This window comes from Lutra lutra, chromosome 5, assembly GCF_902655055.1.
Source record: "Lutra lutra chromosome 5, mLutLut1.2, whole genome shotgun sequence".
Classification (NCBI taxonomy): domain Eukaryota; kingdom Metazoa; phylum Chordata; class Mammalia; order Carnivora; family Mustelidae; genus Lutra; species Lutra lutra.
The window spans coordinates 137,949,713-138,093,891 of record NC_062282.1 but is presented as its reverse complement, the minus strand read 5'-3'; the positions used below and the strand labels follow the sequence as shown (position 1 = coordinate 138,093,891).

Here is a 144,179-nt window from a genome sequence, read left to right as displayed (position 1 = left end):
CATGCAGTTGAGATGCTCATGCAAAAAAGGGTAAGGCAGAACATGAATCAGTGGCCCAGAACATGTTAAATTAATCTGCATTTATATGCTTTAAGTTAAAAGAAAACGTTTAAGGTATGTATCTGTCACTACTCATGATTTCCTATTTTAATTGACATTCTTTTTACTAACCCATAAGCTACTGATATATATTATGCACACATATACACAGTATATAAATAAACTGTAGCAGATTTCTACCATACTATATAGATGTTCTACTATAGTGTATAGATTTCTATTGCAGTATATAGATTTATACTGTAGTACATAGATTTCTGTGGTGGTATGTAGAATACCCAGATGTCAATGAAATAGAAAGGATGATCTAGGAAGCTATTTGAGTAAAAACAAGAAGGAATAAGAATCTGAACTATGACAAGGAAGTAAGAGGTGTGTATCAGAGAAACTGCAAAGTAAAAGTAACAAATTCCTGAATATTTACAAGTCAACATGAGTCCAAGGCTTGAGTGTGGGTGGTATGTAGCACCCTGGAAAGACACAGGGAGTCCAGGAAAAGAAGCTAACCTAGTAGGAGGAAAGAATTTGGGTTTCTGATTTACTAAGTTTAGAACTGACTTGGGACGCCTGGGTGGCTCAGTTGGTTGAGCAGCTGCCTTCGGCTCAGGTCATGATCCCAGCATCCTGGGATCGAGTCCCGCATCAGGCTCCTTGCTCGGCGGGGAGCCTGCTTCTCCCTCTGCCTCTGCCTGCCATTCTGTCTGCCTGTGCTCACTCTCTCTCCCTCTCTCTCTCTGACAAATAAATAAATAAAATCTTTAAAAAAAAAAAAAAAGAACTGACAATGACAGCCAGGGGGAGATACCCGAATATCATTGGGAGGTAACTGGGAGGTAAAAACAGATAACCAAGTCAACAAATGGGCAGAAAACATGAACAGACACTTCTCCAAAGAAGACATTCAAATGGCTGACACATGAAAAAATTTGAACATCATTGGCCATCAGGGAAACTCAAATCAAAAGCACATTGAGAGTCACCTGGATGGCTCAGTGGGTTAAGCCTCTGCCTTCGGCTCAGGTCATGATCTCAGGGTCCTGGGATCAAGCCCCACATTGGGCTCCCTGCTTCCCCCTCTCTCTGTGCTTACTTGTGCTCTCTCTCTCTCTCTGTCAAATAAATAAATAAAATCTTAAAAACACACACACATTGAGATACCACCTTACACTAGTTATAATGGCCAAAATTAACAAGGCAGGAAACAACAAATGTTGGAGAGACTGTGGAGAAAGCAGAACCATCTTACACTGTTGGGAATACACGTTGGTACAGCCACTTTGGAAAACAGTGTGGAGGTTCCTCAAAAAATCAAAAACAGAGCTACCCTATGACCCTGCAATTGCACTACTGGGTATTTATCCCAAAGATATAGATGTAGGACATTAGGAGAAGGAAGGGAAAAAATGAAAGAGGGAAAATCAGAGGGGATGATGAACAATGAAAGACTATGGACTCCAGGAAACAAACTGAGGGTTTCGGGATGGCAGGATGGGTAAACCTGGTGGGTGATGGGTATTAAGGAGGGCACGTATAGCAATGAACACTGGGTGTTATACACAAACAATGAATCACGGAGCACTACATCAAAAACTAATGACATACTGTAGGGTGACTAACATAATTAAAAAGAAAGAAAGAAAGAAAGAAAGAGAAAGAAAGAAAGAAAGAAAGAAAGAAAGAAAGAAAGAAAAGAAGGAAAGAAAGAAAGAAAGAAAGAAAGAGAAAAAGAAAGAAAGAAAGAGAAAGAAAGAAAGAAAGAAAGAAAGAACGAACGAACGAACAGGTTTGCAAATGGTAATCCAGGTAAATCCTGAGGCTGGAAGGAAAAACCTATGTTTCAGGGCGAAAGGGGTTAAGGAGAGCCACAAAGGAGATTAGAAGGGTTCAAAAACCAATGATGAGAATCACATATGGCCCTGGTCTCAGAAGCCAAGGGAGGAAAGAGTTGGGCATGTGGAGGGTGGCGAGGGACATGTGCCCCAGGAAGTGCTGTACCCTCTGTCCATCGTCAGGCTCCCATCAGAGAAGCACTCTCAGGAGAAAGGTGAGCAAATCCACCGGATTTCAAAATGTGAAGGACTGAGTATCTGGTGAGAAAGAAAGAACAAGAGCAATAAAAAGCTCCAAAGAAGTTTGATGGTGAAGAGGAGAGAGACCCCACTATGCCTTAGTGGAAGAGATGGTTGAGCCATTGAGATTCTTTAGGAGAATGAAATCCTGAATGGATCATATTGCTGAGAGAAGGGAAGGCAGCATTACAGAAGACAGAGTTGGCAGTAAAAATTTAAAAAGAGTGTAAGGGATCCAAGGAAGTAGGAGAGAGGGGAGCCAAGGGAACAAGAAAGAATAAGTTAGACAATAAGGAAAGGACCTTCTTTCTTAAACATGGGAGTAAGGAAAAAGAGAGGGTAAAGACAAGAGGAAAACTCAAAATGTTGACCTCCACTAGCCTACATTTTCCTTCTCAAGTCTTCCACGGTGTGGCCAAATCCATGCTCAGTGTCTAAGAGACTCTAACACCACCTACTTGTAATTATTAAGCATAGAGTCGGGGCCCAGAGTGGAGGCCCACCATATAGGGGAACACTCACCAAGGGAGACAACCATTCACTGCATTCAGTGAAAGGAGCATTCTCCACAGAAAGAAAATACAACAAAAACCTTTCTTGTTGCTCTGTTTTCCAACCTGAATGAACAAGACCCAGACAATCATGGCATCTGGGAGAATGAAGAAAAGACTGCATTCACAATTTCTAAAATTTTTCTTCATGTCTTCCAGTTACGACTGGGCAGAAAAGACACCCAAAGGCCTGCACTGAGGTATCACACAATCCCTCTGGGAGGCCACTTTCCTGAGTAATTGCCCTGTCTACTTCTCACGGCATCGGCTTCAACTCTTCCGCACAAAGATTTTCTATGGCTGGGGTTGGTATTTCTAAATGAGGCCCCATCGCTCTACTCAAGTTTGCTTCTCAAACAGCAAGACCTCGCGCTGACAAGGATGACAATTCCCAGCTCTCCCTGTCAGAGCGCCTCACCCAGCAGGCCTTCCTTCCCTACCTGTTCACGGCCACTTAAAAAGGTGCCAGATTTACACATGAAGCAGTTAGACTGGCTTTTTCATGTTAGAAAAACCGCGAAAGATGAGGCATTCAGAAGTTAATGTGATAGGAATCAGCCTCTTCTGGGTTATTTCAAGTTTACGCTAGAGCGTTTCAATTGTGTCGAGTAAATGGTGTAAGTGGAAAGGGGCATTCTCTGTTCCCGGTGCGCACAACCTCCAGTCTTCACGGACCTAAGAGGCAGAAGGTAACTACCTTTTACTATTCCGAGCAGGGGCCTCTCGGTGTCTCTCTGTCCCAATATATTCCTACAGTGAGGTTGCTCAAATCCCAGACAGCCCTATTTCATTCCTGCTGCTGAGGCCACAAGTCACCTTTAGGATGAAAATAATCCCAAGAAAGGAGATAATCAACTCCTTATAAATTTGGTGTTAACAAGTTTGTCAGTTCATCCAGAACAATGAGGAACAGAAAGGCAAGGGCAGCAAATAGTCTAGACTCTAGATAGGCCAAGGAGAACAGGCCTGGTCAGGAAGCTACCCCAGGCTAAGGAGCCTAAGCCGCCAGCCTGGTCCCCTGGAGTAAATACAGAAATAATTAACACGGTTGCAAGTCAAGGACGGCTTCCATAACTTACTGTGGGACTCCGAAGCCTTATAGATCAGGCTCATTCCAGAACAAACATATCTAATAAGGTCACCTGAGTTGCAGACCACCGTTTGGCTCCAAGGATAAAATTCCAGTCCATTGATCTCTTCCCGGCCCAACCCCCGGGGGGGGGTCTCTGCTTTGGTTCCCAGGGTCTATGTTACAAAGCAAGAGAGATCAGAACACTAGTTGAGGGGTGCCTGGGTGGCTCAGTGGGTTAAGCCTCTGTCTTCGGATCAGGTCATGATCCCAGGGTCCTGGGATCGAGGCCCGCATTGGGCTCTCTGCTCAGCGGGGAGTTTTCTTCTCTTCCTCTCTCTCTCTGCCTGCCTCTCTGCCTACTTGTGATCTCTGTCTGTCAAATAAATTAATAAGATCTTTGAAAAAAAAAAAGAATTTTATAAATAGATTTCGTCTACATCATGCACCTCTTACATTGAGATAGGAAAGAAAATGAAAAAGAGACAAATATGTGGACTGAGCCATGATCACAGACTTGGAAATTCATCCTCTTATTTTCTCTTTTATACCCACTTTGCTTTGTTGTCCCCACTTCATTGATGAGAGATCCGATACTTACCGAAGTTAAATAACTTGCCCAGGGACATAAAACCAAATGGCACAGATTCGAGGTGTAACCAGAGGGCTTTAGATACCAAATTTCATGCTTTGCTACCATGCATCATGGCCTCATACTTTGAATGATTCCAGCAAATCACCCTGCATTCAACAGTGAAAGTCACATGAGTTTGAAATGTAGCTATAGGGACGCCTGGGTGGCTCAGTTGGTTAAGCATCTGCCTTCGGCTCAGGTCATGATCCCAGGGTCCTGAGATGGAGTCTCAGCATCAGGCTCCCTGCTCAGTGGGGAGCCTGCTGCTCCCCCTGCTTGTGTGCTCTCTCTCCCTCTCTGACAAATAAATAAATAAAGTCTTAAAAAAAAAAAAAAAGAAAAGAAATGTAGCTATAACCGTAAGAACATTCTTGGTCCAAGTACAACCTTTGCTAAATAATCTCTTATCAAATAAGGAAATTTTATGCCCATTCTATTCCTAGGAAGAATTTCAATTGAATTGTGGTAAATCATTAAAGCGTTTTAAGTACCAAATATGGAAATACAGTATTGTGTGTTTTATAACATATGTTAAAGCAAAGATTCAAAGGCAAAAATACAATGGGATCCTTTAGAAAAGAATCTGATACTCTACATTATGCCCCATACGACTAATCTTGCATATCCAAATAGGATGTTTGAAAGAAATAATAGCTCTGGAATAGTTTAAATTCCTTCTCATGTCACGGTTGTACATCTTGTTTTACTCTGGTGTTTAATTTAAATGTTTACTAAAGTCATAAATAGCTTCCCTTGAAATATGGTGACAGACTTGCTAGCAATTATATGAGAACACATATATTCTTAAATCATAATTCTCTGACACAGAGCAAACTAAGCAGGTCACGTCTTTCCTTTAAAATGAGCAAGAAAAAGAAAAGTAGCTTGTACCCCCACATGATTTGAAATTATTTCTAGGAAATCCATAGGGAAAAACTGATCTTCATGAAGCGAAGGATTTGGCTATTTGTTCCATGAGGTTTGAGCATGCTTCTCCAAACGTACGATTCTTCCTAGAAGAAGAATCAAGCGAAGACTGTTTGTGAGCTACTTGAGGCTTTAAGTGCTAAGCATAAGTAGGTTCTGACCTTGCGTTAGTTCTTGGACCACATGCTGCTGCGGGTCCTCGCAGTAGTGGTAGCATCTGGACAAAACCACCTAAGGCACCACACTGGGAGGTGCTCATCTCCACCTAGCCTCTTATTAATAAGCTCATTATGATGAATTCTTAGATTAAGAAAGGGATAAAGAAAAAATTCTTTGATTTTCTATTCTCTCCTCCGAAATTTAAGGAGCTGGAGTATTTGCATGCTAGACTATACCATCTATTAGCAACACGCATGATTACAGCTCAGGTCCACAGACTTCGCAGATATCTAGACCGGAGTTGAGAAGGAGAGCTTAGTTCCAAGAGCATTTTTAAGGATGTTTTTTAGTTAGTTTAGAGCCTTTTCTGCAAAGATAGGTTCCAGATGAATCCCAGAATCGGGAACATCATGCCAAATACTTCAAAATTCTAAACACACTTCAAAGTAACTGCCGCTGTCCTCTAACCATTTTTGACTTAGTATCTTGGGAAATTCTTTTCCACGGATAAATATCTGATTTTATAATAGACATCAATAGAGAAATGGGATTTGCTTTGCAGAAATTCACTTTATAGCCAAATTTGCTAGCGTGCTTCTATTTCATAAACCGAGAGATGAATTTATTTATGTTCATAGCTATCATCTCTAGAACCGCCAACCTCTCCAGGGCTTCCTTCATGCAGAATCAGACAGGAGAAAATTGAGTCAAAGGAGAACATGGCTAATTCAACAAATATGATAGAACGTATCGGGGAGAGCTCAAGGTAACATTTACAACCACGTCAGAGAACCCTTTCTTATGGAATGCCTCATTGCCCTGCCTCTTGCTTTCAACCCCCTTCACCAGAGGTTTAAAAAACAAAAAAAAAAAAAACCTACCTCAAAGTAGTGTTCTCACTGTGTTATTCTCATCCCTGTTTTACAGATTAGCAGGTAAAGGATCGGGGATGTTATCTGATTTCCCCAAGATCACAGAGTTAAGGTACATGACCCTCATCTCAAGACAGAGCGCTTTCACGCATTAGATCCCCAAACTATTTTTTTCACGACACCACGCTCATTTACTTGCTCCGTCTGTCAAGGTGCTGACCATGCTTCTTCCTTTTGCCTCTATTTTCCTCTCTTCCTAGGATTTCTTTTCTCCCTTCTTCACCCACCTGAAAGGAAACAGGTGAACGAATTCGAAATTTTCAAAAATCGTAATGCCTCTTCCGTAACTGTCTCTTAAACCCTCTGATGAGAAACAAGATGCCGACCAACCTTCATTTCAGGTCAGGGCAGTCTTTAAGCCAAACTGCAAAAGGAAGACTGTGGATGGGGGGGGGGGGGAGGCAAGGGAGCAAGGAGGAGGGAACCATCCAGAACCCAAGTGGAATCTTTAAGCAGGATTCAGGAATACCTCGCGAGAGGCAGGAAGGGGCTCCTGGAGCAGGAAAGTCATTTATTTGAGCTTCAGATTATTCACTTTCCCAACTAATCAATAATTGTTATAATTAAAATTGATAGCTGCAAATAACATGACGGAGGGCCGCTGCCAGAATACTGATTGTGTCTTTGGCTTGGAAAGATAGGCAGCAGCGTGGGACACTTACTTTCCAATTTGCTTTTAGCTGTGTGCAAATTGCTTTAGCTGTATCCAGCTGATTTAGACCTTGCCTAGAGGTGCACGAGATTAATTGGGAGCCACACATTCATTGCTTACAGAATGGACTCTGTAATTGGCGAAATTTGTTAGTGCCAGTTATAAAATAACTATATAGTTCTGCTTTTAGCTGTCCTCTCATTATTCTTGCTGTTGAGAGGGGACGGGAAACAATTAGGACCCGGCGGACGATTAAGATGGGCGTTTTTACATAAGGACTAAAAGCAATGTATCTGCGGTCAATATTTTATGCAAGCAACCAGGAGAGTGAAGATGGTATTGATTTTTCTCAGAAGCTGAAAGAGTACTTGAACGTCTTGCAGAATTTTTCCATCTTTGTTGTGACCGTACCTTTGATAGGAGAACCCACAATGTCAGCACCATGGGCAGATTTTTAAAAATGATTCTTTGTTTTCTCTGCTAACTTCACAGAGTCAATGATGACAGGCACCCTTTCTTGTTGCTCAAATGAAAGAGTGAGAAGGATCCCGAGGCCACAGTTGGGTGCCCTTTTATTTGTGTGATTTCTTCCACTCCCTTCTTGGGGTCTCAGGGTGTGGGGGAGGGGGCATCCACCGTGCCTCAAGGAAATATCAGATGAAGCTCAATGAACATGAAAGTCATTTTTGGCAGAAAAACCTCCCCCCCCCCCCCCAGGAGCAAAACCTGATAGGCCAAAAAGAAAATACAAGCTACAGTACATGCTAGAAAAACAAACAGCTGTCTTCTTTGTTTTTAAAAAGCTCAACAGAGGAACGCCTGGGCAGCTCAGTCAGTTAAGCATCTGCCTTTGGCTCAGGTCAGAATCCCAGGGTCCTGGGTTCGAGTTCTGCATTGGGCTCCTTGCTCAGTGGGAAGCCTGCTTCTCCCTCTCCCTCCATCTCTGCCTGTGCTTGTGCTCTCTCTCTCTGATAAATAAATAAAATCTTAAAAAAAAAAAAAGCACAACAGACTTAAATATGCAAAATGGTCAATGATATTCATTACATGAATCTTGGTATATTGCTACGTGCAGCAACTTGTACAAAGGCTATTCCCAGACATTTCGGAAACAAGGTATAAATACGTATATACACAAGGAGGAGAAATGTCAGGCACGACTCTTTGTCACTCAAGTGACAAATTCCCAACTCAAACTCATTTCAGTTCACAAACAAATTGAAGAGTGGGGGAGGGGTGTTTCTTGGCTCAGACAGCTGAAAAAGTCTAGAAGGAGGACCACTTTAGACACACTTCTGGGCTCTGAAAGGTATCATGAAGTTCTGCTGCTATCTTTTTGCTCAACTTTATTTCCTGTAAAGTTCTCTTTGGGGAAAGCCCTCACCCCATGGAGTGTCCATCAGACCCAGAGTTAAAGTCTATCTGCTCAGCAACTTCCCTGTAGTTCCAGCAAATTCTCTGACAGAAATTTCGAGGGCCTGTAGTGAGTCACCAGCGCACCCCCTGAGCCACTCCCTGTGGCCAGGAGGGCAGATATGCTGACCCACCACACCTGAGCCTGAGCGCCCCCAGAGCAGGAGCGGGGGACCCTGCCTGCGGTCTCTGGACTGAGAGCCAAGGACAGAGTCCCCCATGGGACATGGCAAGAGCATTAGAAAGCAAGGAAATGGATGCCAGGCGGGAACAACAAAGGACCACAAGACGGACAAACAAAATGCTAGGAAACTATTGGTATTACTTAATAGTATTTCTTAAACCTCATTCATTTCTACCCTTGGAATCTAATTAAAACAAAAGGTTGAGGTGCCTGGGTGGCTCAGTGGGTTAAAGCCTCTGCCTTCGGGTCAGATCACGATCCCAGCGTCCTGGGATCAAGCCCAGCATCAGGCTCTCTGCCCCGCAGGGAGCCTGCTTCCTCTCTCTCTCTCTCTCTGCCTGCCTCTCTGCCTACTTGTGATCTCAGTCTGTCAAATAAATAAATAAAATCTTTAAAAAAAAAACCAAAAAAACAACGAAAGGTCTTTTGTTCCAGAAGAATCCTTATGTGATCATGTCCTGCAAAATGCTGCCATTTACTTCAGGACGGTTCATGGACCCCCAGAGCCTAGATGATAATGTGGAAAGGAAAAAAATCTTTTTTTGCAGTATAGACGCTTTTAGAAGCATCTGCTTCTCCTAAGGGCAATGATTTTAGGTTTTCATTTTCTTTCTTTCTTTTTTTTCCCCAAGCAATTCTGTTGGTGAAGAATTCCCCTTATGTAGCTATTCTTTATCCTTGTTGTGGATGAGTAAACTCTGAGAACCCAAACTGTACCAAATGACTATTTTGTCCAAATGATAGATTGTCCAGGATCAGCCTTTCTATCGGGTGACTAATAGAGTGGCCACAAGAGTGATGTCCGTCCTTCCTTATTTGGCACAAGAGAATGAGAATTCTGAGTTTAGGCAGTGTCCGTGAGTCTAACTTAGTGTCTCAGCATGAAGGTAAAGACTGCCAAGAATAAACCCTTTCTTTAATCTTACTTCATATAGGAAAAGTGACACATAATAAGGCAAACTTTTTCATGGTTAGGATCAGGAAGAGAAACTGTTTAACATTACAGTGAACACTCAAAACAAAACATTTCATCAAGTCTTACCTCCGAAACATGAATTTGGATACTTAAATTCATTCTCATAATTTAAAAAAAAAAAAAAAGTTTACTGCAAATCAGGGGACAGAAAAGACACTGTTAGAAAAAAAAAATGTAGTATTGCTCCAGAATCATATTCCCAGAAAGAGGTCTTGTCCTGTGATGAGAAACGATCTCAGAATCGCTAGAAATACAGAAGGATGGAGAGAGAGAAAGGGTATGGGGGAGGAGCAGAACATCAGGTGTTGCTTTCAGATTTTGGAAAGGAGTTTAAATGAAAGCTTGGATGATAGACATGGCAAAATCACCACCATCATAATGGTTAACGTTTGCTGAATATTCTGTCTTGGAGGAAGAAGGGACTGCTATGTCAAGACCAATAAATAATTCTTTTAACAATTTATCAACAAGTTCTGTAGCCAAGGAGTAAGAATAAAGTTAATGGCAGAATGAGATAAGGGAGCAGAAACCAGAAAAAAAAAAAAAACACACACACAAAAAAAGAGCATTAACAAAGGTCAAAGTCAAAGGTATGACTTTCTTTTTTTATTTTAAAGAGACAGAGAGAGAGAGCATGTGCAAACAGGTGCATGCGCAGGAGCGGGGTAGGGACACAGAAAGAGGGAGAGAGAGAATCTCAACCAGGCTCCACGTACAGCAAGGAGCCTGACACAGGGCTTGATCTCACGACCCTAACATCATGACCAGAGATGCTTTACTGACTGAGCCACAGGGGTGCTCCTATATGTATGAATTTCAAAATATCTCATATCAATTTCACACACACACAGAAATATCTAGAAAGACCTATACTAACCAGTGAGACAGAGTTGCTTTTTTTAGCTTTAGAAGACGTATTAAGGGAGACTTTATTTCCTTTATTCTTCTGTTTGGCTTAAAATAATTCTTAAAACAATCATTTAGTTATCTATGATTCGTGCAATGAAAAAACGACAGAACTAAAACTGTTTAAAATATGAGAATAATATATGTTTCTGATGTAGACAGAGAGTTTGGTTCAGGATCTCACTTCTCTTCCTAGAAACCGGAATGAACAAACAGGACTATGAGTAAAACATTTGTGACAAATTTGGATACCAAGCACACTACAGAATTCTTATTGCTCACGCTGCCTTCCACAGCTGAGACCAAGCAGAGCCCCCAAAGGAGCTATTCTGGAATTAGCAAAGAGCTGTCCAGGAAGGGGTGAAGGGAACCGGTGAGTAGCAACTGAAAGGGAGCCACAGCAAAGTAAAAGACTGCATAGAAGGTTGGCTCCAAGATGACTGAGATTTAACAGTGCTGAGATCACACCACGAAGCTCAGAGAGAATCAGGAAGCAGTGAGGGCAGAACCCAGAGATGCCACGTGGAAGCAAAACGTCTCTTAGGCAGCGAAGGAAAGACTCTTAAGTTACAAACCATAGAATTTCATCTTGCCCTACTTCCCACCCTTAACAGCAGAGCCTCTAAGTAAATAGATGGTCCAGGAAAATCTAACCCAATCAATCATGCAAAGCATAATAGGCATGAGGCTGAAAAAAAGTTAAAAAATCAGAATTGAGCAAGAGATTTAAAAAAAAAAACACTCAAAAACATTGCCATAGGGACGCTTGGGTGGCTCAGTCGGTTAAGCGTCCGCCTTCAGCTCAGGTCATGACCCTGGGGTCCTGGGATGGAGGTTCACATTGGGCTCTCTGCTCAGCAGGGCATCTGCTTCTCCCTTTCCCACTCCCCCTGCCTGTGCTCTCGCTCTGTCAAGTAAATAAATAAAACCTTTAAATGTGTATATATATATATATATATATATATATATATATATATATACACATTTATAGGGTAGGGTAGGGTAGATGCCATAGGGTAGATGAAATCTGAAGTCATAAATTTTACCAGGATATGTTAAAGTTACTAATAAGACAATTATCTCCATAGAAGAAGTCTTAAAAAATAAAAATATAAGAACACAGAGCTGGGAAGACCAAACACTAAGCAGGATAAAATATGTGTGGCAGAACTTGGGGAAGAAATACAAAAGAAAGAAATTAGGGAAATTAATTGTTTTTTTTAATGAACAAGCCAAGGGGAAAACAGATACTACAGAAAACCCAAAAAGTAATATTAAAGCTAGAAATGAAATCAGCTAATAAAAATGAGATAGATAGAAAGAAAAAAAATTAAAAGAATTAGAAAGACAATAACAATTATAAAAGATAAAATGTATCCGATAGATACAAAGTGAAAGGTATCCCATATGCCCACAACGGGAATCTTCAAGAAGGGAAAGTAAAGCAGAGCAAGTATTTTTGAATAACCAGTAAGAAAGCTTTCCTGAAATAAATGAAGACTTGTATCTACACATTCAAACGGCATATCGTGTATTAGGGAAAACAACCAACATTAAGATACACTCTAATAAATCCATGGGAATTTTAAGATAAAAAATAATCCTCTGGATAGCTAGGCAAAAGAGCAAATCACGTACAATTCTTTTTAAGTACGGAAAATATTTTTCTATAACACGTTTTTAGAAGCCAATAAAATAAAAACTGAGAGGAGAAGATAGAAAGTAGAAATTAAATGAGCACAGAAGAATGTTATTTAATATTGGCAAAATGAGGGGCAAAAGTGAAAACATAATTAGCACTACAAAAAGACAATAAAAAAAACAATAAAGTTGAAGCAAGGAGTATATTTATGGAGAAAGAAGAGAACATAAGCTAATTTTATCACTGATGATAGTATTTGAGGTTATTATGACGTATATACCCTTATATAAGGTAATTATACCTTTCTATACTACAGAAGAGTTGGAGAAAATGTTTACACAAAAATACAAAATACAGGTTCAGAAATACAAACCTTCTCAAATGTGAAAAGAATTACAGTGTTAAAATAAGCAAAAAGAAAACATAAAATAACATGACATTTCAGAAACAAACAAATCTTTCATAGCCAAAAATTAAAAAGTGCTAAACTTGACTGTGAAAAGAAAGAGATTTTCAGATCAGATTTTATAGGGTAATGTATCTGTATTCTGCATAAAAGAGACACATCTAAAACAAATGATTCAGAAAGCTTAAAATCAAAGGATAGGCAAAGATTTCTCCGGGCATATGCAAAATTTTAAAAATGGAGGCTTGCCTCTAGTGACAAAGAAATACGTATATATGAGTGTATGAGTTTATGCTAAACATGCTTACAGCTCCTAGTTCTATTGGGTACTGCCTGTCCGAAGATGCTAAACAAGGGGGAAAAAAAGGAAGACTGTTACTCTGGGCATTAACTAACCTTAACTACTCACTATACCTCATTCTTGCTAAACATCTAAACCACTACATGTACCCTGACTCCAAGGTCTCCAAAGTGCCCTTTAAAAATGGCAGCCATTACGCAGAAGAGTCCACCACCCACTCCTCAAACTCCCCTCACAACCGGTTTCTTAAAATGATGAAACTCTATTGTTTCGAAATGAAATTAACCTCTATCAAAAGAATTTTAGATAGACTTCTTCCCAATGCGTATATTCTATTTTTAGCTCCAAAATATTGAGCACTGTAAGAGGGTTACTGAATCTGTTTTTTTTTTTTAAGATTTATTTATTTATTTGGGGGGAGGGACTGCAAGAGGGAGGGGCAGACAGAGAGGGAGAGAGACTCTCAAGCCAACTCCCCGCTGTATGCAGAGTCACCTTATCTCACCCCCCAGAGATCATGATCTGAGCTGAAACCAAGAGTCCAGTGTTTAACCGACTGAGTCACCCAGGCGCCACCAACCTATTCTTTTTTTTTTTTAAAGATTTTTATTTATTTATCTGACAGAGAGATCACAAGTAGACAGAGAGGCAGGCAGAGAGAGAGGAGGAAGCAGGCTCCCCGCTGAGCAGAGAGCCCAATGCGGGGCTCGATCCCAAGACCCTGGGATCATGACCTGAGCCAAAGGCAGAGGCTGAGCCACCCAGGCGCCCCCCAACCTATTCTTAATAAAGACCTTTATTTGTTTGCTACTCCATTTGAGTGCTTTCCTCATTAAGTGTGTAAGAGTATGCATATGATGTTATGCTAAAATAAAATACCATACACAAATAGCCAAGGACAAACTTTGCATAATAAATTTCAAGGCAGCTAACATCATGGTGAAAGATGCTAGAACTGGCTAATAAACATTCTCCCTTAATGTAAGTATATATATTAATTAAATAGAGATGAATTTCATAGAGATGGTGAAGCGATAGCAAGAGAAATATAGAGATAAGCTAGACACACAGACAGATACGATGCTACATATTCATGGGGAGAGAAATGACAGTTCACTCTGAAAATGACTTATGTCCATCATTGTAAAAATCGAACAGTTCACAATGACATTCAAGAGAAAGCCCCTTCCTCCTCTAGGCTACTCCCTGCTCCCCATTCATGACAGGTAACCACTGTAAACAACTTGAGAACCTGGCTTTCCAAGATGTCTATCCAAACGCAAATATAGAGCATAAACGCACGTGTACACACCACAAGCCACACCTTGTAGCCACCATGTCCTATGCGTACATAAACATTTAACCTTCCAAGGCAGAATACCATGGCTCTGCCTTGGCGAGACCACAGTCAAGGACATTTTAGTAGTTCTGGGCTGCTCAAAATGATGCAATGAACATTTTTATACAATCTTTGTGTAATTGAGAATAGGTGGTAGGCTACACTAAAAGGAAATGTCTGTGTATGTTTATATATTTTTTTAAGGTTTTATTTATTTAAAAGAGAGAAAGGGAGAGAGCAAGCCTGAATAGGGGAGAAGCAGGCTCCCCACTGAGCAGGGAGCCCAATGCAGGGCTCGATCCCAGGATCCTGAGATCATGTCCTGAGCCGAAAGCAGATGCTTAACCAACTGAGCCACCCAGGTGCTCCTGTATGTTTATATTTTTGACAAACAGTGCCAAGTGTAGGAACTTTGAGCCACACCTTCAATCAACATTTACCCTTGGTTGTACTAAGAGGTGAAAAGAAATCAGTTGTCCTTTTCATATATTCTATGACCACCTTTTTATATTCCTATATTTCACTGTGTTCCTTTTCTGTTCCTGGTACCCTTCATCTCTCTCTCTCTTTTTTAAAAAATATTTTATTTATTTGACAGAGAGAGATCAAAAGTAGGCAGAGAGGCAGGCAGAGAGAGAGGGGGAAGCAGGCTCCCCACTGAGCAGAGAGCCCTATGTGGGGCTCAAACCCAGGACCCTGAGATCATGACCTGAGCCAAAGGCAGAGGCTTAACCCGCTGAGCCACCCGGGCACCCCTCATCTCTCTTTTCTATGAGAGATGAGACCACTAAATGATCCAAAGACATTTCTACCTCAAGACCTTTGCACTTGCTCTTCCCTCTGCCTGAAACAATATTCTTCCAGACATCTATATGACATGTTCCTCCAACTCCTTCAGCTGTCTGTTTCCTGAACCCCCTCTATAAAATGACATCATTTTCCAGCAACAATTCTCCAGTTCTCTCTTTTCTATGCTGGCTCAATGCTTGTAAAAAATAATGTCAGTATCCAAGTTGGCCCTTTGCCTGCGGTAAATTTCGCAAATATTTCCCCCAGTTTCTTGTCTGTTATCTGACTTTATTGATGAGGTCTCAAAAGCAACTTTAAATTCTTTAAATTCTTTAATGTGGTCAAATTATCCATCATTTCCTCTGTGATTTGTGAATCCAATGCTATGTCCAGAATCATCACTCCCATCCCAGAAATAAAAACAGATCACCAGTGTTTTCTTCTACTGCTATGATACTAAATGGTTGATTCTAGAAGAATCAATTTCTCTGGCTTTTAAGGAGTTATGGAGTCATGTTAAATTCCAAGCTATTTGCTCCCATATGCCCAATCAGTACATCAAAACATGTTTAAGGGGCGCCTGGGTGGCTCAGTGGGTTGAGCCGCTGCCTTCGGCTCAGGTCATGATCTCAGGGTCCTGGGATCGAGTCCCGCATCGGGCTCTCTGCTCGGCGGGGAGCCTGCTTCCTCCCTCTCTCTCTCTCTCTGCCTGCCTCTCCATCTACTTGTGATCTCTCTGTCAAATAAATAAATAAAATCTTTAAAAAAAAAAAAACATGTTTAAGATACACACATTTGCTGGTCAAGCAATGTTTCACTAGAAATAAAGATAAAATGACTTGTATGTTTTCATGCATTAATTTTGTTTTTCAGATATATTAATAGTAGACTGTGGCCATTTCAGATGTTTTATAAAATATCTTTAAGAAACATAATCTGCAGCTTAAATAACATGAAATTGTTAGTTCTGTGTTATAGGAACATGAGAAAGGAATACCCCCAAATTCTTTCTCAATAAGACAGACTCCTAAAAAAGTAAAGTCAATGATATTCCACAAAGGCATTTTTAAATCATTTCTTTGGTAGAGCTTAAATGGATTTTTAAGGATTGTATATCCACTGAAATTATCCTTTGCTTTATAAACAAACAGCACCAAACTTTTATCAAGAAGTTAAATGTGTTACTTCTTTGCCCCAATGAACCCAAATCACAGAAATGGGATGATTAACATAATTCTGGACCATTTACAATTCATTCCAATGGGAAAACATATAGAAGCAATAACCGGAATAGGGCATCTTAGGGAGGCACATCAAGCTTGTGGCAAGGATTGAATGATAGCCTAAGAACAGCAGTGCCTCTCAACCTTATTAAAGGTACAATGTTACCTTCCACCTTGCAAAATCCCCCCATTAACTTCCTTCAGGAGCTGGCTGCACCTGTTCCCGAGGCTGACTCCCATCCATTCCGTGCCTAGCCCCGCCTTTCACATCGAGGGGTGACTGCCTCTTCCTCCATATGGCTGTCCCCTCGCCACCAGGACAAGACTGAAACAGCTGGTAGGCAAATGAGTAAAATCAATAGCTATTCCTCAGTCCGGAGAACCCACATTCTCAGCACCTTTTTATAAGTACGTCCCTCTGCAAAGAATCTCCTGGCATCTGCTTCCATAATTGTTCCAACCTCCTGCCTTTCCTAAAATCGCCCATGCGGGTGATGAAATTTTAGGCTCATCCAAATAGACTGCTCCTACTTCCCCTTCAGAGTAAAAATTAGGTCCTTACAATGGCTTGTAAGACTCTGCTTCCTTGCCACCATTCTCTATCCAATTCCCAGGTCTTATGCAGTGTACGCTGGTCACAGGGAGAATATTCAACTTGGCTACACAAGACAAAACAAGGGGCTACTGATGCAAATCATTAGATGTGTCAAGCACAGATAATTAAATTATTTACCTGGGAGACAGGTGAAGACAGATAAAGCAAATAGAGCATATATGTGTGAACCTAGATAGAAGGGAAATGGAAGAAGCAAGTAAATACTACATATTCATGACCACTAAATATAAATGAGACACACAAAGCACTGAATATTCATGATCTCCTAAATATAAATGAGGACCACTCACTGTTGACACTCACTCAAAGCCCCATCTGCCTCTGATCCTGGACAAAAACCTACGTACAACATAGCACTCAGGGGGTGTGCCCTTCCGTGGCCTGTGCCCCAGCCTAAGTGTACTAGTCTACTCCATTTTTTCCCACTGGCTTCAAACTGTATGCTTGAGGTTACATTACTTCAGTTAACTGTGTGATTTCTGTATCTTTAGTCCATGAGCCTTCTGTGCCACAACTATGGGACAGGTTGCCTGGCTGGGTACTTGAAGGCTATGTCAAAACATACCTTATCTACCAATGGACTCCTTGCCTGTGCTCTAACTATATTCCTCTTCCTCACCCTTAAATAGTGCAAACACATTCATACCTCAGGACCTTTGTACTTGCTCTTCCCTCTGCCTGAAACAATATTCTTCCAGACATCTATAAGACATGTTCCCTCAACTCCTTCAGTTGTCTGTTTCCTGAACCCCCGCTATAAAATGACATCATTTTCCAGTAACAATTCTCCAGTTCTCCAACACCACCTGAGAGAGGTGTCCTATGAGTCAATTCAATTCTGACACTGCCCTGTGTGAGCACAGACCCCACAGGTTAAAGATTCAGTCTCTTACATGAAGACTGCCTCCCCTTCAGACGCCAGCCACAAATTGGTCCCCAGGCTACCTGCACCTGTGCACAGCCAATAAATCAGGGCTTCCCATGATGTCCCCTCAGTTTCGATACTTTGTTGGAGTAACTCCTAGAACCTAGGAAAGCATATTTACAATTATTGTTCAATAGTCAGGATTAAGTTTTTATCAAAACTTCATTGTACAGTCATCCTTTTATATAAGTCATTGGCCATCGGTGATTGAACTCCATCTCCAGTCCTTGTCCCTCTAAAAGTCCCATGCCTCTCATCACGTGGTTGCCTCCTCTGCAACCAGCCCCCAACCCAAGCCAAGAGTCACCTCACTACCGTACATTTGGGTATGGCTGGAGAGGCTCCTTACGCATGACAAAACAGACTCTTATCACTTAGGTGAATCCAAAGGTATTGTTTGATCCTTTTAAAGATTTAGAGTTGGGGACCAGCAGAGGGAGAGAGGGAATCCTCAAACAGACTCCCAGCTAAGCACAGAGTCCCAGGCAAGATTTGATCTTGTAACCCTGAGTGGAAATCAAGACTCAGATGTTAAACCAACTGAGCCACCCAGGCGCCCCAGCAATTCCAAGGGCTTCAGGAGCGTTAATTACATGTCTAGATTACCACAAAAATAGGAATTTCCTCTTCTACATGTGCGGTGCTCCCTACCCTCTCAGCTCTATGCTGCCTGTCTCTATGTGGTTCGCTACCACCTGACCTGGTATATGTTTCCTTGCATGCTTCTTTGGGGTCACCTTCTCCCAGGAGAAGGTAAACTCCATGAGGGCAGAGTTGAGCATCTTTTCTTAGTGTTTCATCTCCAGCATCCCCAACAGCTTTTAGTCTAAAACTGGCACTCAATAATTACGTGAATGAGTGAGGGAATGTCATGTCAGGGTACAGGAGAAATGCCACCCACTCAACCTCCACTCTTGGAGAAGCTGCCGTACTGAGCCTTCTAGGAGGGACAGTCCTGAGTTCTAGGATTCCATCCCACCTCTCCCAAATCCGGCCAACCACATCAGGTTATGACAGGGATGGAAATCCATTACACCCAGCGTATGAATCTGGAGCGCGAACTGAAAGGCTGAGGCAGTTAAATGATGCTGAGAAATGGGCCAGAGGGCAGTCCGTAAGCATCCCAAGCCGTATTTAATAACAGCAGCCCAGAAGCTATGAGGATAGCATGAGTCTGTCGGTCAGCAGAAGCAGGAGAAAGGGACAGTTGCACCAAAAGATTCAGGGGTAAGAGACCATGGCCCACTCCAGTGAGACTGAGGGGTTTTCTGGAAACCACCACTGTGACCTGCCAATTCCTTGCCTGGACATGAGGAGATTGACTCATAAACTTTCAACAGACCTTCTCTGTAACTAAGCTGGTTTGAATGGGCTTCTGTTCCTGGCACTCAGCGCTCCTTGGATGCAGGGCCTGGATGGGAGGGGGTGCAGGGGTGGCCTAAGGAAGCTAAACTCAGAACGGAGATGCTAGGAATACTGCTGGTCAAGTCAGGCCACATGTTCAGAGAATCAGAGAAAGCCAGTGAGCGGAGGGAGAGAGAGAGCGAAGAGGCCACCATGAGGAGGAGAGGGGAGGGAGAGGAAGATGGGAGAGAAAAAGGAGGAAGATGAGGCTGCCAAGGTGCCTGGGGGCCTCGAAGGTCCCAGTGGCTTCCCCTTTGGAGCTTACCCGCACTTCCTGCCCTTGTTCCCGGAGGACCTCTCCGCCCTACACGGAATCCGCCATTTTGTTGACTTTAGTTTGAATACATTCTGCTCTGTACAATAGAAAAGCCCTCGTCTAAGCCACGGCGGCATGAGGAAGCTAGCAGTACCCAGGTGAGCCTGTGGGGCATTCGGAAGACCCAGAGGACCCCAGAGTTGCCAACATGGAGGGGAGCAAGGCTGGAGACACTTGGCCTTCCAACAGAGTACTTCACTCCTATTATTAGGAAGTCCATCTTGGCTGATCTGCAGGGGCCGCTCCTTAGTCATCTGTGTGCTGTCAACTCACCTCAGCCTCCAGAATCAGTCACGGGAATGTGCCTGGGCTCCCTGGACCGTTGCATGGGGCTTCCAGAAGCTGCTCTGCCCCAACAAGAGGACTATCAAGATAGAAACCATGTTCAGGCTGCCCTCTGACAGGCACTGGAATTCCCCGGCCGTGTGCCATGTTTTTGGTGAGATGCCGCTCAACGACGACAACAGAATCCAAGCAAGGGGCAACAGTGAGTCACGAAGCTTCCCACTTCTGGGCCCGTCTGCCACTCCCCAGTGGCCTGGGGACTGAGCTCATGATGCTGTCGGACAGAGGGCCTCCCGGAGCTGCCTGCTGGGGGCTTTTCCATGATGAATCCCGCTTCAGCCCCCAGACAATCTGGTCACCAAACCGTTGCCATAAAATACACTGCGTGTCTCTGTGTATCTTGTCACTGAGGGTAGGGGATAAGGGTGAGGGTGGCAGATGGCCAGGTACCTGCAGATTTCTGAGGCTGAGCACATCAGGTCTAAAGCTTTCTGAGCTGGGGGGCAGAGTCCCGGGGTTGAACGAAGACATCCGTCTTCCCAGTCAACTGTAAGTCTGCAGGGCTCTGGTCCGCCCAGCTCTGCAGACACAGGTGGCTGATCCACAGAGAGGAGGGCCGTGCCCTCTGTCTAGAAGGGTTGTGAGCACAAGGTTTGGGCTCTGTGTCCCTAGGAAACCCGAGGCCCTTTTGGTGGGCACTTGGGAAATACTTCCTAAAAGGATTCTGCCTCCTGTCCTGTTCACCCACTTTCAAAATTCCTTCTTTGGAAGGAACTGAAGCCTCCCCGAATGTTCCCAGTCACTAGACCTGCTGCGTGGCACCCTGGGCCATCCCTCACCACCTCAGGGACCTCTTCATGGAACCACCGATCTCGCCATCCAGCCCAGTAAACACCCTCTCCGCATCAGAACCAGACCTGGGAGAGACTGAGAGAAGGGCAGGACATTGGGGACGTTTCTTTACCTTCTTCCTACCAACCTCTGTGATCTCTGAGCGGGTAGAGGAGGTCAAAGGTTGAGAGGATTAAGCCTTCCCCACCCAACCCCCCACCATTGGGACTACCTAGGAACTACCCACCTACTCTTCTTCTTCAACGACAGCAAAGTTGCTTTGCAAGAACCACTCAAGGCTCTTTCTCAACTGAAAGCTTTTGATCATTCTGTCAATGACCACAAGCAGAAGCCTGGATTCTCTTTCCCTCAAGGAATCTTCCTTATGATAAGATTCTCCCTGCCTGTGGGCTAATTTGTCCTTTCTCTTGGTACACCAGTGCCTGACGAGTCCCCTTCCTAACACTCCAGTCCCCTTACCACAACACCCACCCTTGCAACGACCATCACAGTTGTACCTCTAATACAGTAAGGAATGGACCCGAGCTCCTCTTTTTCTCTTCAGAGTATGGGCTACTTGCCTGGGGGAAATGATAGGTCCCTCTTATTTCTTACAGGCTGTAAATTCTAGAGAGCTTCTGCAGGGGAAAAGAGCACATAACTCTGTGTGTGTGTGTGTGTGTGTGTGTGTGTGTGTGTGTGTGTGTGTGTGTCTATGTGCACACAGTGGAGACTGGTATCTTTCTTCCAACCAGTAGAGTCCTGTTTGGTAGGCTTATGAATACCTTTGTATTTTTTTTGGATGTTCAGTGTAGCCCATGACATGAGTGCCTCACCACAGTAATTCTGCCCCATCACTGGATTCTCTAAAGGAGAATCAGGTAAAAGGTGAAGGTCTAGGGACGCCTGGGTGGCTCAGTCGGTTAAGCGTCTGCCTTCAGCTCAGGTCATGATCCCAGGGTCCTGGGATCGAGTCTCACATCGGGCTCCTTCCTCAGCAGGGAACCTGCTTCTCTCTCTGCCTCTGCCTACCTCTTTGCCTACTTGTGCGCTCTCTCTCTCTCTCTCTCTCTCTGACAAATAAATAAATAAAATCTTTAAAAAAAAAAAAGGTGAAGGTCTCCCTGAGTTCTGCTTATGTGCCAAGAACTGCCTACTTCGTATCCAGACCCCATTCTGGACACAGACATAACCTCAAGAGAACCAGAGGATGTCAGGAGAATCTACCAAGTGCCACTGGGCTCAGACAACAAAACACTCATCTTCTTCAGCTTCCTCCCTAATGGAACCTTGGTTCTAAGCCATCAGGCACCTCTCATCAGGCATGATCCCGATGCAATTCTCACCCTTCTCAACCCAGGGAAGTCACAGCCATCTCTTCCTCTCATCCGTGACGGTTCAGGAGTGAGCATGTGCCCTGACTGTGGTCAAGGAGACTTGAGTGGATGCCTGCCAGCTGTCTGAGAAAGACTTCTTCCCTCCTAAGACAGAGACACAGAGAGACGTGGATGTCTGTGGACGGGGCCCATGGAACTCCCATGGGCACTCACATCAGGGATACAGAGGAGGCTGAGCAAAGAGTGTTCTAGAGAAGCAGGCCCACGGATGTGCAGGACTGCTCTGGAGCTCACCCTGCTCTCAGCCTCAGGCTATGGAACAGAATCTATTTCCTAGGGGCTGAAGGTAGTTGGAGACAAGGTTTCCATTATGTGCATTGGAAAATATCACACCCTACAACCAACCCTGCTGGAGATGCCCTCCCTTTCCATGATCAAGTTGAAAAGCCACCCCCCACCAGGCTGGGGATATTGTACCTCTTTTCCCTACCTGCTAATCATCACCCTACAAATAAACCCTGGAAAATTCGGCATCTGATCTAGGAGGATGGGGTGGGTGATGGAGTGACCTTCACTGGAGGGTGATGAGAAGATGGGACCGCCTTTCTCTTTCTAACCTGGTTCTCTGATGATTGCACGAGGCTCAGGAAGCCTTGAGCCACAGCCTTCTGCCACCCCTTTTAGGAGGAATTGTTTAACCAAATAGTATATCCTTCCCACAGCAAATGCTTTCTGGAACAAAATCCTCTCAGAGGCCCAGAAAAATCTAGGCCAGGGGCACCTGGGTGACTTAGTCGCTTAAGTGCCTGCTTTCTGCTCAGATTATGATCCAGGGTCCTGGGATTGAGATCAGCATCAGGCTCCCTGCTCAGCAGTGAGTCTGCTTCTCCCTTTCCCTTTGCCTCTCCCTCTGCTTGTGTTCTCTCTCTCTCTCTCAAATAAATAAATAAAATCTTAAGAAAAAAAAAAAAAGAAAAATCCAGACCATTCATTTCTTTTTTTTTTTTTTTAGGCTTCCACTAAATTAACATAAAGAAGCCATTCTAATACAACTTTATAAAAGTTTGGGTATGGTTTAAATGTCTACATTTTGCCAATCAATGTTTCACAGATCTCCCTCTGCACACAAAATGCCCTAGTAAAGGATCTGGTTACAGGAAATGAATTGAGAGTTGTGGTTTGAATGTCTTCCTTTGACAGTCTTCTTTATTTTTCCCCCTTAGTAGCAATGTGAGGCTTGAACTCCTAACCCCTGAGATCAAGGGCTGCACGCCCCACCCGCTGAGCCAGCCAGGTGCCCATGGCTTGCTTCACTTTGTTTTTAACTTACCAGAATCCAGTTTTCCCCACCAGCCTCTGACACACAAGCATCCTTCCCACCAAACCTAACTCATGTTCTGGGTTTCTAGTTCCCAGCCGTATGTGGCAGACGACTAAAGGCGGCAAGGACCACCTTGACCACCAGGAAAGAAGGAAAACTTCCCGGCAATGAGCTCCAGGCTCTCAGGATCCTAGGCCTTGGGTGGCTACCCAGCTCTGGGAAAACCTGTACCGGGGTTTTGTCTCACAAAAGACTAGAGACGCGGGCTGGAGTTCTCTCATTTGCCCCTCTGAAAGTAACAGACTTTAGCAAAGAAAATGGGCTCGGTCTGGTTACTTTCTGAGTTTGAGATCCCTTCTCTAAAGCAGAAGAGTGTGGGGGTCATAAAGCTTGCCCTGGGACTGATAGCCGTGTGACCTCAAATCACTTTAGCTCTGGGCCTCAGTGTCCTCCGCGCAGCAACGGGACCCATAATTGGGTTTTACGAGTATCAGGCGTTGGAGGGTGGGTAGCCCCGCTTTAAAGAGTTCTTTTGTTAAGAAAAAACCCAGATTCTGCACCAGAGGCCCTGCCCATCGTGGGCTTCGCTCCTCCAAGTAAACAACACTCGTGACTCATGCTTCTGCAGGAAGCAAGGGATGGATGACTGTGTTTGGTGACAAAAACAATAATAAATGGCTTTGCCTGTCTTGTCTCTTTTTCAGAGTCAGGGAGGGAATTAAATGACCAGTAATTATCATTTAAACTGCTGTTTTATCCCGTATCAATCAGAACTATTCATTCTGGGGGCTCTCAGACCCTTAGGCCGAAACCCCAGTAAATCGGGGTCAGCGCCAGTGGGAACAGATAAGGCCAGCTTTTAACTCTGTGAGCGTTCACGTTCACAGCCGGCAATGAACACCAGTGGCAAGTTCCCAAGAAGAAGCCAGCTGCGCTCCACATCTAGGAACCCACGGTCCTATTACCTTGTTTTTAATATTCTGCCTTCGATGGGACCACAGCTGTAAACAAGTCTTCGCTCCCATCTCTCCGAGAAGTTAATTTGCACTGTGTCAGCACTGCGGGCTCTTTGCATATGTTCAGGACAAGCTGATGGGAGCCGGCCTGGAATGAATAATGTTTAGGAAAATCAATAAACCCTATTATTAGTCACTAAGGGGACTGATTTTATGTCTATAAAAGTAAAACAATTAGAACCGTATTAATGGCAGATTCATCATAGTAATATAATGGAGCCAAGTAGGCTTGTCTTTTGGGAATCTTTAATTTACCATTCGGTCCTGACTATGTACTCAGCCAGAGAACCCGCACACATAATATAAACAAGCCCTGCCCTTTGGCAATTTCATGTTGTCATAAGCAAAGACAACACTCTAACAGTTTGGGCGAAGAAACAAAACTTCATTTAGTGATTAATGTAAACCAGTCATGAATAACGTTCCCGTAAAAGCCTGGGGGGCGGGGAGAGAACATTCACGACGCACTGTGGGTTTGGTCATAGATTTCTCTGCATTTCCCGGCACTCCTGTTTATTATAGCAGCAAAGCGAAGCATGGCCGGGTCCATCTGTTTAGAATAACCAGTCAGGCCCCTAACTAGTAGTGATCAAAAGGCTGGTGTGGCATAAGGACTCACCCAGTCATTCTGCGGTGGAAAGGCAAGACTGGCTTTCACAGAATTTTAACAAAATGCTTCTTGCTAAAAGCAGAAAAATTACCCCGGAATCTGTAGCTTCGGCTTGCCGCCACGAGAACGCAGCAATTCAGAGGAAGACGGGAGCAGACCACCTTAGCCCTGCTCCAGCATCTGGAACAACTGAATTGTTCCGTCTGTTCTAGAACTACAGCAGCAGCGAGGCAATCAACAGACACACCTGAGACCATATTTGGAACAGAGGAAACATACTTGCTGAAATGGGGTCAGCAAATGTACATCGACTCGGCAAGGACATATCAAACTGAAAACATGCGGTAACTTTACGAAAATGGTGAGAAACGTGAAATGTTCACACGTGGGGAAAAACCACCACCAACAAGGTCTTTAGAAACACTCACATGGAAATTCAAAAGACAATCGAAGCGAAAATTTGGAGAAAAATAACCTTCTAGAGAAATCTATCAGGAACGCGACAAACCTGCAAGGCTTTTCTGAAAGCATTAGAAACACTTGGAATGCAGAAATCTCATCCGTTTGCAAAGCAAGCCCCCCGCCCCAGGAGGAGAGCTAACCACATTAGACCAAGACAACGTCTGTCAACATCAAGAACTTTGTAGACAAACACCGAGGAGGGGAACGGCCATTAGCAGATACAGGAGCTTACCACACCTACTAGAAAACGCAGTTGCTAGGAGGACAGGAATTTTAATCTACTATGTTCACGGCTATATCCCAGTCCCTATACGGTGCCTAGGATAAAGTAGATGCTTAGTAAGTGTTTGTTGGAAGGGAGGGAGGGTGGAAGGGAGGCAAGGACAGAGGCAGTTAATTCTGTAGGTGAGACGTAAAGTACGCTAGCAAAACAACTCAATGACAAGTCAAATAAATGGTTGACTTTTCTACTGCCCACATGTCCTGAGGCGGATATCTTTGGAGCATCATTCCCTATCAGAGAAACCCAGATGTACCAATTTGTACTGATGCGATGCTCCGTGTTGGGGGTAAATACCCACTAAATTTGCACACATCCACGGAATTAAATACACCACTTGGATGTTACACTGGCATCTCATATGAGAAAACTCGGTATGCGTGTACTTTCTCTTTCAAAGAGAACGTTCGTAATATTAAGCAACCTTTTTTTGAAAATGAGAATCACTCCCAGCCATTGAGAAATAACACAAGACAGACAAGAGGCCATTATAAAAAAAAAAAACCTTTTTAATTCTGATTGCCAAATTATTTAAGGCAGGTATAAAAAAGGAAAGCATTCAATATACATTTTACATAAAATAAACTAGATTACAGCATAAAACAAGTAACCAGGCAATGGCGTTAAAGTCTCTCTCTTCTAAAACTGGATAATTGTAAACATTAAAAAAAAAAAAAAAAAAAAAAGGACTGCAAGACTATTCAAGTAATAGAACAATCACAGATGTCTCTGGTACGCAGGCTATTGGGTTATTTGCCATTCAAGATTATCCAAAAAATGACATCTCATTATTCACAGATGCTCATTATTTCCCCATTTTAATCTTTACATTATATACAACACAGTTTTTGTGGTACTGGCAACCCCATGCCTTTCCATAAGTCTTTTTTTTTTTAATCCCACAACACACAAGTACAAACAGTGACTACAGGAGCATTTCACACTGATGTGTCTTTGACGGGAGCCACCGAATAGACATCTAAATTGTACCCAAGCGTCATCATCACAGCCAGCCTTTCTGAGGGCCTCACGGGGTATCGAGGAAGGATATGCAAGGTTCGGGCACACGGATACAGAACGTCCTTTATTTACAAGTGGAAAGGAAAAGAAAGTAAGCAGCCTTCTGCGGCCAACACTTTTCAACATGACAGATACACTTTTTATTTCTTTTTACTGAGTGGTTTGCGACTTGGTAGCAGACCCTGTGTGTGCGAGCCTGGTTACTGATACAAAAAAGTAAAGAATATATATATATATATGTATATATACATATATGTATACGTATATATATATAAAACAGAAGTTTAATTACAGCAACATTTGTTACTCTGTGATAAAATCTGTAATTTACAAAAATGAAATGACTGGTTTTTGCCTGCCATTAAAGGCATTTCAAATTAACACCATGGAACTGATGTTTGTATAAAACGCTCTCCCATGTGATCCAGTCACATGACAACGTACGTTTCCAATCTTGTTATTCTCTGCAAGAGAAAAGAAGACCTTAGCATGAGGTTCTTGCTACAAGTGACACTGAAAATACAAAAAACCCAAGACTGACAGACTTATGTATCTCAATTCTATTCTGTTCACGGGATTCCCTTCTACAGAGAGGGAATGAACAGGAGGGTAAGGATACACACCACGGAGGAAGAAATTATTTTCCTTTCTCAAACAACGGGAGGGGTAATTCAAAGTATCAAAGAACAAATATGACCTTTAGCATTATGAAAATAAGTATCTCCCTTCGCGACTTTGTTTTTTACACAAAGGAAGTCATGGCCAATTATTCTAACAAAGCTGTGTGAGAGACTCTCAACTGTTAAAAAAAACACCCATTTGTTGATTGCTAGCCCATGTTACAGCTAAAGAAAGGAGGGTCCTGGAAGGTAAGCTCATAGGGGAAGCAATAGGGATGTAAAAACACATTACAATAATATAAAACCCCAAGGAGCCAAGTTTTGGATCTATTGGATGTTTGTCTATTGGGATCTAAAAAGCCTATACTATATCCACCACCCCCCCTGCCATTACGCTGTCTCTACTAGAAAGTGGATTCGAAATGCACAGGATATTTACCTTCTTTGTGCAGGAAACATTCCTGATGCAGATGCCTGGGCGGCCACCTGCTGAGAGGCAACGAGGGCAGCGGAGGTCAAGCCTGATGGGGAAAAAATGCAGGTTTTCTGTGACATTGGGAAAGATAAGAGCAGGTACAGGCCCCCAGGTGAAATACTACAGCCATCTGACCTTTCCTAAACACACACGACAGGTTTCGCGCAGCAAGGACGAGCCCAAGCCGCGTGGTCTAACCAACGTCTACCATTTATCCAAGAGTCCAGTTTTTTAATAACTATTCCATGACATTCCATCTCCCGGACTCTGCACGGAGCTAGATGGTTTGTGCGCATTCCTGAACGGGACGCTCAGCAGAATTAATAGGCAGTGGGTCGCAACATGAAGCCAACGTCACGGTGAACGACAGCAGCAACACGCTACATGCTTCGAACACGATACTTTCATAGTAACTTGGGCCACACTTGAACATTTCCCCAGCGAAGGAACAAAAGGCACCCCCGTCAGGAATTAGTCAGGAATTCACACAGAATCAGCGAATCGAACTTAGAAACAGCCTGCACTTCTACTCTGCAAGAGAGAGACGGCCGTGGTGAGAACGGCATGGCCCCAGACGGCATAAAGTTGCCTAGCGGGAAGCGATTTTTCATTCTACAGCAAAAACAAAAACAAAAAACAAAAAACAAAAAACAAAAAACAAAACAAACAAACAAAAAAAACTCCAGAAAAATAAGAAAACAGAAGTGCCAACCTGGGGAAGAGTACTCTCCCTCTGTGTCCTTTCTGTTCTTTCTTAACGCCACTAGCTGACAGCGAGCAACACGAGATGAATAAACAGAAACGAGTCTTGGCACCTGCAGAGCACTTCCCACTTCGGGAGGTACCTTCACACATGTTCTCTCGTGTTCACACAGTAAAAGAAGGGGTGATGTGGCCTGTGTTAGGGGCTGAAAGTGTCTCTCCCCGCCCAAATTCCTAGGTGGACGCCCTCACCCCCAGAGTAACTATCTTAGGATAGGACCTAAACAATTAAGGTTAAATGAGGTCATAAGGATGGCACTGTAATCCACCAAGATCCGTGTCCTTATAGATGAGACCTCAGAGGATAGCATGTGCTCTCTGTCTCTGTCACAGAGAAGAGGTCATACAGGTACACAGCAAGATGGCAGCTTGCCTCATGCCAGACACAGAGCACTCACCACCAAGCAACCGTGCTAGTACCCTCATCTCAGACCCCCAGCCTCCAGAACTATGGGAAGTTATGCCTGCTGTTGAAAGCCATGGAGGCTGCGACATTTCATCCTGGCCGTCTGAGCTGAGACAGCAAGAACCTGGCCAGTGGATCGGTGGGCAGCAATGGGGCCCGGCACCCCTGCCCCCTGGAGGTCACAGAGCTGAGACAAACGGCACAAGCTCAGCTAATAACACCACAAATCAAAGGCTCTCTCTCATCGATGCTATGGCTTCTTCAAAATGTTTCTCCATCTTGAAAGTCACAGCCAAAAATGGCTACAAACAGTCCCTGAATTAGAGGTGACTGAAAGTGGTAAACTGGGGGCACCTGGGTGGCTCAGCGGGTTAAGCCTCTGCCTTCGGCTCAGGTCATGATCTCAGGGTCCTAGGATCGAGCCCCACATCGGGCTCTCTGCTCAGCGGGGAGCTTGCGTCCCCCACTCTCTCTGCCTGCCTCTCTGCCTACTTGTCAACTCTCTCTGTCAAAATAAATAAATAAATTTTTTTTTAAAAAGTGTTAAACGGGATCGTGTCGCTCCTACTACTTCGGTGGGGGGGGGGGGGGGGGGGCAGGAAAGCAATGGGAAAGACCTGAAGAAATCACTGCAGTGTCACCAAAGCCTCTCGCCATCCCTTCCTTTTCTCCCCAGCAATTTCCCTCAAGGAGCTATCAGATCTTCTGATTGTTATATTCAGGTGCCCCAGACCCTGGCCGCCACCTTCGGTCCGTCAGAGAACAGCAAGCCTCCGATAACATCAACCAGCAACAATTATTAAGTGGGAGCCATCTCCTATCTCAACAGAACACAAAAGATGGGGCCAATTGCCTCTGCTGTGTCACTAGGAAATAAGAATTAAGAAACTTATTTACTCCCTGGAGTTAATGTGAACCTAAAGCTCAATATATTTACTTTGTGACAGGATAGGTACTTTAGGCAACAGTTTTCCTGAGCAGAATGACCCACGCGCTTAACGACGGAGCTGCTGACCTTGGAAAGGGTCATATTGACCAGGGATTAGTGGGTAACCCATGCCAACGTGGGTGTGGTGGTGCGTGTGCAAGTGCCGCTGGCCGAAGGGGGAGTGGCGGTCCCTCTCCCTCTCTGCCTCCCGCTCCCGCTCTGCAGTCGCCTTTTCCACGGGCTGCAACAGAAAAGAGAGATGGGCTCCTCTTAAGATTCTGAAAAGCCACCGACAGGAGTGCTAAAACCACCTCTGCCCCTTGAGCAGTATTTGCCAATGATTAAAAACAAATGCAGACATACTTAACATTCCTGATTAACGGGAAGACAATTTCAAAAGGCATGCATGAATTTCAGCCGGCATTAGGCCAACACTAAAGAAATGTTCCCACCTAAGAGTAAACCAAAGGGATCAAGGTTTTCCTAAATGCTGGAAGTAAGAGGACTTTTTTTTTTTTTAATGCCTGCTCATAACCTCAAGATTACAATCTACCCAATTTCTTCCCAGAAACAACTTTCGTACTTTGATCAAGGGGCAAAAAAAGTAGTTGCGGAGATTTAAGTCAAGTTTTCTAATTATCCTTGTATTTTGTTTACACTGGGTAGGGAGGATCTATCTCATAACTTTAAACATGCCCGTCTCTAGTTTAGTGCATTGAAAATACGCATCTCAACACTGTATGTCAGTATGGAGTACAGGAAATCGTTGCCCTATGCCTCTGGAAGCATTCCAGAATCCGCCCATTTCTGAAGGTGCGTAGAGAAGCTCTCAGTTCTCCCAAATCACAGTTAAGGACTCTCTCCTATACATTTCCACCCACCAGAACTGAGCCCACTTAAAGTTCTTTGTTCTCACTGGGAAAAAAAAAAAATCTTTGCACTAGAAGGAGGACCCACAGAAAGAGACTCAGAAATCATCTTTTCTCACTTACAGAGTCTCTGGTGGACACGTCCACATCATAGATCTACATTTTATCCCCAACTTCTCTTTTCTAGACAAGGACTGCCATGCCCTTTGTCTCTCTTCACGACAGCCTCTAGAACTAGCAGATGCCCTTTTTCTTGGGGTGTAGGGAGGGGGGGAACAAGGGGGGAGCCATCTTTCACAAAGACACCTGCTCTCAAGGCTTCGGGATGTTACGGGGACAGGACCAGGGGATCCAAGCCGAAACACAGCACACACAGCCACCAGCATCTGATCAGGCATCCAAAATACTCTGCCCCCAAAGTTGGTTCCTACGAATGTCCACTTTCCCCTCACAGGCGCCCTCCTGGTAGTCGAAGTAGTACATTCTGCCACAGAAAAGCCCACCAGCACCACACACACGCACTCTGGCCATTTTTCCCCCCTGTGTGAAAGCAGCTTACGTTTGAACATTCCATGTTTTATGTGTGAAGATAAAACAGCATCCTGAAATCACGGCTGGGCTCGAAAGCCATTTATATTTCAAGACCGTTTCCTAGCTTGTCCCCTCTTTCCCCCCAAAACACAGTACTTTTAACGTGACAACAAAAGGCGGCTTACAGCGGGAGACTTGCTGCGGTACTGGTTGGCGTGCTGCTGGAGCAAGTCCAGGGCTTTCGATTCCGTGGATGTTTTCGTGTTGATGCTAGGGCTGCTATTGACTTTCTCTGCCTCTTCTCTCCCTGACATCTTCCCATAAACAGGATAATGAAATCCTGGAGAGAGATAGGCCCCTGCAGATACACAACAAATGCCACATCAAGTTACAGGCTCCATCTTTTAAAAAAAAAAAAAAAAAAGTAGAAGGAAAAAAGTCATCTGGGTTACATGAATTTGGGATAAGAGTCAGAGAGCTTAAAACAGGGATTGACATTAAGCATGGGCTACATCATCGTGAAACTGTGCGAAAGCTCTCCGATTTTCTTCTCCCAGTTAATTCATCCTGATGAACGGAGGTTATAAGCAGAATTGAGCTTATAGCCGTTTCATACATTTATGTGTCCGCTTAAGTGAAAGGAATAGTAACTACCATGATTATGACAGTAAGTGCTTAGAATATTTCCATAGGCAATAAAGTATGCGTCGGTCTAACAGCTAGAGCGGACCATCAGAGTCAACACAAACGAGAGCTCAGGAAGCCTGATATTTGATCTTAAAAACAAACAAGCAAACAAACAAAAAAACCAACCCCCCGCCCCCCCCCCCCCCCCGCCAAACCCTCATATTAAGTTTCACTTTGGGGACTTGACGCAGCCTAAAAATAAGCAAAACAAAGGTTACTGGCGAAGCGTCTCGTTTATCCTGAGTTTTTTAAACCGCTAAAATTTGCACGCAGCCTGTTCCCTCCAATAGAGTGAGAACCCACGACACGTACCAGGGTAACTGTGCATTAGGACGGGAGAGACAGCCCGGTATGCAGGGTGGCTGGGGTCATACATCTGTGGGTAAGGATAAGCATGCAAGTACTGTATGTAGGACTGATGCTGACTCATGGGCGAGGACACCGCCACTCTTGCTCCCCGAGAGTCCTTCCAGTTCACGGGCGTTTTCCCATCGTCGTTTTTCAGCTTGCTCTCCTCCAGGGACTGAGAATCAGGACGCTTGGCCTCTTTGGGCTCCTCTTTAATGCTCGTTAGTGATACGGGAAGGCTGGGCACACCCCCGTCCTTGGTGGGGGTCTTCCTGGGACTATCCTCTTTCAATTTCTTGTCCCTATCAAGCTCTTCTGACTTTTGCTGATCCAGGTATTTGGGCTGGTATACGTAATGATGCCATGTCCTTGAATCTGGATCCTGATTTAAAAGAAAAAAAAAAAAAAAGAGGGGAAAAAATTTTTTTTAATTTCAATTTTGGAAGCAAAACCCATTAATCACCATGATAGCATTATTACTCTTACTTCTAATACTAAGTTAACACATGTCTGCCCTTGCCCTGCGCAAGAGCTTCAAGCCTCCCTCTCTGACAAAGTCATGACATCTAAGATAGGCATCATTATTCACCTCTTTCACACAAGACAAACCCAGAGCTTTTCAAGCTCCAGGAACACTGGGGTCACACTGCTGCCCAGGGTGGAGCTGGGCCACAAACTTAGGTCTGCGGGAATCCAGAGCTCGGCCCTTGGTGGGATCCTTTGACATTTAAAACAGCACACTCAGACATCATTTAACCAAAAACTCATTTTCCCTTTACTATCTCATGTAGGCGAAAAGAATTTTAAAAACTCCCAACTCGGGCTAGTTCGCAGTAAATTTAAATCATCTTCAAATCAATTAACAACATTTAGTGGGGGAAACTCTTGGTTTCCTAACATATTTTCTTCACCTACAGCAGCTGAGGCTTAGTATACAGGCTCCCATCTCCTATGCAGATATCTTACTCAAAACACAAAATTTTAAATTAATAGCACACATTACAGTTTTTCCATTAGAAAACAAAGGCACCTCTAAACCCCTTCAAAACCGTATGGCTCTAATGTAGCCTTGTGAAGCCAGAACCTGGTTCAGGCCTCCAGAAGTGGGGAAGCGAGGACTGCAAAAGGCCTCTGTGACTTCCATCCCATTCAGGACAAAAACCCACTGGGAATTTAGGTCCCAAAAGAACAATCGGCCTTGGGCCTCAGTCTCAACTACTAGACAGTAATGAGCATGAAGACAGGGTTCTGTTGGTCTGATTGCCCAGGGACAAGACGTGTAGGAGTGGAGAGGGGGACAGGACACTGGGAAACCCCAGAGTTAACTCTCAGAGGTCCACAGTGAGGATGTGCATGCCATGACAGAAAGTGTCGGCATGTGTGTGATTTCGTGGTGGCTGGTTTTCAGGTGCCTCCCCGTGGAACTTCAGACTGGCTGACCAGGGGTTCCCAGGAGGACTGCGGGAGGCCCACACACCCCATCCCTTCATCTCACAGGCTATGGACATTGAGCCCTGAGCCCCGCTTTGGGACAGGCATCTCGGACACCATGTGAAAGACATCTGGGCCCCAAGTGTTATGAAAGAGACGAGTGGGAAATGTGGATTGAAGGGGCCCAGCCTTAATATTCCTTGAAGGTGCCAGGAGAAATTTGGAAATATGATAGAGAACATTGTAGAGGCCAGCCTCAGGATCTCTGCGGCCATGTGGTAGTACTCCCTCACTCTGGACTCAGTAAGAAATCAGGGGCCCTTGCAGTGAGTGAACGGCAGGGAACACCAGTCTGCAAAGTGCTGGTCTGAAGTTCCTTTCACTACACAACACAAGGCAATCGTGGGCAACGCAATGCTTGCAAGGTAGGCAGTAACTCCCGAGGGAACCTTTTCAAGTATTTTTCAGGAGGAGAGGGACCAACCCTAAGGAACCCTTGGCTTATTTCCTTTGAAGACGTCTAACCAGATCAAGCCCAGACACGTCCAAGTCTCAGACTCGCTCTCTCCCTGTGGGGGCCACGCTCCACAATCTTACTTGTTTAAATCTCGAGGTTGGGTCTACACCTGTCTGCTTCATAGAGTCCATGACAGATTTCATTTCTACAGCCTCCTTAATAAGCTGGTGGTTTTCCATCTGCTTAGCTTTGAAGCTGTCGGCCTGAAGGTGCTGCTGGTGACCAGGGAGAAGCTGTGATTTACCTGTCTCCTCAGTTTTATTAGGCACTGGCGGCCCTAGTTTAGAATGGGTTTTGTTAGGCTCCGGGGTAGAGGGAGCTTTTGAGATTGTGGCAGACGGCAGGATTTTCTGTTTACTGTCCTCCTTGCCCAGCTCTTTCAAGGGGAGCTCATTTTTCCTGTCGCAATCTCCACGGCCAGCTTGGGCCATTTTCTGCTCTGCCAGCCTCTGGTCCTCATAGTACTTCTCATACTGCTGCCTATAGGCAGGGCTGGTGGCCATCAGGGACTTCTGGTCCATATAGAGCCCATAGGCATACTGGCCATAGTAAAGGGACTGCGCTAGGGCTGGGTGTCTCTGTGTGATCACTGACTGGTGCTGGGGCTGTAAGGGGGCTGAGGTATGGTCCATCTTCTTGGCATCAAGCTGCTCCGCCTTGTCTTTCTTTTCTGCGTCCTCCTCGGACTCCTTCTTGATCTTCATGGCCTGCGCGCTCCCACCGTTCCCAACGGCAGGGGCTCCCACCTGCCCAGGGTGCATGTAACTTGGAGAATAGTAAGGGTCATAACCATGGTAGTAGGGAGAATGGGACTCTTTCATCTGAGATGACTGTGCTGTAGCCGAAGGATGCCCTTTGACAACACCCTCCTTACTGGAAATGATGTCTGATGGAGAACTGGCCTTGGACCGCATGCCCTCCGACCGGCTGTCGGAACCGCCATCGTCCGCAGCATCAGAAATGTCCGAATAGGCAGGGCTGCTGGTCTTGGCCGCCGATGTCTCTGCGCCGTTTTGGGTGAGCACGTGCAGTGGGGCCATGGGAGCCTGGCCGTTCACCAAAGTGCTGCATTCCATCCTCGAGGCACTGCCTATGGACGGGCTGGGGGCGTTGTCCGTGAAAGTGTAAACCTTATCTGCCTCAGCTTTGATGCTGGCCATCCGGCTCTCCTGAGACTCCGACAGTCCGTTGGCCAGCCCTTCACTCTTGCTGAGGTGGTCCTTTAAAAAATGCCCAGATAAATCTTTCCCCGCCCCTTTGGCGTCCTCGAGTTTGCCCAGCTTGGCATCCAGCTTGGGGCTCCCCGACTCCTTCCCTTCTTTGTCCTTAAGCTTCCGCTTCTCCTTCTTCTTTTTGTCTTTGAGGGACACAAGAGCTGGGTTCACGGTGATGGGCTCCCCCATAATTGTGGGCTTTGGCTGAATGGGTTTCAATGGAGGGCTCTTTGGTGTGGCCTGCACAACAGTCGTGGTGAGGGAGGGCAGTCCGGGGATGGTCCCCGTGGTGGTGCTCGTAAAGGCTGCAGTGGGTATGGCGATGAGTTGCGGGGGCGCGGGCGCGGGCGCAGGGGCAGGGGCGATGGGTCGGGCAGTTTTAAGTTTGGAGAGATTTTTGTCCATTTTGCAGTTGTTGGCTTTCTTGCCCTTTTCCTTGTCTCCCGCGGTCTTCTTATCGATCAAGCCTTCCGCTTCCAGCTTGGGCATCTCCGCGGCCAGGCTCCCATCTGCCGTCGTGCAACCGTCCAGGGTGGCCGTCATGTTGGAGATCACCGGGAGGTTGTTCAGCTCACTGTGAAGGCCCTTCTTTTTGCCAGAGTTCTTGCCCGCTTTAGAGCCAATGACAGAACCCGGACCGTTGCTCATCAGCTCTCTCTTTCCCTTGGGGGTGCCAAGGGGGTGCCCGGAGCCTGGTGAGGCGGGCGCCTTCACCTGCTCGTAAGCCGAGAGGCTTGCGCTGGGCTCACTGCACTCGAGCGCCACGTGACTCAAGGCCTCCTCGCAGTCCGAGATCTTGTCCTCGCTGTCGGGCTCGAACTCCAGCTTGTTCTCCGGGTCTAAGTGTGCGTGAGCCTGGTGGTACCTCAGGCCGTTAATGTGCTTGTACTTTTTGTTGCAGTTGGGGTGGGGGCAGTCGATTAACACCGGAGACGAGCAGCCTTGGTCCAAAAAAGTTGTCTCTGGTTTCCCTTGAGGAGTGGTTGGAGTGCTTCTGGAATTCGTGCGGACACGCTTCCCGGGCTTGTTGTCCTCAGAGCTGGAATTCAGGTCCAGCTCCATTGGGGGCTTGTTTTTCCTTTTGTTGGTGGAGGAGGGGCTGGCTTTGATGTCCTCCGCGGCGCAATTTGGGGGTGTCCTTCGCCCGCTGGCATTGAGGCTGCCTCGCCTCCCCTTCCCATTGGCCCCCCCTCTGTTCTTGTTCTGCAACCCTCTGGACTCCGTGAAGCTGGCCTCCGAGCCTGGAGCCGCTGCGGCAGACCTGGCTCTCTTCCCTCGGCCCCGGCCCCCTCTCATCTCCAGGTCGCTGGTCGGGGACTCACAGAACCTAGGGAAGCAAGCAACAGAGGTCAAAATGAGCACTCCCAAAAGAGCCAGGTGAAAACACAAGGCACACAATGCAGGCAAGAGCAGCCAACAGCCCCCCAGCCCGAGGGCTGGGCCCAGAGAAGGAAAACACACCCTAGCCTTCCGCTGAGAATTTCACTCCCTGCAAAAGAACCAGCTAGGGAGGATGTATGTTCTTTAGAACACCAAAGAAAAACGACTGGGATATCTAGCTTCAAATCCAGTTCCAATTCCCATTTTAAGTAGAGAAGGAAACAAAAGAGAGAGGGAGCAGGGGCAGGGAGGAGAGCTCTCCTTGACTGAAAAGAAATCCTGCATCTGCATTTCACCGTGTGCAATCCTGAACTGCTCCCTTCTCTTTTGCCTGGTTTCAATTACGGGCAGACTTGTATGCATTATTAATCTATCTCTCGGGTTTCTTTGCAAAGAGAGGATGGGGGAAGGTGAGGGCAAGAGGAAGGAGGAGAGAAAACAGAGCCTGAAATAAAAGGCCCAGTGCATACCTGGGAGGGGCCCAGTCGTGCTTGGTGCAGTCCAGCAGGGTCCCTACGTAAGTTTTGTTCCTCCACGTGACATTGACCACTAGAACACCTGCAGGAACGGGCAATGAAGGAGGACCACAGTTAGCAGGGATTCCTCTATTTCCAGATGATGATGATGATGATGGTGATGATGATGATTTTACCAGCAAAGTTCTATTCTCATCCGCTTTCAAAAGCTGTGGTTTTGCATTCTTCCTCTTTCTGGTTTCAGTGACCTCAAGTGAAAACCCACAGGAAATTGTGCGTGTGTGTGTGTGCGTGTGTGTGTGCGCGCGCGTGTGTGTGTGTGATCATGCCCATGCGGAACAAAACGGTAATACTGTGTGTGAGAGTGTAATCAAGATACTGCTGACAGAAGGAAATGGTTTTTGCCATGTCCTGCTATAAAACACCAACACTCACCTCTTAATTTTTCTATTATTACACATAATTGCTTTCGTTTGGCAAGCGGCCAACAAAAACCAAGCGCCAGTTACCAGTGCTTAAACCAGAAGGTGACTGAAAGGCATCGGCTTTGTTTCCAGTTCAACAGTATAGAATCTTGGTGATTTTGTGTTTAGAAAAAGATTATAGGGGTGCACAAAAATAGGTGTCGAGGGGGAGAGCAGGGGGGCCACAGAGTCCAGAGAGCAGACAATCTGCTATGATTTCTCTTTCCTACTCCTCCCCTCTCTGGCTCTGTGAGACAAGCATCAGCCAGGGTATGGTATCTGTTTCACTGTTTGGTCTTGTTTCATATTAAGGACTCCGAAAATAGCCCTCTTAAGAAAATAAATGTGCACAATAGGTTTGCTCTTGGGGTTATCTTTAGAATCAACTTTAGAAAGCATTTGCCACAGAGGATTAGAAGAAAAATCTCAAAACCAACACACTTGTTTCCTGCAAGCCATTCTGTTTTTCCCAACTGCTTTGCAGGCAGACAATTTAATTTAGCACTGCATCTGTGAATTACTAAACTTAAGTGCACTTAGTATACCAAATGTCACAGGAAAACAAAATAGAACATCCTCTTTATTTCTCTAGAGGACAAGCACGGTATATTTTTTTTAATCACTCGTTAAAAACGTACAATAAAAGGACCTAGATCTTGAGACATACCTAAAACATTAGGGTAAATAAATGAGACACTTAAGTGAGGCTTTGTTTTGTTTTCTGTACCTACAATCCATTCTATCTTGGAAGCACCAGGGGACAGTCCTCAAGGTCTGCTTCTAGTTGGTTTCCTCCCTCGTTCACTGCCATTTTGAATTGTATAGAAAGCCTGTATTGCACTCCTTTACAGTACAGGACAACTCACAAGGTAAGACTAATTTCCTCGGGAACATTTTCACAGCAGGTAAAAATATTTGAATGGTTGGAACTCAGTAGTGGGGAAGGAAGGATTTCTTTCAAAAGTCTCCGAAAGAGATTTAAAAAATGCTTTCCCATATGGTCTCTGTTGCTATTAGGTGACAGCTGAATTTACTCACTGTAGCGATGGGGGGAGGTGGGGAGGTGGGAGGGGGACGGGAATGAAGCAAAGCAAGCATTTCCTCAAATCACGGTTGATTCCATTCTAATTCCCTGGGGGGAAAAAAAAATTTTTTTTTAAACCACTGAATATAAAAATTCATACTGAGATGAGAATCAATGGTAATTAGGCATTTGGTCAAAATTTGCACAAGACAGAACAATTGGAGGAAAGGATTCTTTATGAGCACATCCCTCCAGGAAAAGGGAGGCGGTGGGAGGGGAGGCGAAGAGGAAAACGGAGCTGGTTTTCTCATCATGTGCTCTCTGGGGCCCTGTGTGTGGTGTCAAAGACCTTTGCAGCTGCTTAAAATTCTTCAGCATGTCAGCTATATTTACAGTGCAGGAATATATCTATATTGCCAGAAGGTTACCGCATTTTAGCTTTAGACGCAATAGGCTGAATCACTGCGTTCCAGAGTCCCTGATGTAGCACAAATGTATAATTAAAATTGCTTGAAAGGAAACATGAAAGAAACAACAAACCCTCCATTCTTGCAGTAATAAAATTAAAAACAGGAAAAGTCTGCACAGACACTTAACATTTGTCTGCAGTGAAAGGCTTTTGTTATTGCTTTTCCCCTAAGGGTTTCGCGTTTCCAGCAAACGCGGGCCGCGGATTGGCCGGCGCCTGCTGGGAACGCGCGCGTCTGATTGGCTGGGCCGAGGGCGGCCGCCCGGAGCGGCGAGGCGGCGGCCGGGGATAAAGGCGCTGGGCGGAGGGCAGGGGCCGCGGTGGCGCTCGGGGCGCCGAGCACGCCCGCCCGCGGCCTCCGGGACCCGGTTGGCGGTTCCCCAGCCAGGGCCCCGGGGGCACCGTCGGGACCCCCAAGCGGCAGCAGCTGCCGTGGGACTACCGCGGCCAGCTGTCGCGAAGGCTGAGCCCACACTGCGGCTTGCACGGCGTGAAACCATTCCCACGGCCGGAGGCTGTTTCTAGAAGCCACGTCGGCACACCTCGTGGGGAAGCACTAGCGAGAGTGCTAGGATCGTCGATACCCGCCGCCGGCCCTGGGGGTGGCGGTTGGGGGGTGGGGTGGGGAATCCGGGTCAAGCCCATTCTCAACTTCAAAAGGGCCTCCATGCGCCAGCCTCAATTTTCCTGGAAGCCCTGAGTATCTGAAATGCTCAAAACAAATGCTCTGCTCCCAGGGAGATTTTGAAGTCTCCATCAAGCGGGGCTAATTAAATACGTGTGCCTGTGTCTATTTTTCTTTCTGCCACAGAGGATGTCTCTCTGCCTAGCTTTCACGTGCGAGTGTACACACGCACATGTTTACACGGCCAAACTGGAAAGAAGGCTTAAGGAATGCTTCTTGTATAAATTACAAAGTGTACTGTTAATTTGTAAGAAAGTCTGCGTGTAGACAAACCCCCCCCCCCCCCCGCCCCGCGCCGCCCCTTGTGAGGGGCCAAGTGGGAAGGTGGTGTTTCAGCTCTCAGACATGCAAATGGTTTGTCAGTTTCTTGCTGAAGTCTCAACAGCTTGGGTACTTGGTAACCCATGGGCATGTAAAGTGGACTCTTCTTTCGAAATAACCAAAATGAAAATTAGTCCTTTTAAAGTTCTACTTCGAATTTCATAAATCTGGGCACAGCTGTATTTCTCATTTATCTTACATACACTGGAAATAAATATACATGTTATGCCCAATAGAGCTGATATTTCTTTTAATGCACATTTACTCTTCCAAATGCTTTGCCTGTGACCCAGGTGCTGGGGACACTCTACAACCAGCCTCCTTCATCTTCACATTCTCCAGTATCCTTTGAGTTTTACTGTCCTCCTCTCCTACCCAGGACAATGGTCTTTGTCAAAGTTCTAATAATGCCTGCCCCTCAATGTTTTATATCTGAGAAAGATCTGAAGATCACTGCCAATGAAGTATGAATGCAGCTAAAGACAGCAATGGATAGTTTGAGTGTGCTCACCGCACAGGGTTTTCATATTTTTTTAATGCTTTGTCTTGGATACTGATACGGAATCCAAGCTATGGCCCCATAAAGTATGTACTATTTACAGGACACTTAGAAGAACGTGCTCCGCCCTCTATAACCTAAGCCTGTTACCTCTGCAAGCCCAAAGAGCCCTGACGTCTCCTAAGAATTCCAGTCACAGGGTTCTAACTCTAATGTGCTCTTGTCAATACTTAGCAGTGAAGTGCTCCCAGAGAGATGATCAGGCAGGCCCGCGGACCATTTACTGTGCATCTTCAGAGTATACATTAGGTACTTATTTGGTGCTATGGAATCAGCCATGGTCTAGCCAGACCTCCATCCAAACTCTATTCTGCAAGAGCTTACAAACTTACCATAAAACCAACAGAGGCACACCCTGTCACCCAGAAAGGGAAGGAGAGCTTATGGGTGACCTATACCTAGAGAACAGTTCCCTTAATCCATCATATTAAACTAGACCCTGGATAAGATGTTCCTAGGACTTACCCTGCCTACAGTCCCTGCTCAGAAGGTTGTCTTAGGATGGTTCCAACAAAGGGAGCCTAAGCTGAAGCAGCCAAACAGGGACTTATTTTGGGAAATGGAATTTGTCACAAGGAAAGGTGATAACATAAGTAGAAATCTCAAGGTCACAAGGTACTAGAGGCTGAGAGGTCGACAGTGGGCCAGAGCCCCAAGGATACAAGAGCTAGGATATGAGGAAGCCAATGGGCACAAGGCCCTCAGTACCGGTGTGTATGTGTCCCTTCTTCCTCCTCTTCAACAGTGACAGGGGCTCACCAAGCACCCAGGACTGCCCCATTATTCTCCAGCCATCTTGTTAAAAAGTCGTTCCTGGTCCTCAATTTAAATCTGTCTTTGACTCCCTTGCTCCCAGAGGTGCATTCTGATAACCAGCAGGTAAAGTCTACCCATGTCCCGTGGACAGCCGTTCACCCAGGCAAGGACAACAACCACCCCAACATTCTCACCTCCAGCTCACTTCCCCCCCAACCCCCGCCAGCCTAAAGGAGTTTCTTCTGCAAGCACCATTTATATCACAATTTTAATCCCTCTAAGACGTTCTAGTCCAAATCTCCAAGGAAAGCTCCTAATGAATTAGCACCAAAGAGGGACAAAGTCCAATGTTCCCTCTTCTCTGAATGTTCTCCACTCCTACGCTGACAGTGCATGCCACTGAAACACAGGCACCCCCTCCCGAGGCCCCCACAGCACTTCCCTTCACAGCCCTCTGACCAATGGATGCTCACCAGAATCCATGCTTGCCTCTGAGTCCACAGCTAGACCCTTCTTAGTCTCCCACCCAGTTAAATGCAGGTGGTGGCTCACTCAGGTCTATGACAGATAAGTGAGAGACTGGATGCGCCACTCACAGGCCTGGCCCACAACTATCCCCGGTGCGTGTCCTTTTCACTTCTTTCTCTTTCTGGCTGGCACGGAGACTGCAGTGACCCTGAAGGCCACCGGCGGATGGCAGGGTCTCCTTCATCTGGGACCCTAAATGACAAGGGAAACCCACCAAAGGAATACCAAACTCACTCCATCAGGGAAGCAACAGATAAACTCCTCCCATGTTTGAACACTGAGGAGACTGTCTTAACCTAATACCCTGTCCCTCCCATGCTGCCATTTCTTAGAGACAGAGGATGCCTCTCCCTCAACCAGAAGACAGGAGCAGCGCCTTACACCTGCCCCACCTGTGATCACAGTGCCCAGTGCGCACAGAGAGCGAGCGCACTCGACCCCTGGGAACTCTGACACGGTGACAGAAGGGAATCTAGATCTGAAGCCTTCTTTTCACCATTCTTTTTCAATAAGCATAATCTCCCAGAGCGCAGAGATGACAGAAATTCTCTGTGAAGAGACTGTACTCCAACGATGTGATAAATATGGTGTATGAATTACTGCTTCTTCTATTCGTGAAGATGTTTCCTCAAGAACTGGGCAATTGCCTGATTTCCCAGCGGATCTAACTCTGTTTGTATTACAGTTTAAAGAGTGTTCCAGAGTCTTTAAAGTGCCTCATCTCTGGGACAGAAGTCTCTGCCAAGTGTTGCAAATGCTGAATTTGGAATCACGTTGGGTTTTTTTTTTTTCTTTCTTTCTTTTTGGACTCCTATTCAGACTACCACATCTGGATGGACTTGGCGTGCACTCAAGCAGCAAACAGAAACCTCACTCTAATAACACCAAAATGTAACCCTGTTGTGCCACAACCCCCCCCTTTTTTTTGAAGTTTACACATTTCTTTCCTTTTATATATTTTTTCTAGTGGAAACATTAGTGACAATAAGAGGCCACAATATGCTGGTTTCATGCACCCAGGATGAAGTTCATACATTTCGAGTATCCTATTACCCTACATTTTTATACAATATGACCATTGTACAAGGTATGATTTATCATCACTCCTTGGTACTCCAACTCCCTCCCCTCCCACACCTTACTGTTGTGGTTTTGCTGTAACCAATGCTGGGACTTGCTTAAAAAGGTTGATCGTTGTATAGTACACTTGTTCGATTTTCCTGGCATTAGAGCATCTAACCTTCGGAGAGATCTTTCTTCAAAGGACAAAGTTGGGTTTCTAACTCTTTGGGGCAAATGTTTAACTGGCAACGAAGGCTGCCAGTGAAATCCCCCACAGCCAGAATGCAGAGGGACTTGCCTATTTCCATATGCCAAGTATCTCTGGAGCACGAGGATAAGAAAAGTGTCATCACATGACCAGAAAATGCAGTTTATTTTTTTTTTTTTAAGAGGTCTACTGCTGAGCTGAATGTTTGAAGAGTCACTTTAACCACATCCTGTAATCAAACCATCTGGAACACAGTGCTGCGATTAGTCACCCTGAACACTGGGCTTTATCTGAACAAATAGCGTATGGCAATGGAGCTTGGGAGATAGGGCAGCACTAACAAAGGGGAGTGTAATGAAACACTTTATGCCCTAGTGTGCCACCACCCCACTCATAAACCCCAGACACACTCTGCTCTGGTGTTAATGTACTACTTTATGAAAGCACAGTGAGCTTAAAGATTAAAGGACTGACGGGCTAAAAATTGCTGGTTTGGATAGATGTTCCCTGTTGGCGGCTGGACGATGTTGGCACCGTTCTATCTACGTTAATTATAAGCTCTCAGACGACAATTCAGCATTTCTTTTAGGGTTCGCTGTTCTTTTCAGGGCATCGGGAACAAGGTTCATTTATGGGAGGATCGTTAATGATTCTTGATTGGCCAGAAGTTCATCTGAACACCAAGACACCGCTTTTTGGTTCCTCCAAACCCTACCCATCAATCTCAAGGAAAACAAAAAAAAATCCACATGAAATCCAAGCAAATTGACTAAGCCAACACCAGAGAGCAAAAGGCAATGGCAGAATGATGTTCTAATCTCCATTTTAAAAGATGGTATTCTTCCTGGACTGAGCTTATCTCTTTCAAAAGTACATTTGATCACTGGGATACCATCTATGGAAATCTTATTTAAAAAAAAAAAAAAAAAAAAACCTGAAAGGCTTCCCCCCCCCACCCCCAACTACCTTGAATAAGCTCTAAGGGGGGGGGGGGGACATAGCTAAAGAAACCTTGTTTCCCCATGGGCCTTATGGTTTAATACACAAAAGAACACACAGCTACTTCCATCACTGTCACCTCCCCCGCAGCCTTTGTTCTGAGGCCTGATGAGCTGTATTGATCTGGGAAAATCATTGAGCTTCTTGGAAAACTAGACTCTTGCTTATTCACTGCCATCTATTTCTTTCCCACGAAGACAGGTGGCCAATACGCAGTTGACTGGTCAGCTAAAAGCGGCTCTTGCTGCTTTTCTTCTCTCGCTTCCCTAGTAACATTACCCTTTCCCACTTCTAGAAAACACAATGGCCTGTTAAAAAGTCTTGTGGGGAAGAAGAGGGAGCAGAAATCAGGCTTTTGTAAGGCACCTCCGGGAACGCTCCGCTGCTGTCCCTGACATTTGCATGGGAGCCTGCTTGGCGTCTGTGGCTGGTGACAGGATTTTTCACGGACCAAGCGTTACCCTAGTGGAAGCGTTAGTGAAAACTTCGACAGCCTAAGACAGAACTGTCAAAAATCAGATCCAAACAGATCACTAGAACTTAATGTTAATTTCAGAAAGAGATGCTTTCCTTTAAAAAAAAAAAAAAAATCAGTACTAAGTTTCAGTTAAGTTTCATCATTGTAAGACGTCCTAAGTGTCATTTCGGGTATGTCAGGGAACAAAGAACATAACAGGAAAAAAAAAAAAAAAAAATCATGGGGACATCTTGACAAAGCAACTTCAAACATGACGAGAACAAAAATCACTTGATTTTAAGTTAGGCAGGCATATGCACGCTAAGCAAACATTATCCTTGATGGCTACCCGTGAAACAAAGAGATAATGCAACCACTCACACCACAATATTGCTTAGGGGTCAGGAGGCCCCCCCCAACCTGGGGATAGACAAGAGGACAAGTTTCAGGGAATGCAGGGCAGGGGGAACCAACCCCCAAGCTTGCTCCGACAGGGCAGCAAGTGACACGGAGGGAGGCTGCATGCCTCCCCAAGGGAAGGCTCTCCATCCTGTGCTCTATCAAGGCTCAGCCATCACACAGGAAAATGAAGTGATACGCTCAAGGAAAAGATAAAAGATGAAGGGAGGGGGAGCAGAGAGAAGGGAGAAAGGACAGGAAAAAAAACAAACATAACACAAAGTCTTGAGACATTTGGAAGAATTTCAACGCACAGAGTGACCCTGTGCACATACAGAGTCTATGCATGTAGGTACACACTCGTATAAAGAGGTTTCACTTCTTGTCTTTGATCAAACTGTCCAGTAAGTAATGCCTTGCGGCAGGCTGACACAGACATATGCTACCAAACCACACTGATTTCTGGTGCAAAGTTCCAAGCCCAAATTTTCTCCTGCTCCTCTGCATTCATAGCTCTATAAGTGCGTTGAGTATCGATGAATGATTTCTAGTTCCTCAAACCCTCTCTTTTTTAATAAAGTTTTTTTTTTTAATTTATTTGACAGAGATCACAAGTAGGCAGAGAGGCAGGCAGAGAGACAGAAGTAAGCAGGCTCCCCACAGAGCAGAGAGCCCCTTGTGGGCTCAATCCCAGGACCCTGGGAGCATGACCTGAGCTGAAGGCAGAGGCTTTAACCCACTGAGCCACCCGGGTGCCCCAAACCCCCTCTTTTTTTAAGGCACCAATTGGAATAGAAGGGTTTCTCATTCCCCCTCCTCCCTATCTTCATGGGGAGACCAGGGTTCAGTGCCAACTATAGGAGAACGGACTCATCCCCCCCCCTCAGGTCTCCCAATCTTTAATTATTAGCTCATTAGGAGATCACTTTTTTTCTTCCTTAATATAAAAGCACTCACAAGTTGGGGAAAGGTATCTAGTAAGTACTTACTGAAGCAGGCTTACTCTGAGCCACAATCACGATTCGGTTCTAACTCTGGGACCTCCTAGCATGTTCCTAAGACACATCCATGCGTTATTTTAGGAGGCAGCAGAGTATAAGGGGCCCAGGCCCATAGCACATAACCAGGATCCCCACCCCCAACCCCACCCCCTGCCCCCCAGAACGGAAGGGACACAGCCTCAACACAACCCCACGTTCAGACCCGCCTGCCACGGAAGATGAGCAGCTGAGAGAAGGCAGGCCTTTGGTTTCCCGCACTCAGTATTAACCACGGCATCTTCTCCACTTACAACCCCTACAGCCGGGATCTCTACGATGTCATCAGTCCAACTTCAAAAACAGGTAAAGAGAACAACAGGCACAAAACCCCTGGCTCCATGCCCAGGCCCCTAGAAGAGAGCATTCTGAGGCCAAAGGCGGGAAGAAGGGTGTGAGATGCTATGAATTTGGAAAGCCGCTTAGGAGATATCTGCAGAGAGAGATGCAGAGAGAAGTCTGTTTCTGATTTCCCCCCTCCTGCAGACCCAAGGCAAGAGCAGGGGAGGGAGCCACAGGGCGGGATGCTAACCCATCACTGGGGTGAGTGAAATTGCAAGATGCCAGGGACATAAAACCTACGAATGAACTAACGCCTATACTTTGGGGGAAGGGGAGCAGACTCAGGAAAAAAATGAAGAGGGAGGGATCTTCCTCCTCTCCTTGCTCACAAACCTCTTGCGCATCCATGGAGGTGGGTGATGAGCAGAATTTCAGGTTTCAGTGCTAGTGAACTGCTCGTCAAAATACGGATAATCCCAGGACAGATTATAGGACTGCGTTTTCCAGTCATTTCTTACCCTCCCCGGGTCCTTGAGATACAGGGAGACAGTGGGAACCAATTGACAATTATGCTCACATCAAAAAGCTGCTACTGATGCGTGCATCTCACTGGGACCCAAGAGCCTGGCTTCACATAAATTATGATGCTTTTTTGAAAGTCAGAGCGCTTATTTGCTTTTATGCCAGCTCTGGGCCCTTTTCATCTCCAGCTCTCCCCGGCCCAGGAGAGCACACATTCCTACAGCTCTGCTGGCCACCAGCTGGGTCCCCCATAAATCATAAATCCTCTGAACAAGCCATTCTTTACAAAGACCAACAGCATTTACTGGAGATGATCACTCTGCTATTATTCCACTTGCTGAAATTTAAAACAGCAATTTACAACAGCAGCTGAAGACCAGGGAACTGTGTGTATGTGTGTGTGTGTGGTGTCCGTCCGTCCCCAGCAAGGCTCTGCATGTCTAGGACATGCAGAGGCACACATTTTATGTGTCACCTAAAAGTCAGCAACTCTGCCAATCTAAAAAGGAAACAAGGGAGTGCCTCTCAGAGGAACCAGAGTCAGCACCCTCAAAATTAAAGGCAATGGGGTGAATGAGGTCGGTGTCATTGGTAAATCTCCCTATTCTCACCCAGAGGCAGCCGAGCCCTGTGGGCAGCGTGGGAGGGAGCTCCCACACTCCCATAGTGAGGCCACACCTTGGTGGCTCGGGTTCAGAATGTAATAAGGAAAGCCGAAGGAATTAACTCCAATGAAGCTCAGCCTGCAGCCAATTTTACTCTGAAGACTGGGAGGAAGACAGATGAGAGAGTGTCTGGTAATCCTATGCAGCATCTCAAGCGCCCGAGAAGATGGTCTCTGGAGACAGACCCACCTGGCCCCTGGCCCACTCCGCAGCTGGGGCTTCACCCTTAACGAAGCCTCTCTGCCCCTCAGTTTTCTCATTTATAAAACAGGGACAATACGGATGCCAGGTAAGGTATGGTTTCTGTAAAGCATCAAACACAGGGGCGTGGGCACCAAAGAGTTGCTTGGCAAACAGACTCAGGGTTCCTCACCGTGAAACTCCCCTGGAACCCACGTCACAGCTGGAAATGAAGGGAGACCCCAAATTACAAGGAGTTGCACACTGAGGAAATCAGCTGGCAGCCGGCCTCACTGCGCTTCTGCAGGTAAAGCACCCTCCGACGGGGCCGCCGGCCAAATTATCCCGGATTCCTGGGGAACGGGCTGTTGGACACACGGTACCACGATCTCGTAAGCACATCTCACGAGCTGCAAATTCCAACAGGAGGGACTTAGGTTCTTCCTACGCCTGGCCCCAACTGCAACCCCCAGGAAGGTCTCCTTCCTGGCATACCCACTGTGGCAAGCCCATATCCCCACCTCCTCCTCCTCACCACTCTGGACACGCAGGGATGTGGGGTTCGGGGACCGCACATCCGGTCCGCAGGAACAGGAACTGAATGCCTGGCATCTGTCTTGGCAACAAAAGGCAAAATTAAAGGTCCCCGGGACCTTGCCGAGAGATGAGCCCCTGCAGCAGGGCTCTGGGGACGCAGAGAGCATTAAAGGCAAACTCATCCTTCCAATTACCATCTGAACAGACTAGATGTCTCGACAATGGTCCGAGGTCCCCTTCCCCCCCCCCCCCGCCCCCTTCCGAAGTCCCTATCTTTTCAGCGAAGAAAAAAGCCCAGCAGAGTTACAAGTATTTCAATAATGTGCTTAGAGACCAGCTCTTTTCTGTAAACAAGCCTAATGAAGCGTGACTAATAGTGCTCTCCGCCGAGCAGAGCAAGGGAAAAGGGCCTTTGTTAGCACTTACTGGAGCAAGTCATCGTTTTGCTGGAGCAGAACAAAACTTAGCTGGTTATTGATTGACCAGCCTCGCTTGGTGTCACCCCGTTGCTGCCCATTTCTGCATACTGTGTGTATAATACATGTGTTTATGTAGATGCAGAGATGTTCATTCACACACACACACACACACACACACACACACACAGTCACATGCAGCCACCAAGCTAACTTGGGGTGACACTGCCCTGCAGAAGGGATCAAGTCTTCAAGGCTCTGCTCTCTGATACTCACGTCTCTTCAGGTCTTTGATAGCACCTAACATTGCTTTCCCACCAGCTGTCCGTACTGGGAAGCTCAGTTTCAGGACCTGTGTATACCGACGCTCCCCATGGATGCTTACCGAAGTCACTATGATTTAATCATGACCTACGCATTACATTTGAGGGGTGATTTAGTTTGGTTTTTTAATAAATGCCAAAGGGCTGGTGTTTCTTTCCCCTTGTTTTACTTCTCAATTCTGAAACTCCTGAAATCTGGCTCAGTGTGTCTACTAAATACGCCTTCCGGGATGGCTCTCATCCTCTTCTGCAATGAGAGCGTGTCTTAAATGTTACTAACGCTGTTAGCAGGGAGATCCAAAGCTGACCTGGACTTCTCTTCGGAACACACAGGAATTCGAGTCAAGACGTGGCCTTCCTTGGCGACTCGAAGCACAAAATTTCCGTATAAATTATTGACTGCACTCTGGCCACATCTGAAACATTAGCCCTGCAGGCTGATAAGTTCTGACCCCAGGTGGCACAACCACCCACTCCAAAGAGGCTGGAACATTAGTGCTTTGCACTGGGGACTGAGGCGTGAGAGCCCATCAATCAGGCTCCCGACAGCTTTCACGGCCTCTGAGCATTAGGCCCAAGTCAACCTCTGAGATGCCTATTGTTTGCATGAGCCTCTTCTTCTCTGGTCTGATGAAGTTAGGGTTAAGTCCAAGGCTTCGGGAGAGAGAAAGGCTATTGTTAGTAACTCAGTCTTTATTGACTCTGACCTGCAGGGCAGCCAGCGTGAAGTCTCTTCCAGAAAGTAATGCACTGTTAATTGGTGCTCATCATCATGGTGTGTTTTATACACCTCTTCCCAACGAGAGAAGACCTGACTAAACATTTCAGCATCTTCCCCAGGTTGCCTTGTAATTCTCTCAAGATCTAAACACACACACACACACACACACACACACACATATACACACCAGACAAAAATCTGATTTGGACCCATCATGGTCCCTGGGTTGCTACACTGAATACCAATATGAACACGGAATGCTGGGCTGGACAATGGGAACATTTGGGAGTTGGCAGAGGGAGGATTAACTTTTTTTTTTTTTTTTTAAGGCAAATATCTGTGGGGAAGAGTCCATAGGGCAGGAGAGCGCCTGCTGGAGAGATGAGGTAGAGATACCCTATTACCTACCAAGGTCCTCTGCCTGAAATAACTAAAGACCTTCTTCCACTGAAACGGGTAGCTGGGCGTGCTAGGGGCCAGCCACCCCCTGCGTGGCGAGAGCAGGGACCATGCACAGGGGCCCGTGGGCTTCGTGTGAGGAATATAGCACTCTGAAGGGCTGCAGAGTGACTGGGTCCAAAGGCTTTCTGGTTTCCTTTGAAGGAAACACCAAACCATTCTCTCTTCTTACCCAAACAGGCCTCCCAGGGGAGAGGAGGGGGGATGGGGGTGGTCTGGCAGAGGTGAGTCATCAGAGCACCTCGTCTGCTTCTCCACGGGCCCGGGCAGCAGGTGACCGGATAGGACAGCCCCACAGCAAAGGACCCACAACACTTGTTGAAAGTACTGAACAAGTGTCTTTACAAAACTGAACTCTTTGAAGGAAAGATCACATGGTGACTTTTTGGAAGTCCTAGTTTGTGGAAACAAGGGAAAAAAACACAAAAACCAAATGGCTTAGTTTCTCACTGAGCGTTCTTTGCTTAAGAAATTTTCATGGGAAGCCTTGGTGGCTCAGTGGGTTAAGCCTCTGCCTTCAGCTCAGGTCATGATCTCAGGGTCCTGGGATCGAGTCCCGCATTGGGCTCCCCGCTCAGCAGGGAATCTGCTTCTCTCTCTGCCCCTCTCCCTGCTTGTACACACGCACGCTCTCTCTCTGACAAATAAACAGATAAAATCTTTAAAAATAACAAATACATTTTTTAGCCACAAAATCCTAGCACATTTAGCCAAGAGACGGATTACGCTGTTTTATTTATTACATCCCCATATCTAAATTAGTACCTATAAATTAATACATACTTTCCCAAATGACTGACTAGAAAGCCATTTTCCAATTAAACCCTGCTCCATTTGTGAGTTTGACGGTATACTAACTCCTAGATATATGAATGTAATACTCGATCTGATCAGCTTTCTGAAAAGATGGTAGGCAAGAAAGCAAACCGTGCTTTCAGTCCTGATAAAGTGTCTCGCTGCAAAGGACTACATTTTCTGGTTTCCTTCAGTTCAACTCAACTTGAATAGTAAGGAAAATCAGAAATTCCTAATTCACTAGGAACACACCGCCAGAGCAGATTAAACTCATAAATGTCATGTGCTATCAAGACCAAAAAAAAAAAAAGTTGAGTGGACTCTTCAGGACAAAAGTGAACATGTAGCCTGTTCTTAGAGAAAAAGAACTTCTTGGCTATTCCTACTTCGTACAGCCCAGAAATGAGTTCGGAAAGGACGCAGAGAAAACCACCCAGTATTCAAGCAACTAAGTGCCGTACATAAAGACTTACCCTTACAAAGGGTTAAGTCTCAAGTCAGTGAAGATGGAGAGAGTGAGAGAGCACAGATAGGGAAGGGCAGAAGGACAGAGAGAAGCAGACTCTGAGCAGGGAGCCCGATACGGGGCTCGATCCCAGACCCCAGGATCATGACCTGAGCCGACTGAGCCACCCACGTGCTCCTGAGAGCATGATTTCCTGTAGGCCACAAGAGTGTTTTGACACAGATGATCTCACTCTCAGCACCTGTCAGGTTCCTGATGATTACTATTTTACTGATGAGCAAAGTAATTCCAAGATGGCTTAACCGGCGGACTTGCCCAGGGTTGGAAAGTCAGAGATGTGAACACAGACAGTCTGACTTCTGATACCATGCTCCAAAAAGCGTTGCATAAGGTTACCTAAACCTAACTTTATAAGTAACACAATTTCATGAAGGCACCGTATGTGTGTGGATGTGGGCCCCTGGGGTAAACAAGGCCACTTAGGTGAAAACCAGTGGTGTGCTTGGAGTTACGTGCCATGGACGGGCACACATATACACCTCTTCCTAGCATCACCTTCAAACACCTCATGTTGGAAGCTTGGAACAGACCATGGTTGAGAATATACACCACAGAAAACAGCAAACGCTACCAACCAGGGTTCCTGAGTCCTCCACCCCAAAACTGGGTGTTAATTTACCAGCGCAGGGGCACCTGGATGGCTCAATGGGTTAAGCCACTGCCTCTGGCTCAGGTTATGATCTCAGGGTTCTGGGATCGAGTCCCACATCAGGCTCCTTGCTCCCTCTGCCTGCTCTGCCTGCTGCTCCCCCTGCTTGTACGCTCTCTCTCTCTCTCTCTCTCTGACAAATAAATAAAATCTTAGAATTTTTTTTTTTTTTTACCAGCACACCAATGGCTACAGACCTTAATTTGTGGAAATGCTATTCTTCTTTCCCATAATGCGACATATAAGACAAAACAGGGGTCTGGGGAAAGCAGGGAACCTGGAATCCCTTCCATATCTATGTTTCACTCCTTAGAAAGGATCTGAAACACGAAAACAGAGGGCTCATTCTAGAATTCACCACGGACTACAGTTCTGACTTATCATTTTTGCTGTCGTTTCAAGGGAGTCACAATTCACAATCCCAGACCTCTCCCTTCCATTTAAGCACTCACACCTAACTCCTAGGTGTGGCTCTTCTGACTCCCACTAAAATTCCTGGCTCCATCCCCTCCTCTTCATCCGGACCACTGTCCACACTCAGGCCTCGGTTACCTTTCCACCGCCACCACTCACCCCTCCTCCACCCTCACGACACCTCAAAGTGACATTCAGTGTACCCTGCACACAACAGGTTACTTCAGGCTTCACGCTTTCCTACTACCTTCTGCAGGGAGAACCGGGCCTGCCTTTATGCACTGGACTCTGAGGCCGGGGGCACAGAGCTCTGGGAAGCCCTGAAAATGCCTGACCGCTCCTGTGGGTATTTCTACTGCAGGACGTACGTGATGTTCAGGAAGCTGAATTTTTATCTGCCAGCCTCTGGAGGAGACTCAGCACTGTCTCTCACTCAGAGTGCCCTGCAAAGAGCAGGTGCTCAATAAATGTCTTTCTTTCTTCTTTTTTAAAGGCAGATGAAATATTGAAATGAACAAAATGTAAAAGAGTCCCTGCTCTTATCATGACACAAATCCAAAGGCCCAAGTGAAATTGCGACGGTGACAATCTGTCACCTGATTCCGATCCCTCCCAAGCAAAGGAGCCCATCTCAATGGATTCTTGACATTTTCAAAATAACCGTAAGAATATGAATGCGAACCATTTGGTTTTGAGTTATCTTCTATTTTTTATTGGAAAATTTTTTAAAAGATTTTATTTATTTATTTGACAGAGAGAAAGATCACAAGTAGGCAGAGAGGCAGGCAGAGAGAGAGGAGGAAGCAGGCTCCCCTCTGAGCAGAGAGCCCGATGCGGGGCTCGATCCCAGGACCCTGAGACCACGACCTGAGCCGAAGGCAGAGGCTTAACCCGCTGAGCCACCCAGGCGCCCCTTTATTGGAAATTTTTGTGAAGTAAGCGCTCTTATGAGGTAAAGAAACCCGGAACCTTCCTCAAGGATTTCAAAAGCCATCTACTTTTATCGAACTATTACGAAAGCAACTGATGAGGTCCATTTGTCGCTCACCTGATGGCAGAAGCTCCGAACAGAGACCATAACCGCCCAGCCACGGTAGATGCGGACCACTGGCCTCTCCCACTGCTGCTTACAATTTAATGAACAGTCACATCCCACAAATCTCCTCCCAATGGGCCACCAGGTGGAGATTCTCCCAGAGTCTGGGGCCCTAAAGACAGATCTGTCATTGCTTAAATAAATTTTACAGATGTACTAGATAAAGGCAATAAAGAAAACAGAGCTTTTATAAAACAAAGTTGACAGAGCAGAAAGCCATCTCTCCATAATGGGCGCGTCCGCATGTGTGTCCCGCGCCACGTGTGTGTACCAAAGGGAGATAGACAATGAAGGTTAGGAAGCATGAAATGACAGCCTTCTTTGCCTTTCAGGGGACGTAAATTTTATTTGCTGAGTGTAAATCTTCAAGCCATGGTTTTCCATCTGCATGTGTGATCACCAGAAATTGATTTCAAGGAGATAGAAAATTATTTCACTGATTGCTCAGCAACGCAGATCCCACATTACGCGTTCGTGACAATGAACGGGGGAAAACTCTGGTGAGGTTCTAAGCAGTGTCTTCCCATTGTGATCCTTGCCGGCATGGATTATTCCGCCTACCTTCTAGGGACCGTGCGGCTGGAAGCGGTGCTGGGACTGGGAACTAGTACTACCTGGAAGCTGGCATTACCAGAAGCGTGCGCGTGTGTCACTGGTCCTCAGCACGTGGCCTGTGACTTTTAATAGGGCCTCTCTGGTGCCAGACACAGAACTGTCTTTGCCACTGTGCTTTTCGGTATCTCATCTCTCCCCATAAAACAAATAGATTAGTTTACTTAGAAAGCATCAGATCTTCAGGCTATTAGGCTCCTAATCCAGGGAAAAGACAGGAGAAGGACACTATTTCAATACAGTTGCCTTCACGATGTAGTCAAGAGGCACTTTTTTTTTTTCCTCCCAGAAGACTAGTAACTTGTTTTGACTTGTTTCTTCACAACTCAAATGATCCAAGTCTGTATCAGAGAGCTGCATGAATCTTTTTTTTTTTTTAAAGACTTTACTTATTTTTTTGACAGAAAGAGAGAGCGCGAGAACAAGCAAGGGGAGCGGCAAAGGGAGAAGCAGGCTCCCTGATGAGCAGGGAGCCCAACATGGGACTCAGTCCCAGTACCCTGGGATCATGACCTGAGCCGAAGGCAGATGCCTAACCGAATGAGCCACCCAGGCGCACCATGTCATATGCGTTTTAATCTGCAGTGCTTCATGTTTAATTCCAGTGAATTATGTTAGTCTAGTTTTACGTTAAGGCATTCGTTTACAAAGAAACTTGGTAAATATGTGTAAATCACAGTTCGCATGTAAATATTCCACAAAGTAAAACAAAAAGACACATAAAAATTTTTTTTTAAATAGTCATGCTTTAAGAAAAACAAAAACAAAAGCAAACAAACAAAAAAAACTGGGCCATAGCAGCAACCGTGTAAACGCCGGCCATACATACACGGGTAAATACGGTTAATACAGATGCAGCGTGTGTCCTCTGGAACAGGAGATTATAAAGATGCAAATTTCCACTCACTTATTATAAATTAGCAATTCAATTGAAAGCAAAAATGAAATGCCTGATCCCTGAATGCATGAGGTACAGAGGATCAATCCTTCAAAATAACTTCTACTTAAAATGCACTAATAACCGCAGTCATTACACGAAGGAAATAGAAGAAAGAAATCTATGAAGATGGGGCTGGGGGCTGGGGAGGACGCAATAAATATTTTTCACAGAGCATTTACACACGAAGCATGGTTCCCAATCACCTCTTCCTGTTGTTTACATTCTAGGTGACCCCAGAGGAAAGCTGCTTCGGACCAGCAGGGAAACTGGGCTCCCAGGGGGAGGAGGGTTTGTTCACTGCAGATCCCAAGACATGGCCCCTGTCTGACCACGGCTCCCCTCTCCCCTCACGTCGCCTTTGTTGGAAGGACCTGCAGTCCAGACACCTGCTAGCTTGATGTGGCTGTCAGAAAGCAGGCCCGTGACAGTGTTAACGCACTGCGGAAGAATACCTACTAGTAGGAGGGTCTGCCCATTTTGTAAGGCTGGAATCCCAAATTACAGAGAACATGTTGGCGGGCTAATGAAGGACATTCCTCTCTTTGCCTCGAAGAAATACTGGAACACTGGGAGTGGGTACGTGTGTCCACTGAGAAGTGCATGGAGTGCTGTGTGTTAGGCACTATTTGAAATGTCTTTCTAACACTCCAGTGAGGAGGGTACTCTATTCTCCCCGTTTTACAAATGATGGGCTGATGCATAAAAGGCAGTGAGTTACATCCCAAGGTCACAAGGGCAGGAAGCTGTGACCCACAGAGGAACCCGAGGGACCTGGTTCCAGTCTGTGACAGTTACCCAGTGTCCCCATGTAGAAGCCACCAGAGCATACACAGCTGGCCCTCACTGCAAGGAGTTCTCCTCTTGCACTAATCAGTCAGGGCGCCAAATTTAAATGACAAGGTACACAACTGACACAATAAACTTCATCATATCATGTCCTGAGTTCTCTCCAAAACAAACAAATCATGTTATTTTCAAGCACAAAAGAATCTTGGCAATCACTTATGCAAAACTTCCTCTCTTCAGGAAGAAGTAACCCAGGCCCGGAGATTAAATGGTAGATCCCAGGTCCCCTGACTAGGGAGAAGAGAGCCAAAAGTACAGCTAGGTCTCTCCCTTTCTTCTCTTCCAGGGATCCTGGGGGCCCAGAGAGCAGCACCCAGCACAGGTATGTAGCAACTGGGATGGCAGTTGTGATGGGCTCTCAAGGCTTCTCCAGAGGGTAAGAGGTTCTTTTAAAGCTGAGGCCCTTGAGGAAGCCCTAGGGCCATTGCAGAATTTTGCTGCAGTGAGACTAACACACACCCAACTGATAAGTGGCTCTGGAGAAGGGGCGGGGGTGGTCAAGAAAAGGCTTCTTTGGTCTGGATAAGGAAGGAGTCAGAGCTCCAAGCAATAGCCAAGGTCCTGTGGTAGGTAACACATGCACCAGGGACTCATCTTTTCATTTAATCAATCCTAAACTGCCTGGCCTAATTAGGAAGGCAGCTGAAGAGGAGTGTCTCAAATTTATGCCACAGAAAAGGATTAAAAAGAATCAGAAGACTCCTTGTTGCTGCAAAGGCAAGAGTGGTAAAACACAATTCACTTAGTGCCACATTTAGTGCACTGAGGAGGACGAGAGAAGTCAGATAAAGCTCTACCCATTTGCCTTCAGTGAACCTGACCACAGGCTTCCTGGGATAGCACCCTGCTAAGGAGAGAGGTCACAAGTGCCAGAGAAGTCTTCTGACTCCTACACGTTTCCCAGTCCCCTCCCCCACCATTGCCACCAACACCCACCGCTTGCCAGCGAACCGCCAATGGAGCACATCTCTGCACGGTGGGAAGTCACGGGACAAAATAAGATCTAAACTCATACGGAGAGCCTCTCGTACTTGCTTCATCCTATCACAAAGCTCAAAAAGTAGCTGCTGACTCAGCCTGTAAGGCAGGGGGCTGCCTCCCCAGATGTTTGCGGTCTTTGCTTTGGAAGAGGAGGTGTTCTCAGAACGGCAGTGGGTCATCACAGCCCTCTGGCGGGGTGGACAGGGTCCACGGCCAAGGGGCCTGGCAGGAGGGAGTGGGTCATGAGCAATACTCAATCCAAATGCAGCATTACTGACAGCAAAAATCCACGGGCCTCGAGGCTCTGGTGTTTTCTACATGTTAAGAATTAGGGTGCCATTTCTGAAAATAGAGAGGTTTCCAGATGTGGGTTCCTGGCTGAACTACAGAGAAATCTGTGAATCTCTTCTCTCACTCAAACACACACATACACACACACACACACAGAGGCACACACACACACACACACCCCTAGAAGATGGCACATATGGGTTTCAAACCCAGGCTCATCCAACGCTAATGTTTTCCCAAACTCCCTGGGTGATAAAAAATCCTCTTGAGTGCTTATTAAAAATACTGATTCTTAGCTCTCCTCCAAACATCTAAGGTGATTCTTATCAGAGCAACGAGGCTCACGGACTTGAAAGGAAAATACGCACCACACAAAGTAAGATATACATAAACTATGTGGAGTTTTTCAAGGACAGAAATGGGGGGTGGGAGGAGGATTTGGATTAATGACTTTCCAACATTCTGGGGGATGGGGCTGCAGGTGGTGGTAGGAATATTTGGCGATTCGTTAGGGAAAAGTCACCAAGGAGCCTGGAGTGACGCAGAGAACTTTTCATCTGCCTGAGCCCTTGGACAGTAGTATTAATACAACAGCTTAACTTGGTTTAAAGAAAGAATTATTCCACCACCCGCACTAATCTCTTCTGGCAAGAGGCAGGACTCTTGCCATGGCGACTCACAAAAGATGACGGAGCCTGGCAATCCTTTCTTCACAGAGGGGAATTGGGGCCTTTTCAACATATTAATATAACCTCACTTATTAAGATAAAGCGATGTGCTATAGCACTGGAAATTCTCACACTGGAGACCGCTATATATTTTCCTTGCCTTTTCTTTTTTTCCCTTCTTTTAACTGAATGGTTCTATAAATAAGAGTGTCCAATTTTACATCCCAGCCTAAAATATTAACATCTTGATATGCTACGTAATTGTGTGCTCTTTTACCAGAAGTCAAATAATTGGATGGGTCACCGGGCAAGATAAAATAAATTGTAGCTCAGAACCAAGACTAACGGCGAGGCCAGCTTTTCCACTATTCTAGGCAGGATTCTCCCGCCAGGGACATGGGCATGGGTGAGGGCAGGTGTGTGCCTGAGGGTAATTTCTAACGGCACCTCATCACCTTACAGTAGAGATAGGGGTACCCTGTACATTTCATGAGGTTTATCGAAGGCCTTTTCTTTTAAAAGGGTAACAGAAAGAAAAGACGGACAGACAGACAGAGAAGCAAAGAAGCCGGCCTTTTTCCACACTGCTCTACCATAAAACCCTCTTGTGAGGTCTGCAAAAATAACAATTCAGCAGAAAGTTGACAGCGGAGCAACCACTGAGTCAGCCCTTATAAGCCCTCTTCAAAAAGCTGCTTTCAGTGAATCAATTTTCAGTGTTGTTTTGGTTATTCTTCGAGAGAAAACTTCCTACCCCCTCCCTGGTCCTTCTCCTTTGGAAATTTGGTAAGCGTAGTTTCTGTACCCTGCTGAGACTTGATATGGAGAGCTGTATTCTACCTGCTATTAAGCTACTGATAGCAGTGTTTCTGTTGCAATTTATGAGCAATGTCAGTTGAAGGCAGAGAGTATTGTACACACTATATTTTCCCAGCTGGAGATCTCCGTGAACGGAAAGCAAAAACATGAATACACATGCACTGTGGGCTTGAAGGAATAAAAAGGCAGGGGAAAAAGTCAGCAGGCTAAAATCAGGTGGGTGGTCTTGATTATAAACCAGTAGATAATAAAATATTCAAAGGAAGCGCTAAGTAAAAGGGCCTGTGGGGGTGGGGCAGGGTGGGGAGCGCACAGAATTCGTAATGGTCTTCCCAGGGACCCAATTCTATAGAGAAAGGACAGATCAGATGACCGGTCAAGAAACCACCCAGCAAAATTACCAAAGAGCCAAAAGACACTTTATCTCCCTAGAAAACTCTATGGAGAAATACAACATAAAATATTAATAGGTACTTCATTAGATAAATTCATTGATTTACTTCCCTCTCACCTAAATAAAATGCAGAATGGGTCTGTGTCTGTGGTTCCCAATCCCGGTGCAGATCAGAAATATGGGGGAAAGGCTTTTTATTTTTATTTATTTATTTATTTTTAAAATAACCGTGCCATGCTTTGACCTCTAAATATTGTGAATCGGTTTCCTAGCACTTTTTTAAAAACAGGATTTTGCTACTCTTCCTCCATGAAAATAGTAACTCGCTGAAGAATGAATCAAACTGAGCTTAATTATATCGGTAGGCTCTATTCACTGGGAAAATGGTCTCTAAGTACACGAAAGGAAACATGTGTGCAAAACAGACAATAACAGAAAACCAAAGGACCATTCACTTATTCAAAATGCAGCATAGTTTATGATTTTTCCCAAGTAACACTGGAACAGATGCTCAATCTAGGAACTGACTGTCCTCCTAATCAGAAAAGAGTGAGCACTTTTTTGATTCAGACCCTCGTCTCATAGTACCAACAATATAAAATAAAAATACTAGAGCCTGCTAAATTTACCAAGCCGGGAGCTAACCCAGGAGAAAAGTAATTACCATTTAAATAGCAACATGAAGTTCTTTGAAGGAACAGCCTTTTGATGTTAGCATCTCCAATGCTGAAAGGCAAAAAAAAAAAAAAAAACCCAAAACAAAACAAAACAAAAACCCTAACTCAGATCTTAAACATTGTTCATTGTTTTCTAACCCAGAGAAAACAAACACGTCTCCTAAAAGTTCTTTCATCAGAAAGTAGTGGGAACCCCAGTCGTATATCATGGGCTTATTTTCGTACATGGTGACAGCAATAAGGTCCTACTAGATTTCGGTGATTCTCTAAGAAGAAACTAAGAAAGGGTAAGTGTAATGAACGGCCTCCTCACACAAGGGAGAAAAACAGAACACGAGAGAGTGGGCATATGCAACAAATAAGTTTCTGGAGCCACCATCCAGGGATGGGGACCTGACCGCCACCGCAGGAGGTCATGACAACCCCTACTGTGCTCACCAGGCAACCTGAGCACACCTCATTCACCCTTCCAAACTCTTTCCAGCAGATTCCGCTGGAGGTTGGCCTCATTAAACTCCCAACTCTTAACTCACAGGAGGGGACAGGGATCTTTTGCCTACAAATGATGGAAAACTCTCTCATAAATGACTAGAAACACCAGAGAGTACAATGTAGCAAATTACACTCAGCTGCTACTCTTCAGGATGCCAAGTGATCAACCAGTCGGTAGATTACACAGGTTGTACATTATTCAAACACTGCAAAACAGGCCTATTTATTCACAAAGCACAAGGCATGATCTTGTACTTTTAATCTCTTCCCGAGTGGCTCACACAACGCAAGGCACATAATTGAGTCCAATCAGTACTGTCCAATAGATCTTGTCTTTTCACTTTTGCTCATTTATCTATGTGTTTTTAATAAGACACTACATTTGAGTATCTCCACAAGACTAAAATCATGAAAACAGTGAAATGCAAATCAGATTATAGGTTCAAATTTTGAAAGGTCTGGGTGCAGGGAAGAGGGGAAGATTTCCGAGGATGAGAACACTTTTTTTTCCATTGGTTTTGGCTTTTAATTACCTATGCTATCTCTTCACATTATAATAAACAGATGAGGCTCTGCCATACCCCCTATTATCAAATGTTTATCTCTGAACAGTTTCAAGGATTTATGCAGCTTGTACTTTATTATCATTTAACTACAGAAAAAAAGCAATTATAACTGTCCCCTGAAATGTCATTAACTGATATATTTTGCTGCTTGTATATATTCTCCTAAATCTGAAAGGCTTTTGTTTTAACTCACTTCTTTGCTCAGAGGCAAGCCAAGCACATTATGAGAAAATTCACCCACAACAAATAACATAGGAAAAAGCAATACTGACTGGGCTCGGGCCAGGTCCCCCAAACGTGCACGATCCTAAAAATCACTGGAGGGGTTTGTGGCACCCCAACCATTCCCCTGGAAATTCAGGAGTGGGGTCCAGGAATCTGCATTTTAGGAAGCATTCCAGGTAAGTTGTACCAACATGCAAAATGATGGAGGCCTTTCTATGTGGGCTCTAGGTTCAAGCAGCACATAGTTGAGAGCAGTGGTTCAAAGACTGGCACACACTGGCATCACAGGAGAAATCTTTTTAAAAATCCTGAGGCCAATCCTCCTTCAAAACTCCAACCACTGAGAGTGGGGCCCCAAGCATCAGTGTGTCCTCACTTACCAGGGTGATTCCTAGAGGAAGCGATGTTTGCTGCTGTTGGTTTTTGTTTTGTTTTGTTTTGTTTTTAAGATTTCATTTATTTATTTGACGACCACAAGCAGGGGGAGCAGCAGGCAGAGGGAGAAGCAGGCTCCCCACTGAGCAGGGAGCCTGACGCAGGGCTTAATCCCAGGACTCTGGGATCTGGACCTGAGCAGAAGGCACCTTAGCCAACTGAGCCACCCAGGTGTCCAGACAGCCATGTCTGTAAACAAATCATCTCTTCAAGTGGTTCTCGACGCTCCCTGCTGATCAGAATAACCTCAAGAGTCACAAAGAAACTCACACACATAAAAACAATGCTAGACTCCATCCTAAATCAAACAAATTGGCATCTGTGGATGTGCAGCCTGAGCCATGGTATTTTCTCCAAGTTCCTAAGACGAATTTAACGTGCAGTCTGGGTTGAGAAGAAAGGGTCTAGTAGATTCTGAGGTTAATACAAAGTATTTAAATGACTTAGGAAGCTTTTATCCAAACACCCTTTCCCTGCCTGGCACACGACTCTGTCCAATAGAATCACAAATCACAAAACAAAACAGCCCCTCCTCTGAAAGGTCAAAGGACTAATACGCCTAGATGAAAGAACATTACCAAGTATTAGCCGATGTAAAATTTACAAAACGGAATACCTACCAGGAGAGAGGAAAATAAAAATGTTTTCATTAAGTTTCCAGTGTGTGTCAGCTAGGTGCGCAGACATTCCAAAGTGTACAGATTCTGCACGTGCAATTACTGTGGGAGAGAAATAAAGTCTCCCGGAGCCTTCCAACCTGGCTGCCACTTTTATCTTCAAAGATTGTTGTTTTCCTACAGGGAAATTTCTGAAAGGTTTTCAAGCCTAGTTCCCTTCAACCACCTTTGGGCGAGTCGACAGTCAGGAGCAGTTTACATAATGTCAGCAACACATCTGTCCCCTTGCTTAAAAAGCAATTTTATGTCTACTATTGTTTTCTACTTACTACATCCATAACCCCATTTCACAGATCAGAAAAACAACAAAGCCTAAAGAGTCTGATGACTTACTTAGAAGTCTCTAGCAGCATACATATAAAGACTACAGACATCTTTCACTTAGAAATATCCTTAATCTGGGGCGCCCAGGTGGTTCATTCAGTCAAGCATCTGTCTTTGGCTCAGGTCATGATCCCAGGGTCCCAGGATTGAGTCCCGCATTGCGCTCCCTGCTCAGAGAGGAGTCTGCGTCTCCCTCTGCCTGCTGCTCCCCTACTTATGCTTACTCTCTCTCTCAAAAAATATAAATAAAATCTTTAAAAAAAAAAAAAAAGGTGGATAACAGCCAAGGAAACAACTATAATTTTAGGTACCAAGTCCTTGAAAAAATAAATTAATAAGGCAGTATAAGGGCTAGGGAAGGGAGTCTGGGGATGGGAGTCAAAGAATGTCTTCCTGGGAAGATAAGATCTGAGCCCAAACTGCAAAAACGTGAACATATGGGAGCTCTGGGAGAAGAGGGCTCTGGCACAGAGAGAAAAGCAATGCAAAGGCCTGGGGGCAGCAAGACAAGGATACAGAACACACGTTCAGTTCTACTTATTCAACACGCCTTCTCGTAGGAGACACGTTTGAAGACTGGTACTCCGCTGTGGAGAACCAAGTGTGTTCTCGACTTCACATGAAGTCGAAGAGATGTCGTGCAAGGCTGCTGGGGAATACCACGGCAGAAGCAACCAGAACACCTAGCAGCAAGCATCAGCAAGCATCGCTCCATCAGCTCAGGGAGGAGAGGTGAAGGCAGCCCGTGGAGACAAAGCAGGCACTTCTCACTTATCTTTTCAATCTTAAAATTCCATTTGACTCTCGAAGCTGTCCTTTTAACAAACATTAATGAAACGCATTTCGCAGCAGCTGGCACTTTTATCTGGACCCCGAGTAAGAACGGAGACACAAATCTATGGTTCCTTCACATTGCTGGGTAAATACATGCCTTTCTTTGAAGTGGGTAATAAATGGTCACCTTACAATCAACTGATACCTGAAATATCTTGCGGCATGCCCTCTTGGCAAAATAAATCTTTAAAAAAAATATGCCAGCGTAGTGTTTCAAGTAGACTGGTTTGTTTAAACACTGCCTTAGATACTGAGAGACCGGTTACAAGGATGTTCACAGGGACCATGTTTGAAATTGCAAAGAACTGGCTGGGATCCGAAAGTCCATGGGCCAAAGAATGGATAAATCATCACGGTATATTCAAACACCCCGACCCAGCACTGGAAATGAACCAGAGCTCAGGGCTGCCGGGAAACACTGAGCCAAGAGACGTACCCTGTGGGACTCCATTTATACGATGTTCAAACTATGCAAAACAAACAAGGTGCTGACGTAGGAACTCAGAAGGACACAGTAACACACAGAAACGAGAAGCCCCACAAAACGCAAGTTAGTGGTTTCACAGAGAATGTTAGCAGCAGGCAGAGTGGGATAAAGGCAGGGGCACACCAGGGGTTTTCCAAGGTCCTGAAATGGACATGTTCCATTTCTTCATGAAGGTGGTAGGAAATACGCATTTGCTTTCACACTGTCCTTTCTACCATATACTCATCTGAAACAGCATTTTGCATATGGGGTGTGTGTGTGTGTTTTCATCTTACATACATTTAACAAAACAAGTTTTTGGAGTGGCCTCTGAGGAGGAACTCTGACCTTCTTCACCCAAATGCTGCTCTGGTTTCTTTCACATTTGTATACAAATGCTGTTTTCGAAACAGAAGCTGAACACACTTTCTTCCGTGTGGGTCAGTATGTTGGGGACCACAGCCTGGACAAAAGAGAAGCACCTGAAAAAAAAAATGCAAGGCAGAGCGCAGGTGAAATCTGTTTTCGCTAAAGAGCGGGTGCTCTGCTCTTGCACCAACATGCAGTCTATGGGACACCGATTTGACACACACCACACAAGGTCCATGGGATACCTGCAGCAACATCTGCTTACAAGGGAGCATTCTACAGGAAGCCAAGGATTCCTTTTCCTCAGATCCATAGCAAGAACTTCCAAAAAGAGGGGGGAGGTAGAGGGGAAACTAGTACAGATCCATGAAAATCAAAATTCATGGAAGAGTGGCAGGCAGCCAACCCAACTAGCCCAGGTCTGCTCCCCCATCTGCTTGGCCTGTTAACTGTCGGAAAATACAAGCAAATCACTTCTTCTGCAACTAATTCTCAACGGGGCTCCCAAAAACCAGACTCCATGATGCAACTTTAATAAGACAGAACAGCTTCTTATGATCAATAAAGCAAAGCCTTCCAGCAGTTGCAGAACCAAAAGCTAACTCACATACCTCTTGAATGGACATGGAGCGCGAACCCCATCCTTCTCCACCGCCCCCCCCACCCACCCGCACTGTGGAAGGCCCCAGGGCCAGGAAACGCTCGGATACCAGGAATCAGCTCTGTCCTCATTCCCCTCTACAGATGAGCCCAAAGGCGTTCTCATCCTGCTAGATTTTATTAGCCCCAATATATGGTAATTAATTTACTGCAGGCTCTTTATTCATAAATGGATCAAATAAAGCCTTACATGGCTTTTGGCAGCCACCCTTTACTAAACTGCGGTGACTAGAAGTTTGTTCAAATGCTGCACAGAAGTCAGCCCCTTCAGTTTGTAAAGTTCAATTAGAGAGTTCTTAGCCTATTGTGTGCCTTAAAGCTTCAAAGAAGGCATTCTTCATGCATTCGCCATTGCCAAAAAGGAGAAAAGCTGGCAAAGAGGCAATTCCTAGAGTGTTGATTCAGGCATTACCAAGAAATTTTAAAACTCCAGCACTCAGTACCCAAAGGCCTCCACTTTGGGACAAAAATCTCAGTGAACTGTAAAAGACGAAAATTAATCTGATTAACCGTGGGAATCTACATAATAATGCAAGTTCTGACCCAGAGCACACAAACAACCACCTACTAGAGTTTCTTTTTCTATATTCCCCCTACAAGTGGCCACTGGCAAGTTCCCATTAATGTGGCCTCAACAGACTGGGGGCGTAACCAGAGGCCGGAAAGGACTTCCATCCTGCCACATTGGGCCGCCATCTTGGTTCCCATGGTCCTGTCTCGAACTGGTGGGCAGACCCAGGGCTAGGGCCTGCTACAGGTGTGAATCCGACATTTTGGGAGGCTCCGAGTTAGGTGCCAAGTGCATTTTCTGTGTATGCAGTCTGCCTCGGGGAGGGCTTTGCCAGGAGTGCAGACGAGAACTTTTGCTCTGACGCTCCCCTCCCGGCATGGATGAGTGACTGGACTCCAGGTCACCTTCCCACAGGAGGTTCTGTGGTTGCCCTCAGCTATGAGAAGGGGTTGGTGTGTTTTCCCAAGAGCACGCCATTAAGTCAGAAAAAGTCCCCGGCCACCAATCTCCACGCCTGTCCACAAAAGAAGAATCTTGGTGCTCCCGGGTTCCTCCTCCTTCTCCAGGAGAAGCTCCTCCAGCTTCTCCCACTGCGGGGCAGGAGACTCGGAGGAAAGAGCAGGAAAACAATTCCACGGTGAGCGACCGCCAGGGAGGCCGAGGCTCTAAATCTCCTCGAAGCTGACAACAAATTAGCAGCTTTGCCTGCATCAAGCCGCCATCTGAGAGAGGCTTCTTTTCACTCCGGCGCTACAAACTGCTCCTCACAGATAACACTTCTAAGGATATAAAAACATTTCCTTCGGCTCACTGCCTGTCACCTATTGACTCGTCTGACAGAACGGCACGAGACCCACACCCGCTCCCTCTGAGCGCCAACATGGGCTCGAGCCACATGGGGAGAGGGAACGAAGGAGCGCGGCTGGCTTCCAAAGTCATGCCTGACCTGACCACCTTCCTCCTCACCAAGCATTCATTTACTAGTTCACTCAGATGACCCTTAGGGGCTGGTGGCTGCCCAGGTGCTGGGTACCAGGGACACGTGCGTGAAAAGGACAGACAAATAAGAATGCCTTCTATGATAGCAATGTGATATTTGCAATCATCTTTCATAGCCGTTCCACTCAACAAGGAAGGACTCTATATTACGCAACAGTGTGGATGTTTAACCGCCTGGGTGACTCAGTCGGTTAAGCGTCTGCCTTCGGCTCAGGTCACGATCCCAGGGTCCTGGGACTGAGCCCCACCTCAGGCTCCCTGCTCAGCGAGGAGTCTGCTTCTCCCTCTCCCTCTGCCCCTGCCCCTGCTAGTGCTCTCTCTCTCTCTCTCGATAAAAAAATAAAATCTGGGTGGCTCAGTGGGTTAAAGCCTCTGCCTTCGCTCAGGTCATGATCCCAGAGTTCTGGGATCGAGCCCCGCATCGGGCTCTCTGCTCAGTGGGGAGCCTGCTTCCTCCTCTCTCTCTGCCTGCCTCTCTGCCTACTTGTGATCTGTCAAATAAATAAATAAATAAAATCTTTATAAAAAGTAAAAATAAAGTAGGGGCCCTAAATGAATAAAGCCCCTTGTAGGCTGAGGAGAGAAACTTGAGAATACAAGTAATGGAAGGTGCTTCAGGTAAGTGAGCAGAGTGTTTCCAGATACAGCCTGTCCCTGGGGCCTGGGTCCACCACAGAAGTCCACCAAGGAGGGGACCTTGGTTTTTATGAGGTATCTTCAGTGAACCCGTCCTTTGTAGAAGGAACAGTTTAGGAGACCTCTCTCAACTCAGTGTCTTAGAGGTGGAGGTGTTAAAGTTTTGGTCAACAAACAAGGGAATGAGACGTTTGCTAAACCATCTCAAGGAATCTGTGACAGAGCAGTTTGGTAAACAAGTTGTGTTGCTAAATACAGATAAAAAGAACAGAAATCAAGCCCAAAGTCATGATCTGGCCAGGACTGATGAGGGCAGCAGGCAGATATGGGATTGGGAGACTCTATTTCAAAAAGCTACTACATTGTTTTGTTTAGATCACCAAAAGCAGTTAAAAAATGCAGTTTGTTGTTTCATTTATATGCCTCTGTTTTAAGTTCCCAAACATATAATCTATCTGGAAACGGAGCCTAACTAAAGCCACACTGAGGGGTAGGGGCGTGGGGAAGTAATAAAATGAAGGACTTGATCTCTCTTTAGAAGTTAAGAGATCATGGGGCGCCTGGGTGGCTCAGTTGGTTGGGTGGCTGCCTTCCACTCAGGTCACGATCCCGGAGTCCCGGGATCCAGTCCCGCATGGGGCTCCCATCTCCATGGGGAGTCTGCTTCTTCCTCTGACCTTACCTCTCATGCTCTCTCTGTCTCTCTCTCTCAAATAAATAAAATCCTTAAAAAAAATTTAAAAAAAAAAAGAATAAGTTAAGCGATCACTATGATGGCACATTCCAAGTTGACTAAAACTATCTCAATTTCAGGTCATGAAATAAATGGCGGCTACCAAGAAAACTCAACAAAGGAACTTAAGGCTCTTTCAGAGTTTTCTCATCTGTATAATGCGGATAATACTATAGTTACTAAACAAACAAACCAACAGAAACAGTAAGGTTCAGTTTTTACACAATGCCGAGTAAAATCTTCACCCTCTTTCCCAAAATTGATACCTAAAAAGTCAGTGACCAGGAAATCAGAGAAGGCTTTTCTGGAGAAACTGATCAAAGCAAGAGTAAAGGCATACGGAAACCCCCAGCTAGGAGATCCCCTAGACGACAATCCACTCAGATCTTCCTATACCATCAAAATGCCCTCCCACACATGTGGGACTTCAAACCAACTTCTGAGCCCATCATCCCCAAGCAGACAGTCAAGGATCATGAGGTGCTTGAGGAAAATCTCCAACAGGAAAGACTGAGGACAAAGGAGGACAAAAACACAAAGGAACTTGGGAATGAGGCTGGCCGATGGAAGGAAGGAAGGAAGGAGAGGAGGAGGAAGGAAAGAAGGGAAGGAAAGAGAAGGAAGAAGGAAGGTCGATCCTCCTGTAACTGAGACATTGCATTCATGAAACTAGAACAAGAAGCTTTTAATCCCCGTAACAACAAAAATGAAAAATGTATGAGAGCAGATGCTTTTTTCCAATGAAAATATTTAAAGATAAAGAATGAGAGAACTCCCCAAATTAGAAAATATATTAAAAATTGTATGTCAGGGCACCTGGGTGGCTCAGCTGGTTAAGCGACAGCCTTCGGCTCAGGTCTTGGTTCTGGAGTCCCAGGATTGAGTCTCACATCAGGCTCCCAGCTCCATGGGGAGTCTGCTTCTCCCTCTGACCTTCTCCCCTCTCATGTCCTCTCTCACTCTCTCTCTCTCAAATAAATAAATAAAATATTAAAAAAACAAAAAACAAGAACAACACTGTATGTCAGAGACTGAAAAAGGAGAGAAAAGATCAGAGAAGTAAGGGGTGCCTGAGTGCCTCAGTCAGTTAAGTCTGTTTCTTGATTTCAGCTCCAGTTGTGATTTCAGAGTTGTAGGATCTCAGGCTCCACGCTCACTGGGGAGTCTGCTTGAGATTCTCTCTTTCTCTCTCTGCCCCTCCCCCCACTCTAATAAATAAAATCTTTAAAAATAAAAAGGAAGTAGAACTGATACAAGAGGTTCAACATCTAACTAAAAGCAGCTCCAGAGAGAACATGGAAATGGAAATTGCATCCCCACTCAAGAAAGACATCTACAAAATTTCTAAAACAATACAGCCTGAGTTTCCAACGAGAGGACCAAGAGAGATTAAAAAAGATTCATGCCGAAGGATGTTACTGAGATGTATCAGAATGCTGGGGACAAAGAAGAGATGAAGGCTTGGCGGGGAGGGGGACACCCAACACACTCAAGGTCTCAAATAGGGATGGCATTGAACTTCTCAAGGACAACACTGGGGAGAGCTCAGAGCAGTGGAGCAAAGCCTTCAAGTATGACAGAAAATTACTGTCACCCATTCCTCACCTAGCCCCTTCATGTGTCCAGTATGAGGGGTGAAGAAAAACCTGCGCAAACATCCAAGATTTCAAAACGTTTACTCCCTGTGAACCCTTTCTTAGAAAGCTACTCGAAGATGGGCTTCACCAAAACGAAAGACAGAAACAAGGGCGATGCATACGTCGATGTAGGAAACAGGATATCCAACCTAAGAATGGAATCTTCAGGATGGTGTACAGAGAGCTCAGTTTTTCTAACTCTTTCACGAGCCTCTGCCTAACCCCTAAAATACCGGATTGGAGCAGATGGGAAGATTCTGAGACTAGTACAAAAGATAAAATGTATAGAATGCTGGGTGTGTTTCAACAAAATGAGAAGCAACTTATAATTCTGGCATGATGGTTCATGGTGAATTAGTGAGGGGTGCATAGAACACTAAGCAAATAAAAAAGAAGGCAACTAATAACTCCAGGGAGAAAGTCAGGTGAGAAAAGAAAAGCGATCATAGTACATGGCTGTGCTGCGAACAATATATATATATATATTCGCAATAATGTAAACACTGAATACTGACCTGAGGAAAAACTACTTGTGGTAGGCAGCCTCCAAGAGGGTCCCAAATAATTCCTGCTTCTCGGTATTGACACACTTACATGACATCCTCCCCTCCTTGAGCCCGGGCTGAACTTACGGAGTTCTAACGAACAGAATAGGTGGCAAAAACAATGGGTTTTTTCTCTAATAGGAAGTTATACAAACATCTGGGTTCAGAGTCCCTTGGATCTTGCTGGGGAGGTAATGTACTATGTTATGAGAAGCCCAGTGGAGAAGTTCCTCTGATTCCTGAACCACAAAGTGCGAGATAATCAGTATTTGCCACTCTGAGGTACTCTGTTTTAGAGTCATTTGCTACACAGCAATGGGTAACTCGAAACTATATTGGGAGGTTGGGCGGCAGTCAAATACAGTTCTGTTGGGGGAGGGGAGTATGCACTGAATCATCACCTTCCACCTTTAAAAAGCCTAAAACTTACAAAATTACATCACGGAATAGCTACAGAAACATATGTTTCAAAATACAAAGAAAATACCAGCTACGAAAGTTTGAAGTACTTAGTGGCCTCTGGCAAGCAGGACTGGGTAAAGGGAAAGATGGGTTTTTTCTGCAGTTATAGCCCTAGAAGAACTCTGGCTTTTTAGACCATAAAAGACACGTGTAACTGAATAAAAGAGAAAAATTATACCACATTCAATGTTCACGCTCATGCAACCAATACACTTTCTATTTTGCACCCATCTTTTGGACACTATAAGGATTCTTTTTTTTTTTTTTTTTTTTTAATTTTTAAAGATTTTATTTTTACGTAATATCTCCACCCAATGTGGGGCTCAAACTTAAAAACCCAAGATCAGGAGTCTCACGCTCCACCAACAGAGCCAGTCAAGCATCCCGGGACATAAGGTATAGATACAGTAACACAGAAGGAGGTGAAGCTCGTGCAGGCATTTTAGGGCAGGGGTTTGAAATGGTACGTTTTAGGAATCTTTTCAGATAATGTCTTCCATGTGCTCATTCTTCCATGGAATGTACCAGAGCATAAAATAAATGTCAGCCTACTCAGACCAGACTCCCCTTCACCTACACAACAGCTAATAATAGTTCAATATATATGATTTCAGTAAATAAAGTGTTCCAGATATAGATCCACTTTGGGACACTCATGGGATGGCTACCTGCTGTTCAGCAGGACTCTGCACGAAGCCAGAGGGTGCCTTAAGCGTAACGCCATCAAGGCTGACTGTTGGCTTGGAATTTTCCTCAGAAAATTCTCTATGTCTGAAATGATTCTGGCAAGAACATTCTATGGGATTCACACCCCCTTGTGCCCCAAAACTCAGTTACCATTAAGGAATTAGGTATTTTAAACCCTCCCATTTTACAGATGAGGAAAGCGAGGCCCAGAGTCCTTTCCTGGTGGGCAAGGGACAGTATCTGCAAAAGCTGAGGGCAGCCGCAGGAACACTCTCACAGAACCTCATCGGTCATCATACACACATGTATTTTTATGACACATGGGGTTGGTGGGAAGCAGGAGCAATCAACATTAGGCGACAGGCCACCTTTCTCCCTTTTCCTTTCAACTGGCCTCCCTCTTCCCTGGAGACCAATACGCTCTCATAACCACAAAGTTAGAGTAATCACATCATTTTGTCTTAATTTGGTTTTTGTTCTGGTTTAGCCACTGGTCTTCTCTCAGTTTCGCTAGCAGCAGTTACAACTGCAGTACTGAGGACTCTGGACGGATCTGCAAGTCCATCTAGAGGGGTTTTTTGGGGGGTGGAGGGTTTTGTGTGTGTGTGTGTGTGTGTGTGTGTGTGTGTGTGTGTGTGTGTGTGTTTTAATCTGCTAAATGGATAGATTTAGACCACTGCAGCCAAAAAGATAAAGAATTTTTAATCCAAAAATTATAGGTGCTCCTTGCTGTATGCACTCATGCCCTTCCAGAAGATCTGAATCAACACAGGATTTTGTATGAAATAAGTGAATGCTCCTGTCGCTGGCTTCTCATGGGAGATGACCAAGGCGTGTAGCTTTTCGTGTGCTTTCTTAAGTCAAGTGCTGTCACTCAAGAGGCTTTTCACTAATCAAGTAACCATCATGTGCACAGAAAGCTTCAGCTGCCTCCAAGCAATTTTAATGTTCTGGGTTCTAATCAAGCGTATAATGCTTACCTACTTACCAACTGGCCTAGCACTTCTACTACTCTCACTGTCACTTTTCAGTAATTATCAGGATGAAATAAATAGGGCAATGACACCAAACACTGAACCACACAAGCCAACGCTGCGAGAATTTGCAGCTAGAACACTAATTTAGACTCCCTGACAAACCCCTAACACTCCCTTGTAAACACGGGATGACTTTTCCTACTTTCCAAAACAGAAAAAAATTTACCCTGAGCAAAACCCTGGATCTACAGATCAGGAGTGGTCGGGTGGGAGTCAGGAAGGATGGGGGGAATGCAGGGGAGCTTATCAGTGAGTCAGAACCCAGAGTCGAAGCTATGTGGGTTAGCTGCCAGGCCTGAATTATTCTCCAGAAGAGGAACCCAGTGTGGTCCAGCCCGCCTTCTTCTGAAACCTTGACGTAAGCCTTCATGGCTCACTAGATCCTTCTCAAGACATCACTGAAGCTACCGGAACTCTGTGGTCCTTGATTCTCCTTCAGACCCTGCCTTGATTTCCACTTGAGTCATAAATTCCCCACACTTTATTTTCCTCCCTTTGACAAAATGAAGATACGGACGCTAACCACGGCCTCCGATACTTAACAGTCACACTCAACAAGTCAAGCTTGGTTGAAATTCCACACTTGGAAATGAGCTACTGCAAGAAACTGCAGTCTCTGGAGGACTGGTAGGACAGATGATATTTATTTCAAGAAGATGTTTAATTCAAAAGTCAGATATAAAGGGAGATGTCGTAGAGGCCACGTGCTTTGGATTCTCTAGTAAGTGACAGAGGACTTTGTGGTCAGCGCTCTCCTTCTCAATCACTGAAGATGAATGTTCAGTCAATACAACAGTAAGTACTGGGGCGCCTGGGTGGCTCAGTGGGTTAAGCCTCTGCCTTCGGCTCAGGTCATGATCCCAGGGTCCTGGGATCGAGTCCGGCATCGGGCTCTCTGCTCAGCAGGGAGCCTGCTTCCCCCTCTCTCTCTCTGCCTGCCTCTCTGCCTACTTGTGATCTCTGTCTGTCAAATAAATAAATAAAATTAAAAACAAAACAAAAAAAAAAACAACAGTAAGTACCTCACTGCATTCTGCTTCTTTGAAAGTTGACCCTCCTGGGGTCATCTGTTGCATTATCAACTTGGACCTTACCCTCTTTTCTTTTTAGAACTCCCCAGGAATGTGAGACAGCCTTCTGGTCACCCTACTGAGTAGAGATTTTACAGAGGAGACAAGCACTTCCTTATGGAAGACGGTCATCATTCCAGGCTATGGCCTTCCTAACTTGTCTACAGTTGGGTATTAAGACTCACTGGACTCAAACCCCCTCACAGTGCCGGACGACTGCAGCCAGCTCGGTTTCAGGCTCAGAGCACAAAGCCAACGCCTCCAACTCAATTTACGGTTCTTCCGTGCTTCCAGTACATTTGGGTAAAAAATCATGTTAGAGGTGTCCACTCAAGGTGCTGGTCAGAAGCAGCTCACCACTGGGACTGGCTTGGCTTCTCGTATTCTGAAAAGCTACAAGGTATTCTCCAGAAGCCAAGGAACGTGGTGGAAAACAGTCTTGGTTGGTTCTCTCTCAACAAATCGGCCTTTGCTGCTCCTCAAGTGAAGTAAGACACGTTCAATGTTCTCAGTCGGCTCTTTCAACGTGACTTACTTCGAAAGTTGTCTGTCAACATGAGTATCAAGAAGACAGCGACGTGACAACACAGACAGTGTGCAGATGTCCAAGTGAGTCCGGGAAGAGCTGGCGGGAGCCCAACGGCCTACAGAGCCAGAGGAACATGTGGCATTGCCTTTGACGGATGGGAAGGGCTTGGCCATTTCTTCTCTTGTGATGAAATATGCAGTCAAAAACAGCATTTTGGGTACTTTTGTAAAAATATTTGGTGAATATTAAATAGAAAAAACATCTCACTCTATAAGCCGAATTAAGTTCCCACATCGCAGTCAAAACCTCAAACTGACAAGCAAATGTTTATTTGTCTTTTGGCATATTTTTTAAATAATTGGTTAAACACACACACACACACACACACACAAACACACACAGAGAGACTTAAAAACTAGGAAAGGCTGGTCATGGGAGGTACACACCAGAAATCCAGAAAGGACACACAACCATTTTATTCAGGCCACCTGTGCCTCAATTTCTCCGCGAGAGTCACAGAGATCATGATGGGAGTCTTGAACATTAAGCAAAGATGCTAATCAGATGGCATTGGCAGAGCCACGAAGAGCTCCCCAGGCAAAAGTGCTCCGCTGTTCAGACACACCCAATGTGTCATGTGTCGTGTAAAGAAAGCAGCCGCACTTCTAACGTCCAAGGAATGAAAATACTACGCGACATACCCAAGTCAAGGCTTCCTGTGAAATGGAGGCCATGTAGGGTGTGGTATGCTTATAACCATCCCATTTCCTATTCGGACACAAGCAATTATCAAATGGGCAGCAATGGGCTTGCCTAACTCCCATTGCTTTGAATCCCGCCCTTCTCGGGTCTTGGCTGGATACTCTGCCACTTGCCCATGAGCCTAATTCCTGCAACCTTCTTTGCTGAGAATGCTTTTTGCAACCTCTGATAGGACTTCCCCATAGCATAGTTTCCTTTCCTTTCGCCAGAAGACTATTAGCCAGTCTTATTTGAGGACAGAAGGGCTGGGGAAGGGTACATGTGAGAACACTTTAGTAGATACTATTTTTAAGATGACCTGGAAAATTCCTGCTGCTGTAGCTACACAGGGCAGCAGCCGAGGGAAGAGGCTAGGGAAAAAGGGAAATGAATGTTGGAAGCAGGGGCGGGAGGGATGCTGGACAAGTCAGGGCTAAGTTGTGCTGGCTTGAGTAAGTCGAGTGACAAATGATGTATTATCAACAAATCACAAGGTGCAAAGGTTTTCTGTAATGATCCCTCCTTACTCTATCCTTATTCTGAAGGAGCAGAACCCCAAAGAAGATGTTTGCAAAGACAGAAACAGGAGTGGCTGAGATGGCTTCCAGTTCAGAATGGATGTCTGACAGACCAATTTTTGCCCCCGGGTGTTTGAATGCCTCCGAGGAGACCTTTTTTAAATTCTTTCCCTTGAGGGGGGCGGGGGGAGGGGCGCGGAAAATGTAAAACATCCAGACACAAGCAGAAGTGATATGTGAACCTCTGTTTCACCCAGAGCAATGCCCTCCCGGGACAGGGTGCTGGCCGCACGCTGTCTGGGGCCCCTCAGCGGCACACCTGCTGTTCCTGGCTGGTCCACTGTGATTTTTACACAAGGGTAAGACGGTCGCATTCCCTCTCCATCTAGGGTAGGACCCTGGATGTGGGCATTGGAGGCTGTGCATTTGACTTATAACTCCATCCTCTGGTCACGAAAATGTCAGTGAGGCCAAAGTTGTCGGGAAGGTTGAGAGAGAAGAGTGTTTTTCAACCAGGGCCATGGGAACTGGTACAGTTTACCAGGACTGCCTTTTGGGAAAGCAGTGAAGCCATCAAACATTGAAAATGTTTGTGTCCTTTGACTGGGTAATTGTTTCTTGAAACCTGGTCCTAGAATAGTAACTGCAAATTCATAAAACAGTACAAATACTTCCAGCACAAAGACAGACTGTAGTGCAGTATTATTGAAGAAGCTGAAGGCAATGTAAATATCCAGCCTTAGAGGAATTTGAATCAAATTTTGTGCCCATTTCATAAAACGCTTTGTATCAACAGAAAATGCATCTTAGAAAATGTTTTAACATCAGAAATGTTTATGGGGGCGCCTGGGTGGCTCAGTCGGTTAAGCCTCTGCCTTTGGCTCAGGTCATGATCCCAGAGTCCTGGCATCAAGCCCTACATTGGGCTCCCTGCTTAGTGAGGAACCTGCTTCTCCCTCTCCCACTCCCCTGCTTGTGTTCCCTCTCTCACTGTCAAATAAATAAATAAAATCTAAAACCTAATGTTTATGTTTTAATGTTATACTTAAAAGAGAAAGCAGTATTTATCTACCAAATGATCCCAACTTGTTTAAAAAAAAAAAAAGTGTACTTAAAAAGCAAAAAAAGGGGCACCTGGGTGGCTCAGCTGGTTGAGCGACTGCCTTCAGCTCAGGTCATGATCCTGGAGTCCCAGGATCAAGTCCCACATCAGGCTCTAGCTCCACGGGGAATCTGCTTCCCCCTCGACCTTCTCCTCTCTCATGCTCTCTCTCTCTCTGTCTCTCTCTCTCTCTCTCTCTCTAATAAATAAATAAATAAATAATAAAAAAGCAAAAAAGGGGAAGGGAGTAAACCAACAAATTATAGCAGATGCCCAAATAGTGAGACTATAGATGATTTTTTTTTCTGCTACCTTTTGGGTGTTTTCCACCCTGTGGATATCCTCAAATGGCCTTCTATGATCAGAAAATTAAAACCATACTGAGGATATGAATGGCAGAAGGGAAAAAAGCAAACCAAATTATTTTGTTTCCCTCTTTTTTGGAGACTGGTCTACGAAGAGCAAGGTTGGGAGGTGAATTTTAATACACTATAATCAGATTTTATAATGGCTCCCCCTGTACACACACACACAAAAAAAAATCAGTGAAAAAGTAGATTTCTGGAGCAATATTGTCCAGATTGTCTGGGCCAAACTTAATTCAAAAGTAACATATTCTTGACTAGAAAGCTATACTACACACACTGAAACAGGTATCAAGACCATATCACTTTGTTCCACAAATTTATTCAACATTCAACAAATATGTATGGCATACTGACTCTGTGCCAGGCGCTGGGGATCCAACAGTGAACAAAACAGATGGGATCTGTGGACTAAAGAAGCTTCCAGCTTAGTGGGGCAGAAAGGGATGGTTTGTATACATCAACCCAGCTGAAACTGATTCAGTTACTCCTGCCAAAATCAGATGCGAGCACTATAAAGAATTTCCTATCATTCTGTGCTTAAAAATAAAATAAAATAAAAACTCCGATTACTATGTCATATTGGACTGCCTCTTTCCAAAGCACGCTTTGGGAGATACATGGGAACTTGCTAGAGTGGAACTCCCAGGACAAGGTGGGACGCACAAGGGTTCTGCACGTCCAAGGGGGTGTGCTGTCTTGCACAGGTAAATCCCTTTCTAAGTCTCTCCATCATAAAAGTATGGACAAAACCGGTTTACTCTGGACTGTGTTCTAAGGATTAAAGGAAATCATTACCTGGCAAGCATGTCCAGCACAATGCCCAGTACAAACACTCAACAAATCAACCCTTTCTCTCATCCATAAAACACATAAAAACAAGGAAGAATCAAAGACGAGGGTGCATTTAGTCAATGAAATGGGGATTGTGGTAAGGACGCAGTAGTGACTACTAAGGGGGACAGGGATTCCTTTGGATCATAAAAATGTTCTCAAATTAATTGTGGTGACAGTTGGAGGACTCTTCATACATTAAAAAATACCCACTGAAATATACACTTCAAATGGGTAGACTGGGGATGCCTGGGTGGTTCAGTGGGGTAAGCCTCTGCCTTTGGCTCAGATCATGATCGTGGGGTTCTGGGATCATGCCCCACATCGGGCTCTCTGCTCAGCAGGGAGCCTGCTTCCCCTTCTCCCTCTGCCTGCCTCTCTGCCTACTTGTGATCTCTCTCTCTCTCTCTCTCTCTCTCTCTCTCTGTCAAATAAATAAATAAATAAATGGGTGGGCTGTATGCTGTGTGATTTATATCTCAAGAAAGCTGCTATAAAAATTCTATTTAACAAGTCAAAGAAATACTTTTAATCAATATGCCCAGGTAGGCCAAAAGCTATTTTTTGCAACAATGAGAATATCTCCATTTCGTAATTAGAAAATATATCTTCATTTCAAGGTCACTGTAATATTAAGACACTTTCAACATTTTCTTACCAACTTCTATATAGGGAAAAGATAAGCAAGGGAGGACAGTATTACCCACACACATCTTGTAAGACAACTTCTTAGATCTTTTACTATACTCAAGTCTGAAGAAAAGTTTAGTTTGACATGCCTCACATTCTGTATTCACAGAGAAGTTCAGCTACAGTATTGACCAACCAAAAGGGTTATTAACAAGAAAAGGCCTTACACAGGGAGTTTAAAGCTGACTGCTTCATTCCCTAACACCCAAGGTCACCACCAAAATATACACACAAATGACACAAAAGAAATATGTTTGGTCTAAAAACATGAAGCTGAACCCTACCTAAGAGCAGCTTATTTATTTCACACTGACAAGCAGTGATGTGACTATGGTATCGCTTTCCAGCAAAACACACCATCACTCATCATATGTAAATGGTGGCCCCATCAGGAAAGCCTACAACTGGTAGGTGCAGGAGGAAAGCAAACCCAGCGAAACGGCCCAGACAAGCCCGCCCTTGGCACCTTCCTTAGACTTCCCCTTCATTCACAGATCTTTATGGACGACACACTATGAACACCTGGCCTCCGTTTTTAATTTGTGATTTTTCTGTGAAACTGGTAACGTGAGTTTCTGTAATCTTAAAAAACCAAATACTTTGATATGTTTTATAATTATGTATAACATATATCTTTAAACCAAGTTTATTTTACTAAAAAAAAAAAAAAAAGAAAAAGAAAAGAAAAGAAAGAAAAACCTTTACCATTGTACCCAGAATAATCCGAGGTAACCAAGATGGCATGCGGTCCAGCAAATATACAAATATGGTTTTCTACTTGGGTTGACTTCTGCATGTAAAAATAGGTGGTTCTTGTACGCTTTGGAAGGCCCATCCTTCGAGCTGCTCTGCCACCAGTGGTGATGAATCTCAACTCTTCACAGCCAACCACCACTGTAAGAATGCCCGGGAGGGGGAGGGTCAAGTTTATGGCCAAGACACCAAATGGCATTAACTAGCAGTTCTTCCGGCTTTCTGAATCTCTGTGAGTTCATGGTGAAGATCAAGGCCCGATGCTCTTTCTTACCAGCACACTGATTTACTGACTGTGTGCACCTGCCCACCCCCATACCAGGGGCTGATTTACCTCCACTTAGCCCATTACTGATAGGAGGGAGCATGCTCCTTAGCAGTCTTCAAGTCCCGTCCCCCCACCACCACCACTGCTGAGTTACAATCATCACTGGCATGGTGGGTAATGAAATGCAGAAGCGAAAGTGGACATCTTACTCGCCTTGTGAGTCAAAGCTGAATTTATAAAATCACTGGGAAATACCTCAGTAAGTAAGAACATTTCACTTAGTTTAAAAAAAAAAAAGTATGGCACCTGTTTCACACTCAGACATCAAAAACACAAAGTGAGCCTGGATTTCATATGTAATCTCTTCTCAAATCAAAACTCAAAATGAAAGTTCTATCTCCAGTAATAAGTTCGGCAAGTCAGCACCGCAGCATAGGAGTAATGACAACGTATGTCAGCCCTGTCGTCAGTTTATAGAGGATCGTTTGCCTCGTAATGAATGAACCTGAAACCCCCAATACTGCACACTGAAACACTGTCCTCTCTATGACTCTGGAGACACAGGAGAAGCAGAAGCACTGACGAGCATCTCTAGTGGTTTAAAGAGAGTCATTTACTTCCCTCGATTAATTACCTTTAAAACATTAATTCCCAAGATCACTGTTCTTGGAAAACACATAGAACCTCAGATGAAGAACCTCATACAAAGAACCATTCTGCCTCTTACACCAGGTGGCACGTCTTCTCTAAAACACCACATTTACTTTCAGAAGCTGCCATTTGCATTTTTACCATCCCCTCTCAAAGCTAATAGGAAGGCTGCAAGTATTAACTTTAATACTCTGGGTTTCTGAACTATTTCAAAAATAATTCAGCAAAGAGAAGCCTGGGTGGCTAGGTCAGTTAAGTGGCTGCCTTCAGCTCAAGTCATGATCCTGGGGTCCTGGGATCAAGCCCCGCATCGGGCTCCATTTTCAGCAGGAAGCCTGCTTCTCCCTCTCCCTCTGCCCCTGCTCATGTGCGCGCGCTCTTTCTCTTTCTCTGTCAAATAAATAAATAAAACCTTTCTTAAAAAAATAATAATAATTCAGCAGACACCACGGGGAAAGGAAATGAAGCTACCACTTCTGGCTCACTGAAGGGACAGACAATAAGGTCCACCCCACCGTATTAATAAGTCAGAAGAGTGGTACCAATTAGTTGTTCATTAAGTCCCAGACACCCTGTCAAGTCCAAGCTCAGGATCAAGCGCTAGACCCTCTTTCTTTCTGGGATGGTGCTTCAACGATGCTCACCTGCAACACTATAGCTTTTAGGCAAACACTATCCAGGGAGGTAAATAGGGCAGGGGTGTCTGTCCATTTTATACCCAAGAAAATGAGGTAACAACACACGGACTTCCTTAAAGGGAAAAGGTCAAGCAGCTTGCAGGGGTTAGGACATCCCCTCTTTCCCCTGAGACCGTGTTTCTCAATCTTGTTTGCACCTCAGAATCCCCTGGGGAGCTTTGGAAAAAAACACCAATGTCAGCTCACCCAACCAGCCCAAACTGCCATCCCTGACCAAGAAAATGCCCGGAAGTGGTGCCTGGACATGTTTTTAAAAATCTCTGGGTGACTCAAAGGCACCGAGCTGAGAACCCCAGTGTTGTAACCTTACACGTTTGAAAGGCCAAAGTAAATTAGAGTTGTAACAACGAAGTGTATTCTCGGATAGAGCCAAAAAAAAAAAAAAAAAAAAAAAAAGGCGGGGGGTGAGCCCAGTTAGAAATATGCTTTAGTAAAAATCCAAAGGAAAACACGTTCATAAGAGCTAAAAAGCCAAGTTCAGTATGTATGTATTTACATGCTCTGCTGTACACACCATATTTTTTCCAGTTTGGTCTCCCCTACCCTCACCCTCCCCAAAAGAGCCAATTTCCAAACAAATAACTATACGAAGGCATGTGCATCCCAAACGTCAGGAATGAAATGCCCAGGAAATTCTCTCCCAACATCTGAGAGCAATTCTGCATGAGACGTCACTGCTCCCATGCACTCACCTTCAAGAAGAGAGATCAGAGCCGAGTAACTAAACATCCAAATGCAGTTAATAGTTTTTCTCCCCTCTGGAGCACGCTCTGAAACCCACTAATTATTTCCAGAGGGAACTTCTCTCACCACACATCACTCCTGAGGACAGTCTGGTCCTCAGGCAACCAGGACTCCACATCCTGGCAGCAACACTAAAGGCAAAGCCTGTGACTCAAAGAACCCTCCTCAAATGAGGAATTCTAAGCACAAGAAACAATTAATTAGTATTTAGTGGGGATTTCGTATTGTCGTCTTGCTGGTGCACATTATCCTTCAAAACAGATCATGAGAACACTCCATATTTCCCCCAAACACGGCAGACAGGAGCTCCTGAAATTTCTAAGATCTCAATACACACACACACACAGGATCTCAATACACACACACACACACACACACACACACACAACCACCACCACCACCACCACCACCACCACCCCCCCATGAATGCACCTAACAAATTAGGTTTGTGAAAACCACTCCCGGTATAAAATCACCTCAAAATGAAAACACCAGGGAAGAGATTTTTTTTTTCAACTCCATCTCCAGGAAGTTAATCACAAGCAACCGGCACTTTCCGAAGTGCCTGACTTAAAGCTTGTCGTTAGTGCGACCCCACAGAAGTAAACGATTGTGGCTTCCCGTCCCCTCCTCTTTTTCCCAAACCCATCCCTTTTAGCTCTGCCAAGTAACTGGCTCCAAATGTGTTTGTTCTGTTTCTCTCTTTGTTTTTCCCCAAAGGGAAAAATTAATGGTCAAGTGGATTTAATTTTTAAATTGGTACAAGAGCTTTAAACACACTGTACGGGGGGGCCGAGGGGGGTTGCAAATGGAACACTCTTAAGAAGGGTTGCACATTAAACACACATTTTACGACCCGCGCCTTTACAAAGTCGGGTTCTCGAGTTCTGTGGAGGTCGGGAGTTGAGTTTATTCAGCAAAAATAACTGTGTTAAGGATCTCTGGCTCCTTCTTGTCACCACAGTCGACATCCACATATCCCAAATCCTGGAAAATGTGAGGCAGTAACAAGAAGGCTAGAGCTGCAGAAGGCTCTAGTCATGGGTCTGCAGAGCCCGGAAAGCTGTCTGTGAGCCACAGGAGGGGGTAGGGGCACACCCACAGGATGGGGGGACCGCAGCACATGGACTTGGGAGGCGGACCGCTCAGAGAACACTGTGCAACTCGTGAGACTGTACGTGCATCGCGACCAAACAGAAGGAAGAAAAGAATGTCACAGTAATCCTGACAATACCATCGAGCTCTTTAACGGTTTGCCCAGAGTTCCTACAGTTTCTGAATACAACATTTGTTTCCCCTAAGTAAACCCATCTTTTATTAGAAGCTCAGGTTCAAGTCAAAACCAAGCCAACTTCCAAGCGAAGTGAAAAATAACCCAAGACTTACAGGCATTCCAGAAAGTTTGTAGCTAATTTTACAGCATCTGCCACCCAGTAAGGTCATGCTGCAGGAACACGGTCCTGTCCCACAGAGGAGTAAGTAAAGTCAAGACGAGCAATAAACCGACAGTCACTAAGTCGCAGCTGGGACAGAAGTGCAAGGCGCCACTTCACCCAAACAAGCACGTGGATTCAAGTGCCAGAAAATCTTTCTTTCGAGTTGATGGAAAATCAACCTTAGCCTTTCCAAATCTTTTTCTGTTCCCGAATCATCAGTACCCAAGCTAATGAACTACGACCTTATTAATGTCTTGATACTGTCTCTATCTATACTTTTATCCCCCGAGATACCAGCCGGGACACCCTCAGCCCCCACTTCCGCTCTTAGGAAAGTCTGAGAATGCCAAGTGTGTACAACCCAAGGAGAGGCAGGAGGACAGAAGCTGGTTGCCCACATGGGACCTACCTCGTGCCCTGGAGGGCGTCTCAATGGACAAGCAAGAGATGAAAATGTGAATTCTAGTTCCTCTTCCCCCAACTCCCCCCAAATCTGGCTGCAGAGCTCTATTAAAAGTACAAAGAGGATGCACCCCCTCACCCCCCAACCCCAAACACCAGACATTTCTAAAGCCGAAAGCAAACGTGAACTATCACTTCTGGTTGCACACACAAGAGAGCTCTTCCATCTGCCGCTTTCATTCATTTTCTCGGGTTCCTTCATCTGTAAAGACTTTTCCTTACCGATGCTATCTATGAAATTCTGTAACCAGACACAAAATAGATCCTTTAACAGCATATTTAACACAAGACACAGAATTCCAAGATTCTCCTAAGGTTTTTTGCTTTTCTACCTTGAGACAGTGTGTACTGTTTTCCACCTTCTGACAATTATGCTGGGACAACCTGTCACCTGATTTTCATTCTTTTTTATATATTTTACTTCCTTTACTATGAGTTGCAACCCTCAATTTTTCCCCTTGATGCAGAGGGACCTAAACAGTGATTCTGAGTCTCATTACCCTCCTCCCTGTCCTTACTCCTCTCCCAACTGGTCATGATACAGACACCTGTCCTCTCCCTTATCCTTGACCAACCTAGCTTAGAGGGAAGAATGGGTTGTTCACTCTCCTTTGTTCACCTGGGGCTTGTTTCTTCCTCATTTTTTTCTATTCCTTTCATTCCCCAGTGGAGCAATGCAGTGCTGTCCTTGGTATTTCGTTTTTAATTACTTAAGGGCCTCTAAGGTCAATGACATCTAAAACACACCAGACCAGGTGATCACGTGCCAGGGTTCCATCCATGGTAGGTATGGTAGAGGCCACACTTATATATTTCTAAGAGCAGTGACAGGTTAATCCTAATCCCCTTGTCTCGTGACTACTGGATTCCCCTTGCCAGTTGGCCTGGGGAGCTAAGGGGCAATGTCTCCAGTCACAGAAGAGAAATGACTGGTTCAGCTGGGGCTTAAGCCTCTGAGCTCGGGCTTTGTGAGCTCAGAGCACCAACCAGCCACAGCCACATCACAGGCACGGCTCTTGCTAAACCAAGAACCCGAGCTCAATCCAGCAGGTCAATTTAAGCCTCAATACCCCACGTCAAGATAAACGAAACAACCACGTCCAGACAGACAGACTGGTTGGCACCAAAGAAGAAAGTGAACTTGAGATCCGTCTGTCTCCCTAATTTCCACAATCCCTCTTAGGGCAAAGGGGAACCCTCATCCTTCTTCCCAGTCTCCCTGTGCTAGTGCCTAAAGTGCAGATCCCTTCCACGGACATCTCATTCACCTTGAACATAAGAGCCTCCGTGCTTATTCCGACAGCCATCCAGACAGCATGAAAACCCCTCTTCCCACCTCTCCGCATACCACCAGACCACATCCCCTCACAGGTGGGCATAAACACAGGACGTCATGGGGAAGAGGGCACAGGGAAATAGAGAAAAGTAAAGTGTATTTACCTTCTTCTGTTTCATGCCACACGATCCCTTCCAAATTCACACTGGTCCCAGGTTCACAGGGCCCCAGACACTCGGGCTCTGTCACTACTCCAACTTCACACGTATTGACACCCACGGAACGAGTCCGAACCAAAAGCTGCTCGACCGGTGCTGCAATATTGGGTGAAGATGGGGGAAAGTAGGAGGGCAGAATCTGAGGCGTGAGGCTGCTGGAAATCGGTGGTGGCGGCGCTGGCACTGTAAACAGGGGGTCAACCTGAAAGACAGACAGGCTTACTGCAGTGGTGCTGTATTCTCGGAGCTGTTTGCAATGCAATCTGTTTACATCACTTCTAGAATACATCACCGTTCCAAATTCCATTTGCAATTATAATACGCTTTGAGGGTTTGCATGGTGCCAAAAGACACAGTCAAAGGGAAATGAGCATCTGATTTCTTTTTTTCCCACATGTCAAACAAGGTCAGCATTGGGGCTCTCGCTTCCAGAACGAGAGGCAGGACTTCAATGTCCTGACGTCACCGATGGACAACTAACTGGTCGGCCTCGGTCAAGGTGCGAGAGATACGCTCTGCAAAATTCAGGCTCCTTCCCTCCTGTAATGAAATCGTACTTCCAAAACTACAGTGTTTTCCAAAGGAGGAACTCCAATAAACACCGCATATGCATCATTTGGACAGTTAAGCACAGGAGATGGACTGAAATTGTTTTCAAAGTACTTTATAAACCATAATGAATTAAATCACTACGAAAATACATTAACTTACTCTGCTGAATATATAAAATACATAAACTTGATTATACACACTCAAACACATAAACTGGATATTATTAGCATGTATTAACCATCAACTCCTAATTAAGTTTTCTACTGCAAAGTTTAACAAAATTCATACAAATGGGGAAATAAATGTGTGTGCCCAACATCAAAAGAACTGGAGTTTCTCCAATGCACCCATCCATCAGTGGCTCGGCTTGGAGAGATCCCTGATGAATCTGACCGAGACCTGGGATCCCTCCCTCTAAATCCCAGGATAACAGACATGACAGCCAATGTAAGAGCTTACATTGTAAGAGCAACGGTATCTCCTTTGCACCCCTATCTTAAAGAGAGCAGGCAAGGAGATCGTCCCCACAAAACGTCCAGGACCCCGGCAGTAACGAAACCAAAGGCTGTGCACATATCAAATAGATCAATCACCAGCCACCCCATTCATTCGTCAGACCCATTTTAACCACTGTTAGGACTGTTAGAGAATTAGTTGGGGCCCTGCTCAAACAGGTGGTCAAAGACAGACGAGCCCAAGGCAAAGCCCATCTGCACCCTGACTCCACATTCCTCATGCCCTCATGTGAAACACAGACACCGCCCACCTATAAGGGATGACTCCTTGCACACACTATCAGTGGAGCTAATGAGTCATATGTGTAAAAAAGGGCACACAGAAGGTTTTTCCGGCAAAACGCCATCTTAGTCTGTGGTTCCTGTGTTCCCAATTAACCTTTGTAAGAAATCAACACTTGGCTACAAATGTACTAGAACATAGCCTTTGTTGTTTAAATACACATACACACACACACACACACACACACACACAGAGACACCGCACATGCATTTCAAGATAAATTATATGAAGAAGTGTGCTCCTAGTTCAACAGCTGAAGCAGTCATCTGTGTGGGCTCCTTGTTCATATGACTGTAGGAACTATTTCTACAGTTTGCCTCTCACTGAAATGATAAACTGACATTCACTTGCCTGACTGATCCAAGACGCAAGAGAACAGCCCTCCACCCATCTGCATGGGGAAGAAACTTAATTTCCTGCTCTCAGAGCTGCCATAAAACTTTAGCTCCATGCTTTGTATTGTTCTGCGTTCTTGATCACAGAACCCAAGAAAGAAAAGCGTGTAGCGGCCCTGAGACCCCAGGTCTGGTGATTTACGCTTTCACGGAAATGCAGCTTAATGCGGATCAGAGTTCCTACTGATAGTTTCTATTTTAAAACTGAGCTGACAGATGAAGAGATGGGTACTGAGGGAGGAAATTCAAGTGAGGGGTTTAAAAAAAAAAAAATCCAATGCTACATTGTAGTCTTTTCAGCTAAAAGATTGTGTGAGATAAGAACCACTTTCCAGGGATGCCTGGGTGGCTCAGTGGGTTAAGCCGCTGCCTTCAGCTCAGGTCATGATCCTAGGGTCTTGGGATGGAGTCCTGCATCAGGCTCCTTGCTCTCTGCATCTGCCTGCCATTCTGCCTGCTTGTGCATGCTCTCTCTCTCTCTCTCTGACAAATAAATAAATAAAATCTTTAAAAAAAAAAAAAAAAAGAACCACTTTCCAGAATTCAAAGGGAGGTGGGGCGGGGCTGAGGGAAATGATAAACTGGCTCCTTTATAGGTTTTTTTCTTTCACATTTGCCAACAACTTCTTAATTTGTATAGTTAGCTGTAAACTGACAATGATTGGTTGCTACATATATAAACTGGAAAGACAAAACGGAACAATATTCTTGAAATACCCTTTACATCCCTTGATCCGACAGCCTACATTAATTCCAAGAGAACGAACATGGCGTCAATTAGATATACAAGAAAAGGGGATGAAATAAAAGGAAGTAAGGCATACAAGAGGGCATTAATTCCCCAATATGGGACACTGGGATACAACGAGGCAAAGCCTATCACACCAAGTTATAAGGACAGGGTGTTGGACACTAGGATTTTGGCCCCTACTCTGACACTAATTAGCTTGTCACTTTGGGGAGGCACTTAAGCTCTGCTGAACACCGTTTTCCTCAACTGGAAAATGTAATCTCCAGCCTTCTATTGATGGCAACTCCTATCACAACAGGATTTCTGGACTAAATCTCTATTTCGATATAAACTCCAACTACAAATATTCCTTCACACACACACACACACCCCTCTACTATTTGGAATATTTAAGAGAAGTCAAACATCAAATTTCTAAAGAATCTAGAAGGCTTGAGAGGCCACGGTATGCTGGGCCTCTCAGCGAGTGAACTGTGTTTATTTCCATCCACACAATCCAAAATGCAATGGTAAGAGCCTGGCTGACAGCATTTACAGAGGGGACCTTGGAGCCCTGTCCCCACGTTTCAAAATGAGAAACTAAGGTTTATAGGGTTTGACCAGAAAATATGAACTCATCATAAGCAGTTCCCCCATGTGATAATAGACTAAAAACTCTTAAACTCCATAGGAAGACTCAACAGTGAAGACCTTCAACTCCTTGACTTACACAGTCAACTTCTGGGTTTTTCCACGACACTGGCTTCCTCAAGAAAGCTCACAGCTGCTATTCCTATAGGTAGGTACCAGAGCCTTACTACCAGTGAGAGAAGAAAGGGGAAGTCTTCTCCCTTGGGATTGCAGAATGTGGAGTGAAGAACAAAGACCACCCTTCCGGTCTATTAGAAGCTCCACTTCCCCAGAAGTCACCAACCACAGAGGAGGATGGGGAATTACTGCAGCCCCAGGCGTGTTTTCTATCTGGTAGGTATGCTGCTTCCTAAAACATGACAGATTTTTGCCAACAAAAAAAAAAAAAAAAAAAAAAAAAGAGGTAAGAGACTAAAGGTCTACTATCTCTTAAAATAATAATTAGATAATATGCTAGGCTGGGCCTACACGTCTGGTGGCATCAACCTACAGGGCCAAGCTTCCCTTCGGCCTGGTGGTGACCTGCCCAGCTGCAGGAAGCTGACTCTGCATTTCCAGCTTTCCCCCAAGACAGTCACAGAACGTTCTATACCTCAAAGACCACCCAGCCCAACCTCCGCCTGTTAGAGAGAAACATGGCCCATATTTGCACAAACACAAGAAGCTATCTCTGGGGGCAGCCCAAGTGAGTAGAAAGCAGCAGCATCCTAGAAGCAGAAACGGGAAGCAGAAGCAGGAGTTCAAATACACACACTGGGAGACAAAAGAGGTAGAAGGGAGCAAATTCAGCTCTTTCTGCCAGCGAATGTCCCCTACAGGTTTCAGTTCTCTTACCGGGTCTAACACAAAACCACACGCACCATATGCAAAGCAGGGACCTGGAGGGATTTTCAGTAGTGTTTTTACCTCATACGAAAGATCAACTCTACTGCACCCTGAGTTCCAGGTCACTGATCCATAGACAGAACTGTACCTTCTTCAACCAATGAGGCTCGCGGGGACAGAGGGCAGCAACAGTCCCTAGGAGGACTGCCTCCAAGCGACACACACTTGTACTTGGCCATGGTGGATCTCGGGTTCTAATCCTGACCTGGCTGGTACTTGCTGTGGGGGCCCCCTGAGCAAGTTACTTGGTTACGCTGAGGCTCAATGTCTGGACCTAAGCATGGGAGTAAGACTAACACATACCCCCAGCGGGTCAGAGGGAAGACTCAATGAGATAAACCCACGCCAACTGACAGCTCAGCAAAGTGCTTAGCTCAGTAAATGCTGGCTTTGAGAAAGGAAAGGGGGCGGGGGGAGTCCCTGGTCTGATATTACAGTTCTCTAACCCTGCCTCAACCTTACAAAGCTCCTTTTTATATCCTACTATATTTAACATAAATCTATAATCCCCTCCAAATGCATGGTTAAGTGCAGTTAAAGTGTGTTCAAAGTATAAGAAAAGGGGCTTAACCCTGAGCCACTCAGCCCGGGGAAATTCTCCTCCTTTCATACATGGGCTTCATCCGCCCCTCAACTCACTCCCCCAATTTTACAGCACGTCCTGATGAGTCCTACACATCTACAAAATCTCCTCCTAATCTCCAGTTGCAGCCCCTTTTTCATGCAACTCCCCCAAAACCCACCTCTGAGTTGCCCCAACGTGAGCACATATCCCCCCCAGTAAACAGTAATTACACACCTGCTGTGTGCCAGGCACTGGGTAGCCTGCTAGCACACCAGAAGCAGGTCAAAGCCAAGCAGGTCCCTGCTCTCCTGGACATCCTGCCTCATCAAGCAAGACTGGGGCACTCATCAAATATTTCTACAAATGCAGCCAAATTGTCCACAGGGGCCGACCACAGGGCCTGAGTGCAAAACACAGCAGGTAGTGGCAGACGGTGGGGTACGGGACGCCAGTCCTCAAAACTGGAATCCCAGCTCTACCTTCAGCTACACGACCTGTGGACAAGTCCCCTGACCTGTCTGGGACTCCATGTCTTCATCTGTAAAATGGAAAATAATGAGATCAGACAAACAACCCGAGCTCAGCTCCTGGTACAGAGCAGCACTCAACCCATAAAAGCTGTTGCCATGGTCAATATGGTTACTGTGGTTACAAATACACATGACACCTTAACGGAAAAAAAAATCAGGAGGTGGTTTGGCCCTTCAAGGCCAAATACCAAGATATGCTGCATTTAAAGGCGATTCATGGGAGGCAATTACGAATACCTTGGGGTGGGGGGCGGAGGTGGTAAGCGGAGAATGCTAAAACAGTACTCATCAGATATTCCACATTTAAAAAAAAAAAATCAGTGGGGAATTATTAGTCTAATACTACTAACATCTAGAATACAAGGTTGTAATAGAGAACCAGCCAGTTTGAGCACCGGTTCCTTTGTCAAAGCTCTTTTCTGTCATCTTGATGGGACACTGATGTAACCTATTACAGCCCCCAAAAAAAGAGAAGCAGGAAAGCAGCCATCTCCAGTTGGGGCGGGGGGGGGGGGGGGGTTGTGGGGTGGGGACCCATAAGTCTAACAGCTGGTGGTGGCAGCCTGTCAAACCGAGGAAAGTTAATGTCAAGAACAGTCTGTGAGTCTCTCACTGTTATTTTTGCATGATTATTCCCAGGTGTTGGTGCACGCTGAGCAGTAGCCTGGCTATTTATCACTCGAGAGAGCCTAAGAGCATGGGAGTGGGGGAGGAGGGGGGTAGAGAGAGGCGGGGAAGAAAAGGTTATTTACACAGATAGCGGCACTTAGTGTATGTAATCAGAGGGGGCTGGGGGGAAAAGTCTGCAGAGAGATTCTGGCAATATTTTCTCAGTTCACCTTATTTCAAGGGCTTCCTGAGGGCTGATGAGCAAGGAAGGCTCCAGAGCCGACAGGGCGGGTAGCAGCCTCTTTGCTTCCCTCCAACACTGACTCTGTCAGCCCTGGATGGGATCCAGGACAGGAAAAATGACAGCCAAAGGGGCAGGGTCGACAGGGCAGGGGTTGGGGGGTAGGGGGAAGATGCCCTGGCGGGCACGACTGCACCCCTCAGATACAGCAAAGAGATAGGAGGAGGGAAAAGGGCCAGCCAGGGCCAGAGATGGACCAGCTTCAAGGGAAGATGACCCTCCCACACCCTGGGACCAGTCCATGCACCCCGAGGGGAGCTTGCCCTGGGGTTTCCTCCAACCAGTGCAATGATCTCCACACTCATCTGACTATTAACCCCCACTCAATCCTGGGATTCTCAGATCAACAACTACCAGAGTGGCCACCGTGTTTTATTTTGCTCAGAAAATATTTTTATGTTCTTGCGAGCACTCTGGGGCACAATGGACTTAATGCTCATGACGTTCTCTCTGTATTGTGGTATTTGGCTGTTTTTACGAGATCACCCACAGTTACCTCTTTCATGTAAAACGCATTAGACAGAGAGACTGCACTTCATGTATGGGGAAATCACAGCTCTTTGACGGTAACCACTGCCACAGTCTGTCCCTTTGCATTTTCACCGCCCTTGGTGCCTGACATCGCTGCTGCTCTGTTAGCAAAGTGAGGGAAGCTTAAAAAACCATTTGCCTTCCGCACAGATCTGGTTTCCAAAGTGAAGTGTCAAGGTTCAACTCCCATCCCTGACACAGAAACCTGAAGAGATGTACATTGGTCACTCCCAATACTGGCTTTCCCGAATGTGGCAGAGACTTTTCCTTTTGGAACCAAGATCGAAGCAAGTTCTCCCTTACACCTTGTTTCTTAAGTAACGTGGGTGAGTTCTTGGTAAGGGTCTACTGGGTACAAGGCATCAGATACTCCCCATCTCCTTGATGGCTCGACATCCCCATTTTATGGAGGTGATCAGTGAAGATCTCAGAGGATAGACAATTTACTCAAGGCCAAACCTCTCTGATTTTCAAAGTTCATGTAAAACTATGATCAGGGACAGCCACTGTTTAGCTCCTATCACATAAGAGGGACTTAATACTGTAGGTTCTCTCAGTCCATCTTCACAAGACTGTGAAGATAAGTATTTCCAGAATGAAGAAAAGGAAATTGGGAAAGTAAGTGACTATAAAAGATCACTCGGGTGGTGGCCAGGGCCACACTTGAACCCACAGTAGGGTAAGAAGAAAACCAAACTCTTCCAAACAACACAAGATGGGAAGAGGCTTTCCTCCCAAGGTAATTTCAGACCCTCCTCTGTATATTGGAAGCCACACACCTGATTCACCTTCCAATGAAGCACGTTGTTCAGAACACTGCTTCTCGGGGCATCTAGGCAAATCACTACAATCCCTCCCAGAAAACTCCCTGAACCCAAAGCTCAGGTTTGGTGGTGTTATTACTTGAAATCATCCAATTCTAAATGCTACAACCACCTAACAATGGCTGGGAATTATACCATGGCTTTCACTTTCTCATTTCTAGGTGTGAAGACCAGAGGCTGCCCTAAATAAAAGGCCCCAAGGGGGACATTGGGTGGCTCCGTAGTTAAGTATCTGCCTTCAGCTCAGGTCATGATCCCAGAGTCCTGGGATAGAGTCCAGCATCCGGCTCTCTGCTCAGCGGGAAGCCTGCTTCTCCCTCTCCCAGTCTCCCTGCTAGTGTTGCTTCTCTCTCTGTGCCTCTATCAAATAAATAAATAAAATATTTTATAAATAAATAAATAAAAGGCTCCACGGTTCACCTGCTAAAGTGCTTTTAAAAGACTCAGCCATGGACCCGGTAGGGTCTGACTAGGGGATGGACCATGGCTCTGGCCCCCAACTGCTTCCATTTCTAACTATGCCAAAATCATAGAATGCCAAGCCCACAGTGTCTCTATATGGTGGGGCCCAGGTGGTGGGGGGAGGGGGTAGCAAGTAGCACCAGGAGGAGAAGACTGGGAGGGTGTCACTCCAGAAGTGGCCCTCTGAGCAGATTGCAAAGCAGAGACACCTAAAGGCCAGCAACATATATAAAATTGACTTTACACAAGAGCAAGTATCTTTAACTTCATCCTCTAGACATGACAGCTTTCCAAGCCAAACAGAAGGTACCGTAGTACGCAAAGACAGAGTATAATTAAACTACTCGAGTCAGTGTCTGAAATTTGTTTTTGTTTTGAAGCCAAATAGAATTCTCTGCCAGAAGGCCCTCAACTGTGTAGAGTTCCAGGACTGTGGTGCCCAGGGGGGCTCAGGGGACACAAGGACTCCGTCCTGGGACAAACGGACTCCACCAGACCACGTCCACTGTCACACACTTAATTTCCTCTGTGTTCTCTGCAAAAAACCTGTCCAACTGCTGAGCCACAAATTCTTCTGTTTAAAAGTGCCACGGACGCTTCCCCCTGCTCAGAGGGCGGGCTGTGCTTCCAGAATGGCACGAAGGGACCAGTGTGCTCACATCTCGTCCGTAAGGGTTCTCTGGTTGTCTCCCATCCTGCTCACTTTCAGAGTTACTCAGACCACAAAAATAAGCCGCAGAGAAAAGAGACCATCATAAAAGTGCTAAGAAAAAAGAGAACATCTATTTTCTTTTGTTAATTTTTTGCACAAGTCCCTTGACTTTGTAAAAAGCTGCATGACTGGAAATTTCTATACAAATCCCACGTACGCCAATTAGACCTGGTTCCCAATCCCCTATGAGTGAAAAAAGCAGCTCAGTGGTAAAACTCTGGATTTTTAACTCTGGATTTGGCTTAGCATGGGGACACCTACAGTACTAAACCAATCAATTTCCAAACAGCTGGATGAGGACTATCTGAGTACACACACTGATCAGCCTTCCAGTGCCCGTCTTTGCATGACTCTAATTTCTCCTTGAAATTGGGTTGAAATTAGGGAAAGGTCACAGGCCTTTCATCCTACTTTTCTTTTTTTAAGATTTATTTATTTATTTGAGAGAAAGGGAGAGAAACAACGTGAGTATGAAAGGCAGAGGGAGAGGGAGAAAGAATCTCAAGCAGACTCCTCACAGAGCAGAGTCCACCTGGGGCTCGATCTCACAACCCTGAGATCATGACCTGACCTGAAACCAAGAGTCAGACCCTTAATCGACTGAGCTACCCAGGCGTCCCGCCTTTCATCCTGCTTGACACAGACATAATTTTAAGGGAGAAAGGAAGGGGTTAAAAAAAAAAAAAAAAGGAAAGAAAGGCCTATTTGGGGGAAAAAACTCCTTATTTGTCTTTTTAATAGCAATTATTTTCTTTGCCTTGTGTTAGGGAATCTCACCTGCCTAGCAGAGTATTTTCAATGAAAATTCTAGACATTTGAATTATAAATGCAACGTGCTGATCGTAACAAACTCAGTAAGAAAGTGTCTGAGTCACAGTGCAGAGGTGAGATGTAAGACAGTGCCTCAGCATGGGTCAAAACCTTGCTTCTCCAAAGCATGGCAGGTCAGCCACAGAACGTGACAATTTTGACTCACTGCCCAGGACACTGCCTCAGTACCATTCACTCTCCTCCCTGCAAAATCAAAAACTGCTCACTTATATTCTTTTCTTTTTTCTTAAAGATTTTATTTATTTGACAAAGAGGGAGTGAGAGCATGAGGCAGCGGGGGGGGCAGGGAGAGAGGGAGAAAGAAGCCGGCTCCCAGGCTCCCCACTGACCAGGGAGCACGATGGATGGGGACTCCATCCCAGGCCCTCAGAATCATGACCTGAGCAGAAAGCAGACACTTAACGGACTGAGCCAACCAGGTGACCTGCTCACGTAAACTCTTTATCACATACCTAAGGCGCACAGCATGAATATCTTGCCTCCCTTTCCTCCATTATCTCCCAAATGCTGATCCAAAATAATGATCAACTTGAATAAATGAATGAAAGCTTTGAGATTCTAATTTCATACTGAATCAAAATAAAGGACTCAGGAAAGCTCTCCATGCTCTATCAGAGAGATGGAATGGTGAGAGAGAGAAAGAATCACAGACGCCTACCTTCATCTATGCTCCCACTCTCAAGGACCTCCGAGACATTCATATTCATTCCATTGGCTATCCCAGGGAAGGCCACTGCGGCCTCTCCCGAGTTCTGTACCCAAACTACAACTTTTGTAAGTTTCTCCTCACAAATCCTTACACAAAAAGAGCTGTTCCTAGGACCGGAATTCTGTTTTCCCTCCTGAGAACAAAGATTCTAGAAGTCAACAGGTCACTCTCTAGGGAGACTCTTTCTTCTAACAGTTTCTTATGCATGCTTCCAGAAATGTTATCCACATAAAAACCCAGGGGGTGGGTGTGGGGCGGAATCACTTTTTATTTCATAGCCTGCGGCATGAATTTTAACATGAACAGGTACAATGTTCATACATTTTTTAAAAAACCAACCTTTTAATAAAAAGATGTTTAGGATAAAAGTAAGCAAATGCCAGTGCAGAGGGGAGAAAGCATATGATTAAGGCTATTATTTCAAGTCCTTGTGCAGAGGTCCTGGGATCAACAAGACAAGGGTAGGATAAGGTCTTCATTTTGTGACAAGAGGACCATGTACTGACTGTACACTAAGCCCATATAAGCTGCTGCTCACTAAACCCACCTCCTTATCAGAGAAGTCATTTCTTCATGCGACAAATTTTTGCCAGGGAACTATAATGCACCCAACATGGCTGCAGGAGCCCTGGAGGGGCACCAAGGCCACGGGGGAGACCAGCAGCCAGTGGGCAGGGCTGAGGTGGCACACTGGGGCAGCCCCGTAGGATGGGGTGGAGCATGTGAAAGATGGATCTGAAGAAGGGCAGGGTGGAGCCTGGGGGACAGGAGACAGGGACAGAGCTGGGCCATTCTAGACAAGACTGTCAGCAAAGGGGTTTGAAGCACAGGGGGTCAGAAAGACATGAGTCCAAAAGGGAAAAGCAGGGAGCTCATGATAACTCTCGATCAGGCTCAGAATTTGGGGGGTTCCACGGAATTGGAAGCCAGTTCCAAGGCTGTAAATTAGGGGCATGGGAGGCTCAGACCGTTCCTCTGGTAAAGAGCACATGGGACACTGTGCAGGAACAGAGAGGGGAAGCTGGAGGAAGGAAGGCAATTAGGAAGCCATGACAGTAGTCCAGGGAAGAGGTGATGGCCGCTGTGGGGAGGGGAGGACAGGACAGGAAGTGCCCCCCATGGTGAGAGCAGAGCGCTAATAAGATAAGAGGAGTGGGGAGGTTTGGTGTCCAACACCAGGGAGCAGTCAAGAGAAATCCATGCCCACCGCTGAGGAGGTGGCCCTGGCGCTACCCCGCCCCTCCCAGAAGAGCAAGACTGACAGCTTTTTAAAGCCTCCTAATTCTTAACAAATTCCTTAATTTCAACAGCAACTGGCCTCCACATAGTATGGCCCCACTGCCTCATTGGAACCTTCTGTTTCAATCCAGCTGAAGAAACTGAAAATTAAACAAAGGGAAGTAGGGAAATTCAGCAGGGGTAGGTTCTCAGGCACTGTCACTTGTCATCAACTGCTGACCCAACAGGAAGAGAGGCCCTTGCAGGTGGATACCACTTTACTACCCGAGAAGGAAGAAAGGCTTTCCTTCTCCCCCAGCAACAGCCCAGCCAATCGGAGACAACCACGAATCAGCCAATGAGAAGGCACCATGCTTCTAGTTCCCAGTGTACTCCAATGGACTCTTTGTTTACAAGAGCCCTCCCACTCCCCTCTATCTTCCATAACCTTCTCCAGAATCGCCTGTGGGTTTTGCTGTAGTTGGCCTGTCCTAGATTGCAATTCGCTGCTATTCCCAAATAATCGCATCTTTTGCTGGTAAAATAACTGGCAGTTTTAGTTTTAAGGTTAAGAAAATAATGATTCAACTCCATGGCTGCAGCCACCTCTTTTCCATTAGACAATTCCTGACCTTTGAGAACTCGGACTCCGCCCCTAAATTCCATCTCCCTCCATCTTTCCATGTCCCCGGCAGCCAAGAAGATGATGAGACCTTCACTTCAGGGGGCTTTATGACGAAACCAATGCACGTCCTGAATATGCTTTTTCAAACTGCCCTCACCTGATCCTGCCGCTCCCTGATCCCCTGAAGTATCCAAGGAACCTCCCCTTGAGAATTACTGCCCCTCCCAAGACAGAAATAAAGTCTCTTCCAATTCTCGGTGCCTTATTAAAAATATGTTCCCCTCGTTTCCTATGTTTCCACCCCGCAGCTACAAATCCCGTTTTCTCCAATGCAAACACACCTTCCCTTCTTGAAGCAAGGAACCTGTGCCATCAGTCCACTGTCTATACAATGGTCAGCAAATGAAGGCCCGAGGGTCAACCACCACCCGCTAATCCATTTTAGTATTTCCTCTTTAGAGTCAAAAAGGAAAAAGGGCTAATGAGGGGGTAGGAGGCAGGGTCACACTATCTTAGCATTTCTATTTCCAGAATACTTAATCTTACATGTGTCTTATTTCAGAACAGATTTTAGAGGACTATAACAAACTACTAAGACCAATTTTAGAGTAGGGGCGCCTGGGTGGCTTAGCGGGTGAAAGCCTCTGCCTTCGGCTCAGGTCATGATCCCAGGGTCCTGGGATGAAGCCCTGCATCGGGCTCTCTGTTCAGCAGGGACCCTGCTTCCTCCTCTCTCTCTGCCTGCCTGCCTACTTGTGATCTCTGTCTGTCAAATAAATAAATAAATCTTAAAAAAAAAAAAAAAAAAGACCAATTTTAGGGTCAATGACCCAAACTCATACCTATCAAATGATACCTGCGCTAAATCTTGGTCATATAAAATCTTAAGATGATCAGGTCCAAAATAAATGAATAACCGCAACTTTTAAGGTAGACACTATAACCTGTCCAAGATTTCTTAACCAATGAATAGAACATTTTATATAATGGTGGCTTCCCCTGCCCCATAAAAGAGCAGAAAACAGTGGACACGCTCCATATACTAATCTCAAACCCTGTGGGCAACTGAGCCTCTCATATTTATGTTAAAATGTGTATTTCTATTATACTCTCCCTTAATATTACATTTCCAGTTAGTCGATAAACACCTGCAGACACTGTTAGCAGGAGACCAAGCTAAATTTAAATCAAGTTAATTTGAGTCATCATTTAAATTATCAGTCAAGAAGAACCGGTATCTTTTTAAAATTAAAGAATGCATACTTATTTTTGCCATAATCGTAATATATTTCATAAAACTCACATATATATATATACACACACACATAAGAAATATTATTTAAAGATGGCAAAAAAACCTTTAAAATACTCCAATTTTTATCTTTACTACCACCACACAGCCCTTACATATGAGTACATATTTTACACAACCAAAACCACATTCAATCTTTCAATAGATTTTTTTTTCTATTTTACAGCTGTATCAGGAACTCCAATACAGCTGCTTTATGTATCAAAACTCAATGAAGGGGGCACCTGGGTGGCTCAGTGGGTTAAGCCCCTGCCTTCGGCTCAGGTCATGATCTCGGGGTCTGGGATCGAGCCCCGCATCGGGTTCTCTGCTCGGCGGGGAGCCTGCTTCCTCCTCTCTCTCTACCTGCCTCTCTGCCTGCTTGTGATCTCTCTCTGTCAAATAAATAAATAAAATCTTTAAAAAAAAAAAAAAAAAACTCAATGAAGAACCCATTTACATCACTAAGAGACTATCTTCTCCAAGTTAATCATGAATATTTTTCCACAGTGTGTTAAAATCAAACAACCATAACCCAAACAAACTTATATTTACATCGCTTTCTTTAATAAAAAAGGGAGGGTAGGGGTAATTTCCCTCAACTACAAATCAGTTTAAGATAAGAAGCCTAGTTAAGCATCTTTATTTTTCAGGGCTAATCAATAAACAGTATTCTCTGATGACACTGCTTATTTTAATTACAGGCCTAAAATTTACTAGGGCCAAGGAGTGCTCAGGTCAAGGCCACTCCCAGACATTGAAGGCTTAAATATGGCACCTAGAAGTGAGTACACAGGTAGAAACAAAATTGGAGAAAACAGTTTCATCTACATACAAATGCCAAATATGAAAGACACATCTGTCAAGCATTTACCTAAAATTTTAAGTATCTTTAACAATAACTCTGAAGAACTTGGAGATCTTATCAAACTTCTCTTTTGTTCTGTTCTGTTTTGTTTTGTTTGGGTGAGCTATGGGCAATGTCTTTCAGGGAGCTCTGATGTTAATTTAAGCGCACTCTCTTGCATTCTCACTGTTCTAGAGCTCTAGTAACTCTTTAAACTGTGAACAACTTACTAATAAAACCCTTACTGCCAATCTCTGCCACATAATTTTATTCTGAGTACGAGTTAGACATTTTGATGAAATATTTAACTTTTGCCACACCTTAAACCATTACAGACAGCTCTTAAACGCAACAGGCCTTTAAACTCTGTAAACAGAATTCTATTTGTTAAGATCAAATAACTATGACAGCACTACTTCTTTGAAGTCTAATATCTGGTCTAAAAAAAAAAAGTGAAGATAAATTCACTAATGTTAGCAAAAAGAGTCTGAGGGGCTCTGGAGTAACACAGCCCAAGGGTCTGTAGAAGTACAAAAGGAGAAGAGCAAAACCAGCTTGGCCATTACTTAGTTGCTTTTTCTTTTTTTTTTTTAAGTTTTATAGATAAAGAAAGTTATCTCAAAGACACATGAGTTTATGGTAGGATCAAGGCCAAGGCTCCGCTGAGGTTCCCAGTCAAACCCCACCATGGGCAATGTGCAACCCAGTTGCATTCTGTAGCGCCCAGACCTCTGGGCAGAAGGGGGGCTCTGGGTGTGTCTGTGGCAAGCCAAGTAGCTCCACCTGGACAGCGAAGCAGAGCAACAGAATGATTTCTGTGGCTGTTACCTCTTCCTCTCATAGCACCTCCTTGTTTTCTCCCGCTTTCTCCAAACAGCAGAGTCCTACCTGGACGCCCGGGTTCAGTACATAATATGATTCAACAGTGAGGACAATCTAGATTGTCACAATTCTAGATGGCCCTACCCCAGCCATGTCACCCTCTGAGTAGGAGCCCACATTCTGAGAACTGCCTCCCCCGGGGGGCATCTTTCTCTTCTTCTGCCAGAGAGACATGGCCCCAAAAGGCCAAAAAGGGACCCTGCTACACCTACCTGTGCACCTTCCCAGGGAGAGCAGGTAATCTTTCTCTGCCTATCATTCTCCACGTGCCTTGTTGGAGGAACAAAAAAGTCTCTTTCACATGCATAAGGAAGTCTAATATTTTGTCAAACAGGAATGAAAAATAAACCTAATCTAAGCTGTCATAAAATCATGAAATGCCTCTGGCAGTTCTATCAAAGTATGTAGACATGTACAGACTCTTTGAAGAAATGAAACTGCAGTTTATCAAGTGTGATTTATGAGCAACACTGATGTAGCTGGGAGATAACACTGCTGTCTCATCATTAGTAGTCAGACAACCGCCATGTGAACACATCAATTATGGGCCACTGCCAAAAGCCCTTGAGATCTTGGAGATTAACAGCCAATCCTCTGTTTTACAAGCTCACATCAAAAAGAATATTAATAAGAGGAGGGGCAATGCGAAAGCTTGTCAGAGTCATTCAGCCACGAACACAAGGCATTTTTCCCCTTCTCTCTGTTGAATTGGCCCAAGGAGGAAGCTGGCATCAGCTACAAAGTGCAACACTGCCAATTTCTTGGAAAATGTTTTTCACTAACATATGGGAACTTGTAAGGGTCTGCAAAACTGCTATTTGGTGAAGAAAGACAGGCAAGCCTTCAACGTGTCCCTTTTTTCATGCTGAAATGAAACGAGTGGAATCATTATCGACTCATTCCTAAATGAATATGCACGGCAGAAACACCCACAAGCGTTGTCTCTGCCCTCAAAATCAGAGAATGTTGGGAAACCTCAAGTTTGGCAATACTGCCACCCTCCACCAAAATCTAATTCACTACCAGAAACAACCAGTATCAACCTGCACATTCCTGAGTTCCTTCAAATGAACACGGTTCTTCCCCAAGTAGGACAAAAATAAAAATGTGCAGCCTCCGAGGTTGAGGACTTAAATGTCTTCCAACTATCTCAGGAAGACAGATACAAATCCCACCGAAACTTCTGCAATTAGCATTAAACCGACTCTCCCAACACAAACACCAAAAGCATTTGCAAAAATAGATGCCACAGGCACAGCGTTTCTTTCTGTTCTATCAGTATTTAACATATGCACCAGTGAGGCTGGCTGTATTTTTGTAAATGATCAGATTACACCAAACAGCTGGCAACTCACAGTTTAGTGGGGTTCCAGCAGGCTCCCTAATATATGAACATAAGCCACACTACAAAATGCATGGCCTGGGTCTCCCTTGCCACAACGAAATCGGTTTGCTGTTTTTATTTGTAGAACAGTCTGCGTTCGCGGAGCGTTTTCCTAATATTTCCATTGTCGTTCATCATTTCAAAATCAGCATGGCGTAGTGGGAAACACATTAGGGGAGGAAAAAGAAGCATGGGGTTTCTGTTGCTTCTCAGTAGTCAAGCTGTTTGGCCCCTAACTAAGTCATTTAATTCAAGGACTTGCTGACAAGCAACTGTTAAATCAAAGACTCTTTACCTGGGGTTCGAACACTTGGTGGAGTATGAGACACCATGCAATTACAGAAGCGAAGGTCTGTGTGTTTACACACACTGGTGCACTTGCTGTTTCCTTCTCCCAGCAGAGAGAGCACATAGGTGCTCAATAAAACTGTAACCAAAAATAGACTTAAGAAGCACTGAGCTAGTGTCTGTAAAGTCAGGTTCAAGAGCAGCGCTTCCCTTTTCATAATACACACACTCTGCACATGTCTGCTCAAGTTTATCAGTCATCAGCCTGGCTTCCTCACCTCCTAAACCAGAGCACTAACAAGCTCTCTAACAACCTTTAAGACCATCATGAAAACCAACAGGAAACGACTTTAGAAGTACTTAAACATAGGGGCCCCTGGGTGGCTCAGTGGGTTAAAGCCTCTGCTTTCGGCTCAGGTCATGATCCCAGGGTCTTGGGATTGAGCCCCGCATTGGGCTCTCTGCTCAGCAAGGAGCCTGCTTTCCTTCCTCTCTCTCTGCCTGCCTCTCTGCGTACCTGTGATCTCTGTCAAATAAATTTAAAAAAAAAAAAAAAAAAAAAAAAAAAACATCATTTAAGGTATTACTGAATTCAACAAACATTCCCGGGGCACCCAGATGCTAGTGGCTGTCCAAAGATAATTACTGATTGTATTTTTTTGATATTAGAAAGGATAGAGTCTCTGAGTAAATAATTTATCTGGGAAACTTACTTACTTGGGGGAAGGGGTCTCAAAAGGAGATAGACTATCCCGAGGCTCTGCTGATGGCTATACTAGAAACTCACTCCAAGGGCACCTGGCTGGCTCAGAGGGTTAGGCATCTGCCTTTGGCTCAGGTCATGACCTGAGCCAGGGGTCCTGGGATGGAGCAGTCCCACCATCCCCTACCCTGGCACTGGGCTCCCTCCTCGGCAAAGAGTCTGCTTCTCCCTCTCCCTCTGCTACTCCCCTTGCTTGTGCTCACTCTCTCTCAAATAAACAAATAAAATATTTTTTAGAAACAAAGAAAGAAACGGCATCCCTTCCCCCAAAAGATGCTGAGTTCTCACTAATGGGCATCATCATCGCCATCTTATAATACATCTAATTATAAGATTTCTTGTCTCACCCCTTTGCCAGCAAGAGCGCTCTTGCCATCAGAAAAGCACACGACTCAGTGGGCACCAGAAAAAGAACCACAGACGCGCCCTGGCCAAGGAACACAGCAACATCAGAACTTGTTCAGGTGAAAAACACTCTCACAATAAACATGGGTAGTTTCAATCTATTAAATTATATGGGCTAGTGGGTTTTTTTGAAAAATATCTTTTAATAACATGTTGAGTTTAAATGGACAACTTCAAGGTAAAAACCAAACCACTGTTCCATTTAACAGGTTACGACTATTAATGACCCATCATTGTAATCAATGATTACACACCAGAACTGTCCAAATGGGCCTTGATCCAAGTTCTGATACAAATTTCACCAAAGGTAAAGGGGCCAAATTCATCCCTGAGCTCCTAAGATCTTATTATACTCCAAACTCCTGGGCTGGCCTTTTTGTTGTTGCTGTTCCCCAAATTAGATTGTTAACTTGTTTCAATTTTCCCATGGTCACACCTAAACTTTAGCTATAACTGGCACTTCTCTCTAACTTGAATAATGACTTTTTTTTTCCCTAAGAGTAGCCTTCCATTGTAGCCCCGAGGGTTTTAAGGGTGACCAAAAAGGGGGAAAAAAAAATCATCAAACAAAAATCAGCCAGCCAACAGGATACCACTGCAATCTGTTCTTCTGACACAGCATAACCCTTATGGGTCCATAGACATGCCCGACCAGACCCAGAAAACCAGGTACAATACAACCAACTTTGCAGATGGCAGTGCATTAAAGAATTAAAAATGCCACATGAATGTGAGCTACGAAAAGATCCAGATAACTTCCAGCAAGGGCTTTTGCCTATGATCTCTCCTTGGAAGAAAGACAAAAGGTGTGGGCCCATTGGAGCCAGCCCCCAGGTCCTCTTATGTCTACAACCCTACCAAAAGCAGACCCAGTTCAGCCAATATTAACGAAGCACTCCCTACAACCAGGCACAGTGCTCCGTGCTGCAGAGATCTAGAAAGTAAGATGCCATCCATCCACTCACACATCTCAGGTGGGCACGGGAAATGTACACACACACACACAACAGTGACAGACTGAGCGAGACTCAAGTCAGAGACACACACAGTTGTCTGATCCCATAGCTAGGAGTGGGGGACATGACGATTCTCTTTGGAACCGGAAGGACACTCAGAAGACTAAGGAATCCAAGAAGAAGCTAAGGTCCAGGGATAGATACAGGGACATTTACCCAGGATCCTAAAAGTCAAAGCCAACGCATCAAGTGGGACCCAGTCTCACAACTCACGTTCCACAGCTTCTCCCCTTGGATCAGGACCTAGGCAGAAATGGGATCCCCGCCGCAGAGAACACTCTTCCTGAAGGCCACTACCAGCAGGATTTCCTGGCTCTGCTCTGCTGGCCAAGAGGGCAAGAAAGCAAACTGGCAGTTTTCTGAAGCTCAGCTGACCAGAAGAGATGATCCCCCACAGATCAGACCTACAGCAGGAGTATCACGGCAGGCTTTATACGCTCCCAAAACATTTCCTCCGGCCTTCGTGGCAATTATCGACATGCTACTAATCCAAAAGGGCTAACTAAGCAAAACCAGGGTTTGTCTTTACTGGTAAAGCACACCAGGGAGGATATTTACCTGGCTGTGAATATTCCCAGGGCTGGTGCTACAAATCCTTTGTCCTTTCTCCTCTACCTCCCCTCTGACCAAGTACACTAATTAAACACCTGCAAAACACTTAGTGACATTATATTTAAAGCAATAGTGTGGGGATTTTTTAAATAAAGAACTATAAAAGAAAGGGGAAAAAAACAGAAATGGGAGATTCTAACGGCCATTCTTAACATTTGCTTTGGGGGGCTGGGGAAGCATCCTCCAGTAAGCTATCTGCACCTTTTTCCTAAATGCACACAAAGAACCCCCCTGTAGAGCTGAAAAGTCAGAACAGTCATAGGGGACCTAGAACTGCAGGTTTGGGAACAGGAAAAAAATTAAGCATTTTTTGGGTGATTCAGATGCAGAGCTCTGATTAAGAAACAGTGATTTAAATTAAAGGTATAAGGATTCCAGATACTTGATCAAATACTATTTATCTTTTATTAGTTAACAATAGAGGATTAATAAGCAATATTTATTATAAAAGTTATATGACCCCAAAAGGCAGTAAGATAAAAGTCACGCTCACAGGGCACCTGGGTGCCTCAGTTAAGCTTCTGCCTTTGGCTCAGGTCATGATTCCAAGGTCCTGGGACTGAGTCCCCTGCTCAGCGGGGAGCCTGCTTCTCCCTTTTCCTCTGCCCCTCACCCCAGCTCATGCTCGTGCTCTCTCAAATAAATAAAACCTTAAAAAAAAACATGCTCAACTTCTTCCAGTTGAAGACTACAAAGATAGTCAACTACCACCAGAGCAGTACCAGAAAAAAATTTTAATAGTCTCAAAGAAAAAAAGGTCTTCTCACACCAGTACAAAATCCAGAAGCCACAAGAGGAAATGAATAACCTGACAATTCAAGACAGTTACACAGAGGGAAAAGAAAGGGAAAAAAAAAACCCAACTAACTAACATAAAAAGAATCAAAAGGCAAATGAAGAGATGGGGAAAAAAATCTGCAAGCACAGGAGAAAATTTGCAAAACATAAAAAAAAAAAGTATATTTATACATACATTTAATTAACATACACTGAAATACTTTTTTACATTTATACATACATTTAATTAATATACAATGAAATACTTTAATTTAAAAAACGGCCAACTCCCTAGGAAATGAGTCAGAGGTTATACACTGTCAATATACAGGAAAATAAAGAGATACAATGACTTGTAAACATGAAAAGGAGAAATTAAAATTAAATTAAATTAAATTAAAATAACGGGTTACCATCAGACTACCACAAATGAAAACCAAATAATTATAATTCACGGTATTTGTTAACTTGTAGAAATACAGACACTTCACATCCCACTTCACATGCTGGTGGGAACACAACTCAAGCCATCAAGTTAGAAGACAAACTTTGAAATATATTTGGATTAAGATGTCTACTAGAGCATTCTGAAAATGTAAATGAAAAAGACTGTCAACCCCACAGGCTATTAGTAGAGAATCAGCTAAATTATGGAATTAAAGTTGGAAAACGGGGGCGCCTGGTTGGCTCAGTGGGTTGGGCCTCTGCCTTCAGCTCAGGTCATGATCTCAGCGTCCTGGGATCGAGCCCCAAGTCGGGATCTCTGCTCAGCAGGGAGCCTGCTTCCCCACCCCTGCTGCCTGCCTCTCTGCCTACTTGTGATCTCTGTCAAATAAATAAATAAAATCTTAAAAAAAAAAACCAAAAAGGTGGAAAACGAACACAGGATATCCAAGATATCCTTAGTTATACAAAAAGAGCAAGGTGCAGATCCGTTTCTTAAATGTGCTTGGAATCTGTATAAGGAGACAAGAAATATAAATATATATGTTTGAACATATGGAGACTATTTCAGGAATGACACACAAAACTGTTCAAAGTAGTTGGCTCTGCAGAGCAGGTCTGCGGGGAAGGGGAGTAAAACCTACTTTCCATTATATAATATTATTTTAGTACAACTTAAACTTTTATAGATTCAGGTATTGCTTTCTTAATTTAAAAAAAAAGTCAACTAAAAGACATTTGAAGGGGTGGCGCCTGGGTGGCTCAGTGGTTAAGCCTCTGCCTTCGGCTCGGCTCATGATCTCAGGGTCCTGGGATCAAGCCCCGCATTTAGGCTCCCTGCTCAGTGGGGAGCCTGCTTCCCCCTCTCTCTCTACCTGCCTCTCTGCCTACTTGTGATCTCTGTCAGGTGAATAAATAAAATCTTTAACAACAACAAAAAAAAGACATTTGAAAAAATTTAACTAGTGTCTCAAGGCTCTAGACCAGTCTCCCAAATCAGAGGCACATTAAATACCCAGCAGGGATACAAGAGGTATCCACTGGAGGGCAAGAAAAAAAATGAGGATTTTTACTTATGCACTTACCCATCATTTTGGAATTATATTGTTTGTAATTTTAGTAATGATTGACTATATTAGTACAGAGACACATGGAGGGGAGACTCTGTGTAGGGGGGGGTATGTGGGTGTACACACACAACTGGAGACACCTGGAAAACATTCATTCTGAGGAAAGTTTAATGGTTGCTTTTTAATGAGGAAGGCACCATTTTGTCCACTTTCTGAAAAAGCAACAACAAAAAACCAACTTAGTATTCGTCATCTTGCCTGAGGAACGGAGGCACAAATCAAGCTTAGCCTAGCTTCCCAAACCCTGAGAACTTTCTAGAACACCCGTCACAGTGCAGCCCCTCCCCCGCACCGTGTTCAAAAAGCCTCACCCCTCATCCTCTGAGTCTTACTTGGTTCCTCAGACTCCTTCTGGAACTTCATCAACAAGCAGGTAGGTTCCTCTTAGCCTCATTCAGCTCCAACCATGCTTGGAATCTCCTAGAACCACACACACACACACCCTCCTCCAGGGCTTGTGAACAGTTTTCTTGCCTAAAAGTTCTCTCCCCAGCAGGTCAAATGGCTCCTCCTCACTATCTACCAGGTCTCTACTCAAACACAAAAAAACAAAAACTCTCCTTTCCCACCATCCCTCTCCACCACCTCCTCCCTCTCGATTCCTTCCTGAAGCACCTAATACCTCCGGAAATACATTTATTTGTCCAGAAGCTTCATGAAAGCAGGAACTTTGCTTGTTCAATACTATATCTCCAGGACCCAGACTGGGTTTGGCATACAAACAACAGGCAGAAAGTGTTTGCTGAGTGAAGGAATGAATGAAGGAAAGAATGAAAGAATAAACAGAAATCTGCATGGACACTTCCGCCCTTCCTAACATTTCTACCATCAGAACACAAAATGGTCAAAGCTCCCAGATTATTGGAGGAAGCAGGACATGAAAATTCACTATTCAGCTGTTGTCCACGACACCTGTATTTAAAAGAATTTCTTTTTTTTTTTTTTTTTAAGATTTTATTTATTTATTTGACAGATAGAGATCACAAGTAGGCAGAGAGGCAGGCAGAGAGAGAGAGAAGGGGAAGCAGGCTCTCCGCTGCGCAGAGAGCCCGATGCGGGGCTCGATCCCAGGACCCCGGGATCATGACCTGAGCCGAAGGCAGAGGCTTTAACCCACTGAGCCACCCAGGCGCCCCTAAAAGAATTTCTTAAGAGAGCAACCATATCCTGCACAAATGATAAAAATGCAACCTAATTTTTACACCATGAAAACCAAATGCCTTTGCATCTCTGTACGTATTTTCTGACTTCTGTGGAGTGGAAGACGTGTCCAGGCTCCAAGAGGCCACAGATGCACCCAGGAACCAGATCTCCCCTACTGCCATCCCACCCCAATTCCAGGGCACCCCGTGCCCACTCTCTCCAGGAGATCAGCTCTCCTAGTTCCCCTGTGTCATCTCCATCAGCACGCAAACAAGCTATTTAACAGCTATTTAATATTTAACATTTAAATATTCCCTGACCCCATGCTGTCCCTTACAGGAAAGTGTGCTCTACTCACCTTTTCTGTGTTCTGTTTCTTCACCTCATACCCAAAATCCCAGCCCTCTGATCAAACTTATATTTCCTCCATGACCACCCCCACCTCTCACTCAGGACCGCTTGGATTAAAGATCACTAACAACAGTCATCTTTCCAAAGGCAGCCCTCACTCCGAGTCTCATCTTAATCTGACTGCTTGGCAGTCTCTGACACATGGGAGTACACCCTTCTTGCTAGAAAGTCTTCACCGGCTCTCAGGAAGCACCAGACTAGATGGTTCTCTTCCTCCTCAATGGACGCACTGCTAGACCCCGCTGATGCTTCATGGCTCGGCCCTGGCCTCATCTTTCCCAGCTGGACTAGCAAGGTGACCTCTTCCAGGCCACCGACGGAAAAGCCCACCCACTTCTCCCAATCCCTGCCTCCAGCACTGGCCAGCCCATTGTGTACCATCACTTGGAAGCCGTGCGGGTACATCCAAAGTGTGTCCCAACTCTTGACCCCACCCACTCCCCAAATTCTAGATGTCATCCTTAAGTGTCATCCTTTCACACTCACGTCTGAGTCTTTCCTCATTACCTTCAACAACAGGAACGCTTCTCACCACCTCTGTGACCAAGTCTATGCCCTCCTGTCTCTCCAGGACCTCTGAAAAAAGCCTTGCAGTGCAATCCCCCATTTCTCTTCTTGCCTCTCTAGGGTCAGTTCTCCACATCACAGTCAAATGTAAGTTTTCAGAAACAACCAAGTCATGTCTCTTTCCCTTGCTCAAAATCCTCATCACATTCAAACGAAAATCCCAACTCTTCGCCACGATCTACAAAGTCCTGCCTGATCTGGCCTGCACCCAACTCCCAATCCGATCTGGGCACGGTGTGCCTGGAACACGTTCCGTGTGTTATTATCCAGGTGGATTTCAGAGCATATGCAGTCAGCCAAGAGCGAGACCAGGAAGCACATCCAGAAAAAAAAAAGAAAGAAAGAAAAGTGCAAACATCCAATCGCTGGGAGAAGAGGCCTTGGTTCCCCTCAAGTCATCATCAGGCACTCAGTCTGTTCCTTCTCTTCCACCTCAAGTTTGTACTTGACATAGCATTCTACCCGGTTCATCTCCTAAATACACGGTGCCCGTCGTCAAAGTTAAAGACCGTAAAGAAATGTCAACAGAAGAGGTTCTCCATAAGGAGGCAAATCTCCTCCTTGCTTTTTCCAGTGAATCCCTTCTCCGCAGTGTCCTACGGGATTTCCAATGGCAAGAATAAATAACTGTGTGTTTCCAAGTCAAAGCTTCAGAGAAAGTAAGAGGAACCGCTCACTGCCTGCACAATCCTAGGAGGACCTCTTCTGTGGCAAATCGAGAGGAGCTGAGAGATACACTGGTAAGTTTATGTCCCATTACCTTTCTGACCTGCATCCCAAGAACTCCTGTACCCTTGACCATGTACAGCTGCCCTCACAGACGTCTTCAAGTTACGTACATTATTTCTGTTCCTCAAATCAAATTCATCATAATTAGAAAGACACAGACTAAGAAAATACAGCTTATAAAAAATTGTGTATCTATAAAATATATTAATATAGGAAATAAAAATACATGACATTTATCTCTCAGGTCTATGACTCGCTCCATAACTTAACGGCGGTATCAATCCTCAGGATCTCCTATGCCTATCAGGTCCCTGTTGCAAACACCCTCCTTACATGAGTTATAAAACTCCCCTAAAACTATCCATTGTGAAATCAAGGGTGGGGGGGCATGGATCCACGTCAGACCCTGTTTCAACCTCATCACTTACACCTTGCTGTCAGCTCCACACATACTAAGAAACATCTACAGACGAGGCTCTGTCAAAAACCAGCTTTGGGGACAGAAAGATGACTGTCCCAAAGGCATCATGCAATTGACACCAGGAAAGCTCTCCTGACTCTCCTCCTACCAGATAGTCCCTACAGAATTTCATCCCTTGGGCCTTCAAAAAGTCTACTCACAATGAGGGAGTGGCACCATCTGAAAATCACCTGAAGGGTCATTCCAATGGATTTCTAGCGGAGGACGAAACTATTGATAAATGGAGAAAAATCAGGCTCTAAGCAAATACGTAGATAGGAGAAGATAAAAGGATAGATGTCCTTTTTTTTTTTTTTAAGGTTTTATCTGACAGAGAGAAAACATGAGCTAGGGGGTGGGAATAAAGAGTAGAGGGAGGGAGAGAAGCAGGCTCCCCCCCTGAGCAGAGAGCCCAATGTGGGGCTTGATCCCAGGACCCTGGGATCCTGACCTGAGCCAGTGGCAGATACTTAACACAGAGGAGCCACGCAAGCACCCCAAAAAGAAGGATATTTTTAGATGGAACTTTGCCATGGCATTAAAGTAAAGACCACTTCTGCTCTGGGGCGACCGACCTTTTGATCTTGTTCTCCATGCCACCCATGATAAGAGCCTCCAAGATCTCCTTGGGATATACCTTCTCTCTTGGCCTCTATTTCGTAGCCATTCCAAAATCAAAATCACTGACCCCACACAGATGGTCTTCTTGCTTATCATCCTCACCGTGAAAGACAACCTCGTGCTCATTAAACACTTTGGGCTCAATCATTAAAGGTTAAAACAAAAGATATATGCCAACTGTAACACATATAAATTTGCCTCATTTCTCCACGTTTTCTGAATATTATGAAATCCTAGTTTATCTATAAATATGTGGGCAGATGTCCATTCCTGTGACAGAAATGTGTCCACCTGCTCGCCTTTGAGGCCACCATGCCATAAACCCTAGGCATTCCACTGGAACAAAGGAGAACTTATCAGCAGCCCAATGGTCTAAACGTATCTCCGTATCTCCGTGATATGTTTACTCTTCTTGCCTCTACCTCTCCTTACAAGGCCAGGTAATATAAATAAAGTTCTCCATGGAGCCCCAGCAGCCTAGCAACTTCAAATCTACTTCACTGACCCAAGAGGAAAGGGCCAACTTCTATCCTTTAGGCTCGGATCTGAAGCAACCAGAAAGAAGGTCTTGAGTCACTTTTCCACTCCAATTCTTGGATTCACTCAGTCATGGCAAGCAGCAGTGAAGGATGAATAGATGCAGACAAGGAGACCCATCCTTCCACAGCACTGGGCTCCCTCTGTGAGCTTCATGGGGGCAGTTCTGGAAGAGCAGGCAAGCCCAGGCCTCAGGGAACACCACAGCGAGGAGACACCCGCCAGGCGAGAGCGCCATTTCCCTCAGGTTTCGTGAGGTTAACTGCCAACGCTCTTTAACCAAGAATCGAGGGTGACAGGGAAGCCACATCTTCTCCACACACTTGAGAGGAAACCTATTTTGAGCCCAGGAAAGGCAAAACATAGATATATGAACAAACACTTGACACAGAACATCCTACGCCATTAAACGTTAGAAACCCCTTCCTGATCCTCTCTGTGCTTACCGACCACTATACTAAATCCTTCAAGCTTGTCCTGGACCATAGGCCCGTAGGTATGCATGTATGTTTAAAAATCGAAAATACACCAATATGCTTTATGTAGTGAGTCCCAGTCACTCTTCATTCTTTTTTGTTGTTCGGTTGTTGTTTCCTGCGCTCCCCCAAAGGGTACTTTGAAATCTTTCCAGTTTTTACAATTAAACCTAACCATCTGGACTAAAATCTTCACATTCACTAAATTAGTCACAGATTTTGTGGGTAAGCTGAGAAAGTAAATGCTGCGCTCAGTGCTAGGATTTAAACCACATCTACCACAGCAAAACAGTTTGCAATAATCTCTCCAATTATGCACGCACATTCAGGCTCAAATAGCACGGAGGCAACCACACCTCATTGCACAGAATATTCACACAGTCAGGATTACCCCTCAGCTCACGAAGTGAGTTACAACACGTCCCAAATGCAAGTCTCTAAAAACCTGTCAGAGTTTATTTTACAGACAAAAGGTACAACAGGGCCCATTTCTCCACCACCTCTGGATTCCCTCCCGCTACCAGCGGGTGCGGACAAGCTGCTCACCCAACTCAGGGATGCTCTGAAAAGATCTGGAGAGCTAAGGAGGAGAACACCACTAAAAACAGGACCTGAAGACACTGGGCATTTTCTGGATTTTTTTTTCTAAGAACGAAAATCTTCGAACCTCTTCAGGTTTCACTGAAAGTGTCAGAAAGATAAAAACTCGATGGGTTTAAGATTCCAGGTACTTAGGGGCACCTGGGTGGCTCAGTGGGATAAGCCTCTACCTTCCGCTCAGGTCATGATCTCAGGGTCCTGGGATGGAGCCCCGCAGTGGGCTCTCTGCTCAGTGGGAGGCCTGCTCCGCCCCCCCAGCCCGCCCCTCTGCCTGCCTCTCTGCCTACTTGTGATCTCTGTCAAATAAATAAATAAAACCTTAAATTCAAAAAAAAAAAAAGAGAGAGAGAGAGAGAGATTCCAGGTACTTAGCTGAGATCCAAAAAATACAAGGAATTTCGGGTTGTCATTCTATCCCTGGTAAAGAGCCATAGGTCTGACAGAACCCGCCCCCCACCAGTCCATCTCACCCTGCACGGGCATGGCTGCTGGAAGGCACTCTGCTGACGTCCTAGCTCCAGGGAAGTGGAAAATACCTTACAAGGAAAGAAGGTACATGAATTTAGAGTGGGCTTCTGGAGTCATACGCTAGCCTTTCAAGGGAGACTTTAAGTGAGCTTTTAATATGAGTTGAGACAGAAAGGACTAGACTTTGGCATCAAAGTCAATTTCAGAGCATCTTAGAGTCTTACAAAGGTTAGCTTTCTTCCTTTCACATTGCAATGGGCAACAAAAGCATCCCCTTCAAGAGTACCCAGAACACGTCAGCAAGCAGGAAGCAAAGAAGAGACAAGGGGAACTCTCATTACCAGGCAGGAAGCTGAGCACTGACACCAACGTTCTTTCTGTTCCTTATGTCTATGTGAACGTGAACTGAACTCCCTGTAATACCCAGGATGTTCAGGTGGCTTTTAAAACCCTCACAAGCATTCCCATTTGCTAGGCCCTGACAATTTGGTTGAAGTCTTTCTTTCCAGGAGGGATTAAAGCTATAAAGAGACTTCAAGTGTGAAAATCCTCTAGGCTGATGATAACAGGAGCGATTTTTTTTTAATCTTTGCACTTTTGGTTTGGTTTGCTAAGTAAACTCGGGTTGAACACATATTAACAGTCAAACGACACCCAAAGAAATCAAATTCAAGTGAGTGAGTGTGGGGATTTACCGCTTTAGTAAAACAAAATTTTTTATTTTTGCATGATTGCTTAAAAAACATCTTTTACACAAATGTTATCCATTGGGTGACTAGCACCACAGTGCTAACTTTCATGATTTCAAAGTTTAAAGTTTTAAAAATTACGTTGGATGCTCACAGAAGTAAAATCCAGGCTCGCTAGTATAGAAAATATTAATAGAAAAGCATCCGGAATGAACAACAGCACAGTGAAGTCACCAGCTTGACAAGACTGAAACCACTTTGACCTTTTACCCTCTTTTCCTCCTGTTGCTCACCACCCCCCAAAGGAGAGTAAAATGAAACCATCAGCCATGATTTCGACTCAAAAATTAAGCCTTTTTTAAAGTGATCATGACCGGATGCCTGGGTGACTCGGTTGGTTAAACTTCTGCCTTCGGCTCAGGTTATGATCCCGGGGTCATGGGATCGAGTCCCAGCATCAGGCTTCCCTGCTCAGAGGAGAGTCTGCTTCTCCCTCTCCGTCTCCCAGCTCTCGCTCTCACTCTCTATCTCAAATAAATAAAAATTTTTAAAAAATAAAAATTTTTTTTAAAAAGGTGATCATGATACCAAAATAGTAGGACCAGAACTTATTAAGGATAAAAACGAAACAAAACAAACCCCAAGATTACATGAAGGCAATTTGGTGTATTTAAAGTTCAATTTTTCATATATGCTTCGAATAACAAATAACTTTCATGACGTTCCAGAAGGAAAGCAGTTTTTCATGGCCAAACAGAACACAAAGACATCATGTAGCAACAATACTTGTAAGTATCCTGTTTACACACAAAAGAGCACTTCGAGATAAAAGGGTTTCACTCCCAAGAAAATGAATGCAAAAATAAAAACAGTGAACTAAGGAGCTGAGCATTCAAAATGATACTTTTAGAAAATAACACTTTACTAGTATTTCCTTAAGCCTATTATTCATAAAAGGATTAGGAGAACAATCTGCAACCATGATGGGAACTAACGCTATGATTTCTGGTCTTCTACTATTGAGTATCATCTAGTCCTAGAAACCGAAAAGAGACATTCTGAAATTCTGGCGCCGGGCAAACAGCGTGTCCCCCCAAAATTCCTTTACCACTTCACTGCCATTGCTGGAGAGTTCCCCTCTACTGAGTACCAGGGCCACTAACTAAAGAAATAGTGGGGAATTTCTGTAACGGGTCCCCATTATTCAAGAGAATGCATTGTCTAGGGCTGTTTTCACAAAGGCTTTCCAATCACCACCTGCTTTCCCACATACCTTCTTTCCACTTTATACTCCCTGTCTCCTCCACCACTACCAAGACCACCACCATTCTCCCCTCATTGGAACAAACAGGGAAATTCACCAAGAGCCATTGTCCCTCTCTCTCGGTTGGAAGAGCCTTAAGATTTTAGCTTCTGAACAAGACAGCAAAGAAATAACCCGCCTCTCCCTGCCTCCCCTCTCTCTATAGCTAAAAAGTACACTTGGCCAGGCAGTTCTCACCATTCAACAATTCATTCTTCTTTTGAGAAAAACAGGAGTAAAAACAGCTGAGCAGGATCACAATACAGAACACTGGGCATTCAAGCCCTATACCTTACAGACTCATTCTTCCACCTCCTGGTCCATAGGATTTGGTGACCTAATAAATCTTAATCTGTAAACAAATGGTTTGCTCTACAATTAAACCATTCATTCCTTTTCTTTTTTCTTTTTTTCTTTTTTTTTAACTGTTTGGCGGCTACCCAATCCAGAGACTTTTAGGTTCCTCCATTATTTAGTGCTCCCAATGGTTAAAAGGCAATAAGCTCATTTGGAGTTTATAAACCTATGCACCATCAACAAAAGCATGTAATGCTTCCAAGATGCACAGTGGCCTCTATATGCACAATGGGGAGCTGTGTGTAGTCTCCCCCAAAGCAAAAATGCCCAGCCCCAATTAAGCGCCCTGGGGGCCTTCAAAGCATTTATGCTAAGTTGCAAATACAGCAAGATCCACTTGAACTCCAACTGTCTTGTGTGCTTTTCCTCCCAAGGTAGGGAAAATGCTGGGGCAGACTGACCTCATTAATGGGTAATTAGTGAACCCCGGGACTTGAGGGGCTAGCACAATTGCGCCTATTGTGAGCATTTCACTATGGGTCCACTAATTTCTTTTCTTTCCTTTTTTTTAAACCCAGGAGGTCTCTACAGCCTGAAAGGCCCACTTTTTAAATTCTTAAGGATTTCAATCTGGCTATGTTTTCTACTACCAGTCAGAGAATGGAATGAAAAGAAGCAATACAAAGAGCAATCCTACTTCTTTTGTGCAATTCTGCCATAGCTGAAAGTTTTCAAAATAAATAAGTTACATATACTCCATATATAGTAAATATTAAAATAAATTTTGTTCCAAAGTGAAATTAATGCCCCACCACCTGATTAGAGAGACTGAAAATAGTATGTACCCAAACGACATGATAAATTAATGTACATTCTATGATCATATTTGATGATGACGTTGGGGGGAGAAAACCTGATTTGCATGTGAAGGTGTTATTTAAAACTAACACAAAGTAATGTGATCAACATAACCACTTTACCATCAATAAAATTATTCACACTTCAAAAATCATTATTATTGTTGACATCAATCTGCCAAGATGCCGAGGACGATAAAATACACCAGTCTACCCTACTTAAGAGTACCAGCTTTCTGCAAATACAAAGCCAGAGACCCACTGCCTTGGTCTAAATTCGCCAGGAGATGCGAAAATAGTTCGTTAAGGCAAGTAATAAATAAAGGTAAACTTGACCTCCCAGCAACCAAGATCTAAACACCTCTAATATTTGCATATAATCAGGTGAGTCAACATCTTTCTTTAAAAAAAAAAAAATCACTGAAAAGAAGTAAATGGGCTTAAGAGTAATGACCTTCCTTCCTCAGAACCATCCCAGAGCTCGGGATCTGGGCACAAACTTCCGGGGTAACGTTACCGCCCACAGTGACATCATCAATGCGGGCCCTGTACTTGTTAAGCCAATTAATCAATCACCTAATTCGTTTATCTGGGGTTCTTAGCTTTTGAATATCAAATGAAAACAAGTCAGAGGTGTGTAACAAGTCTTTAGTGTTTTGCCCAAATAGACTTAAGCTACATTTAAAAGTGAATTTGTGCCTGTGTTGTATTAAGACACCACACCGGGACCCCCTTCCATTACACTTCGGCCAACAACTCTGTTTTTTTTTTAGAAAGGCTACAAAATTTATCTGCATAACAAACATATGTAATACATTTGGAGAAATCTTGAAAAGATGGAAAAGGCTTATTAAAAGGTGGGGAGACCCCACCATAATAGTTGTGCTTTTTCTTTTTTTTCTTTTTTAAATAAACCCAATTCAGGAGGCTTGGGGGAGGGGAGCATGCAAATCCTGGAAGCCATTCCAAGCAGTTGGAAACTCTCCCTCTTCAAGTAAATCCAAGGGCTCAAAAAATAAATATTCAAGAGCATTAATTTGTTTCTAGATGTGTGCGTGCAAGTAAAACAGCAGTCATAATGTGGAAATTTCAGTCACATTTTGCAACTAATTGGAAGCAGATTAGAATTCCGCCTCGGGGGAACGTTGTCAAACTAGAAGCTGGAGCAAATGAAGAAAGAGGTGAGGGCGTCACGAAGAGCTGACAGATTTACAACGCTCAGGGCTATAAACGGGTGCTGGGCGGGAAGGAGGGCGCGCCCCCGGCAGCGCGTCCCCGCCACACACACACCCCACACACCCCCAGCGGGAGCGCGCGCGCGAGCGGCCACGCCCCCGGGCCCGGGCGCTCCCGTCTGCCTCCCGTCTGCCTGCCGCAGCCTAGAACAATAAACGGGCCTTCCGAGCAAGGCAGCGGTCGGATCCGATAGAAAACCTGCAGCCTGATAAATTGGAGCATGCAAAAGTCCGTGGAAGAGAAGGTTTCTTTTAAGGGGGGTGGGGGGGTGGCGGGGGGAGAGAAATCAAACAGCTGCTCGCTTTCTACTTCAGTGTCTGGCATCTGCTGCGGCATCATGGAAAGGCTGGTGAAGGATTTGGGCAAGGAATGTAAATGGAGACAAGTGGCCAAATGGAGTCTGATGCGGAAAAGCTCGATAGCTGTTTTTAAATCATGTTGTTCTCTTTGGGGGGCAGAAGCAAACAATATTACTTAGCTCGGATTCCACCTTCAAAGGGGTGTGAAGGTTTGGGAATGTGAATCGCTTTCCAATCAGTTACTGTAGATGGGAAACAGCAAAAAGTTGGGGGGGAAGCCCTCCATCTGTCAAAGGGCTGGGCTCACTGGCCAGAGCTCTTCACGGAAAAGTGAAAATGAAGTACTTTCTTACACATTTCACTTACTTTAAATATGTATAAATATATATATTCATATATATTACATATACACATATGCATATTATATATTATATATACACATACACAATATACATCTATATATTCTTCCATCACCACTACTTACTACTTCTAAACTGGCTCACGGGACAGTTTCTATTTGTTGTGCCTATTTTCCCCTTGGTTGCAAAGATTCGGTTCTAATTTCATTTCCATCACAAAAGAATTGGCAAGGAACGCAAACACAGAAAACAGAACTGAAGGGCTGCTGTGCGAGTCCTAAGCCTATAATAAAGCACAGATTTGATAGCATTATCCATGTACTGTGGTGAACCACACACAAATAAACAGTTCTCCATGAAGAATGAAAACCCAAGGCTTCAAGCCTTCCAATTCAAACATTATTGTTGCTTTTAACATGAGCCATCCATAAAAATCAGCCAAGGAGGTGACAGGAAATCCAAAAGTTATCTGGTCTGGCTTCGTGCACTTTGCAAAACAAAAGTGAGGAGATGCTTTCCAACTCATCCTGATGATGTCCTACAAGAGGAATGGGTCAAACTGTAAAATCTAGGCAGAGAAATCAATGGTAGTTTTAGGCCAAGTGAATTCCAACCCATGGTGGGTGTAGGAACCCAAAAAAGTACAACCCTCCAGAAAGGGGGAAAGCTTGCTAACCTAACTAGGAATGACTCAGACCTTTGAACCTTCAGTGACTAAAGGCAAAAGAAAAGACAAAACTTTGTACCTAAAGGAACCAGAGGGCCAGATGTGCTTTTTCCTAAGAAACCAATCCAGTTTTCTTTAATCAAAAGGATGAACTGTGACTTCTAGAAGTTCATGAAAGTGTGACCAACTGGAACTTCGTCGTCTGTTGCTAATTGAAGCATTTAAAAGAGTCCATTTCTTAGAACATACTACAAACACTTTTTTTTTTTTTTTTAATTCACTGCCACATGACAAAAACCAGAATCTAGTTGACTGGTGGAAGATCAGTGCAACCAAAGACCATGCTATTATTTCAAACTGTCAGGGGAAGGCAGTAAAATTGCTACCAGGTCTCCTTAAGTTACCCTTCAATAAAAAGAAGTCATCAGGGAAATAAGAGGAAAAGAAAACACATCAAAACCTTAAAAGTCCCTTTAAGTAAAATTATACGTCTGTGGCACCATGCCATCTGCTTTCTGGTTAACGTAATAAGCCAATTCCACCACCGAAATATCTGCTTTCTAAAATCATTATATACAACACAAAATATAATCAATACATTTTGAAATTGTAAAAGCCACATTCATATGGCATTATTGGAAGAGGCCTACATGGCCCTTTAGGCACATTCTTCTTACTGTGCTAGCGGACCATGAGGATTCCCAGCAGGCAAAAAAGCTCAGTGGTTGAGCTAGAAGAACAATCAAACAGAGGAGGACGGTAGGGATGAAAAGAGGAGAACACCTTTGAAAAGTCAGCAGTCATACTTATCCATCCATTCAAACTCATTTATTTGTTCTAACCAACACACCCCTCCCTTTGAGTTCTCTCTTATAGCTCTAATGCGAATTTTTAAATCTTCATTTAGCTTCATTGCGGGGGTGTGGAAGCGGGGGGGGGGGGGGGGGGGGGGGAGTCTTCTGAATACCAAATGCCATCCAGATACTTCAAAGGTCCACTGTCCTATCAAAACATACTTGCTTTGTGATCATTTCAGCTTTTCAGGTGAATCCCATCATCTCCTTTAATACGTGACCAAAGGTATCTCTAACCAAAAGGTAGCACATACGCAGAATTCAGCAAGTGCGTTAATGTGCCAATCCCACCCTCTTGAAGATCCTTTGAGTTCTCAAAAAAAAAAAAAAAAAAAAACCCACATTACAAACAGCCTAACTGCTGGTCAACAGACTATGAACAGTTTAACAACCTTCCCATTCAGTTGCAAAAGCTTTGTTCCGAATGCCAAAAACCCTTAGTTTAAATTAAAAAGAACTTGCAACAGACAGCAAGGAGGCACTTAGGGAAACTTCAGTAGGGAGAGAGAATTGAGCACAGGAGGAGTCTGGGCACTGGGGGCCCCATTTACCCTGCTCCTGAGTGGAACATAAAAATCAATGGTAACACTTCTTTTAAAAGAAATAAAGCCCATACCAACTAGATAGTACTAGTCGACTCCCAACCCAACATCTATTTATGCAATTATAACATAACATATATAACATAAATAAAAGACAACAGACCCCAAATGGAGTCACTTATGCCAAGCCCCACATCAGCAAAAAAAAAAATAATAATAAAAAATAAAAAACACTTCACGCATCATCTAAGTGCAGTTTTAGCCTCTTCCAGGAATGTAATCTTTAACTAGGCGATCTGGGATTACCTGATCAGCCCAAGTGAGAAAATCTGTCTGAGACCCCTTCCGTTAGGAAGGGAACCCTGCCTGAAACAAGGCTTTGTGCTAATAAACTTCCTCTTCCTGCAACCTGTCTGCCTTGAAAAACCTTTGCTTTCCAAGGGCGCCTGGGTGGCTCAGTGGGTTAAGCCGCTGCCTTCAGCTCAGGTCGTGATCTCAGGGGCCTGGGATGGAGTCCCGCATCGGGTTCTCTGCTCGGCAGAGATCCTACTTCCCTCTCTCTCTCTCTCTCTGCCTGCCTCTCCATCTACTTGTGATCTCTCTCTGTCAAATAAATAAATAAAATCTTTAAAAAAAAGAAAAGCCTTTCCTTTCCTATGGCTCTCCAGAGCTCCTTTCTATTTTCTAGACAGCATGCTGGCCTGATGCACAAATCCTTCAATAAAGCCAATTTTATTTTTAAAGTTACTCAGTGGAGATTCGCTGGTTCACGGATGCGTGGCAGTGGCAGTACCAGAAGGAGAATACTAAGGGTACTGGGGATGGGGAAGCAGAAAGGCAGGCACGGCCTCCGAGAAAACTTTTTTTTTTTTAAAGATTTTTTATTTATTTATATGACAGACAGAGATCACAAGTAGGCAGAGAGGCAGGCAGAGAGAGGAAGGGAAGCAGGCTCCCCGCGGGGCAGAGAGCCCGATGCTGGGCTTGATCCCAGGACGCTGGGATCGTGATCTGAGCCAAAGGCAGAGGCTTTAACCCACTGAGCCACCCAGGCACCCCCACCCCCACCCCCACCCCCGAGAAAACTTTTTTGATCTGTCTTTTTCACCACTGCCAGGGGGAGGGCTGTGAATGTGTTCCTGTCGGTTCTGAGGTTCACTCTCTTGGCGTGGAGCTTTTGATCTAACTAAGTTTCCAAAGCTCCTCATTTGACTGGAATCCCTCACCAAAATCTTTTCCCAGTGCTCCCAGATTCCACACTGGGTAATGCTACTGGTCACTAGACTTGAGTCCAACTTAAAAAAACCTGGGGAACATTCATTATGAGGAAAATAACGGTTGGTTTTTAATGAGGAAGGTACCATTTAGTCCACTCTCGGTGGGACTGGACAGGGTCAGATTTAACCCAGACTTGGCTTGACTTAAGCTGTCCTGGGTCCAGTGTGAGGCCTTGGGTGAATAAAATTTTGTTTTAGGTAAAGGCTACATTGTTCATGGGAATCTTGGGAGACAAACAAAACAAAACAAAACAAAACAAACAAACAAACACACACACAAAAGAAATACAAAAATCCACAGAACTGATGGCATGGGTCAAACACTGAACAGCTGATACAGCACTCGCCTCCTAACCCAGAAACTTCCATGTTACGGTAAGTTGATAAAGAGGGTAAGATTGACACTAGTTCACCTGCCAACCTCAAGAAAATTTCCATGCAACAAGGTGCAATGTAAACCACCACAAGATCCTCAACCAAGTGACACATCCCTCCTCTTAGGTATTAGTTTGGCTCTAAGACAGCCAAAGACTTATTGGGGGGAGGGGCGGGGGGGATCTTAAAACATTTAGAGTTAAAACACTTAAACACTTAAAACACTTAAAGAGTTAAATGTACCACCTTCTGGCATACCTACTTATTTGGTGTCCAAACACTATGGCCCCAGAAGTTATAGATCAATTTAAGAAAAAAGAATGTGAAAAACCTTACTGAGCTTGTTTCTGTCCTAAGCACTTGGCTAGGTAACTGTAGAATTTGGAGGCTCCAAAATATGGCAAGACGCAAGTGTGGGTTACTCTCCATTTGTAGGTAGGGTCCTACCAAACTGTTGCCCACCCTCAGGGAAATTACAATGACCATTACTGGAATGCTCCCATTGACAAGATCTTTGAAGAAGTGGGCTTAAGAAGCAAGCGTTCCCGGGGCACCTGGGTGGCTCAGTCGTTGAGCATCTGCCTTCGGCTCGGGTCATGATCCCGGGGTTCTGGGATCGGGCCCCGTGTCGGGCTCCCGGCTTGGTGGGGGGCCTGCTTCTCTCTCTCTCACTCCCCCTGCTTGTGTTCCCTCTCTCGCTGTGTCTCTCTGTCAAATAAATAAATATTAAAAAAAAAAAAAAAAAAAAAAGAAGCAAGCGTTCCCAAATCAAACAAACAGAATGGGTTATCTAGTTTAAGCCTCTAAAGTCCTCAAAATTCCAAAATAGCTACATTGAAAGATTCATTGCAATGAGTCAATGAAAAATTCAATGTACAAAACGTACCTAAAACAAGAACCTGAAGCCAGACATAACTCCCACCCCTCTCCTTCACCCTTTGAATACTCAATCTATTGATCCTTTTTCTAAAGCCACTTTTCACTCTGAAAAGCCTAGTAAATAGTTTTAAAATAAGACCACCCATGGCTCCAGGTGACCCTCTTCAGGTATCTTTCACTCCTTGGCCAAAAGCCAAACTAAGGGCCATAGTTTCAAAATGTCCTAAACCCAAGGGGACAGCCTCAAAAGTTTCTGCAGAAAGATGATCTTCTAAGACTAAAGGATTAATAAAAGGCAGAAAACAGAATGAGGTCATGACAATAGGTGAACACTTTGAGAAGACTGTGGAACATGACAGTAAACCAAATCTACCAAACTGTCTTACAGACAATCCTTTATCTTCTCTTGGGGGACACCACAGGGTGCCCTCCCAGAGTTGAGGAGACTCAGGAATTTTCTGGTAGTCTGCTGTGTTTTCCCTTTAAAAGCCAAGGGGAAACCAACATTAAAATTAATGCAAAGCCGTGCCAAATTGTGGTGCGTACTTTAACCCAACGAGAAGCCTACAGACGGGATCCTGGGAAAACTAACAAAAGCCAGCTAAGGAAGAAAACTGTTATCAGAGTCAGCTCTCCCAAATCTCTGTAGCACCCAGTAGAGTGAGAAGAATCAAATATTTTTTGCACCCTCTTTGGGGACCCCTCCTGTGTCCACGGGGTTGTTGAAGATTGTCAAAAATCTTTAGTGTTTGTCCCAGGTGAAAACTGACAACATATTTTAAAGAATTTTTTTTAATAGATGACCAAATTGGACGCTACTATTCACAGCACGACAGGATGTTTTTAGGCCTTCCCCCACACAAAGTAAAATAAAACTGTACCGAGAGGGAAAAAGAAGAGCCTTCAAAAGTCATTGTGGAAGGATTCCTAAAATTCTCAAAAAATATAAAAACCCCAACTCTTCTTTCAAGTTCATGTGATCTAAAATAATCCTTTGTAACAACTACATTGACGTTGTTGGTTTAATTAACATAGGCACATCTTTAGAACTATCAACATTGAATATAATGCAGCTAGATGTACAACTTTTCTTCTACCTGGGTTTACTAATCAGCTAAGTTCATGTTATCTCTGCTACATTTGTCAACCAGAAAAATGACTTGGGATGATGACTGCCTTTGTCTAATATCTAATGAAATTTTCATAGGTAATTACATGTAAGTGTTAAGGACAAATGATTCAAATAGAGGAAAAGGAGATAAAGTTTTCTCTGTCAACTTCTCAGCAACCTGTCTCCAAAACTTTTTAGCCACTTGAAACAAACTTCTGCTAAATTAAATGATAAAGCAAGTCCAGGCCACTGAAGAACTATCTAGATCACCTCCAAACAAAACCAAACACGGATACATTGGTCAAATTAGGTTTATCTACTCTGGGCTCCTTTTACAGAGGAACTAAGGATATTTGGGTCCAATGGTAAACTTGTAATGTGCCACAGTGCATTTACTATGAGGAAACATTTATTTCTAGAAATTCTTATAAGTATTTATAAACTCACCAAGCCACAGAATGCTACTGTAACAGACACTGCACAATTGTTTACTTTTTTAACTTTCAGGAGAAGGGAAAGTGTTGAAGGGTTAAAAATTCTAATGTATGTAACTGAAACGACTAGAAACAATAAGGGACACATCTCTGTATCCAAAGAAAAGTAGGATGTGGTTTAAAAAAAAAAAAAAAAAGGTATGAGGAATGGAGATGCATTTTGTTGACAGGAAAGTGCTTTTGTCCTAAAGCAAAGGTGGCTATTTCAGGATGAAAAAGAAAAAACAGATGACAAACTCTGAATGGAAAAAGACAAAGTTTCTGAAATAAAAAATTGAGGGAAAAGATTTTTATGCATGACCAAGCTTAGTAAGATTAAAATTTGTTATAAGGGGGGCGCCTGGGTGGCTCAGTGGGTTAAGCCGCTGCCTTCGGCTCAGGTCATGATCTCAGGGTCCTGGGATCGAGCCCCGCGTCAGGCTCTCTGCTCAGCAGGGAGCCTGCTTCCTCCTCTCTCTCTGCCTGCCTCTCTGCCTGCTTGTGATCTCTCTCTGTCAAATAAATAAATAAAATCTTTAAAAAAAAAAAATTTGTTATAAGGGTTTTACAAATAGGCTTTAATATCCATAGTATATTTATATAGAACTGAAACTTAATATTTTTTCATCTGCTGAGTTTTCTTGGATTACTGGACTCTAAGACATTGTACAACTTTTGAACTTTCTGTATTTGTCTGTGAAGTCTTTATTTTACTCAATTTTTTTTAAGAGTGTGAGCTCTATGCCCAAAATGAGGCTTGAACTCAAGACCCTGAGATCAAGAGTCACATGTTCTACTGACTGAGCCAGCCAGGCACCCCTGCCTGGGAACTCTTTATCTGCCCCTATGGTTAAATAGATGTTTAACCATATTGTTTCACAGTGACCTAAAATCTTAATTGACTAAGTACTTTAAAACCCTTGATATTTCTGACAAACTTCCCAAAACTAAATCCTAAACGAAGTCTTTTTGACTAAAAACTACTTTGAGATTTTTCAGAGAGCCCCTGAAACATCTGAAAAGATTTATTTTCTCTGCTTGTAGAAAGGGAGATGTGAAACTAAGTAGACTTATTTGTTATGCTGAATTACATGGGAAGCATTGTCGAAAAATAATACTAACACTCCTTTTTTTCCCCCTTCCTCCCCCCTCAAAACCAGAACTTCTTTATATTGTTATTTGTATAGGTATATAAGTGTTCCAGAATGTAAATAAAATTCCTAAAGCCCAATATTACAAGATTATTGTCATCATAATTGCAGGTATCATCTTAAAACATGTGTGGCAGAAATAACCAAATTTCCTTGTCAATTCCCTTCTAATGAATTCTCATCTGATCTTTAACAATGGACATCTTTTTAATAAGTCTTTTCACTTTCAGACAGTTACTGTTTCGCCCAGATGTTTTCACAAACGTGTTCCTGCAAAAGCACATCATCTTCAAGGCTTCAAAACAAGGACTCTGGCAAACACAGGTTTCTCATAACTTTAAGATCATGATAATGAACCAGTTAAGAATTTTCAGAACTAATGGAAAATGTGGATTCTAGCAGAACAAAAATTCGTAACATGGGACTGAATGAACTAAGGAGGATGATTATATTTTTATGACTTCTTATGTGAAGTACCACTTTAATGTTGTTTTTCCAGATTTAGGGAAACTTTTTCCCTTAAGCTATTTATGACTTACAATAATTTGGTAAAGTATACCTTCATGAACAAATATGAAACATTTCCTATTTCCTCTGATGTCTTCAGAATGTGGAAACTCTTGAGTATTCTTTTTATGGCTAAATAGTTATTTACATAAGTTCAATGAGAATCCATTCTCTTTGTAACAGGACACAATTGGGAACACTGGTAATATTGCCAAGACTTTTACTGGAACTTTGTATTTGAGAAACATGTGCATAGACTCAGGACCAGAGTGTTTTTAAAAACTGAGGTTGACTTTATGGAGCCAATAAAGACCCTTGAAAAAACTGGCATGGTACCTTGCTTACAGGGTTCCCGCAAAGCCAGCTTAAAAAGAGCATTTTTGATCAATCACTATTCTTCCTGCACTTATGCAAATAATCAAGCCAAGCTTAAAGCAAACAAATTACTTTTACTGTGACTCTTTTGGGTATAAAATGGAAATAACTGTAGAGAGAAAAAAATGTTGCATTTATATCTATATTAGATTTATCTCTATATTAGATTCTAATCGTATTAATTGCCTCTGAGATTTTGTTATTTACCTGTAAAGGACTGGGCGCTGAATTCTTCTGGTTTCTTAAAATATCTGGCTATAGGGGCGCCTGGGTGGCTCAGTGGGTTAAATAAAGCCTCTGCCTTCGGCTTGGGTCATGATCCCAGAGTCCTGGGATCAAGCCCCACATCAGGCTCTCTGCTTGGTGAGGAGCCTGCTTCCCCCTCTCTCTCTGCCTGCCTCTCTGCCTGCTTGTGATCTCTCTCTCTCTCTCTCTCTCTGTGTCAAATAAATAAATAAAATCTTTAAAATATATATATATATATCTGGCTATAACTCCAACTAATGTTTCCAGTTTTCTGCCAGCCCTACTGAATTGGAATCACTAAGAACAAAGACTGCCCGTCGGTTTATTTGGGAGGATGTGCCAGGTTTCCCTCACTATCTGGATGGCACCAACCTCAGAGACTTGAACCTGGGTTACACAATGGATCTCATAGCTGAAGAAGTCTCCACCTGACAGGTCCTTGACTCCAGCTCGAAACCTCAAAATCAAACTGACTAGGAAGACAAGGAGCCAACACTGAGGTTCACTGTTTCTTTCCAAAATGTCTGACCAAGACTTCATACTTTAAACCTAAAACTTTCTTCTTGTCTTTCCTTCCTTGACTCTGGCACTGGCCTGAAAAGATAAACACCATCATCCATATCTCCCAGGTCACTGCAAATGAGGGTAACCCACCTCCAAACACGGCTGGACTTGCCACTATGCTCCTGCCTCAGATGCCCTCAAACAAACTTATCCCCTCCCCTATTTCATCTGACACCCTAACCATAAGAGTCTGTTTCTATGTCTCTGGTTAATATCCAAAAACCAGGGAACTCTGCAATCTAGTTGGGTGCAAAGAAACCAGAGTCAAGAGTGATCAAGAAGTCTAGAACTCCTGGGGCACCTGGGTGGCTCAGTGGGTTAAGCCTCTGCTTTCCGCTCAGGTCATGATCTCAGGGTCCAGGAATGGAGACCCGACTGGGGCTCTTTGCTCTGCAGGGAGCCTGCTTCCCCCTCTCTCTCTGCCTGCCTCTCTGCCTACTTGTGACCTCTCTCTCTCTCTCTCTCTCTCTGTCAAATAAATAAATAAAATCTTTAAAAAAAAAAAAAAAAGTAGGTACATTTCACTGGGAAAAAAAAAAAGAGTAACCACGTGTATGGTCCAGAAACTTTTTATTTCACTGGGCTCCATGGTTATACCAGCACACCTTCATGATTAAAATTAGTTCCCTTTGGCAGGTCTCGATTTCCGGGGTTAGGAATAAACACGAGGCTATGACCAGGAACCCATCCTGAATTCTTGAAAATATTACAGAACCCACTGCTAATGCAGAAGCTGTCCCCAGAACATCCTAGGGGTCTGCGCTCTAACCAACACCACCAGCTACACCTGGATTCACGTTTCTCGGGATGTTGAAACTCAGTTACTGACGATCACTGAGCAAGCCACTGAACTTACAGAGTGACTCCTTCAGCCCAGTCTTTCTCTGACTTACTTGACTTTGATTGGTCTGGGTGCTGGGAGCATGGCTTCAAAGTACACTCCTGGCATTGGGCACTATGCTACTTATAACCATCACAGTCCTCTCCCTGGCACGCTGTATTCTCTCAGAACCTTTAAAGGTATGTTCCCAACTGCGAACCCCCAAGCAAATGAGCTCCCTTAAGACTGGAACGCCAGAAAAGGAAGGATGAAAATGACCAACTAAAAACTGGTGAGCCTGAGGTCACCACCTGTGAATCCCACCCCAAGGGATCAAGAACTGGGAGAACTTCATGTCTTAAAGTTTGACCATCTCTCTCAGTTCAGCTAAGTCTGATCAAGGGTGTGTGGGGGGGACTGTTATACAAAGAAACAGCAGGCTCAAAATGGAGTCACTTGTGCTAAACCCCACGTCAGCAAACCAAGACTTCAATTTAACTGCAGTTTCAGCCTCCCCAAGGAATGTAGGCTTTTACCCATTATTACGGGATTACCTGGTCAGCACAGAAAGAAACCCAATAGGTCCCTCCCGGCCCCGTTAGGAAGGTGCTCTGCTAATAAACTTGCTTCTCCAGCCTCCTGTCTACCTTTCAAAACCTTTCCTCTTTCCTACAGCTCCTCAGAGCTCCTTTCTGCTTGCAAGATGAGCTACTGCTCCATTCGTGAATCCTTGATTGAAGCCAATCTGATCTACTAATTTACTCAGCTGAATTTCCCTGCTTAATAATCATCCACACACCTATGAAACAGGAGTTACGGGGCACCAACGTGATCCGTATATTAGCCTCTAATGACAACCTATGTCATTCCGGAAGCAAAGAATTCCCCTGTTCTCCTCTCCGGATCTCTAACCTTAGCTGTACAGATTGAGAGTATTATTTATTGGGCAACAATCCTAGGGAAGATGGGTGATTTCCACTGTGATACTGCTAGGGACTGCCCAGTGTTTCCTTAGTTTCTGGCTTCCAGGTTCTACAAGTAACTTAAGAAATAAACTGTTTAGTATTCAAGCAAAACCCTTGATGTTCGGATCACTGGCAAGTTCAGAGTGCTGGCAATCAAAACTATGTTGTGCTACAGTAATTACTATGAAAAACTTTCAGCACTTAATATTAAAGAATAGAATAACATGATCCTTTCCACCTCTTCTACACCTCTAGAGTGTGTTCAACATGGCAATTATCTCCGTTCAAGAAGCAGAGTTTAAAACGCACTGCAACTCAATTATACCCATGACTTTTTAAATATACCCTTCAAAAGGCAGATTTCATCACATTCAAATCGCTGAACAAAATCTTCTCCCCAACCTATAAAAAAACAGGATTTTTATCCCTCTCCCACAAGACCCCTTCACGCACAAAGACAATTTCTTTTGAGCTCCTGGACCCACTTTATTTTTTTATTATTTATTTACTTATTTATTTTTGCTTTCTTAAAACAGAAGGAGGACGGAGCCACAATGAAAGACTGAGATCGCATCAGATAAAGCCAGTTCCAAGGGCAGCCCTCCCAGACGTCCCAGGATGCCCAGCCCAGAACTGCCACCATTTAAAAAAACCAGATCGCACACTTGTTAACAAAGAACACATTACTTTGAGACTTTTAAAAATGCAAAGGAACTAGGAGGGGTAGATTTATGATGTAAGTGCTTGTGGCTAAAATAGCTTTCCAATTATCAAGGGCCTCTTAGGAAGAGCAAGAACGCATTATGTGTTAATGACCACAACCAGGGGTCCCTTCTTGGCTCTTTTGTCAGAACCCGAACAGACCTTCCCTGCAGCTTCACCATTAACATGTCTGTTTCCTGTCAGCCCACTCCGCGATAATGTCATTTATCTCAGGGAGGCATAAGCCCAGTCATTAGCTTCTATAAAAGACCTCAAACAAAGACCGGATACCATTTCACCCAGGGCTCTCACTAAGCCCAGAACCAAGCTTCGTGTCTCAAAGTCAAGGACTCCAAAGTTATCATCGTGAAAAGAATATTTTCCTCATTAGCAACCATCCCAGATACAGCTCTGGAGGAGAGCAAGGGCTCTGTAGAGTCAACACCAGTCCAAAGTGCTATCGCACACAATTAGATTACCCGATAAACGCTGACCAGAGTTAGCCTGGGAGAGCCTTTGCCCCTCCTGCCTCCAGGGGGGAAATTGACAGAATAATTCAGGTACTGACTAAACAGTGCGATCTTTGAAGAGCTGACCCCTCGTTGTGATTGCCTGCAGGAAACCGAATAACCATTATAAAGGGCTCCATGGCTGGGCTTCTGGAAATCTTTTAAAGAAAAGTGGAACTGGTTAAAATAAATGTAGGAACATGTGTTTTCACAGTGTTGCTCGTATTCCTGCAATTTCAAGTTTCTATGAAGTACCAGGTGAACTTTTTTAAATTAAAAAAACACACACGCACAGACACAGTCAAAATTGGAGCAAATCTCAGCCATTCAATCCTTGTTTTTCAAGCTGAAAACGAAGAACAGATGGTACTTTCCATGTTGTTTGAATCTGGTTATTGAACACCTCTGTGGTTAGGGAGATATCTGCTTAGCACGTTCGGCATACATTTCATTTACTAACTATAAAATGCTGCTTAGGAAAAATAAGTCTTTTTAACACTCTAATTAAAACCATCTTACCGCCAAACAATTTCACTTGAAGAGCATTCTTAACCTGGTGACATGTGGACAATGCCTCTGCACCCCACGCCCCCCCCCCTTTTTTTTCTCCCAGACTATTTGCAAAGTTATTAAAAGTTGCTAAACATTACTCATCTCCTTTTACCATGATCTTGATCTGTAGGGTTTTTTTTTTTTTTTTCATCTCTCCACCATGCCAGCTCAAATGCCGTTTCAAATAATTTGTTCAAGACTCAGGGATATGCTTGGCCACACAAAGGCTCCCAAGTTGCTTGGGTTCTCACAGAAAACTTGCTCAGGGAAGGACCGCCTCTGCATCTACCTCAAAAAAGCCCTGTCACCCTCCCAGGCCGCTCAGAGAAATCTGAGGAGCGGGACCAACGCTGACTGGAAGCCCAGCCTTAGTTACCAATGTTTTTAACCACGAAATCCCTTATGTGCAGCTTTCCAGACAGTTTGCTGTCCAACAACAATGGACTTTGTTCTTTAATTATAGCAAGTGACCTTTCTGCCCTTTTATTTCACAGCAGATAAACTGTACTATCTAAGCAGAATTTGTAGGGGACACCGAATTTGGGGGGCTGGGGAGGGAGAGACCGGCATACGGTCCCCACAACTCATTAATCAAAATATGTTCCTAAACTGCTCACACTCACTTAGAAAATGTGCCAGAATTCCCTAGTGAAGTGTAAAAGGCTTCTCCAAGAGAGTAAAATAAAATGAATGATACCCTTATAGACAGGTCCATTTGTAGACACCACCTTTAGGCTGTTAGGGACCGGCATAATGAAAGCAATATGATATCAGGAAAGTAATTCTCCTTCCTGAATATGCACTGAGTAGTCAGAACCCTGAGACACGACTGTAAGCTCTCCTGTGCCTTTCATGTCTACTTAAGTATTAGGTGTTTTTAAGAATTCTCCTATGTCGTTGAGAATTTTCCAGCAATCAAATAAAACCATGCACCCTGTTTAGCCGGGCCGAGTGCCTGTATCTGATAAGTCAAAACTCTAAGACGCTAAGGAGAGCCTCTGTAGAGGTTCTTAGGCTTTAAAAGAAAGGAGGGGGAAGGTGGAGAAGCAGGTTTTAACAACCCAAAGCCAACCCGTCAAATCTACTTATTCAGACATGTCACTGGTGGCTTAACCACAAAATGGGCTATAGAAGTATAGCTCAAACATCTCAGAATTATGGCATGTTTTGATTTCGTTCACGTATTAAGGGAGTGGCGACTTTTACAACATACTTGTGGTTTCCACATAAAGGAGTAGAACACTCATTGATTTAATTAGGTTTCATAAGGTCCAATTTATCATGTTTTACATGACTTTGTGTAGTGTAGAAACAGAATAAACAGACCAAAAATAGACATTTAAGCATGCTGTGAAAATTAACCGGTGACAGCAAGTCTTATGAATCTCCTGTGAAACCTTTCAAGGGGGGGGGGGGGTGTGGAGGAGACAGAGGAAAAGCTCCCGCACCTCAAACCCCCTCCTTGGGTTTTCACGTTTGGCCCCTCGTGAGCCGCACCTGATTGCTGAAAATTAATCATCTTCACTTGTGAGACCCTTACTCGTCACCGGCCAAGAACATCAAGCAAGGCGGAAATTAAAACATTCAACAAAACGTCAGAAAACCTTTCTCTGAAGATGCCTCGGTGTAGAATTAGTCAGGTAAGGCGCGCCCTCCTTGTACCTCCTGAAAGGGTAGCCTCCTCTCGTTGGAAAGCAGTCCCTAAATTGAGGTCTCATTTTCCCAGCCACGAGCTAGTGGAATTAGAGTGACCCCCCCCCCCGGGGGGTGGCATGTGGGGGGCAAGGGAGTGCCCGCGTGGCCAGGAGGCAAGCCTTCTTAAGAGAAGAGGTGAGATGAGGTGAGGTGGGGGGGGTGGGGAGTGGGTAGGGGGGAAAGCCTAAGGATCAGCGTTCCTGAGCCAACACCCCCCTCCCCCTGCTAGACAGAGAATGGCCAGCGCTGCAGGATTCAAGCCCCTCGGAGCCATCCCTGAAGGGCCCCCGTGCCAACACCAGCCGCCACGGTTGGCGGAGGGCGGTGGGCTGTGTCTCAACGCGCCGAGCTTTCTCCTCCCCGCCCCCCCCTCCCCTCCTCCACTCTGGCCCGGCCCCATCGCGACTTGTTTGCTCTTCGTTTATGCAATTCGTATCATCCCATTTATCCTGCTCCGCCTGAAGATGAGTTGCACGTAGATGAATAATTTAATTCCTCCATTCTTTCTCCCGTTTCCTCTGTGACTGGAAAGTGAGGAAGAACACAAAAACTGGAGAACCGACACCGTGCTCTAATCTCAGTTGCCATGACAGCAGCCTTTGAGATACTGAAATGTTCCGATTGCCAGCTAAACAAAATTGTTGAATGTGAACATTTGGCTGGAAGATTAAAAGGCTAAGGGGGAATGCAAAAGGGCAGTACCTCCCACATTCCAGGCAGCCGTGAATCCAATCAAATGCCTCTGACTCCTTAACCACAGCCATTGTGAGCACTGGATTAGGGCAATTCATCTAGATAGTTAGAGCAGATTAGAAGTGCAATTTGAAGACGATTGGCAACAAAAGTAAATGCCCTACTGTACTAAGTAAGAAGATTTCTGAACGCCTTTTAGCAGAAAATCATGTGCAACTCCACAATGAAATGTTGAGAAGCGAAACCTGGGATTTTTAAAATGCTTTTGGGTTCATTGGTGTAAAAAGATGTCGGAGCCAAGGTATACGAATAAAATAAGTGTCCGGAGGCTGTCGGTGATTTGGGCATCATCCGCACCTTAATATACTTTCCACAGCTTCTAAAACCAGAAAAATCAGGACCTCTGCCTGCACTCCCACTTTAATCTTGAACCCACGGCCACAAAGATGGAGAGGTCTGAAGAGAGAGCAGTGGATAACTGGCCACAGAAATAATCAGAAATAATCACCCAAACACATCTGACAGTTCTCTGGACATTGGGAAAAAAAATCAAATTATTTAATAATATGCTTATTTAATAAGCATATTTCCAAACAACCATGCCAGAAACTACAGGATATGAGTTTTGCGTCTGCGAGGCGGGACCGGCAGATTTAATCTAAAGGTTGATTTCATACAAACATACTCACACCCCCAGCTCACTTCCAAACTGCCGGGTGGACAGAGCCCCTTCCGTCCTGGGACGCTATTCAACGCATGACCGTCAGCAGACCAGTAAGTCACAGGCCTCCAGCACCAAGCAGCACATCCCCCACCCCCCACCCCTCACCCCCAATGAGGGGGCAGTTTTTCAAAGGGCAGTCTCTAACTAGACCTTAAGACAATGACGAGAGACGGCAGAAAGGGTCCACAGGGCTTATATCGAGGATCCCCCATTACTCAAATGCCACACTAAATTCCCGTCCCCTCTGGCCCTTGCCCCATTCTCAGGAACACCAATCCGCCCAGTCTGTTTTACTTTTCTTACCAACCTTTCCACTCCCTAGGCAAGCTAGAAATCCAAGGGATAACACTCTGAAATCTCCAGCTAAGAACTGGGCGAGGGAACCAGGGTAAAGTCCTAGAAACCACCAAAACCGTTCCAGTCTTTCCACACAGTTAAGAAAGCAATGACCCTAGGACGCCAAGGCTGGGGTTTAAATTCAGGACCTGTAAGGGGAACCCATCCAAGGAGGATACCCTTTGACAGAACCATTTTGGAGAAAGTCTGGGAAAAAGAAACAGGTTGAGGGGAGAGTGTAAATGAGAACCCTCGACATAACCTCTTCCAGGGAGGGAACGTGAACCCTGCACGTAAGGACACATTACCAGAAATACCAGGGCGGGCACATGAAAACCTAAGACAGCTCTCCTTAGGCGAGGAAAACCAGGACCTGAGTCAAGGGGTGTAAGAGCAGGTCTGCTATTAAAAGCACACCACCGCCGGCTGACTGGCCAGGAGCCTTGGTGCAGGGCAAAGGCGCTGGGAACACCCAGGCCCTCCCACCTGGGGAAACCAAACACTCAGCACCGCCCGGCGGCGGCGGCGGGCAGCGGCGGCAGAAGCAGCAAGAGCTGAAAACCCTGCACCCGAGGTCAGCACCCCCACTCCAAATGTCCACGGAAAGGAGGCACACCAACAGAACCTCACAAAGAACCAGGAAGCACGAAGAAGTGGGAGGCACACAGAGGCACACCCCCCCCCGCCCGACACACACCACACAAATGCACACAAAGGAAAGTGGGAAATCGAGGAAGGCGACTTGATCCTACCTTCTCGTTTCCGTTTCTTGATTCGACTGTGGCCTATCCTCCTCCTCCTCTTCCTTCTTTACCAACACAGAGTTTCCCATGAGCCCTGAATCCGGGGCACTTTTGCTAACTTCCCCAGCAGCCGCGACGCTGCCACTCCCAGCGCCCCCGCAGTGGAAGGGGCTGGCGCCACCTCCATTGCTCTGGCCCCAAAGCCATAGAGGTGCCCCCCGGAAGGGGCCTGGCTACCACAGCCATTCTGGTGGCCCTGAAGCAGGTCGTGCTTGTCCTTCCGGATTTCCCCGCATCCTTATCCCGCTTGGCGCCTCGGCTGCTCTGGCTTTTACCTGGCTTCTCCTCTTGCTTTCCCGCAGGAGGCCGCCCCGCGGGGGCAGCGGAGGGGCCGGTGCCCGCATACTGCCGTTGGGTTGCCGCCGCCGCCGCCGCCGCCGCCGCCGCTCACACTTTGACCCAGCGCTGAATTCATGCCAGTTGCCTCTCCAGGGCGCCCTTGGACTTCCTGCCTCTTGCCCAGTGCCGCTGATCTCGGGAATCCCATACAAGGCGGCAGAAGGCAGAGATTATTACCATCCTTAGAAGTTTTACTCCCTTTTCACTTTTGATTTGCTGGTCTCTTTGTGTGAATTCCCATGGGAGCGGAGGGCTGAACAGAAGCAAATTTTAGGCCATCAGCTAAGGCTGCGGTAGCACCGGCCCCACCGGAGGCCAGACCTCCACAATCCTTGGAGTTGCTGCTGCTGGTGGTGTTGGTGGAATTATTCATCTCAAATTTCTGTCTGTCCTTCTCCAAATCAGCGTCCAAATCAATGATTAGATTTCCAACCCCGATTTCCCAATCATCACCACTGTCATAAGTATCAACCGTATTTGGATCCACACCTTTTCCTGCAGCAGAAATGTTCACTGACATCCTGAAGATGGGCTCTCTAGAATAAAAATCCGATGAACTTTCCTTTGGAGATGAGGGGACATTCGTTTAGCTCCGCTGGGCTTTCTCTTAAAAAAAAAAAAAAAAAAAAAAAAAAGATCTTCTAATCTTCCTCTTCTTTTTCCTGCCCCAGGAATGTGTCCAGAGATTTTACACCCTTCAGTCCAGGTCCACCTTTTCCTGTGAAGGGGGGAAAGTCGAATATTTCTTGTCTGGGTGTTACCAGAATAAAAAACGATTAACACTGGGGAGTCAGTAAGGGGCACAGGGAAGGATGGACAGGAAGGTGGTTCATATATTGTCTCCACAGTCGGGTTTAAAGGAAAATAACCAAACCCAAAAAACTTACCCACAACAGTAAGGATCTTAATAGTAGCTTTAAAAAAAAAAAAATCCCTTTATCAACAACATAAGGATAAGCACTTTTTTAAAGGCATTAAGATATCTTAAAGATCTGTGTCAAGTCCAGGAAGGTTTAAAAAAAAAAAGTTTAGGATATTTTTTTCCATACATGTATTATCTCAACCCCAGAAACACAGCCTAAACACTCAAGACAAGAGAGAGGAACACAGCTTTAAACATCCCCAAACATGTCCTAGATCTTGCAGTTTCAAAGACCAGACCTTGGAAGTTCTCTGAGGCTAGTTTCAGAATGATGTTTCTAAATTATCCGTATTTCTAATTTGATTACTTCTTTTTACAAATCGTCTGGGCAATCTGTTTTTTGTTCCCAGTAAGGAACAGGAAAAACAATGAATAACTACCCCCCCTCCCATAAACACATACCCTCTCTCCCCCAACAGTTTATACAATTTTATTTTTGAAATACACACACACGTCTTTACGAGCATTTCTCTATAGAAAAGACAGTGCTAAATAAAAGGCTGAGTACCTGCCTTTTGAGGGAAAAAAAAATCACATATAAACAATTCTACCGTATTCCTAGGTCACAGACTTGCTCAATCTGTTAAATATGGTGCCACTAACTGTACGGGGAAACTGATTAAGACATGCACTTTAAGTAGTCTGCGCCAAGGTGGCCTCAATGACCGCAAATGAGTGTGTTTGACAAAGATCAGTTAAAACGGTTTTTAAAGGGATCAGCCCCTTTTAACAGTTGATTGTCGAGAAAAATAAATAAATATACATACACACACACACACACACACACACACACACAGACATTGCTTACCTTTAATCCTTTATCATTTTTTAATTAGGCCAGCAAATCAAAATGCCTTTCCCACTCCACTCGGCAAACAAGCCTGTGCCTCATTTTACTTAAACACCAAATGATCAAGAAGGAAGAAACCAAATAACACATCTCAGCCAGAATAATCACTCGATAACATTATTCCACCTCCCCACCCCCCTTTTGGCAAACGGATCAGGAGTCCTTTTCTCCTTAAAAAAATGTGTCACTGTACAGCTGGAAGATAATGTTTCACATTCACAACAGAAGTACCAAAGGTTTTTTTTCCTCTTAACAAGCATCGAGAATAATAGGTTTTAAAAAAAGAAAAAAGAAAAAGAAAGAGAGAGAGAGCTTAGAGAAAAAAGTTTTCCCAACTTCTCATTCCGCCTTCAGTTCCAGACTTCAGAGTCACCGTGATCAGTAAGTAATGATCCCATGTAGCAAACCTACAGGCGTCCGCTAGTAACAAGACAGAATGTGCTAACATCGGGATAAATTAGTGAAAGGGAAGAAAGAATAAGAAGAAACGACTGAAAATCTGGGCTGGATTCCGCCTGTTAGTCGGGAAGTGGCATTTTTCCGCCCGTCCTGACAGATTTGATTTCTTGAACTAACTTAAGAGGAAAGGAGGGGGAGGACGAGGGGAAGGGGGAGGAGGGGAGCGGACGGGAGAGGAGGAGGGGAGGAGGTGGAGGAGGGGGGAGGGGAAAAGGGGGAGGAAGAAAGGGTAGGATGAGATGCCCAGCAAGAGGAGAAAAAGGTGTGGAGGGGGAGGGGATGATTCAGTGAGCTGATAAACCAGTTATAACAGCATTCGCTCGGGGCTGGGGGCGGTGGGCGGTGGAGTGAGGAAATAACGGCGTTTAAAATTGTTTCAGTCTTCGAAACCCAAAGGATGTAATGTTTTCCTGTTTTATGTTGTTTTAAGAAAAAGGAACCGAGTTCCTAGTACAGTCCCTTGGGGGGGGAGGGGAATCCGTTGTCTCTCAAGCCAATCAGTCATGTGGTAATTCGATAATTAGAGTAAAAAAAAAAAATTTTTTTTAAGGCGACCTTTTTCAGGACAGTTTTTCCCATTGATAGTCGCAGCAAACGGTGCGTCTCCCTTTTATTTATTTTTCTCTCCTCCTCCTCTCTCGCCCACCCCCTCCTGTGTTTAGTCAGATGGCCCCGGAGCTTGGCTTAGTATTTTTAATTAGCTGGCGTTTGGAAGCTAAAAGCAGTAATGAATTGTTGATGGATTGGAAGTGGAGAGTCGCTTTGCTGGAAATGTCGGGGCTGGGAGAGGGGGATGGGCGAGTTAGCAACAACCAACCATCTAAAAGGAGCGATTTTGTTACAGTGCAAGCCTTTCACATCACGTGAGGATCAAGGGCTCAATTGGTTGTCGTGAGAACAAAAATGGTGACAAGCGTATCAAGAAAATACTGATCTGGTCTTTAAAAAAAAGCTGAAGGTCTCTCCCCTCCCCCTGCATACACTGCCCCCCCCCGCCGCCGCCTCCCCGCGCCCCCACCCCCCTGCAGTGGGCGCAGCTACAAGTTATGAATGTGAAACATTTCTCGCAGATATAGGCTCTCGGAAGTTCGAAGGAGTGAAATGTAATGAGCACAAGAGCAAAGCAGATGTTTTAAAGAAACACCTTATAAACCTTTCCTCAACTTATCTCCAATTTGTCGGCTTTCCCAAGGGGCCAGGGATGGGGACGCCCAGAAGAGCGGGGAGGGCACCTCCAAGCTACTTGGGTTTGGGACCCCCTCTTGTCTTAAACAAAGAAAAACATTTTGCTAGCTACCAAGCCAGGTCCTGTAATAAACACACCATTGTTACTCTATTTGTGGGTTTTGTTTGGGTTGGGTGGGGCTTCCCCCCCCCCCCTTAATGGTGTTTTTGCTGCTTGCTTTTTTAAGGAGGTGGAAAATGGTAATTATAACCATTACATGTAATGGGTGACTATTCCCTTGTTTAATATAAACTTATGGGCACTAGGATGTGGCAAGAGACAGAAATCGGCTGTTCTGCCCTTGCCCCCCATTTTCCTGGCTCGGTTGGAAGAGGGTCTTGCCCAGCTAGGCTAAGAGAGGGAGGGGGCGAGGTGAGCTAGGGAATGGGACACTACAGATCAGATATGTTAACTGTGTCACTTTTATTCTCCTTGGGTTACAGCCCAAAAGGTAATTTACTCTAAGTTACCCCGAGTGCCCAGTCAAGCTTAATTTGTGTGAAGTTACAAATGCTTCACCCTCCACTGAATAAAATTCACCCTTCTTGGGGTGTTTTCTCAATGCAAAAGCCAAACCCTGTAACTAGTTCCTCATTTCAATGCATAAAACTCGCACATTCCCCTGCATGAAGTCCCCGCTAAGTGCTATATAGAGACACACCACGCAACCGTACTTACGGTCTGTATTGGATCGAGTTGACCTTTTCCTTCTAACTGCATTGAATGTGTTTGGTTGCAGCCGCTTTATTTTGGAAATTATAATCTCTTCAACAAATTTATTATTAAAGAAGATGGACCATCAAATGTCACAGACCGTCCTGTGTATTTTTTATAAAAGCAAAAATTAAAATTTAAAAGAAAAGAAAAGAAAAGAAAAATCCCCCTGGTGCACACACACACCACAAGCTTGTTCTGCAACACTGAAATCAGGACTGAAACACAACACACACACAGGGGGAGTGGAGCAAAAGGAGCTCTCAGCCTCTATACCTGAAAGGGACTTTTCTTTGTTCCCATTGCCCTTTCGCATCAGGCCAATCAGAGAGCAGCTTTTATGAAACTGGGCTCTCTCATTGGCTAGCTGCTTTCTCTTGGCTACTGTAGGGGGTTGAGATATACACACGTATAAAACACACACTGAGAGCGGGTGGGGGTGCGGTTGGGGGTGGTTGTGGAGACAAAGCGTTTTATTTTTCAACCAGATTGGGGTTGAGGAACCTCCTGCAGTAACGAAGGGTGGGGGGGGGGGATGGTGCGCCCGTTTCAATGACTACATCATTCACATAAAACACTTATTTATTAAAACAAATCTCAAAACAGGCTGCGAGGAAAGGATGTCGGTAAATACAAGTTTGATTGTGTTATCTTGGGGGAAATAATGTATGTGATCGCTCGGTGGCAGAGGGAAGCCAAATGAGCCACTAGCGCGGAGCGAGGAAGAAAGGGGAGGCTGGCTGTGTGGAAATGACTGAGAGCGATTTTTTTGCTGGCTTCCCTTCCTTGTTGCAAGGACTCGGCAGCGCGAACTCCCAAGACCGATTTTCTGTACTGCGGCTTCTGGCTTTCAACTCCCCCCGTCACCACCACCACCACCACTTTGCCCTTCTTCCAATTTTTTTCTCCCCCAGTCGTCTCTCTTTTTACTCGCTGATTAAATAAGAAAAATCGATCTGGGGGTAAAGGCGGTGATAGGGAAACAAGTAACCCTTTCGTTTCCAGTCTTCTGGTCTACAGGCACTCAAGTGTGAAGGCTAGCAACCATTTAACCACCACTACGGGAACGGTTCTTCCCTGGAATTTGTAACAAATCTTTTCCACCTGGTCCGAGGCTGCAACCAAAAAAAAATTTAAAAATAAAAGAAGGGCCAAGCCAACCATATTGAACACCCCGGGCCAGCCTCATTTTTTACAAAATCGATTTGTGGGAGATAAATATACTAGAAAGAGTAACCCGTTAAACAGTCCCCCAGTGTGCATTTTTAAACGGAAAGATTGTCAGAGTTCCCCTCCCCTCCCCCATCTTTAACCCTATCTTGGGGAAAGGGAGGTGCAAAGTCCTCTGACTGCCACACTGCTCAATCCACCAGGAATACAGAAATATTTTAGAGTTTATTATAGGGCGGATGCCAAAAACCAAGTTAATGGGACTCTGAGGTCACAGAATAAGAGAGGTTGTATAACATAAGTTCAGTATTGTACTGTAACAGCAAGTATACTTAATGTGTATAAATATATAAAGGCTTTAAAGTACCTTTATTTTTAATTTTTCACTGTTACTTGCCATTCCTTTTAGGAGCTATGATGTGGAGATTTTAAAGTCAAAGTGCGATCTGAGTTTCATTGGAAGCATTATGATCCCAAGCATTAAAGAGCCAGCACTACTGTAATTTCCACATGACAAGTGTAATGCGGGAATGTGTCTTCACTGAGTCGAATGGACATACAAAGTGGATTAGTGCTAGCAAAAGACAGCTTATGATATAAATGTTCAGTGATGACTTTGTGGGTCAATAAAAATATTTATGTCACATGTTTTAAGTAATGTCTATTGACTCATGTTTGAGCTTTCAATATATTTAGTTCTAAAAAAGAAAAAAAAACCTCCAATTAGTTGTTTCATTGGCCACGATGAACTAAATTTGATGTGCCAACAGTAACAAACAGCAGTTCCCACCCTTTCCTGAGGTCTATAAACCAGAGGAATGAAATCTAGAATAGTCCTTAAATAGTCCTAGAATAGTCCCTAAATAGATCTGCATGTAAATCAACACTGTACATCAACAAATGAAGGAGCCAATTAACCACCTAATAACCACACACGCTCCATTTTAACTTTGATATTTGTTTTGTATTTTTGAATGTACAGATTTTAGAATTTTTTTTATGTCCCATTGAATTATATCCCATTGATAATATGTCCCAATGAATTATATCCCATTGATAATAACACAGCACCATAAGGTGATTTTAAAAAAAAACAACAACAAAAAAAACCTTTCCTTCTTTGGAAGAGTGGTTCCTCACACCTCCAGATCACTCTTGGGCACCTCAGGGTCCCCAGGGTATCTACTCCATTTCAGCCTCTGGAAGACCATGGCTACCCTATATATTACATCACCTTGGAAAAATCGATCACCAGCTCTGGATTTCAAAAAGCTCAGAAAATGAGATCTGAAGTTGGTGAAGTTGGAAAGGGTACAAGCACCCCTCCAGCACACTCCCTTGGTAAAAAGCAAATCACACGGCATAGATTTGAGTATGACTAAAACCAAAGCTCAGATGTGCCCGGCTAGCTCAGTCGGTAGAGCATGAGACTCTTAAAACCAAAGCTCAGGCTTCCTAATACTCAAACAATCTGATATAACCCTAACATTAACCCCTAACACTAAATCTTAAACTTTTTTTGCTAAGGAAGCCCCACTGGCCAAAGATAGAGGCTTAGGCCAAACTCAGTCAACATATTTAACCCAAAGCATTTTCCTCCTATTCCAACAGAGCCACACTCCATTGGCACCCCACCCCCATCGCCGGCCCTCCGCATTCTTCCCGAAGATTTGAATAAGCCGGAGTTGTTATGCTCGCTTTGCGTGTGTTTGTTTTGTTTTGTTTGACAAAGGGGGCAATCAAGAGACATCAGAGGGCTATCAGCTAATTGATGAGTGAAACTAAGATAATTAACTACCGGCTTTAGAAAATCAGAGCTACACCCCTCACAAAATTGGGAAGTTCGTGATTTTGGAGAAGAAAAATGTATCTTTTTCTCTTCTGGGATAACAGGAACATGCTAGACTCCCTACTAATATCCCATGCACAAACTCGGTAATACCAGTTCGCTATCGGATAATATGTGCACTTTATAATTTTACATTTTAGGGCCTGTCTCCTCAGAGATGTGGTACAGGAGAGGAGCAAGCTGGAAATGAAGGAGTCCAGTCTAGAAGGAATGGAGTGGATGGAAGCATAGTGTAAAAGGGGCTGTTAAAGCGTGTTATCCTCCAGTCACCACCACCAACAGCCCTGCCCTGGACATTCTGCACTGATCACAGGTGATCTGGAGGTCCCGGCACAGAACTTTCCCTGGGGGAGAGGCTGAGGAGGCCTGGGGCTTCAAAGAGTAACAGAAAAAACAAAGTCATCTGTCTTTGGTACCTGTTTCCTCTGAACAGCGGGATATGATCAGGGGATCAGAAAAAAAATTCTGGAGCTGTTGTTTACTCGGAAGGGAGTACGTACCTGGGCCCAGCTTTTCAAAATCCCTGCCAACCGTGACATGTACTCAGGGCCAGGTGGAAAAAGTGGAAAGCAAAGTTATTAAAAAATAAATAAATAAAACCTGCCTGGAAATGGGCTTAATTTATGGGAAAGGGAACTTAATTTAGGCATAATGAGAAACTCTGTGGCTGCCCAAAAGCTTGTGGAAAAAGATTCTTATCTGTTTGAGGCTGTTTATGAACAGACCTGCCTCAAGGTAGTGGGCTGGTGACCTGCCCTGGTTTCTAGGGAATGTGGAGTTGGTGATTTAAACACCTACACAAACACTGGAAGGTCTTCACTCTTTTAACTCTGGGTAACATCTTAGCTTCCCACTTGCAAAAGGTCTTTTAGAGAAAACCCTTTCTCTGCCTTTTTAGAAATGCTTACTAAATCCAACTCAAGATTCTGTGGAGTATTTTAAACAATATCCATCTCTAGGCAACTGTCACCAAAAAGAGATGAGCAGTATTCTTGGTTAAATAAGTTCACATTTTTGCGATATCCTGAAACATTGCCAGACCAAAATAAAGTGACAAGACGCAAATGTCAAGTGAAGAGAGAGCACCTGTACACAGAAACATTTCCGGTCCTTTCCTGGGGACAAGGGATAGGGTGGGATGGGTGGGTTGGTGGGATTTATAGCAAAGACACTGATGGTGTTCACCCTGCCCTAGAAGACTTGGAGACGTTCTGATACACATTTCGCGAATCTGGACATTTGCACATATTGTATAACTTTTCAGGTCACTTCTATACACTATCAGCTCACCTTCAATTTCAAGTCCTGAGAGTATAATATAACAAAGGGACCCCAGGCTGAAGGGAAAGGGTTGAATGGCTGTCTTCACATTTTGGTGAAACACTGAAATGATATAAAGCGAAATTTCCATGCTCTGATTTCAGACTACCCTGAAGTTTAACAGTAAAGAAACAGAAAATTAAAGAAGATGCTTCCTTCTATCTGTGTGTATATTTTCCCTGTTCCTTCTTCTCCCAATATTCCAACTTAAAAAAAAAGAAAAAGAAAAAACAGCAAATCTTGTCCCTTTTATGCCCTGCAGTTCTAGAGAAACCAGCAAATATGGCAAAAACAGTGCATTCTTCTAAGGAAAACATTTGTACACTGCTCACATTGAGAGAACGGCAATGTAGGTCAGTGTTAAGTGTCTGAAATCTTACCTCCGCTTGGCGCAGGCCCTTGCGGCATGGGGCACACTATTCTATCTGAACCCGCGCCCAAGCAAGGTCTGTGAATCGGTTAGCAAAGGACAGGCAATTTACATCGCATGTAATGAAACCATTTCTGGAAAGGGATTTTTCTTTTATGCCAGGGGAGACTGGGCATATAAAGGAGATCAAAACACAAGCTACAGTTTTTTAAAACTACTTATTGGAGATTGCTGTTGCTGGTTTTATTACAATATGTATTTTACAGATTTAGGTAATAGCCCTGATTTTTCAAATCGACCTCTGTTTAGACACGTTTCACTTTAGGCTGTTTCTTGTCTGCAAAATTACAGTCATTTGCACGTTATTACAGTGAGTAGGAGACAGATTGTATTTAGCGTTGGGTGGGGGAAGGGTTATTATGGGAAGTGTTCTGCTACGGTCAGCACATAATTTCAGCCTGAAGAAAATTGCTTCTGAATGGCTGGTCTGTTAGCTAGCCAAGGAATGGTCACTAGGAGAGACTGAAAAATACTTCTGCTTAATCTGCATTACAGAATTATTCTCATTTCCAGAAAGATGGTCTGCGGAAAG

General features: G+C 44.7%; 1 protein-coding gene across 1 annotated transcript; it reads right to left on the bottom strand.

The window, feature by feature from the left end:
- Window positions 1-27,710: 27,710 nt before the first annotated feature.
- Window positions 27,711-139,102, bottom strand: ZNF608 (zinc finger protein 608). The gene is given in 18 exon segments (XM_047729809.1): window positions 27,711-27,796; window positions 29,934-30,087; window positions 31,432-31,604; window positions 32,246-32,663; window positions 34,310-36,770; window positions 37,294-37,381; window positions 84,677-84,932; window positions 107,999-108,022; window positions 130,956-130,965; window positions 134,352-134,502; window positions 134,505-134,594; window positions 134,597-134,718; window positions 134,720-134,829; window positions 134,831-134,880; window positions 134,883-134,904; window positions 134,906-134,949; window positions 134,952-135,426; window positions 138,843-139,102. Coding segments are annotated over 17 exon segments (4,536 nt in total). The 5' UTR covers window positions 135,229-135,426; window positions 138,843-139,102.
- Between the last annotated feature and the right edge of the window lie 5,077 nt (window positions 139,103-144,179).